Raw genomic sequence first — 126,347 nt, 5'->3', positions numbered from 1 at the left:
CACAGAACTCAGCATCTCTCAGGATCTCACCTCCATGAAACAAATCTGCCCCAACTCAGCAGGACTCTTGGATCCGTTTTCCACCAGGGAAACACTGAAGTGGTGCTTTCCAGAGCTGAGATTCTCTTCTAGGCTGTGTTGAAGCTGTGCTAGAGGTGGATTCCCCCACCTCCCCAACAGCCTCCAAGCAACCCAGCCTGGTGAGATCCAGCCTGGTCCTCGCCCCAACTCCATCCAGCTCTGGCCCAAGGGGTCAGTGTTTCCAAAGGCTTCTGCACTCCATAAATCACAACTTAGCCTGGACCACCATCAAGACAGGCAAAGTAACCTAATCTGCCCACACATTAAGGTGTTGGAAAACAATAATCCAAGAAGGAAACACATTATCCAGCCTTGTTACTTTACAAAGTAATTTAAATTAATTTTTCCCTAGAGTGGTTCAGGAGCACTGCAACTTGCCCTTGTCTATTCTCTCCGGCTAATGAAGCTTTACCAGAGACTGCTCGTGAATTCCTATTAAGACCTCATCTTAGAGGTTACAGGGCAAGGCAATTCCTGCTCCTGGGAAAAATGCCTATGAATTTGTAATCATAAGTCCATGTTTGATAGGGATTAGCATCTGAAAGGGGTAGAGTGGCGGGTAGCAGAGAAAACATTATTTCAATTAGCTGAAGAAAAGCAACTTAACATCTGATTATAGTTTACACTTTTAATTTTCTCCTGTTCTGGCATCCGAGATAATTATTTCCTGAAACTTTCCACCCTGACCAGGCCAGCCACCTTTCCCTTCTCCTCCCTATTTTGTCCATTGTGGTTGAGATTCACATGTAAATGGTTGGTGACTTGGGTTTTTCCCTTTCCCTTCTCTCCAGATTCACTGAATTTGGGGCTGGTGTAGAGGACGCTGTATCAAATCACACTGAAATGGGACATGATATTCTCTTCCCGCCAAGGAGGTGAAAGATGCGGAGGAGGAGGCTTTGCTCCACATCCAGGCTCATGGTCAGGCTTGTGCCCAGCAGCTTGACACAGTGCCAGTGCCTGACTCTCCCAGGCAGAGCCCCTATGCCTAAAGATTCTCTCTGTGCTTAGAAATTACTTCCAATTCTCTCTTTTCCTCCCACCCCTTGGCCTTAGCCTTGAGCTCAGCTGTGCTTCATTTATTTTTTCCCGGCTTCTTGGTCTCCTATTTCCTAATGACGATGCAATCAGTTTTCGGGTGGGAGATTCCTCGTGAGAAGGCTTGTTGTTATTTAAGGAAGATCATGAAATCCATCCTTAATGAAAGGGCAGGAGAAAACCCTTCCACCAAGTTACACTGAAGCCTGAGATTATCATTTTTATGGGCTTCCAATCTTTCCTGCCTCATGTCTTATCAGCAAATGCAGCTGGAGGCTTCAAAAACCCTCCCAGCTTGCTGCTGATTTTATGGGATGAAGATTAGAGATGATCGGATAGCAAATTATTCATTCCATTCGATATCCCTGGGCAGGAGGGAATATCCAGAGCAAAGTCAGCTCCTTTCTTCCTTTCTGAGCATCACACATTGGGATCCTTCCTATCTGCCACTCCAGCAATGCAGCAGTGCTTTCCCCCACACTCAGAGGTGATTAGGGGTGCAATATTCCCTCTGAACAGGTGGAAAGCCAGGGGGAATCCCAGATACAGGCTCATCCCCCAACAATAAGGCAGAGCAGAGGCACGTGGGGTTTCTTCTTGTTCCAGGGATTTTTAGTTTGATTCCTCCCAGCCCAGGGCAAGGCAGGGCAGAGCAGGTAGGTGTTTTCTCAGCCTTTATTTTCCAAGGCTGTGGGCCCTGAGGCTGATGTGAACGTGCTGGCAGCTCTTGATGTTAGGGACAGAGGAGCAGGGAGCTCAGAGGGGACAATGGATGGAGGAGAGAGCCCAGTGCTGCCCTGAGATGTAGGGAGCAGCAGCATCAGGCCCCAGCACAGACAGTGGAGGGCGTGAACGCTGCCCAGAGATCTGTCCCAAAATCAACTGGTGTAAAAAATATCATCCAGAACGTCCCATGAAACACTCATGGGCCACAGTGGTGCTGCTGAGCAGATCTTGAGGGCAAATGAAGGCCATACTAGGCTGAGGCCAGTCTGGGATGATGCCCTTTTGCCACACCATTGACACTGGGGTTTTCAATAGTACATAAATAAGAAAATACATTGCAGTTTAAAGGCATTTTTAAAGAGGAGAAGTGGGGCACAGCACTGTGATAGATGGAAACCCCGAGCAGGAGCTGCCTTTTTCTGCTGCCTTTTGCCCACACTGGCACGCTGAGCCAAGAAAATGCCCTTTTCACTGTGGTTGTAGCTCCTGGTTCTCTCCTGGCAGCATCCGTAGCAGGCAGGATTTGAAAGACAAGTGTCAATGGGAAATGAGAGAACTCATGCAGAAGCAAGAAATATTTGGTTTGGATGGTAAATGTCAAAAGAAACAAGAAATTATAAATTGCATTTGTGGGGGAGGGTTTTTTGGTGGTTTTTTTTGTTTGTTTGTTTGTTTGGGTTTTTTGTGGGTTTTTTATGTTTTTATGTTGCAGGCTAATGAAATGTACTAAGTTTATAATTACTTTTCTAGGAAAAATACAATCTCTTCTTTAGGAAATGTTCAGGTCTGCTCTCATAGAGTATTTATTTTTATGCCTCTCTCTGGGAGACAGGGAGGAAATGGAGAGGATGAAAGAGGGAAGGAAGGAGGGAGGAAGGAAGGAAGTGAAGGAGAAAGAAAGCAATTTCCATTAAAACACAGAGTCCCACAATGTTTTTCAAAGAGGAACTGGCATCTGTGCTTTGAGATGTATCATCCAGGAATGTTCCTTTGAGCAAAAATTAATTTTTCCTAAAAGTTATGTATTTTTTAGAGGAAATAATCACCACGAATTGGAAGATATCATTGTAAAGCCTGAAATTCCAATCCCTGCTTTGTGCAAGGTCTGTTGTACAGGCAACTGCTCACATGGGTCCTTGAAAGAGCATTGAGCTGGCTCTGGCTCCACTTGGCTTTGACTAAATGCTGCCAGGGTGATCTGTCCTGCTGTGCCTCAATTTCCCTCAGCTCTAAAATGGGCCTGTAGGGCTTTGACTCACTATGGCTGGGTGATGCTGAAGGCTTAAATCAGAGAAACAACAAGATTTCCAGCACACTGCAGCAGAAACACAGAGTTATTTGTCATTGCAGGTCCCAAGCGACGGCCAGGATGACCAAAGCAAAACCTTGCTGGCAAATAATTTGTTGAAATTTCACTTTTCCCCTGCAGTGAGGCCGCTACAGTGGCTTGCAGCTTCTCCTCCCCCCAGGCCAGACCCAGGGACGTGCAACCAGGGAGGTGCCACGGGAGCTTTGTCACAAAGGCACGTACCTTCCGAATAGCTGCAGGGGGCTAAACATGCTTTGGAGCACAGGGGAGCTTTGAGATAAGCACTGAGCGATTCCCTGGCCTCATCAGGGAGCCCAAAACGATTAAACCATTGAATTGTCTTAAATTTCATATAAATGTGAGAATACGCACTTGGTAAAGCGTTATTTGCTCCTCAGGATGGAGCTGACAGCAAGGCCACTGTCTGGAAGGCGCAGAGCCCTGCCCTCATCCCAGGGTCTGGTGTGTCATGTCCTATCACCCCCACACACCATGGCATGTGAGTGGATCCTTGAGACATCCCTGTCTTCGGAAAATCAGTCCAGAGTCCCTGGAGCTGTGCTGGGCAGAGCCCTGGGGTGATAACACAACCTAGAGTACAGTGGAGGACAAGGAACCTCAGAACCCAGCCCCAGGCATGACAGGGGAGTGGACAGCAGTAGCAGAATGTCTCAGACCTTGAATTTCCCAGGGGCAGCAGCAGGACCGGCTTCTCCAGGACTTCTGATCTGCTGATAAAGCCTTCTGCTCCAAACACCAGGCTGCTTTTTTGCCTGGCTTTTGCAAAGAGACAATGGCCAGCTCTGCACTCTTTCCCAGATAATGTGGAAGCAAGTCATGGTGAACCCAAAGTTCACTCTCACTTTTATTTATTAGCAAGTCATTGTGAACCCAAAGTTCACTCTCACTTTTATTTATTTACAAGCCATTTTTTTTCCTCTGTAATATGATTAGATTATTTTACAGGGCCTAATTACGGGCCAGCCCCTGTTGCGACACTTCCTTGCTGGGTGCAGCAGGAAAGTCCCTGTCCCACAGAGTTTGCAAGCAAAAATTAGTGGGGTTGGAAATGGAGTTATCCCACATTGCAGCTGGGGACCTGGCCATGGAAAGGAATTTGGGAAAGAGCTGGGAACTGGCCTTCAATCTTGCACAGCTCAAGTCAGATCTGGCTTGTCTTCAGGATAAATGATATTATTGTAAATGCAGGGTAAAGAGTTGAGATGAAGGAGGGCAGTCCTCCAGTGTGTGTGTATTCCTGAGGGTGCTGCACGTTCCTGAACATGGGTCCCATGTGGATAAAGTGTTATTTGTTCCTCAGGACAGAGAACCATGCAGGGTCCCTGGAGGGGGAATTACTAGACCCAAAGGCTGGGGGCTCAGATGCTGCTGAGGGCTTACAGAGATTCTGTGACCCACCACAAGAAGAGTGACAATGAAAACTGGGCCTCACAATTTTATAATTTCCTTCAGGAGCAGCTGAGGTTTCTCAGCTGTGAAGCCAAGTAACTTTTATTCTTCCTGTGGGGGGTGGTTTGCCAGTCATCCAAACCTGACATGGGCTGGAAAACGACTTAACTCGGGGCTTGCAACATTCTCTGTCCTGCAGCATCTGTGCAGCTTCTGTGAAGGGCAAGCCTTGCTGCCTGCTGCAGCTCTTTGGCTGTTTCTACGTCTTCTGGTATTGAAGAAATTTTGGAGAGAGTCCTGAAGACTCAGTAAAATGAGGGCTGGGTTTGCTCTGTTTAATAGTGTCACCATTAAACAAGGTGTGGGAGGTGAGAGGCAGCACCCAGCACCGAGTCTCGTTCATTAATTGGATGTTTTCAAGTCGCAGACGCGTTTTGCTGGGTTGTTAGTGGCACTTGCTGAAAAGAAAAGGGCAAGGAAGTGGGTGGGGGTCCCAGAGGGTGGGAAGGGATGTCAGAGCTGGGGCATTGCTGGACTCCCCCTGTGGGGAGGGGACTTGGGGGACACCACGCTCCCCAAGCACCACAGGTTCACTGGGGAAGAGTTTTACCCATCTGGGTGTCATTTTTTTCCTCCTGGGCCGATGCAAATATTTTGTGCCTGAGCTCCCTTCCGCGCCCTGCCTAAGGGGACTGTCAGGTTCAAGTCACCGTGCCCCAAATTCCCCGAAAGCTTCCACGGAAGAAGGCAGAGAGGCACCTCCCGCCCCTTCGCAGCAAGATTTGAATAACCAGGTGAGAGCCTCCCTCGTTAAGGTGTTTGATAATTGACCAGGCGCTCATTCCTGCAGGAGGGCGTCGTGCCCAAGTGCAGCGTGCGGCTCTTCCTCCGTGCCCCGGGAGTCCCAGCCCTGCTGCCACCATGCCTGCCCGCTGCCTGCTCCTCCTGGGACTGCTCCTCCAGCTGGAACCTGCCTTCTGCCAGGAAGGTAAGTGCTGGCAGCTGCCTGACATCCCAGGGAGATCGAGGCAGGAAGGTGCGCCGAGCCCCGGGCAGGTAGGAGCTGCTGGTGGGGGACAAGGGACAACTGTGGAAAAGCCTCTTGGGAAAGGAAAATACATCCCAGCTCCTGCCTAAGCTTTAGCTCTGGCTTCACATCAGGATGAGTGGGTGTCCTGTGGGTTGAGAGGTTTGGCCAGAGCCAGGACATAGAAACTTTCTACCTGTTTTGCTGAAGGCTGAAACTGCCACCTGAGGTTTATCTGAGCCGCTTGCACAGAGATAAACTGCTCTGATTTACCTCTGTGCACTCAGATGAGTAATCTGTTTTCTTAAGGCTTTTTTTTTCTTTCTTTTTTGTCATTCTTATCCTTGAGCAAGTGTTGTTCTGGGTTGCTCTCTGAGCTCTCGGATCCTCCTGTTAATCTATAATTTTGACCATTGCTGAGGAGAGGAAGCAAATATTTTCCTCAGCAAATTGCCCTCCTCTTCCCAAAGACTTAACAGAGAAACTTCCTATGGCTAGGGTATTATTTTTAGGAAATTCACTGAAGGGCTTCTCTAATGCTAGAAATAACGAGGAGTAATTAAAACTAATCTGGTGCTGCCAAAGTCCCGGAAAATTCCCTCCCCCTTTCTCCTCCTGATGCCCCAGCCCTGACCGTTCTTCCTGTGTTTGTTTACCAACTTGCTGAGGATTTAACAGTCTGGGGTGTCCATTGCCAGCAAGGTTAAAAGTTTTGCTGTTGCTTGGAAAGAGTAAAAAAAAAGAAATCCTTTAATGAGGATTCAAAGCCTGGCACAACTTCCTTAGAAGGTGGAAAAGACAGGCCAGCCAAAGCTGTCCAAACACTCAGGGAAGAGGTATTAAAAAGCAGGTCTGTGTCTTCAAATCAGCTGTTGAGTATGGAAATGGAATTGCAACAAGTGCACAGGCTTATTTTGGCACCGGCACTTCCCTTGGTCTGGTTGGTAGCTGCAGATGTGTGGAGACACATCTGCCAGGGCTGCAGATTCCACATGGCAAGGAGATCTTGTTTGTGAGGGAAAGCCCCATCATTACCGTGGGACGAAACAGAGAGGAGGTGGCAGAGCCTGAGGCACAGGCTGACCCAGGAGGGGCATCCCCAGTAAAGCATTTTTCCAGGAACACAGTCCTGTTTCCACAGGTGAGGCTCATCCTGTCAGCCATCCATCCTGGCAGAGCAGCAAGGTGGGCTTGGTGGGACTCCAGCCAGGCAGTGCCCCTGGGGGCTGGGACCCAAATATTTACTCCCTGGATAGATCCTATCAAGCTCTTGCTTCTGCCTGATCCCCACTCCTCCTTTCTTTGCCCATGCAAGTTTCCCAGTGGGTGTTTCAGCCCAATGCAGAGGCATTTGCCATTCCCTTAGCACTCTTATCTGCCCTTGCAGCCAGGCTCTACATGGTGTCTCAAAGCCAGAACCTCTTGATTTTGGTTTGGTGTTTTCCCTTTTGGCTTTGGATGCTCTGGAATCTGGTGGAAAAAAGCCACAAGAGTGAGAATTCACTTGCAAAAACATCCAGTGCCTCCTGAGCATGGTTGCTCCAAGGAGGTTTCCTACCACTTTTCTCCCCCCCCTCCCCGCCCCCCCCTCCTTTCCTGGAAGATCACGAGATGCGAATCTGGCAGTTTAAGTCATTGCTGACTTCATTCCCCCCTCGGCCTTGAACTCCCTTAACCCCAGCAGAAACCTCAAGAAGGTCTGGACTTGACCACCCCCCTCTAGGCTTAGGCTGGAAACCCTGGGTCTGGCAGGAAAAATAAACTACAACTAATAAATAAATAAATGTGGCCAGCAGCCAAGGGCAAAGCAAGGGAGGATGCAAAGCGAGCCAAAATTCAGCCAGGAGGCAATAGGTGTGTTTGGGGCTGCACTCACAGGGGTGGTGGGCAGCAGGGCACGAGCATCCTTGCCCACCAGTAGGGCAGGAGGGGACCAACACCTGCTCTTCCCCACTGTCACCACCCCGGGTCCATCACTGCCTGCTACCACGGCCAGCAGCCTGCTGATACGGTGGTATTTCAGTCGAAACAGGCTGATACAAGAGGGAATTTCCATCTGAATTCCTCCTACTTGAGTTTCTGCCCCGGGACCTTGCAGTAAACACGGCAAATGCCTCTGTGGGGGAGAGAGGGCTGAGAGATGCTACTCAGGGCCGTTCTCACAGCCCCTTGCCCGGGAGTACTACTGCTTTCTAGACTGGCACTGCTGGTGGGTCAGCTGGCCAAGCTGATTTCCCTTCCAAGAGGAAAAAAGAGCTCTGTTTTGGGGTTTGAGCTTTTGTTGTTGTTGTTTTATTATTTTTTAAATAAAAGTCTCTTATAGTAAAGACTCAAGGAACTGGGAGTGTTACCACAGGACAGTCCCCCTCCCCAAAATCAGAGGGAGGAGGGGAGAGCTGTCAGCAGCAGAGCCAGCGTGAAGCTGGCAGTGGGTTAGGAGTTTGCACGTGTGGAGCACGCAGCCTACTCTTACTACTGCTAGTAAAGATAATTTTCTGTTTACAGCAGAGGTTTGTCTCCTGTGAGACAGAGGAAGTGTTGAGTGTAAAGCTGCTGAGGGAGACTGAAGTAGCAACTGCTCGTCCTGGGGCAGCTCAGCCCTGCAGGTGTCCCTGGCTGGGTCTGGGTCACCTGAGGCTGATGCTGGGGCTGGCAGGAGTCACCCTCCACCTGCTCCACCTGCACATGCAGAGGGACCACCTTGTGGGCAAGGGTTGGTGTTTTCATCAGCAGATGAGGAAAAGCTGAGTCTGAGTAAACAGTAATTAAATCTCAAAGGGCTGTGGCTGTATGGACAAGGTGTCCTTTGGTGCTGATGTGGCAGCACGTAAGGATGCGTTTGACTATGTCTGAATGCTCCATCGTCCAAAATCCAGTGGGAGGCAAGGAGCAGCCATCCCAGCAAGGGCTGGGACAAGGTTTCCTCTTGTCACCGCCCTGCCCTTGCATTCTTTCCACATCCAGGAATGTGTCTCACAGCCTTCCCACCCATGGCCAGATTCCTGCTTAGGTCTGGATAGGGAAAGACGAACTTGTGAGTCCATTCCATCCCTGGGGGAAATGGGGATATCCCAGTCAGCTCCCAGTGCCCCATCACCATCCCAGTGCTGCTTGGGCACCCTGCCAGCCATGCCTGGCCTTTGTGCTGAGGTTATCCCTCTGAATGCACCAAGGTTATTGCTCTGAATGCATCAGCCTTCAGCTTCTCTCATAAATCATTAGCTGTCCTGGAAACTTGGTGAATGCTGCATTTTACCAAAACCCACAATGACAACTTTTTGCTGTGAGTGTGGCAACCAAATTTTACACTCTCCCTGTTATGGAGTCCTTATTTCACCAGTCAGTATTTGGAAAATATCCTGGGAATGCTGTCTGTGGCATCTGGGGATGGAGAATAAGCAGTTTGCTGAAACCCCTCTGCCTTCTTTCCTTTGGCAAACATCTCCTTCCCTCCCTACCTCCATGTCCCCCAGCCCTTTTTTTTTTTCCCCACAACAGAGTTACCAGCCCCTCAAGGTGCATGTAGATGTATTTGTATGTATATGTCAGGGTACATGGGGCCCCAAAGCTGAAAGGCACAGCATTCCACATGCAAACACCAGCAAAACCACTGTTATTTGCACTTGATTTCACTGCTATGAAAACCTGCCTGGACTGACAGCAACACATTCTGCTCAGCTCTGCAGGACCAAGCTCTCATCTGGAGCTTACTGGAGGTGGATGGGAGAAACTTGGCAGACAAAGCCTGAGGATGAATTTCTAATGTGTGTTCTTCTTTCCCTGCAGCCCGGGGCAGCCTCCAGCCGTGGTCACAGGGTGTCATCGCAGTGGTTGTATTTCTAGTCCTGGTGGCCATTGCTTTTGTGGTCAACAGGTTCTGGTGTAAGGATAAAGTGTAAGTGTGGGAGGTCGCTTTGGGTGGGGCTTAACTGCCTTGGCACATGTCACTTCCAGCAGCCTCTGTGCTCGTGCCAGGGCTGGGAACACTGTGCTTGCTGTGCCGGGTGGTGGGCGGGGAGAGCAAAGACTCCCTGTCCTCTTCTCCCTGTCCTCTTCTCCCTGTCCTCTTCTCCCTGTCCTGGTCTCTGATCCCTGTTACTGATTGCCAGGTGTGAGCTTGCACCATACAAATGCTGCCATGAGAAAGAGCTGTGCTAGGAATGGGAAAGCCACAGCATTGTGGCTGGATTACATGGGCACTTGTTCAGGGGGCTGGCCCAGCCTGGTTTTCTATGGCTTTGGGGGTGCAGTTCCCATGAGCCATATATCCATGGGATAATAAGCCCAAACCAGCTTTGCTTGCAAAGCAAATGGAGCCAAGTCATGAGAACACACTGAGAGGAGCTGGGAGAAGAGGGAGGTAGCCAAGCCGTGGCAGTGCTCTCCACCTGGAGCCCACGGCACAGGCAGATGTGGTGTCTTTATTCATCCAAAAAAGGCTCTGTGAGATGGGTCTCCTCTTGCCTGATGCCAGCCAAGCAGAGTCACAGGCTGCTGCTCCTGCTCAGCCAAGCAAGGCCAACTGGCTAAGTTGCAGTAACCTGATAATGAATCTGAGCCCAAAGGCAGCAGGGGACAAAGACCAAAAGCATCCCATACCTGTTTGCCAGTTCCTCTGCACTTGTGTGGTCACTTTGGGCTTTGCACCCTAAGGTGCTGGAGTCTTCTTGTATCTGTGCATTCCTGCAGCCTCTCCAGGCTGAGGAATTGGGGAGTTCAGGTGTACTCTGATGCTCAGCAGGTCGGCTTTAGCCCCAAATGTATTTAGAACAGGTCCCTTTGGGATGCATTCCAGGCCAGTGCATAATACAATGTGCATATATATATATATATTTATATGGTCTCATTTGCCACTGTAGTCTTTGTTTCCCAAAGAGGAACCTTTGTCTTCAAACTGAAGGAACCCCCAGCCCACAGAGTGGAAGGCAGGGATGGTGTTTCCCACTGCTGCCTGTGCCTGCTTGCCTTTTCCCAGCATGGAGGCAGAGGATGCTGAGGAGGGCTTGAGGAGGGATGGTGCCTTGTTTTAATTAATCTGGCCTTCCTTCAGAAGAGCGGGAGCGAGGCCCAGCAGCCTGGAGCCCTGCCAGCTCTGCACTGTCACTGTGACAGCAGCCATCAGCTTGAGCCTGTTTATGCCAGGCTGTTCCTTGCAGAAGCCTCTGAAATTGCCCTTGGGCAAGTGCTGGAGGAGGCAGGGACATGCATGCAGGGTGGACCTGCACCCACCCTCTGCAGCTCAATGGCCCTGGTGCTGCTCAGGCCACAGGCTTGCTCCAGAGCTGAGCTTTTGGAGCCTGGCTGAGGTTGAACACCCCATCCCTTCCCGGTGGTTCCTTCTGCAAGCAATCCAGACTCACTTTTGAGAGAGAGCAGCTCGGCTGTGCTCCCATGGACGTGCACAAGGACAGCCCTCCTGCGCCAGGGCTGCAGCACCAGCAGAGCCTTGACTGCTCTCTCTGTGTCCATCGGGATCCGCAGGGGACTATTTTGCAACAGATTACATAGAAATAGACTGGAAAAACCAGTTAGTGGGAGAAAACAATCCCATGTATTGACAATGAGTCCTGCTGACTGCCAGCACGGTGCTGGGAGTCACAGCTATGGAGACAGGGGCTGGCACTTGGCACAGCCTCTGCTAACCTGCAGTGAGGGTGTTTCTCCTTGTCCTGCCGGGAAGGGGGCTGGGCAGGGTGTCCGAGGACAGAATCACATTCAGGTCCCTTATTGTGTCTCTAGTGTCATCACCACTAAGAGGCCGCTCCCCTGCACGGCTCCTTTGTTGCTCTGTCTCAGCTCCTCTCTTCTCTCCCTCCAGGGAAAATGTCGAGAACGTGGTGAGTGTGGAGGACAAGCCAGATGCTGTCACATCCAATGGCTGTGAAGGGAGACATGTATCAGCTGCAGCTGACTTCAGGTGAAGGACCTGCTCAGACCTCTTCCCCATGGCTCCCAGGCTCTGTTCTGGCCCTCTTGGGGACAGCTCAGACATGCAGAGCTCTTGCCCACTCAGGGTCTTACACGTCCCATGCACCTGCTTTTGGGGCTTTTAACCTTTCCAGGAGCTAAGCAGAAGGCAGTGAGGGAGTATCCCCTTCTCCCTCATCTCTCCCCGTCCCTGCAGCTGAGCCCCACAATCCATCCACCACCTCACAACCTGCTATGCCACATTTTTCTTATGCTATATCACACCTTTCTCAACAGAGGAAATCACCAAAAGTGACCTTGGGTCACCACGTAGATGGTGACAGTCAAAACAGCCCTCAGTAAAAATTAGAGCAATTCCCACCCCACACTTGGCTTCCCTCCTGTCAGGGTGACCCCTGTGGTCCCCACCTCACCCCTCACTCAGTGCACAGCTGGCACCAGCAAGGTCAGGACCTCAGTGGTGGCTTTGGGCATGCTGGTCTTGCTGGGACTGAGCTCAGCACTGAGCTTGTCCCTCTTGATGCAGGTCCAAAGAGAACCAGCATGCCTACGAGAACACGGTGGAGCCCGAGGAGAAGGTGATCACCACGGCCATGTAGCAGCACCCACCAGCCGCCCTCCTCTTCCTCTCGATTCGCTCCCCACTATTGCAGTGGGCAGTTTCACAGAGACCCTCTGCACTGGCACCTCCCGTGAGTGATGGGGCCCTGACCTCTCCACAGCACCACCACTTCCTCATCTTTTCCTTTCCCACCCATGGGACATGCTCTTCTGCCCCGGGGCTGGTGTCCACATGGGCATCGACCCCCAGGAGAGGTCTGGAAGTGCCGCTGCTCCTGCCTGGTGGTCACCCCACCTGGTTGGTGAAGTTGATGTCCGAAGTCCCAGGAGGGTGTTGACCTGTTCAAGACACAGAGGGGATCCTGCTGGGTACCTGGGACCTCCCCACGCCCCCAGCTGCCCTCCAGGGAGCTGGTGATGGAAAACCTGCTCTTTTCTCCCCAGTTCACCCTCCTTTTTATGACCTACACCATGCATTTTAATGTCAGAACAAACCTCCCCCTCTGTACATATCTTCCCGGTGAGCAATAAAGAGAATTGTTGCCTATGACAGCAAAGAGGGTCATTCTGCTAATCAGCCAAAGGACTTTCTGGCATCTCACAGCTCTCCCAGCCTTCAGGCAGTTGGGAGAATGAAGGATATCAGGGAATGCTCAGCATTTGGACCGACCCAGAGCCTCAAAGGTATGTATAGGGAGGTGAGAGCATCATTCCCCTCCATGTGCCAGGTGGGGTTACTGAGCCACAGAAACAATCCAGCACTTCCCAGTGCTGCTTAATGGGTGAAAGGCAGCACTCCCTGAATCCCACTGACCACAACATGCAGCCCTACAGCCAACTGGGGGCCATTTCCAGGGCAGTCACTTATCAATGCTGCCCGGAAGGGGCCGGGGGCTGCTCCGGGCAGTGCTGGCTGTCCTGGGACAGCTGGCCATAGTGCAACCTGCTCCTGCCAGGCTGTTCATTAACCAAGGTCTATCTTTTGCTGTGGTGGGGACAGCGCCAGGGTCACCACGGGATCAATGAGCGTTCCTAAGCTGCGGCATCTGCAGATTGAAGTGAGAGACCTCCGATGCTTTGACCATTCCTGGAACATGAGTTACTTCTGTGGCACGCAGGGTCCTCTTCCTGACCAGTGAGGAAAGGATTAAGGGACTCTGCAGTCAAGGGCAGCCCACCTGGAGCAGTGCTGGGATGGGAGGTTTATAAGAGGGGCATTTTTGGCAGTCCCTGGTTTTAAGGGGAGCAGGGTGTTTTTAGGGTTCTGCTGTGCACTTCCCACGGGTGAAGCTGCTGCTGTCCCTAGCAGGTGGTGACCCAAAAAGTCAGGCAGGAGCCTTCCAGTAATAGACCCGCCTTGAATGGCATTTTCCCTAGAGCCTGAGGTCGGATAGTATTTCAAAAATGCCCTCAAAGCCTTGGCATTGAGAAATCACAGCTGCCGTTGAGAAATTGCATGGGAGTAGAAGAAAACAGGCAGAAGGGTTAGAGGGGTCAAGCCCTCTGCTGTGGAGGCAGGATGGCTGCATCCCCAGCATCACATCAGAGCTGTTTCCATCTACCACCCTCCCTTGGGCAGCTGGAGGCTGAGCCAGCCCCAGGCTGGGTCCCGGACCACGGCACCCATGCTCCTGATGGAGGCTGCTCCCCGACTTCCCTCTGGCAGGTGCCAAACGTCACATGGATTTGGAAAAACAAGCTCCCCTAGGTTCAGTGGTGCTGCTGCACTCAGCAAGGTTTAAGTGTTAGTCATTGCCTGTTCCTGCTGCATCAGCACCTGGGCTGGGGGTGTGGCAAGAAGAAGGGAACCCATTAATTTTTTACCTCTCAGTTGCAAAAGAAGTTAGCAAAGACACCCTTATAATGAATAACAACAGGAGTTTATTCCCTGCCCTGTGCGCAGGGTGAATGTGTGACAGATGTCCGAGCTGTTCACCCTGCAGTGCTTTCATGTGGGTTTGGAGTGGAGCAGTGCTGAGGGCTCAGTGGGTCTCAGTGTCCCTTTCCCCATGGAGCCCTGCCATGGCTGTGAGTCTGAGCAAGGACAAGGATGAGCCTTTACTGCTGGGCTTGCCCAGGAGCTTCCGTGCTTGGTCTTATCACCACCAGTGCCCCTTTGGAGTTCACTTCCCTGGGGAAAACACCTTATGGAGGAGCCAGTGCTATGTCCCAGCAGAATCTCACCTCTGCACTGTCCAAGGTGCTGTCCTGCCTCAGTTTCCCTTGCCTGTGAAGCACAAGCCGAGGCTGACTGATGCTGCCTTCCCGCGAGCTGCGCAGCTGCTCGCAGACTCTTCTCGGTGTGATCCTAAAAAGAACAAAAGGGAGCGAGTATAAATGAAATTTATTGTTGGAAAATCTTAATTAGATTTTAAGCCCCAAAGGGAGAAAAGTGAGGTATTATCTGACACAGCTAATGAGTGTTAAGGGTCCATTGTTATATTTCTTGTTTACCTTTCTGTACTGGCTGATACGGCCCAGATCCTCGCCTGTACTGCCATAATTAGGATATCTCATCTCTTGCTGATAGGGTCGGGATGCTCTTTAAAGCACAATGCTTTAATGTCTCATCCCTCCCTGGCAGGATGAGCGTGATTGGGAAGACAACTTCTGGCGTGCCAGTGCTCGTGCCTTCCACACCGCCCCTGCGAGCTGGGGAATGTCCTCCAGAGTCAGGGCTCTACCTGAGAGCCTCCAGGTGAGGGGCACCTCCCACAGCCTTGTTGACCTCTCTGAAGGGCCCTAAGCCACCTTGCCTGGGGGCCAAATCGTCCCCAACGCCTCTCTCCACACAGCACAGGGGGACGAAGCTGTCCTTCACAAGCCTCCCCATGCCCACCAGTGAAGGGGAAGGACACCATGGGGGCTCCATCCTACCTCCCCACTCCATAATGCCATTATCTCTGAGGCTTTGGGCTTCAGGAAGATGTCCAAGGTTGGGTTCTGCTGCGGAAAGGATAGTTTTCTTTTGAGCAGAAGATATTCAGGGTGGGGTTTTTTGCATTCCCACCTTGTTACAAGGTGTATCACAGCTTTTCTTTGTGACCTAGGAACCCCATATAATGGAGTATCTTGTTGAAAGTCACCTTTACTCTGATGTTCCCCCGATCTCTCCTGAGGCTCTTTAGCTCTGGGGGTTTGGGGTGTTTCTGTTCTAGCTGTAACTACAATCCTGGAGCAGTTTGGGCAGGTGGACACTTAGCATATAAATTATCCAAGGTAGTTTAATTAAAGACTTGCTGTATTCAGGTAAACTGCTGCTGGAAGCAGCACCAACTCTATTCCTGCACCTGAGCAGCATAGCCTGGGGTTTGTATCCTGGCATTGGGCACCTTGACACCCAAGAGGTGTGATTTGGACCTCCAGAGGAAAAAAGGGAGCCTGTCCCACCATTGTGGTCCTTTGGGTGGGGAAGAAGCCCAGCCACCCAGGTAGAAGCCAGGAGCACAGCTTGGAGGGGTGGCTGTGTGTGGGCAAGGGGGCTGCAAAGTTTTTGGTCTCAATTCAAGCCACTGAAAGCCAGGAGTAAAATACCATCCATTGTTGGTTTATACACCCGTAGTAGCCAAACAAACATCCCCGGAGCCTGTCCTTATCACTTTATTACACCTGCTAGAGTGAATAGATTAAAGAGGATGGGGGAGGAGGGAGAAAGCTGAAGAATCCAGCAGAAAAACTGGGTTTTGGGATTGTTAATTATTCTCTGGGGTCTCTAATCTTTAACTGGCAAACAGCATCACTAACTGTCTTAAAGCCCCTCCTGGAACATCCTGATAATAAGCCATCTGCATGAAGGCACCCCGTTATCTGCCCTCCTCCAGCCGCCTGTGACATGGCTGGAGTGGGAGATAATGAATGTGTGGTGTGTAATAACGACACGTCATTCATGATTATCGGCCTGATACCCAACCTTTTAGCTCCATTGTTTGTGCTTCAAAAAGGAAAAAAAAAAAAAAAAAAGGAAAAAAAGAGAAAATAAAAAGGAGTGGGGAAAGAAGAAAAAGGGGAATTTTTGGTGCTGTGGATTGTCCCGGGGTCCCCAAAGTGTCTCCCTGCCAAAGGGGCTGGCTCTCGTAGCATCTCCCAGAGGGTTTGTTGGTACTCGGGAAGGACTCGCCCGTGGATTGGCGGCTGCTGTAGCCATGGTGATGGAGGAGCGAGCTGAGACAGCACAGAAATGTCACTGCCTGGCAGGGAGACATTTGGGGCAAATGTGTGGGCGATTAGATCTGTGTCACTGGCTGCTGCCCGGCTCCTCGTGCAGCTCCTTTGCTGCTCTCCCAGCCGTTTGGTGGTGGCTTGGCAGAGGAGGTTATCTTGTACAGGCTGCTGTCCAGAAACTGCCACCGTTTGAAGGTGGGGGGATGTTTGTGCTGCTCAGTTTGACCTGGCTGAGCTGAAAACTGGAAGAATTTTCTCCTGGTTGCTGCTGCATTAGGGCTCCACAGTGCATCAGTGCCGTGAGATCTTTCCTCAAAAGCTTTGGCCCTTCAAACTGCAAACCTGGTTTAAGCGTGATTCTTAACAGGAAGAGATTTAAGTGTTTGGCTCAGGGTACCTCAATTACTGTCAGAGCTGCCTGGAATAACAACCCATTTTTTGCATCAGAAATGGCAGCAGCTTCTCCTCTCTTTCCCAAGCAGATTTCCAAGAGCAGTTTCCCTGGAGAAAGTCTCCACTGGAAGTGGTTGAGGTTTGGCCATTCATAACAATCTAGCAATCAGAAGGGCTCTTGGAAACCAAATGGGCAGCACTGGTCATGGCAGTGAATAGGGTGATGGCCCCAAAACACAGGGCACCATACAGGCCATGGGGTGGGCGGCAGCTGGGGGTCCTATCCCCCCCATTCCCAAACCAGAAGATGCTGTGGTCACACCTTTAAGTGGCACCTGGTTTCCTTCGCAGCCCACCACCAAGGAGATGGGGATGGGTCTTTGTGGCCAAGCGCACCTGAAGCTCATTTCTTGGACCACCTGCTGGAGAGTAGATGAGCAGAGCTTCAAGGTGGTTTGTCTGTTCCCACGAATGGCTGAAGTGTCTGACAAATAGGATTTTTCAGTAATGAAAAGGTGTTACCAAACTACTGCCCTCTGAAGGCCTCACTGTGCTGGAGCTGGGGAGGAGGACAGCAGGAGTCTGACCTTTCAGACCTGAGCCCAACAGCAGTGCCAGGGTGGTGGCACTGGCATCTACATGACCTGCATCCAGTCTCCTTCTGTGGGTGGGAAGGGGAGGGTTGGGAGAAGAGGAACTTGGTCTCCAGCTGCCTTGCAGAATAAACACAAGCTTCACCTTGCTGGTTAATCTCAGCTCAGTTAATCCCTGTCCCTTTTGGTACCCAGACAGCCAAAACAAAGGTCTGGATCCAGCCTGAGGAGAGTTTGGTTTCTCCAACTGAGGATACAGCAGGCAGCAGAGATGGGGAGCAGGAGGGCTGCAGGGGTTCAGTCAGATGGGGAGATGGTCAGATTGGCTGTCCTGATCTGGCCATCAGCAGAGAGCTGCCCAGAGAGACAGACAGACAGACAGACAGACATGGTTTGGATATGTTGGTGCCTGCAGTGATTCTGGTGATGCCATTGCTGTGGGTGAAAGCTGCACAGTCTGTCACCGTGGCATGGCACATATGCAGGCCTTCACGCCTTAGTTTCCCCTGATGCCCGCTGGGTGCCCAGGCCCTCGCGGTGGCAAACTTCCCCCGGGCTGTGGGTAATGCCATCGACACGCCAAGGACTGTGACAGAGCAGTGGCTGCTCTGCCGAGGGTGGGCACAGGGATGTCCCCAGGGATAGGGCACATCAGCTGCCTTGCTGGGCCGGGCCGTGCTGCCTGCCAAGCCCAGGGGCTTTTACCAGGGACCAGGAGGACTTTTTCTGGGTCTCCCACTGCCACCTAGTGATCCATTTCACACTCCGGACTTGCAGTTCATCCAGATGGTCCACCTTGACTGGTGCCAGGGAAGGGCTCCCTGTGCCCCCACAATAAGACCAATCCCAGGGCCAGTGCTCACCTGCACCCCTTGGGCAGGCCATTCATGAACTGAGCTGTCAGCTCTCAGCCTCTGCAGGACAGGGTTGGAGGCAGACTCAAGTTTCCTCTTGTTTTATTTTGCAAGCTGATGTTCTTACCACCAGCACTCTTGTGTGTGCAGTGTGTATTTCTGTTTTGCTTTGTTTGATCACACATCGTTTCAGTTGTTTCCTTACCATGGGAACTCCTGGAGTCAAAGGTGAGGTGATGGATGGTGTGGGATGTGTGGAAACAGGCTCCTCAGGCTCAACAGGGTGTGTGCAAACAGTGCTTGTGGCTTGACAAAACACTGACAGGGCTGCACCCTCGGGCACAGCCTTGCCTCTGGCCTGCTGTGCCCCCAAATGCAAATGAAGCCAAAGCCATGCTTGGAGATCATCCCCACAAGGCTTTATTCTCATTTCAGAGAGGAGAACAAGGCTGATCACATGCTGTTTCCAGTGTGCCAAGTGCTTCCTCCAGGTTAGCTGGTGACAGGTTTCTCTGCTGGCTCCTGACTACCCTCAGCCCAAGGAAGTTCAGAGCTGGGGCAGAAAACAACCACAGACATTCATCTCCATAATGGTGGGCACAGTGCCAGCCCCAGAGCAGGAATCTTTTGGAGGGTGGTGCGTGGGGATGCAGTGGGGCTGCCGGGAGGAGCCCTCCCGTCCTAGCACACCCAGGCTGGAGGCAGGGCAGGGACTCTGTGCTGGGACAGCGCACAGGCTTTAGGCATCCGTGCAAACTGTGCCGGGCGTTGTTCACTGCCAAGCCCAAGCGGGGAACTGACAATGGGACAAATCCACAGACGGGTGACAGAGGGTGACAGAAGTCCTGCCAGGGAACGTATGAGGGCAGGTTGGAGGTGAGGAGATGAGCAGGACATGGAGGATGCCCGTGGAGGTGAAGGATGAGCCACAGCCATGCTGTGGAACACCCTTAGCAGTGCTGCTCCCCCTGCAAGGAGGGGACCTGCACCTGCTGGGTTTGGTGTTTGCAAAGAGCCCCTCTGGACAGCAGCAGGACAAGGGTTAATATGGCAGAGGCCCAATGTGGCCACTGTGGGTCTGTTTGGTATTCCCCTCTTAAACCTCTGGGTGGAGGGTCTCCCCTGGGAGAGCTCTTGCCCCCCTGCCATGGTACTCCACGGGATCAGAAAATCTTCTTCAAATGCAGGTGTATCCCGTTGCTGGACCTGAGGACGATCTGTGGTACCATTATGGGAAGCTTGGATGGGTCTGGGCGGAGCTCGAAGTGGAGCAGGGTCAAGGCCAGTGCCACCTTCATCTCATTCATGGCAAACTGCTGCCCGATGCAGTTCCTGGGGAGGGGGTGACAAATGCCCTGATTGCTGCCTTCGTCCCTGACCACCCCCAAGCTGGGCTCACCCCATGTGTGAGCTGGGGGACTTCCAGCTGCTGCAAGGATGACACCACAGCTTATCTAGTAAGCCCCTGATGAACTCAGTTCTGTGGTGGGGTATTGCTATTTTTCTCATTAACAGGCATTGGAAAAAGATACGAGATTGAGAGAACAGGGGCTTACTTCAATAAGAAGTGCAGCCAGGATCCAGACACCTCTAAAAGGTTATTTCTGGCTCTTTGTGGTGATCCTCTTGCAAGTTACTGAGACCTCAGTATCCTGCATCTGTCTATCGATACAGCATTGGAACCACAGAGAGGTGGGCCCAGCTTGGCTTGGAGGTGCACTCGGATTCACCCCTAAACAAGGGAGCTGTGTTCCCACTGCAGGCAAGAGAAAATGTAAACATCTCCACAAAGCCACACGAAAAATGTGTGAAATCCTACTGTGACCACAGAGCTTGGGGTGTGGGAAGTGCTCTGGAGCTGACAGAGCATGGGAATCCCATTACAGGAGATGCTGTAATAGGAAATCCTGTTACAGAAAGCCTGCTTGAGTTGGCCAGGCCAACTTGGCTTGTGGAGACTGAGGGACGATTAGCTCCAGGGGCTTGACTCTGAGCTAGGTCTCACATGCAAGGCAGCCTGATGGGAAGGAGAGGGCTGAAGGATCTCCCACCTGGATCCAGCAGAGAAAGGCAGGAAAGCATGGGAGTGCCTCTGTGTTGAGTTCTCTGGAGAAAACCTCAGGGGGTCATAAACCTGTGGGGGAAACAAAGACCATTTGTTTGGTGTTTGGTCTGATCTGAGCAGCACCAAGGTCTTCCCTGGTCCCCAAGTTAGGGCTGGACATGGCCTCTGCTCTTCCTGGGAGAGCTGCAGATGACAGTCCTCTCTCTACAAAGCCACCGAGTGGATCTTCCCCTTGGAGATATCCAGGTCACCCACCACAATGCCCAAGATGCCTGCAGGTGTTTCCTCATCCATGGCACTAATGACCAAGTCAGGATCCCTCTGTTCCAGAGATGCCTGATCCTTGTTCTCCAGACAGCCACTGGAGAGAGACAGCTATGCACCCTGCCTCAAACTTTCCAGTTATTTCTTCAAGCCTCTAGAATACCATCTTCAAATCACACCCTGCCTGAAGGGCTTGGGGACTTCTCAAACTATTCTAAGCGGGCAGCTGAAAGCAGTCTGGATATCTCTGTGTCACCATGCACAAAGAGACTATTGAGCACCCTTTCCCAGCACTTTGTCATATTCAAAGCCTTTGGGGTGTTTGGTAACTCAATTGAACTTTGCATTTAGATGTGGACTGTTGGAATGACAAGGGGAAAAAAAACATAGCAGGGAGGCACAGGCTGCCTGGTCCAAGGGGAATGGATGTCTGGGCTCAGAGATCATCTTCCCTTTCCTGTTATAAAGGTGAAATACCTCGGGGTCCTCCCAGACATCCCGGTTCCTGTGAATAGCAAATATATTCAGTCCAATCTGGCAGCCTGTGAAAGAAAAGGGAGAAAAAGCTGATGACACCTCAGAGTGAAGATGCAGGAGAGGTGTTTTTGGGATTCTCTCCCTCCCTGAGCTCTGCAATGGCTGTTGCAGGAGATCTGGCAGGGATCTCCTGGAAACCTCACATAGAAAAAAGAATGGCCTTAGAGCTAGGCCCCTTTCTCTCATCAGTGTATCACTTTGACTCGGCCTGGAACAACACTCCACAAGTCCCCTCTGAGCTCTGTGAACACCCCACCACCCTGGAGCATGTCACTGGACTCTGTCTGGCCACCTTTTACGGGCTCGCTGTGGTGACAAAGCTGTGGTAGCTCCATACAGCCCTTGGGAGAAAGAAGGGAGTCTGGAAGACCCTTCAGCCTCTCCACACACAGCAAGGAGGCCCTGCTTGTCATGGACAGCCGCAAGAAGGATGAACAAACTCAACAGACCTGCTGGCAAGCTGCGTCCATCAGGAAATGTGATGGGTTTGGAGAGCTGTCGGGACACACCAGGAACTGGTGGGAACAGGCGCAAGCTCTCCTTGATGCACATCGTGGTGTAGGTCATCTTCCCAAGGTCCTCCCTGAAAGCAGACTTGCTGAGGGTGCACTCAATCCCTTTGTCTATGTCACTGATGAAGATAATAAACAGTACTGGCCCCAGTATGGACCCCTGAGGGATACCACTTGTCACTGATCTGGACATTGAGACATTGACCACCGCCTGCTGGATGCCACCTTCCAAACAATTCCTCAACCTCTGAACAGTCCACCCATATCTCTCCAATTTAGAGAGAAGGATGATGTAGGAGACCATGTCAAAAGCCTTAAAGGGTAAGAAAAAGAGTTCAAGATAAGGAATAAGCACTCCTAGCTCACCACTCAATGGTATCTCGATCTCCCAGGATTCCCTGGATCTCCTCCCTGCACCGCTGCTGGTGCTCAGGGTGTAATGACATGCAGTAGAAGAGCCAGGAGATCCCACTGGCTGTGGTATCATGACCCTCAAACATGAAGGTGTCCACCTCAGCACGCAGGTCCTCATCAGACAGTCCAACTCCATTTGCATCCTAATGAAGAGGAGAGCATATAATGCCTAAGCACACAGGTCTTTTATTTTTATACCCAAAGGGCTTGAAGGATTTGGTGTCTCTTGTGCTTCCTTTCTTGTGCTGATGCACCCTCGGTGCCGCACAGTTCTGTTCTTTGGCATTTGGCACAATAATTTAAAACATTCACCTTGCTACAAAGCAGAATGTCCAGAAAATCCAGGTGTCTCTTCTTCTGGATCTTTTCAAGTTCCTTCTCATTGGAGAGCAACATCTTTCTTTCTTGTATTACCTGATCTGCATAGAAGAGAGATCAGTTCAGTGCATCCTGTCCCTTCAGAGTACCCTCACGTACTTGACCGCTCGGTCGTCAGCTTGGGCTCTTGTTTAATGTGTAACCCTCTGGCCAACCCATGCTGCAACCCTGCTCTGAGCCACTCCAGAGACAAGTGGGGGAGAGGTTCAGCTGGGGGACAGGACTGGGGAGAAAGGGGCAGGAATACCTGTGTGGGTATGGGCCAGCTTGCAGGCATCCTGAAACTCACGGCCTTTGCGAGTCAGGTTGTAGAAGACATCCTTGAAAGAAAAAGTCTGGATTCTTTTGTTCAGGAGGCAGCTCAGGTCATAAACAGCTCTAATATAATAGTGGGAGTTGCTGTAAGGAGGCCGAGGTTAAAGCTGGTGTTAGCAAAATGAGTGGTGAAACAGGAGCACTTGCTTTGCCAGGGTTTGGAAATTCAGGCACTGACCTCTGAGTCTGACAGTTGGAATTAAAGCTGAAGGCACATTTCATGATGCTGTCTAGTGTCATCAAGCTGACATCTTGAAAGAGCTCCACTGACTTCCTCTCCTTGATACGCTTGTCCCATTTATCCTAGAGGGAGAGACAAGGGTAAGGAGAGACAGACTACCATCTGTGGTCAGGTCATGTTTTCCTGTCCCTCTTCCCAGATCCACAGTGCTAATTGCTTTCTTTTCTGGAAGCAGAGGCTGTAGTTCATGATATATTCCATTAATCTAATCTAACTCTTCTGTGCATTTCTTTTTCCAGGTGTATCACATCAAGGTATGAAAGGATATTCTTGCAGTGGTTGATTTTATTGGCAAAAAAAAGAAAGAGTAAGTGGAGAGTCCAAAGGGACACTGAAGGTGAAGGGAGAAATTTCAGAACTTCCAAACTACTCCAAAAGTTCCGTGAAACTCCAGAAATTATCTAAGTGCAGTCTCTTTCTCTCATTCACAGATCTGATTATTTTCACTGTTTCACAGCTGAAAGGTAAAAGTAGCAGGAGTGGGGATTCCTACCAGCATCACTTTGACCGAGTCTGACATCAGGGTCACATAAGATTTCAGAACATCATAATGAAAAGCTGGGGTGAGCATCTTCCTGTGCTGGAACCATTTGCTTCCTTCCAAGATCAGCAGCCCCTTCCCTGAAGGCACAAACAGCAAAGGCACAATCAGCTCCTGCAGGCTCTGATCATAGCTCTGACATCCTTACTCTTCTTCTGACTTACCGATCCAGGGAATTAGGAGTCTGTAGGGTACACTAGCCTTGGGATCTGTAAAACAGAGCAGGTATCAGAAATGTATGAATAATGAATTCAACACAACAAAAGAGGAAATTCAGGATAAACTTGCAACAGATTTCACCCCCTAAATCACAAGATGGAATTAATCTCATTTCAAGACATAAAATACTGTACCACCACAGGTAGAGTTTAAAAGTGGTCATCAACAATTATGATGGCAGTGGACTTGAAAAAACAGAGAAAGAACAAAACAATGTGTGTGAAAAAGAAACAGCCACGGCAAATTTTAAAACTGACAACAATGGATGGGAGTTACTGGGGATGGCCCCGTATTTAACACTCACATGCTCCACAGAAGGAAGCAGAGGAGAAGACTTAAGATGCTTTCTGAGAGCCATTGCCATGCCAGCTCACCCTTTTTACTGGGTTTACTGGGAAGCACAAATATTGCAGTGGTAGAATCCATAGAAGACAATAAGACAAATGACCCTCAAACTGGGAACTGACAGGAAACTGGAAGGAACAGTGCCCAGGAACCTGGTCACTGTTTTGCACAAGAATACAAACTGCTTCATAAAACCTGGGGCAGGCTGGGAGTTCATGAAGAGGAGCAAAAGAATTGCAATAGCTGTGAAGGAAGCTGGCAGAGGGGATGATTCCAGGTAAGTTTCGCAGTATTTTCTTGGTAGGAAAGCATCAAAGACTTCTCAAAACCAAATGTAGAGACTCACCTGTTCGGCCAAGTATGCTTTTGGCATATTCAGGATGGTGGACCACTAGAGAAGGCAAGACTGGTCCAAACCATCTGGGAAAGGCATAGGGATATTCTTCTCCCCATGACACTATCTGATGTAAAAATTTTTCAGAATATACCTGCAATGAGAATTAATCAGGGATTAATAAAGGCAAAAAAAGAGGGACATGGAAGGGAGAGCAGAGGTTAAACTTGCACTCTCATGGAAAGCACGTGCAAGACATTCTCTCTTGGGAAATGAAGGAAGAGTGGGCGGACTCGCCACACAGGGGCTTTTGTGCTGCAGGTGGAGGGCAGGATGAGCATTGCAAGGGGACTGTGCACAAGAGGAAAAGCTGCCTGAGCCACCAAATCCCTGCAGCACAAAACAGCTCCACGGAGCGTCCCTTGCTGGGCTGGCTGCAGCTGAGCCACCTTAGGATGGCCCAGGCTCGGAGCAGCTCCGTGTTGCACTTGGGAGTCTACAGCTGGCATGGGCAATGCCAGGATGCCTGGTGGACAGGCCAGGCAGACCAAGGCTGCCACACCCCTGTTCCTAATTTCAGCAGTGCAAGGTGGGCATGCAGGGTGAAAGCAAAACATCTTCACCATAGAATGATGGAAACGGCTGCATTAAAATGCCCTGCTTTTGTGGCCGTGTCTTCTTCAGTGGCTATAGGGCAAGACACTCCTACTGGTAGAAGGTTTCATGTAACAAAGAGATGTTTTATGGTTGTTCATACTCAAAGAACTTCACAGAAGTCCCATAACTCTATGTTTGAGGACATGATTGAAAAGAGCATGACTCTTTTTTGCCAAATGATGTACACCTCATATCCAGCACCCTTTCCTCCTGCCCTGCAGAAGTCTTGGCACTCCCTCTGCAGAGGTCCTCTCCTGAAGGAAGATACAGGAGCAGGGGACACACACACCCCATGCAGTCCTTCTCATCCTGACTGATATCTTGCACAGTTGGGACAAACCCACCCTGGCTGAGCCCGCTCACTCCTTACCAGGTGATTGTGGCCATAGAGCCAGTGTTTTGGGGGGCCAGGGAATGCCTCCAGAGCTTTGGTGAGTTTCTTCCTCTCCCGGTAGAACTGGAGCACCTTCAGCAGCACAAAGATTACACCAAGCAGCACAGACAGCTGCAGGACGACAGCAGAAGGTCTGGCTATGTTGTCCAGCAGAGATGCCATGCTAGTCCAGGACGCTGCCTTCTCCTGCCTGTTTCTCACCTGCTCCTCTCACACCTGAGCCAGGTGGGGAGCTCAGTGCAGGTAAAAATCCTCTCCCTCCTCCTCTGCAGGAGCGGAGTCTGGCGAAATGGAGCTGACAGCAATTTATAGCTGCTGGAACATCATGGCAAACACTGCGTCAGCTCAGCCAGCAGCCTGTGCTCCCACTCACCCTTTGACCTGCTTTCTGCAACCTGCCCCTGCAACCTGGATAACAGACAGCCTCTGAATATTTCCTGCTTTCTCTGAAGTCCCAGCAGCGCTGTCACACACACTCACAGTCCTCCATGCCCAGGTGGACAAAGACAGAGGAGGAAGGAAGTGAGATGTAGGCAGGCTGGGGCTCTAGTTGAGCTCTGTGCTGTCCTCAGACAGTTCAGGTATAGAAGCCATCCATCTGCCCACATGAGGTGAGGAACGCAAAGGCCACCTCTTCCCAATGAGTGAGCTGCATGGATTCAGCCACCTTCATCTGTAAAAGCAGCGCTCTGGGTGACTGCAGCATCACCCAGCGCTGCTGGGCTGTAATCGAGGGAATGGACATAACTCCAGCAGCACACAAGGGATGTGGCCCTGCTCCCCAAGGGCTCCTACCACAGCCAAGGCAGGAGACAAAACTGCAGTCCAGAGGAATTACCATGGCCAGTAGATGAGACAAGGAGAGGAAATGCTGCAGAGCAGTGAAGTGAGCGGCATCAAGGTGGAGAGCACATGATGGGGAGGTGTGATGGAAGGTCATGCTCCCTCTACAGTGCTGGTGAGCCCTCCTTCCTCTGTCCACATGGCATCTCTGTAGCACTGCAGTTACCTCTCTATTGCAGTGATTGGTTAGGGCCCAGGTAGGACCCTCCTAGGAATCCCTGTGCAGATCCTGCTGGTTACCTGGACTCACATCCCATAAGCCCAGAAACCTGGAATGGCAATGTGGAGCTGGTGGAGAACTGGGACTGGAAGCATATGTGTGTGGGTGACTTCCAGGCATACTGTAAAAAGGAGGATCCCCAGATGGGCTGAAGTAATGTCCCATTTGTGTCTTGGGATATTATGAGGATAAATGGGTTATCATTTGTGGAGGCTGATAGTCTGATAGGATACAACATAGGAGCTGCTGAACTTCGTGAGTGCTTCTCTTCAATGTAACACATCTCTGAGACACAGGACTTCTGATGTTTGGGCACTTTCCTTTAGTTTTTAGTCTAAAATATGCCATGTCCCACTTTTTCTGCCTGTAGAGTCATTTTGTTGATAAAATGTAATGTTTATCTGATGTTCAATGTCACTGCCTTGGAGAACATCCCTGGTAGGCACTACACTGAGCAGCATTACCTTTTCACACACTTGGCCATCTTCATGAAATTTAGTGTTTCTTGTTATACTGAGCCAGCTGGATCTGCGTGAAAGTTCAGGGGAGAGTTAAAGGTTGATCTTTAAGAGGCAGAAAGCTGCAATCTGTTGGGTTAGGCATTTCTTAGGGAGGGCTTTGGTGGTAGCCAGAGCATGCAGGACCCAGTTTGCCATGACAAACTCTCACGTGAAGACCTGCAGCAAATTCTTAAATCTAGTGATGATGTGTAGTTGGGTCTCTCGCAAGGTCTGCACAAGGAAAACAGGGAGGTCTGATGTTTGAGCCTTTGTTCATTGCCAATGGAGTTGTCTGGAATTTCCTGTGGCACCTATCCCATTGCCAGACTGACCAACCTGGATTTGGCTGCCACCTTTCAGTAATGATGTAAAATATAAGTCATAAATACCCCCAAACCCACAAGTGGAGGGGACAGGCCAGTGGATGGAGTTTCTGGTGCAGCCACAGATGAAACTTTTATAACAACCCAGAAATTCTCAGTGGTGACAAAGTCCCTGGACAGTTGGTTTGACCATGAACAAGGTCAATTTTTACCAAACTGGCTCCCTTCTAGTTATAAAATAACCAATAACAACTGTTGAGCACGAAGCCAAAGCATATGGGTTGTCGTGAAGGTCAAGTGAGATGCCAAGTGCTGAGCTGATATGGAGGGAACATAAGGGACAGAGTGGCTAAACCCACATTTATGGGGATTTGGAGCAAGAATCTGAGCTTGGGTGATAGCAAAACTGGGTGCTTAACCCAGCCTCCAGCCTCTGCATTCTATATTTCATTGGTGGAGGGGAGAGGAAAGCCTTTCTCCTGTATTTCAGAGGTTTCACAGCAAGAGGGGCCATGAACACTCACAGCCTGGGGAAGATAACTCAGGGGGTTTTGCAGGGACAGAAATCATGAAAGTTCCAAAGGAAAAGTGAAGTTGCTGCAGAGCTGCAAGCGGAGAAAAGTGAAAAGGGACAGTACTGATTTGATCACTGTAAGGGCCTGGGACAAGGCCAGAACAATCTGTTAGCAACAGAAGAATCTACAGCTCTGGAGGAATCCAGAAGAAGATCTCAGCATGAAAAAGCAGGTACAAGGGTCTTCTGATAGCCACAGCAGTCTGGGGGGGCTGGGCAGGGGGAGCAGAAGCTTGGCTTGACCTTCTGGACATTTGAGACTGGTGAAACTGCAGTTGGGTGTTAAAGGACACTTGGAAGGTTGTCAAACGTTTGCAGAGAGCCTCTGGAGGCTTGGCTCGATGCTGCAGATGTTCACGTGATGGCAGTGGGGCCACGACAGGTCAGGCCACCAACATAAAACAACCCACCTACGCTGAAAAAATTCCATCCCATACCCCAACCATGGACACAGCAGGCTGTGAAATTTGGGAATTTTTTTTCTTTCTGGGTCTTGTGAATTTCTCCACTTACTTTAGACACCTAAGCAGAAGAAGGAGAGGCTCTTCCTCACTGATTTAACTCACACTGTTGGAATTCATTGCAGAGGAACTGGTTTACTGAGCAGGTGAAATTTAGGTGGCAATTGGGTACTTTGCCCCAGAGCGTGATCTTGCAGCAGCTGCTTTCCCTGGTTGTGCCTGTGTTTATTCAGATAGGAGGAAGAGTCCAGGCCCATCTGTCCCTGTGTGTTCCTGCAGCACTCAGTGATGACAGATGAAATGTAACAGTAATGCCAAAAAAAATAATAACATTTCAAGCCTCCAAACACATGATAGATGAGAAAATCATGGCAAGAGCCCAGCAAGTGCTGCAGAGTAATGCAAGCTGCCTGGATCCCATCTGACCACACATGTCTCGAGGATGAATGTATATCTGGAAGCATTTAATACAGCTGTCTTACAAATATGTTGCAATACTTACTTAATTTACAGGCTGCTTCCAGTGTAAAATCCCAGCAGAGTTTAGATGGAAATTGCTGGTTCCATCTGACAGTGAATTTTCCTGGAGAACGGCGTGGGTCCTGTGCAGGGACAGCATTCCCGGTGCTGCGAGCCAGCTGCTCTCCCTGCTGGTCCTGCTGCTTCCAACATGCCTGGAAGCATCTGAAAAAGTGCCACCACCGAACTGGGATGGACAGACACCCTTCACGTGACAGGGATGTGTATGCACAGTGCTGGTGACAGTCTGTGGGGAAAGCAATAACTGTGCTGGAGTAGGTGGCATCTTTGCCTTGCTGCTGTTGAAAAACCAAGCTGCAATGAGAGGAATCCAGTCTGGTTTTAACTGAAACAATGACTTAACCCTTGCTGCACCTCACACAGCTCCTCCTGTGAGTTCTTGTTAAAATAGTTATCTGAAGGTCTGAATCCTTCAGACAGTCCAAGGTCAGCCCATCATCTTTGCAATTACTCTTTCTGCAGAAAGTAGGGAAGGATTAAAAAATGAGGTAAGCTCTCTGCAGCTGGTCCTTGACTGTCCTTAATGCTGTGAGCAGTACATCCCACGTGACCAGGTCTTTTTATTATTACCTTGTCTCTAATACCCAGGAGGGGAAAGGCAACTGGGGGGAATTGCTCCCAGGAATCACATTCTGGAAAGACCTGGCTCACTCTGGCCCTGGGGCACAGTAGCTCCTGTTGCAGCCTCAGGCCCACTCTCCAGTTCAGAAGCAGAGCAGACATGGAAGATCTGTGATGTGAGATGATGCAGGATGTGGGATGATGCAGGATGCAGGATATCGGATGTGGGATGCGAGATGCAAGATGTGGGATGATGCAGGATGCAGGATATGGGATGTGGGATGCAGGATGTGGGATGCAGGCTGGCTGGCCTGGCATGGAGAGCTGGCCTGAGGTGCTGGCCCATGTATCTCAGGGAAGTTGGGAGCTGGGCTGCCATGTGTGGGGTTATTTGGAAGAGTGTCTCCGGTTCCTGGTCTCGGGGGGTGACAGCACCAAGGAGAGATTTGTGAACTGGTCTTGTGCTGGGTTTGGGTGTCTACAAGGGGAACCAGGCTCTGCTTCCTTCTCATGCAAAGAAGCCACAAGCACAACCCAGAGAGGATGGTGAGAATGCTGCAGAGCATCTTCCCTTTTCCTCTTCACATTTGAAGAGGCAGATTTTTAGTGAATCCTAAAAGTCACAAGGGGGACAATGGCTGAACAGGATGAAGACAGGAGCAGTCAGGCTTTTCCATCCCAGGGCCCAGAACATTTATGTGTTTCCAGTTGGGAAAGCAGCAGTGCAGCTTTTCCTGTACCCCCAATTCAGTCCACTCACAAAAACCAAACCAGAGGTAACCTGCCCCAGCCTTACACCACATCCATTACCTCCTTTGGGCTTCTGGAGTACTCAGTAAAACCAGTCACCAACTTTTAAAACCTCGGCAGATTCCCCAAATAACTTATGTCAGGGCTTTAGAAATCTTAGGGAGTGCTTGATGTTATGTAATCTGTATCTACCCAAATGCAATTTAGCAGCTGCCATTTATTTAGATGAGGACTGTTATGTCAAGCTCCCCTAGTTTTATCCCCTTTAACCTACTCTCTTTCAGTGGGTACATCATGATTTCAGCCTTTGCTCTTTCTCATTAGGTGCTCGTGCTTTAATCTTTCACACTGGAATGCCAAGGTCCATCCACTCCTCTTTTGATGGCATTTTTTTCAAATCTTGTCTTTAAAAGAAAATTGCATCCAATACAGAGATGTATGTAATTTATTCTGGTAACTTCAGTTATTTTGATTAAAAAATTTCTCATTTTGCACTTTAGAGTATGTAAGCTTGGAGTAGATGCTGTTGCTTTTATACTTAAATCTCCAAACAGGGTTGAAGGACACTGCCTCATTTCATTTGCTGAAAGAGAAGCAAGTGAAAAATTTTTGAGAAATATTTGTGTTTATGCATCCAAGTATGATGTTTGCTGTGATTGCAACAGCAGGATATTATTATTATTATTACCTTTTCTGTCTCTCTGTGTACAGAATACCCACTGGAGATTGCTGCCTGTCAGTCATTTCCTCTCTTGTCTTTGTGCAATGTCTGTGCCTGCTCTTGCATTTCAGACTTGCATCCCATTCACTGCCACAGTTTTTCAATTTATCAAGATAATTTTGCATCCTGATATGGCCCTCCAAAGAGCTTGTGGTGTCTCATAGCTTTGTAACTTTTTACATTTTGTTAAGCATACTCTGTCTCTCTCCATTGCATAGTTGTGATTCCAGCTCGAGAGCTGCACCTTGTGTCTCAAGAGGGGACAGGAGCTGTGGAAAGTGGATTTTCTCCTGGGCTGCCCCAGCATATCCTTGCAAACCAGCCTCTGCAGGGGGGAGCTGTATGAAGTCAGCTGCTGTCTTACTGCACAGCAGCCTTCTCACAATCCTGGAACCACAGCTGACATCACTGTGATGATAATTGCAACAGCAGCCTTTGGGATTCCATGTTTGATGTGTGATATTCTATCCCAATAATGATCCCTGCAGTGGCAGAGGACAGCTCACTAGTGTCCTCCAGTGTACCAACTCTCATAACTTTATCAGCTTAAGAAAATAAAATAATACTAAAAAAAACAGGGAAATGCCCCCCCCCCCCCCCCCCACCTTCTAACTATCAGAACTTTGACTGAAGATTGCTTATTGGACCCCTGTTAAAGAGTTGCCCATGGAAGGAGGTGCTGTGTTGGCTGTGCCTGGAGACCCACAGGCAGTTTCCTGGCCTGTCCAAGGTCATCTCTTGCTGCTCATGGGCTTCCTCTCCATCTTCCATTTCTAAATGGCTTTTACACTGCATTTGTGATGAAGCAGACAAGCACCAGCAATATAAACAACACAGTTGCTGTTGCAGGAAAAATTATTGGTTTATTAAGACAAAAATTACAGAATATTTTGCAGTTTGGGCACAATTTCAGAGCCCAAACTGGAATCAGTGCTTTCAACAAAACAGAGACCCACTGAGTGTGAGAAGTGAGATAGAGGCCTGCCACAGGCTGTCCCCACTGCAGGAGAGGAGGGCTGACCTCTAGGCACTGAGGAAGGTGCTGACGACAGAGCAGGGCTGGAAATGGTCACAGATTTGGCCAGGACATGAGCATGAAGGCAGGATTTGGTAAGAAGGAAGCTGGTGGGACCTGCAGATGTTCCCAGGCTAGACCAGCCCTTATGGCAGTGCAAGGGGACAGACAGCATGGCCATGCCTGGCTGCTCTGAGATCAGTGCCCTGGAGCAGACGGCAGTGGTCTGTGCAATGTCATCCCAGCTACCTGGGCCTAGCCTGAAAAGGGCTTTCAGCTAGTAGACAAAGCACAGAAATCAGGAATCCTCATCCCCAAATCCTGCCCCGCACTTCTGCCCCAGAGAAAGAAAGATTGTCCGTCATCTGCTTGGTCCCTTCCTCTGGTAAAGGCAGGAAGGTTTCCAGCATCAGCGGATTTTCTTTAAGTACAGGTGAATCCCATTCTTGGAGCGAAGGATGAGCCGAGTTATTTTGCGGGGAGGCTTGGCAGGGTCAGGCAAGAGCTCGAAGCGCAGCAGGGTCAGAGCCAGTGCCACCTTCATCTCATTCATGGCAAATTGCTGCCCGATGCAGTTCCTGTGGAGAAACAGAGCAGCTCAGCCAACTCCACCGCAGTGCTGGGCACAGCAAACACCCACAGCCTGTCCCAGCCCTCCCACAGCAGCACACATCCTCTCCTCTGCAGCTCAGGGGCTCCAGGCAGTGCTTTGGGCAGCGAAACCAGAGGCATGGGCTGAGCAGGAGGAATTTAGAGGAATACTGGGAGCTCATAAATGTGTGTTCAATGAGCACGGAGAAGGAGGGAGATGGGGAAGCCAAAGGAGAGGCCAGCAGGGATGAGGTGGTGGGTCTCCAAGCAGGGAAGGTCTGCAAGGTGTTTGCCTTGGAGGAGTGAGCACAGGGCAAAGGGAAGGATTGAGGGGAGGGGAGAAGGGGGAATCAAAGAGCAGGAGGGTGGGATGGGATCTTTGCATCAAGGAGAGGATAGCAGGTGAGCTTAGAATGCTGCAGGCTCCCTGCAGGATGCCAACACAATGTTCCACAGCTTTGGGACCCAGTTCCCTGTCCCCAGAAGGGGCTTGGCAATGCTGCCTTCCCATTTTGCCTGCTGGTATCAGAACCCCTCTGTTACACAAACACTTATATCCTCATTTAACTATTCAGTGCTGCAGGGCCAGGACTGCAGGTGGTTGTTTCTGCCCACTACACTTTCAGTGTTCAATTCCCCTTACCTCATTCCAGCAGAAAAAGGCAGAAAGGCATGAGAGTGCCTGCCAGAGAGATTCTCTGGGGAAAAACGCAAAGGGTCAAACACCTGGAAATGAAGAATATGCAGCAAGGAGAAGTGATTATTTAAAGAACACAGTACTGACTGGTATCTTGAGAAATGTGACACCCCTTAATTTATGAAGAACCCCACAGGAGAGAGAGAATTTTTCTCTCCTGCTAACGGGTGAAGGGCACATGGGAAGAAGCACATCATAAAGGGAAAAAATTATTAGGAGATCAAAAGAAAACTCACCAAAGGATCTTTCCATACTTTACGGTTTCTGTGAATGAGGTAAATGCTTATTGCAGTGATGCTGCCTGGAAAACAATTGAGGAGGAGAAGAGGGCTCACTGACAAAGAAACAAGCGAACATCTGCACAGCCCAGCCTGAACATCTGTGCCAGCGAGGATGCAGCTGGTGCCTGAGAGCAGAGTTTTGTGCAGCAGGAATGGGATTTACAGACCTTCTGGCAAAGTGCGTCCGTCAGGGAAGGTGATGGGCTTGCTGAGCTGCCGGGACACTCCAGGCACTGGGGGGTACAGACGGAGGCTCTCCTTGATGCACATGGTGCTGTAAGTCATCTTGCCCAGGTCCTCCCTGTAGGGACAGGCAGGCTGAGCCCCACACACCCCCACTGCCTGTGCTGGGAGGTCCCTTCACCCACAGACATCCACCCCCTGAGCAGATCCCCCTGCAACAGAACAGAGGGACCCACAATGTCCAGTCACAGGCTGGGGATGCCAGGACACCTCTGAACAACCTGGACAACCACTGAACAATCTCAAGTGCAGAGTGACAGCGAAAGGTGAAAAGCACATCTATGATGTCCTGTGGTGAGAAAACAGGAGAGAGCAAAGAGCAATGCTGGTGGCCCAGGACTTGTATGGCATGCAGAATGTCCCTTCCAGGGTGGCAGACTTAGCTGAAGGATCTGCTCCATCCTGTGAAGTCCCTGGGCATGCAGCAACCTTTAGCACCCCAGCTTTTGAGCCTTGAAGACATTGCTCACTTAGAAACGGCAGTGATAGGAAAAGAGTTACCAGCAGGGGAAATGGTGCAGCCTTACCACTGGATTGTGTCCCGGTTCCCCAGGATGCTCTGGATCTCCTCCCTGCACCGTTGCTGGTGCTCAGGGTGTATTGCCAGGCAGTACAAGAGCCAGGAGATGCCGCTGGCTGTCGTGTCGTGGCCCTCAAACATGAATGTGTCCACCTCGGCACGCAGGTCCTCATCAGACAGTGCAGCTCCATTCTCATCCTAAAAGTCCAGAGACACTCTCAGTGGCCCATATATGTCAAATTTATATACATATATTACAGTAACACACACATATATAAATATATAAATATCCCAGTAGGGGCCATTATATTCTTTCAGCTATTGCAAAAGGGGCATGATGCTGCCTGTGGGATACATATAAACAAAATCAATGTCTGTTTACACTGAATTCAGGGCCCCTTTCCCTTCACTTTTAAATCTCTTTATCCCCCCATATTAAACCACCAGGACTATGAAATCCCTCTGCAGGTTGTACACCCAAAAAGACACTGCCAACATTTCAACAATGGAAAATTGGATCACCTTGGCCTCTCTTCAACTGGGTGGGACTGGGCTAAGTTTTTTTTTCTTTATGGATTGAATTTTTTTTAATGGACCCTGAGGGTCTCTGGGGGTTTGTGGCACCCCTGCAAAAACTGACTGGCATGTGCCCTGCCACACACACACTCCTCACCACTCACTTTGGCACATAGCAGAATGTCCAAGAAGTCCAAATGTCTCTTCTTCTGGATCTTTTCAAATTCCTGTTCATTTTTAAGGGATTCCTTTCGCTCATGGATCACTTTGTCTGGGGGAGAAAGGGTTAAAGGTTCAGCAGGACCAGGAGATGCCAAGCTACAAAACTGTCCTGCCTTTGAATGCAAAGCTCACCCAAGGGGGTGAGCACTGCTCAGTCCATGATGCATTTGATCTGTGCTTCTGCACCCCAGGCACTTCAGCTCTTCAGCAGCATGGCAACAAATGCCATGGATATTGCCATCCTTTTCTGCAAACTTCTTAGTCCACCACAGACTTTTCAGCCTGTTTTACACACTCCTCATGCATTAAAATCACACCTGGCTTGGAAAATAAAAGCATTCCTTGCATTGGTGTTGCCTGCTGTGCCCATCCCCTGTCTCACCAGTCTCTGGCCATTTTACAGGAGCATTTCCAGAGGGCAATTCCTCCATTAGTCCAGTTTAATAACCAGGTAGCTGCGGGACCCCTTTGCTTCATGCCTAGATCAGACCACTACTGCAAGCTGATGCTCTGCTTGGATCTCAGCTCTGAGCCTCTGGGCAGGATCACTGCACAGGCAAGGAGGGACCGACTGCCTCCTTCCAATGTTTTGGGAGAGGATGACAGCAGGGAATACCTGTGTGGTCATGAGCAATCCTGCAGGCCTTCCTGAACTGAAATCCATGGGGGCTGAGCCAGTAAATGATGTCATTGTGGTAGGGGAAGATGCGGAGGCGCTGGTGCACCATGTGGCAGAGGTCGTAGACAGCCTGGATGTAGGTGTTTTTCCTGGAGAGTGGGAAATAGGAAGCTTGTAAATTTGGGAGCACGGTGACAAGCAATTTGCCCATTTCCCTTCTGAGCTGCAAACTTCCTGCCGGGGTTTGGGGCAGCCAGTACTGACCTGTTGGTCTGGCAGTTGCTGTGACAACTGAAGGCACATTTCATGATGCTATCGAGAGTCATCAAGCTGACGTGCTCAAAGAGCTCCACTGGCTTCCCGTCTGCTGTCAGCTTTTCCCACTTATCCTAGGGCACAAAGGAGACAGAAATGAGAAGGCAAAGGTCAGTTCTGCATGGATTTGCAGTCATACCCTAGTTAAATGAGTGCTCAGATAGGGATACATCCCTGAGAAGTGGAAAAAAAAAAGGGGATCTCTTAGACACCATCAAAATCCCAGAGAAGAGAAGCCAAGAATGGGATGGTTAATACAAGATTTGCCTCAGGCAGCTGCTACTCTTGGATCCTGGTGGTGGCGAGCCCTGCTACACCTTATCCTGAGGCAAGAGCACCCTGGAGAAGCCCAGGATAGGTGCATTTCTGGGTGATGGGGAGTTATCTAAGTCTTCCTTAGGATTCAGTGTGTTCTCTGTATAGGAGCAGCATATGCTAGCATTGGGCTTCACTGGGTCTGTTGGTGAGCACATATGAACTTGGTGCTCAGGATGCAAACTTCAGAGTAAGGTTTTTTCCTCTGTCACACGATCTCTGTGCCAGTGCATTTTCCCAGCATGTAATACAGGAGCTCTTGCTCCACTCTGGTCCCTAGAGAAACTAGAAATCCTGTCTCTCTTCCCCAGCAGACATGAAGTGATGATGAATCCTCTGTCCCCTCACAGTGGTAAGGAATGAGTTGACTTAAAAGCTGGGAAAGGGAGGAGAGGGAGGAGCACGGCCACATCTGAGCTCCCACAGCACCAAACCAGGCTTGAAGGGACAGATGCACGTCCGTAGCACATACAACGATTGCCACCTGGTGGCACGGGCTCACACAATTGGCGCTGGCGCTGTGCACACGGAATTCCAAACTCCCAAGGCACTTGTGAGCCTTACAAAAGTCTTCCTGGCTCTCCAGCCCTCGGCTCCTGGCTGCTCCCTGGGCCTGCAGGAGGAATCCAGCCAGGATCCATTTGAAGCTGCTGGGGAGGTTGGAGTGAGGGTGGTGAAGGAGAAGGAATAGATCCAGCACCCAGACTCCTCCAGTTCATATGCACAAAGCCTGGTGCCCTTTGCCTGTAATTCCTACTGGTTTCCATCTTGCCCAGCACCAGTGGATTGAAGAACAATGCATTTTCACTGTTTATGAGGCATGGCAGGGATTGCAGTCCAGTCACGGGTGTGCCAACAGCAAATGATACCCTTTAGGTTACAGTGTAGCTCTGCTACAGCCTTTATTTTTGGGGGATTTATTATGAACCTTTATTTACTTCAATTCTTAATTTAGACAAACACCTTGCAAGAAGTTGCTGTTGGAACTGAGATCATGCAGGGATTGGGGATGGCAGTAACATTCATCCTGAAATCTCAGCCACAGATCCCAAGGCAGTACCAGAGATATCATCACTGCAGACAGGCTCAACCTGCTCATCCTTTCCAGCTCAAGGGCAGGGATTTGGGGTGACTCAGAAAGACTGACCACCAGGACACAGTGTGTCCTTACAATTACCAGGTAAAGAAAACCCTGCTCCAGCATTTACCTCCGACCCAGACAGGATGGGGAAAAGAAAACAGGGCAGAGAGAGGAGCATTGTGAGTCCTACCAGCATCACATTCGTAGACTCTGCCATCAGGCCCACGTACGGTTTCAAGACATCGTAATGAAACCCTGGAGTCAGGAGTTTTCGGTGTTGGTGCCACTTGGGCCCATGTAAGATCAGCAACCCATTCCCTGGGGAAACACAGGCAAGGCACGTTTTGCTGGGAACAAGCAGCAAGCTGCTCTCACCTGCCTGCAGACACAGTGTCAGCAAGGAGCATGATTAAATCTCCTGTCTGAACTGCTGTGAGAGAGTCTTTCCAAATGTTGCCATCAGCCACAGGGCTCCCAGAGCTGAGGAAAGACTTGCCCATCAAAATGGCACAACAGTGTCTCTGAAAAGAAACACCAACACTGCTGGAATAGAGAAGTTCAGAAAGTTCAGAACAGCAGATATATTTTTCACCAGTCCTCCACTGAATCTAAGCTTCTCCCACCACCAGCCTTTGCTATCTGTGGACATGTAAGAATTTGTACATATGTTATGTCTGAACTTTCCTTCCTTGAAAATAAATAGAACTACTTAGCACCTTTATCAATAAATGTAATAATTGCAGGAAGCTTTTAGCTATAACTCCACCAAGGAACAAGTACAATGCTGTTTATTTATAACATGCTTTTGTCTAACTTCAGAATCATTGCTGGCAGGCAAAGCCTTGGGAATACATACCAATCCATGGGACAAGGTGTTTATAGCTGATATTATCCTTGGGATCTGTGGAAAAAAAAAAAAAGAAACAACATAAAAAACAGAAAATAAAATGGTATTTTCAATATTTTCAATAGCATGAACCCACTGGTTTGCAGCTGAAAGCTCCCTCTGGGCTCTCACTTTTGGTTGGGTATGAAGCAAAATCAGTAGCATCCCCGCAGAACTCCCAGTATTTCACAATAAAACAACTTTGGCAATAAGCACATATAAAAACAGATGCCCACACTGGAAAAAACAAGAATATTGGTAGTCCAAAGTCTGTGCAGTGTGATAAATGGTTAACCCTCTCAGACATCACTGTTCAGCACCTTTTCTTCTCGATGCACTAAAGATTTTCCTCTGCAGTAGGAGCCAGATCTCTGAGCCTAGAAAAAAGCGCCCAGGTGTCTTCTCCTTGCTGGGATCAGGCACTGAGTAGTTAATTTTCAAGGAGCATTTGAGGAAATCTGATTTTCCAGCAATGCACTTGGAGTCAGGTCAGCCCTGCAGCCCTGTGCCTGAAGCACCCAGGGCACAGCATGAAGGAGGGGTATCTCTCCACGCCTTGAGATGATTTCTGCAAGAACACCTCTCTGTGAAACCCTGCCCTGCTGTAAATTTTGAGGCTGGCATGGGAAATCTGCAGGCTGGGGTTGCTGCTCCACCGCTGAAGCCATAATCTCTCACCTCCTCTGGCCAACAGAACCTTGGCATAGTCGGGATCAGCAACAACCAGGAATGCTGAGAAACTCCCAAACCAGATAGGGTGAACATATGAGTACTTCTGTGCCCAGATCTCTGACTTGTCCAGCATATCTTCCTCCTTGAGAAACTAGTTGTGGAAAAGAAAAAAGAGAAAGAACACATAGATTCGGAGAAAAAAAAATTAAATAATCTCTCAATACTCTGTCTTAAAAGTTCAAGGTCTTTCTGATCACAAAACCAGATAAGAGCAAACAAGGTGTTGTTCCTCTGTGTTTGCAGAGCATGGGTAGTAGAGATGTTTGCTACTTTTAAAGCTCATATTAAATAATTCTTCCTTATCACTTGACCTTGAGATAGAGAACATCCTTAGGCACCGAGGTGGTGCCTATCAGCTCATATGTTACCTGCTCTTTTTCCATGGCCACTCCATAGAAGACTCAGATTTGTCCCAGACAGCATCTGCACTTTGTGGCAAGCAAATACATTCTCACTTGCACATGGCTGAGCAATTAGCACCCTGCAGCTGGGAAAAAATACAGCAGCACTTTTACAGCAGTCAACAGCATCACTGCTGGGTCTGCCCCAGTGTAGCAATGCCTCCTGACTGGAAAATCGCAGCTTCCTCCAGACATTTAGGTGGAGAAGGCCAGTGTCCAGGCAAAATTCAACAGAATGAGTCCAAAGTCACCAATGGAGTGAAGAGAACACTGGTTAATATCATTACAATAAGAATTCATTTATTTCTGTGAATTGAATTTCATAGGCAATGAAGAGCTGGCGCTCCTAGAAAGATTTACCTCCTGTCCTTGGAGGCTGCAATCTGAGGAGCAGCATGAGCACCAGCGTTCGTATCAGCAGCAGTGGCAGGTTCACTCCAAAGTGATCACTGTTTTATTGCTTTTATAGCCTGTGTTGTTATGTACAGGCAATAGACAAAGAACAAGTGGAAAGACACGTGGAAAGCTCCACAGTCACAGGCAAAGGAAAAAAATCACAGTGACAAAACCTTGTATGATTCTTTTTTCTTTGAACAGAAACTACTCTGGGCCAATATGCAAAGGGAAGGATTTTGGTAAGCTAGGTCTGACAGAGCTGCTGCTGCTGCTGCTTTGACTTGAAGTTTGAAGATTAATTAAATCAGCGTACTGGTGCAGAAATCAGCCACAAAGTCACCCTATTGACTGTATCAAGTGAATATTTGCTTAGGTGCTTTCTTGCTGAGTTAGCTCAGCTCAGTCTAGTCTGGCTGGTGTTTCTCAACCCAGGGCATGGCTCGTACTCAAATAATCACGCACATCAAATTATCAGCCACGTGCGGCTTATCTCGGACAGGATACCCAGGAGTCAAAGGGCATCTGCCAGGGGCTGCACAGGCTGTGGGGGGGCATGTCCAGGTTCAGCTCCAAGGCTGAGCACCCGCTCCCTCACGAGCTGGGGGAGTCCCTGCAGCACATCCCGTGTGTCTCCCACACACAGCAGAATTGTGAACTACATCCCTTCATTACTTATTACAGAAAGCTCAGCTTCAACTGCACTTACTCAGGTTCAAGATTGTGAACTTAATAAACAGAACCATCAATTTCTCTGATTTCAGGGATCAAGTTTTGGGGCAAAAGGAGGAAGCCCTCCTCAGTGCCCACCTGTTCAGCAATGCCAGCAGAAGCAGGGCTTGGCACAGTGCCTTTAGCTAAGTGACACTTGAACATGTCATACAGCTGCTTGTGCTTCTCCTGTCATGAATCACAGAAAGCATAATGGAAGTAACTGGGAGATGCTGAGCAAGTCTCACTGGCAGAAGTGCTAATCCTAGAAACTTTTGCATCCAGCCTGGTTTTGGAGCACCAGCCTTGGTTTGTGCTGTCAAGAACCATTCCTGTGCTGGCCAGAGGGTTGAATGGGTTTATTTGAGAGGAGAGGTTACCCTCAATGTGAGTAACCTGCTGCACCGAGCACTCCTGGAGCAGAGAGTGTAAAGTTCTGTGAGCTGCAGAGGAATAGAAAGCTCCCACTCCTTAATCAGGGCTCCAGCTACCCAGCTCTGCATGAAAGACCATTACTTCTACTTCTTTCTCCCTTGGGGCCTTGAAAAGAAAAGCATAAACCCCACTTGAGTCTAAGAAAGAAAGGTAATTGCCTGATCTCATGCTGAAATGCAAGTTTTGAAATGGATCCAACACTAAAAGCATCTAAGGAAGAGGCTTGAGGGCACTTTTAATGACTACACACTGATAGCAAATGAAAGACAAAACACAGGAGCTGAAATCTGAGCATGAGGCTGTCCTTCGTGCAGCCAGAGCCGGGCTGGCTCCTCCCCACACCGGGCAGAAGTGGGCAAAGGGCTGCTGAGGAACTGACACCTTGTGCCAGTGGGGCAGTGACCCTGCTGTCCTTTGCTTCCCACCAACCCCGGCCATGGGGAGCCACTTTGGTCAGCTCAGGGCTGGCACTCTGGGTTTTAACTAAGTTGTGCTGCTGCAGTGAGACTGAACAGCTCCACACAACCTCTTCCCGGTATTTTAACGCCATTTCTACTGAGAGATTTGGATAAGGAGGGGCTAATACCCAGAGAATGCCTTAAAACAAAGTGATGTATTCCCAGGAGATCCACACAGAGCATGACAAATACACTTGAGATTCTAAACTGGCCTGGATCCAAACTGGCAAATAATCAGTTAAACCAACAGAACAGGAAATGTCAGTGCTCTCCCTGAATACAGCTCCAAGGTCCTCCTCGAGGTGTGTGCAAACTTTGTATTCAGCATGTGCCCAGAGCATTGCCGGTTTCTTTGCTGGCTCGACAAACTGTTAGGCTTTGGGAATTCAGCAGCATTAATCAGCAAATTATTAAATCTTCAAAAAGGAATTCTCAAACAAACATTGTCTGAGGTAAAAGTTGAGCCACGAACAACCTAGCCATGATGAGAGCAAGTGATTGGCACAAATTCCCGTCCAGGACAAATAGTCACAACTAACAAACAGGAGAACATACTTTATTTAATTGCAGTTTTAAAGTCTAACTGGCAGTGTAACAAAGCCCTGAACTGGCCCATCTTCATGCTTACATTGCCAAAAGACTGCTTGTCCCATCCAGCACAGCAAAACTGGTGCTGCCACAGCACAGAGACAAGCTCTGGAAGGTCTCCTGATTTCCCAGACACTTTTCAGGGTGCCAGTTATTTAATGTGCCACAGATTTGGCCACGACAAGACAAGAGCAGAGCCCAGCAGAGGGCAAGGTGATTTTAAGCAGCCTTTAGTACGTACAGAAAAGCCTTTTGCATCAAGCAAGCTCAGTTATGCCTAGTGAGGCTGCTGATGAGTTGTGAAAATCTGCTTGCCAAGGCAGCCGCGGTGATCAGTGTGGACAAGTGCATACCTCGGGGAAGAGTCATCCCTGCCACCAGTGATCAGAACAAGGCTCACCTATGTACGTGGGTTTAGTTGCTCACGGCTTTAATGCAACTGTAAGAAGATCCACAGTCCCTGTGCTAGATGGAATGCCCGTGATGTGTTTTGTGGCTTAAACGTGGCTCAGAATGATCAATTGTCTGGTTCACCTAGCCGTGAGGCCAATGCAAGCTGGCAGGGGAGAGAATGTGCTCCTGGAGGCAGGAGCAGCGAGCATCTGGTCAGCATCTCATCAGCTCAGCGCCGCAGGAGCTTCTGCGGCCCTGCCCTGGCTGTCAGAGGAGCAGAGAGGTGACAGTGGAGCCTGCCCCGGACAGAGCAGCGCGGCTCTGCTGCCTCCAGCACCGATGCCGGCTCACGTCCCGAGATGACCTTGCCTATGCCACACTGTATTACCGCTCCCTTTACGTGCGAGAGAGCCACCACCCTTTTCCACCGTGCAGTCTGCAGCAGCCTGCGGGAGCTCTGCGTGAGCCATGCTCCCTCTAAGCCTCACGGGCAGCGAAAGCACACTGCTCTGGCTGAGGAAAGGGATGCCCACCTCTCACCTACCCCGCGGACTGGGAGCGGCAGTTCTCCCGGACCACGGGAACAAGTCTCACTAGCATAATTCCCACCCGCCTCTCGGGAAAGCTGCTCCCCGCACTCCCCCTCGCTCCCGGTAGCGCAGACCCGGCTCTCCCTCACCTCGTGGACGTGGCCAAAGAGCCAGTGGGTCGGGTGCCCGGGGAATTCGGCCAGCGCCCGGAGCAGCTCACGCCGCCGGTGGAACAGCTGGATGGCTTTCAGCAGCACGCAGGTCAGGCAGAACACGGCGGCCAGGTGCAGCACCCTGGAGACATCCACGCCCAGCCACAGGAGCTTCATCGTCCCGCTGAGAGCCGCCGGCAGCTGCCCCGGTGTCCCCCAGTGCCCCGGCGGCACCGGCCGAGGCAGCCAATGCGGGGCGGAGAGGCAGGTCCAGAGTCCGAGCGGCTGCCAAATCACGGCAGCGCTTGTTGGGAGGGGCGGGAAAGGAAAGGAAGGGAAGGGGAGCATCCCGCGGGAACGCTCCGCTCGCTGCCGCACCGGCTGGGAGCTACTGCCGGCCCCGAGTCCCCCGCCGCCGGCACCGGCTGGCTCCGCACCGGGACCGCAGGCCAAAGAGAGAGGGAAGGACCGTACCCTGGGATTCCTCCTCCCGAGGTCTTCACCACATGTTCCTGCCTCACGACGTTTCACCCTCATTTCCACCCCTCCCCATCCCGCATCCCGGCTGACGGCTCCCGCCCTCCTTCCCTGTCTCCCTCCCTGCTGCCGGCACTGTGAGCCGCATCCCGCATCCCAGCGCCGACCGGGACAGCATCCTCCCAGCAGGAGCGCGGGGAATCCCGCACCGCGCCGGGCTGGCGATGCCGGGTGTCAGCCGAGGGCCGGGTACCGGGGCAGCTTTAGCACGGCTTTGGCACGGCTTGGTGGCAGGTAGAGGGCAGGCAGCTGCCGGGCCACACCGCTTCCTTGTCACCGCTATGTCTGCCAGCAGCAGCCCCCTCCGAGGTGGGCGAGCGGACAGAGCGGACCCGCGGCGGGCGGCACCAGCCGGGCCCTGCCCCGCCGCGCCTCGCCGCCCCTTTCCCCGCCCGTCCCACCCGCCGGGGGCGGGACTCGAACCCGCGGCCCTGCCCGCTCTCGGCGGCCCGCGCGGGGCGGTCCCGCGGCGGCCAGTGGGAGCGCGGTTTGCTGGCAGGCGGGCGCGGCGCGGCCGGAGCGGCCATGGCGCGGGCGGGGCGGGCGGCGGCCGTGGGGCCGGGGGAGCCGCCGCGGGGCCGGCGGGGGAGCAGCAGCCGCGGCCCCGCGGAGCGCCTGTAGCCGCCGCCGGGCCGCAGGCTGGCGAGCCGGGGCGCGCTGGCGGCGGCGGCGGCCGAGGAGAAGGAGGAGGAGGCAGGCGGGAGCCAGCCGCCGGCCGCGCCGCCGCCCCACAAGAGGATGAAGAAGCGGAAGGAGCTGAACGCCCTCATCGGCCTGGCCGCCGACGGCCGCAGGAAGAAGCCCGCCAAGAAGGGCTCGGGCCACCGGCTGCTGCGCACCGAGCCGCCCGCCTCCGACTCCGAGTCCAGCTCTGACGAGGACGAGTTCGCAGGGGCGCGGGGCCGCTGCGGAAAGTGAGTCCCAGGCACTGCGCGGGGCCCCTGCTCGGACAGGTCCTGCCCCGGCCCCACGGCGGGGCTGCGCTGCCTTCAGCGGGTCGGGTTCGCGGCTGGGGGGTTAAAGGGGGTGTGTGAGGCTGGGGACTGCCAGGGGACACTCGGAGCTGCACTGAGCGTGTCCGACCCCGTAGGTTGCCTGTCTGGGGATAGAAGTATCATCGAGTCACAGAATAGCTTGGGTTGGAAGGGACCGTAAAGATCATTAGTTCCAACCCCCAGCCATGGCCAGGGACGGCTCCTACTGGACCATCCCCTGGCTTTTGTCTTCTTTTTCTCTTGTTTTGTGTTCAGCGCAAGTCCTTGTGGACTAAACTCGGGGGCAAGCTCCTGGGGATGCTGAGCGCAGTTACCAGTGTGCGTGCTCAGCGTGGCACACTCCTGCGAGCTGGCGCAGTGCTGGCTTTCTCGGGGACGTGGTGTGCTTTTGCCAGTAAATAAGCTTTTCAGTTAAGTAACAGCATTAATAATGGGCCTCTGTGCATACCTGAAAGGAGGCATGTCTCAGGGAAACTTGGGCTTTCACAATTTAGAACGCTCTGGAAGTACTTGTTGTAACATTATGGTAATACCTTGTCTTGAAGTGTGTTTTGCAAGCTATCAAGCAGATATGCCTGACATAAGTTTATGTCAGCAGAGCAGGATATTTTAGTAACAGAAACCTGACAGCTGCTTTTAAATATGCTAGCTGTGCCTCCTGAGGATAAACCGAATAGAGAGTAACATCCCTGACCTGACTTCATAGCCTTATTTATTCCTGAAAACACTCTTTGTTAGTCCTGTCAGCCAAAATGTGTGCTGTTACAACGCTGTCCCATACTTTGCTAGAACAGCATTTAAAATAAAACTTTTCTAGGCACTGCTGTCTATTCACAAGCTGTTACTTTGTTTTCTGCAGGGGAGACTACCTGCGATGCTGCAGGTTCTGTTACCCTTTATGTGCGTTTGTCATTCTTGCTGCTTGCGTGGTCGCGTGTGTTGGCTTAGTCTGGATGCAGGTGGCTCTCAAGGAGGATTTGGATGCAATAAAGGAGAAGTTTCGAACTAGTAAGTATGAATGTAGCTACTATTTCATATTTTCTTTGGGCAGTATGAGGAGCTTTAGTTGCTTGCCTGCTCAGTCAAAGTCTGAAAGTACTGAGTAGACATATCACTTCTGAATTGAGGAGTGCTCTGAGCCAAGAACACTGAGAGTTGGTGAATCTAAGGTGAATGTTATATATTCTTGCTGCTCTCTATCTTCTGAGGAGCAGGCACACTGGACTGGGTGGGCCTGTAGTTGCTTACATATACATTTCTAAAATTCCTGACTTTGGTCTTTAAAGTGCTCTCTTCCAAAGAAAAACCCTATTAAAAAGTTTCTGATCAGCCCTGTCAAAGCAGTCTAGGGAATTCTGAAAAAAAAAGAAAAATTATGTTCTTGTCTTGAACTCTTTTAAAAACCTCTGTAACTTGCTATGGAATTACTGCAATTGGAATGTTGCTTCAGTACTATATTTTCTCTCTGTATCCTCTGAATGTTCATTTTGCTTGCATTGACCTGTTCTTGTTCAACTTTTACGTCAAGTTACGAGTAGTGTAGAGTTAATATGTTTAATACTTCGAGGTGTGGAGTTAAGTTGAAGTGTTTTGCTTGTAGGGCTCAGGTTTTGCTCTCCATGTCAAGACTGCCATGCCAAGATTTCAATATAATAACTTCTGTAGAGCTGGGAATGCTGATATGTGCATGTATGGTATGCTCTTGGTTCTCTGTACCTCACCTCTGGGCACAAGATATGTTTTGGGGCTTTATGTTAGTAGTGTTTAAAATCCTTTGTATATTGAAAAAGGTCAGCAAAGGTGTTGCTTTGCTTGTGGTAAAAGAGGCATTGAGGAAGTGCGTGTAGAAATTCGTTGCTGTTGGTGTTCAGGTGTTCCTGTTCAGGCGTGGGAGGTGGGGAGTTGTCTGCCAAGGTGGAACAGGCTGGCTGAGTGTGAGAGAATTGCTGACAGATGTGCTTTTTTATTAACTAATACTGGACTCTAAAAGTTGGCTGTAGTTGCTGTCCACCAGTTCTGGAGGATACCTTCAGTTCCAGGTGCTGCTTTGTGGCTGTGAGTGTTCCCAGCAGCTCTGCAGTGGCTGTTTCTGTGTTCTGGGTCAGCAACTGCTGCTCTTCGTGGACTGCTGCCCTTTAAGGGTGTGCTGGTGGTAAAAGTTTTGCACGAGGACAACATTTGTTGGCTTTGGTGTAGTTAAGTTTCACCATTCCTGTTGAACACAGACCTCTTTGTTAAAGCAGCTGTTCTCCCTGAGCGCGTTCTCCCTGTCTGGCAATTACAGATGGGCTTGTTTTCTTCTTAATAGCTCTGACAGAAAAGCTGTGCATTTAATGCTTTGTCTGGTAATAAACGTGTCAGATTTCCTTGCCAACATAATAGCATGCCTAGGAGTTGGATGGCAGCCTCATAATGAGGCACAGCATTTAAATACTACAAGAAAAAAAGCTGGCAGCAAGAACAACCTGGTTCCAAAAGGTAACATTTTGCCTTGGTGAAATGTGTGGGTGAACAGAGAAACAAAGGCAGGTGACCCATCTGTCATACAACAAGTTTGGAAAAGGAACCTTTCTCTGAATCTTCATCCAGACTTTTTTCCTCCCATAAGAACAGATGTTTGTGGCAGTATTTGTTATGTTCTGCCATCCTTTGCACGAAGTGAGTATGGTATGAGTGCTTTTTATAAACAAGACATCTTTGCATCAAGTGTGTTTGGAATAGGAGGAAGTCATGTAGTGTTTTCCCTTCAGCTGTCAGTAATGATGCTAAGAACACGTGTGGCATTTAACCTTCCTAGTGCTGCAAAAACCTCTTCAAGCAGAGTCTCACTGTACACAGTGAGAGTGGCAAAACAGAAAATAATTTGTCTGTGAGAGCCTATGAAAATATGAGATTTAGTGTGAACTGCTTGTGTGAAATGCACTATTAGCTCTCAGTCTGTTTTGGCTAAAACACACCTTTCAAGGTCTTGCCCCAAAGTGTTGTTTGTACCTTGAGTGAAGCAGTGCAGATTACTTTGCACCTAAAAAGTAATTTTAGCACTTGCTTCAAGAGAAGTGAGGTGGGTTTTTGAAAATGCACAGCTTTCCAGATTTGTGTGCTTAGGCATCCACTCCACAGGCTTCTCCTTTTGACTGGAAGGGTCACACGTGGAAATTTGTTCTGCTAGCTACAATACACAGAGGTCCCACTGCTCTTGGCAGTCTTGTCTGAACGATGGCTGTTTGCTGTGGAGCTTTCCAGTGATGCCTTACAGGTTGGAGGTGCAGATTTTGGAGAACTCTGTCATCTCCATCTCAAAATCTTTGCTTATTTGTTTCTCAGACCTAGGGATTTAGGATTGCCTCACAGCACAGCTAAACAGCTTAGTCACTGTGGATCTGGAAGAGCTGCATTTCTGAGGCTCACTGGAATTGCTTTGAGCTGCACGTTTCCCCCTTCTTCTAGTATTAATGGTAGTAATAACTGACTTTATTTCCAAGGACCTTGTTTACTGATTTGTTTACCAACAGGCATTAATGTATAAGCTTATACATTATTTTTTCAGTTGTCTTTCTGTCACGCAGAGCAACTAATTACATTAATCTCCTTGGAAGTCTCTTCATTGTCAGCAGCCCTTCTGCAGGCTTGAAAAGGGCACTGAGGTTCATTTCACCTGCCTCCTTTGCCCTGGGACTGTTGGCAATTCTTATTCACAGACCCATTACTATTTCATGTTCCCCTGTGGAGGTAATGCAAAATAACTGCACTAAATAAAGACCTACTGAGGGTGCCAGAATGACAGGACTATGCAAAGTGTTAAATTTAGTACAGTCTCTCTGGGTTCTCTCTGCAGATATTGGTACTCTTAAAACAAAAAAGAGCTGTCATTCTGAGCAAACAGTGAATCCAGAATTGGCAATAAACCTGTATGAAGAAACTGTTATTGCCTTCTTTCACTGCTGTAGATGTTGCTGTTTGCAGTTTGTTTTCTGCCTTTCACTGTTGTTTACCTGAATTTTTGTTTTGGTTTGGCTTTTAAACATATTTAATTATTTTTTCATTCTTTTAGTGGAATCTAATCAAAAAACATCATTCCAAGAAATTCCTAAGCTGAATGAAGATTTGGTGCAGAACCAAAAGCAGCTAGAACAAATTGAGACTGGAGAACTGGGGCTGAGTAAAATTTGGATAAATATCACAGAGATCAATAAACAGGTGAGAGGGGATCAATCCTTGGTTTTGAAAAGTAATGAAATAGTCCATTCAATTTTTTTTAATGGAAATTAATTTTATCAAAAGACTTCTGTGACCATATATGTAGCTTTTATTTTTTAAGTTAGAATAGAATATAAACCTCACTTGAAACAAGCAAAAACCAGCTTGAGCATCCAGCTGGGCTGGAGATTGATCACAAGAGGAGAAATTGCATAACTGGTGGAAAGAGTTCAGGCAGAATTTAAAAGAACCCGAGGACTGTGCAGTTCTTAATTTTCCCGCCAAATAGTTGTGCTGTTTATGATGAGAGATTTGACATTTCAGATTTCTGAGAGTGTTTTGTAAGTGTGGAAAAGAATTACCTGACTCAGAGCAAGCTCCTGTTGCTGCAAACAAAGGCCGGATGTCCTGTGAATATAAAACCTGCTAACACACCCTCGGCCTCTGAGCTGGTGTGAATTTTGGCACTGCTGATGGGGCCAGAACTAAACCACTTACCAGAGAGCTCTTTGCTCAGCTGCTCTATTAAAACACACTTCAAGTGAAGCATCCAGCAAGGTTTTTACTGAAATTTCTGCCTGGAGGGTAAAAGTTCAGAGCTGCTCACAGTGAATGGTATTGAGAGGTGTGTGGGGGGAACTCTGCTTGACACAGGTGCTCTGGTTTAATTTGTTAGAGTACTGAGGTGCCTGCTCAGATTGATTTTTCTTCAGTCCCATGTGGTGGTTAAGTGCTTACTGGGGCACATCTGAGAGTTTGATTTGCTTTCTTTAGCATCTCACTGTTTTAGCCACAGTTATTTAGGCTCTTCATGAGACTTTTTAAATGCTCTTATCTGCACCTGGGTGTTAAAGATACTTGCACATGGTTCTTGCAGGCCCTCAAGTTACCTCAGGATCTGGTTACAGTCTGAGCCAGATCTTCTGGGGATCAAAATTTTCTGGTTTTTTATCCATGAATTGTTGGGATGTGCTGCTGGGAATAATCCCAGCCAGTGTTCACAGCTGTGGAGCTAGGGAGTCTGCATGCCAGCTGGTCAGCATTGACCTAATGTAAAATGAGGATCTTTTCCTCAACTTGCGAAACAACTTTGTTTTTTAACCAGAAGAAAGTGAATTTTAGTCTCTGTTCCAGTTGTGTAGTAGAGGGTTTGGGTGGTAGGTGCAACTTCTTTCCCCATCACTCAGCTGGAGAGGTTGCATGGCTTTGCTGGGTTTTGCCAGGTGGGTTTCATTGCTAAATACAAAAGTGGGTGATGGTCTCCTCCATGTGAGGATTTCTTGCACAATTTTTTAAGTCTTTCTTGGGCAACAGCCTCTCTCTGAGGATGAATGTGAAACTGGCAGAGGGTACCTTATTGAAAAGAAGGGTCTTCTATGGCTTTCATTTAAAAAGAATAAATAAAAACCTGCTCTTTTGCAAGAGGCAGAATATTTTTAATGCAGCCTACGCAGGACTTCTTACCTAGTGACAGGGGTGTTCTCTGTGTGTACATGTATAATTTTGTATTGCCTTATGTTTTAATATTACACATCAGTATTGGGGAAGGTCACAATCAGGATTATGTCACCTAATTCTAAGTGTTCTTTTTTGGTTTTAGATATCACTATTGACCTCAACAGTAAATCATCTCAAAAACAATATAAAATCTGCTGCTGACCTGATTTCTCTTCCCCTCACAGTAGAGAAACTTCAGAAGGTGAGTACTGTAAATGTGGCTATCACTAAATGTGTTCTGTTTGTTAAGCTGCAGCTGGGCTCTTGCAGACAGCAGTGACAATGGGAGCTGCCTGAGTTGCAAGGAATTTTTGCTTCTCTTGTCTTTAAAATTTGACTTTATTTATTGTATGGTCCTGTGATAATGTGTGGCAGGTAAAAAGTTTAAAGGCCTTTGTTTATCCCTTTTGGAGATGTATTTGTTTGTATTATACTGTCCCATGTATACCTTGGAGCTGATCTTTCTGGTTACTTCCTTCAAATTGCTAATCTTAATATCATGTAAGACACTTGGAAAAAGTCTGTCTGCAGTTTTATAACTGCATGCAAATAGGTGGTTTGTTTAGCTTTTTTAATTGGAAAAGGAGATGCATTGCTTTCTGTGAATACAATATCTTACTGTGTGCCTTAGCTGACCATCCTTTACCAAAGAACTGTCCCATTTATTTTGGTAAAAAGAATGGCTTGTTGAGACTTGCAGAGCTCTTCCACGGCAGTTCTGTTTATTTAGCAATAAACATTTATATTGGGCTAACACCTAATGTTAGTCCAGTCTTTGTGGCATTATGGGTTTCCACATCTCATTTCCTATCCCTACAAAATTAATGTGTAATCAACAAGCTAGTGATATGCAAAGCAATGAGTGGTTTGGCTGGTGGGGCTGCCAGGATTTGTTTTTCTGGGAGGAGTACAAAGCTGTTTCCTAAGCTCCTTATTTGCTGCTGCAAGCAGGCTGGATTTTCACAGTGTCCTGTCAGAGGCAGTCTTAAGGCATGTTGTTATCAGGAGTAGTGTGGCAGCAGGACCAGGGCAGTGACTGTCCCCCTGTACTGGGCACTGGTGAGGCCACACCTCAAATCCTGTGTCTGGTTCTGGGCCCCTCAATTCAGGAAGGACACTGAGGTGCTGGAGCATGTCCAGAGATGGGCAGTGGAGCTGGGGAAGGGTCTGGAGCACAAGTCTGATGAGGAGCAGCTGGGAGTGTTTAGATTGGAGAAAAGGAGGTTCAGGGGGGACCTGATCACTCTCTACAACTCCCTGAAAGGAGGTTGGATCCAGGTGGGGGGTCAGGCTGTTCTCTCAAGTGGCAAGTGATAGGACAACAGGAAATGACCTAAAGCTGTGCCAGTGGAGGTTTAGATGGGGTAATAGGAAAAATTTCTTCACTGAAGGGGTTGTCAGTGGAGCAAGCTGTACAGGGAGGTGCTGGAGCTGCTGTCACTGGAGGTATTTAAAGGACGTGGATAGGAGCTTGGGGACATGGATTAAGGGTAGACTTGGCAGTGCTGAGTTAACAGCTGGACTCAGTCTTAGAGGTCCTTGCCAACCTAAGTGATCCTATGACAAGGCTGCATTTCTTATGTGGGATTTGGTTTTCTTGAGCCTTTTTCCTTGTAGGTACCATTCCTGAAAATACATATGCCTGCTGGTGTTAAGAGTCCTGAAGGATTACTGAGGGAGTTCCTCTCAGACTGGTTCATACTGGTGAAGGGTGCTGAAGGTGTCCTGAGGTCCTCCAGGGCAGAGGTTGCTTTGGGTATAATTTGCAGTTTTGAGTGCAAAGAAAGTTCCAAATTGTTCAAACTCCTGTGCATATTTTTGTGGCAGCCTGCCTGCAGTTTCACTAACAAAGCATTGTGTTCAGCTGATTGGTACTTTGGGATAGTGCAGTTGGAGGAAGGCTGAGATTTCTGTCATCTTTTTTATTGCAGACTGTAGCCAACATAGGTAGCACCCTTACCAGTGTGGCTCATGATGTTGAAAATATACAGACAGCTATTGAGGAATACAAGAAATCCATAGAAATACTCCAGAATGATGTGGTAAGAAAAATGCTTTAACACTGCCTAATATAAAGCAAGTTAAAGAAATGCTTGGAGTTCTGCCTTTTGCCTTTGAAATACTTTTGAGGTTTCTGTAGGTTGATACATTAATTAGTTAATCTTCTAATCCCTGTGTGACATCTCCTATATGATACCAAGTTTGTATTTCTCCGGAGCCAGAATTGTTCCTTTCTACTTTTCTTATCCTGCATATTTTTGCTTCCTGCTCCACAGATACGGGTGCTTGAGAAATGCTTCTGTGTGATGCAGGGTACTGCTTATGGTAGCTGTTTGAACTGTTTTAGGTTTGGGGATGTGAGAAAATTGAGATAGTTTGTTGGTTGAAGTAAGAATCCATATCAGGATGAAATTACTGACTGTCTTTACCAGACACTACTCACTGTATTTATCCTGACTTCTCACTTGGGGCTGACAAACTGAGCTGGTAATTACAGTTTTTCAGATAAACTGCAATTCAAGAATTCTTGCAGATAAAATCTAAATTAGACACATAATAAGGCTTGATTCAGTCAGTGGGTGCTCTGAAAACATTGCAGATATGGCAGTGTGTGTGGTAGCAGTGAAATGTGTATCATAACACTTCATTAAATGGAGAATAGTTAATTAGGAGGGTTTAATGAAAGTAAATTTGGACCTTACGTGTTTGAAAGAGAAAACTATTAGCCTAGTTAAAATACTGCAATGCACAGCAGCCCTGAGTGACTGTAGCAAAACATCCTTAGCTCCAGTCTGCCACTTATTAAGCACTTATTCACAGGGATTTTGTAACACAATTTTCTACTTCTTTCCTTAGAAGGAATTAAAACAGCTGCCTTCACTTCCCTCCACTGTTGTGCCAAGGACTGAGGGAAATCAGACAGAATACTGCAAAAAGGTATTTTTCTTCCTTGCATAAGGGATTTTGGTACAAGTGTTGTGGATATGTAGCTTACCCATGTGTTTTGCAGTACTGCAGTGTGCAAAAAGTATGATTTTTATCAATGCAATGCAGATAGCACGCTTTAAGGCAAATCATAAGGGTATTCTGCTGTAGTTTGTTCCTGTGTATGTGCAAACAGGAAAATGCCCTGTTCTGAGAGTGGATTTTTTTTGTGTTCTGACTGGGTGAGGAGTAAAAAGAGTGAAACCAATATCTGACAAATTATAGGTGTGCTTTGCTAAAGTAAATGAAAATAAATTAAAAGGTTTTAATGGAGTGGATTTTATAGCAGGTACGTGCTAATCTGAGCACACTTGGGAGTGGCCTGTACTGAGTCACCCTCAATGTAATGAGGTGTGGAAAGCAGTAATTCAGCAACAACAAAAAAAAGGTTAATGTGTAGGTGTTTAGCTGAATGGGTTGGAACAGAACGACTGCACTTAACTTGCATCTAATACAGTCAATATCTTCCTCAAAAATGAATCCTGTATATAAATATGCCCAGTACATGCTTTATTGGGGAAAATCATTGTTGTGCTTACAAAGCTTGACCTGAAAATGAGATGAATAGGCTTTCTGTGTTCACTGGCACAGCTGAAGTGATTACATTAGCAACAAAGAGGTTAGCCCTGGGGAAGAATCTCAGTTTCAAACTTTTAGAAACTTGGAATAACTTTCTGGAACCTTCCAGTTGGATGTTTTCAGTGGTGTCAGTGGAGAGCCAGTCTGAAGTCTGCCCAGTTAAACTGGGTCAGTTATGTTGTTAATAGCAGGAGTTGCTGCACAGGTTGGGTAAACTGACACCTGCTGTGTCCATATTTCAGGAAAGCCAGGCACTGCATGCAGCTTTGGAGCAGCTAAATAATACTGTAGTGGTGTACCAAAAGTTGAATGACATCAAACTTCTAAATGTGGATTCAGCTCTTGGCAACCTCAGCCGGAAAGTGACGCTGTTGGAAAACTCTCCCCTTGTTGTGAAAAATCTGGACAAAAGAGAGAACTCGTCTACCATCGTGGTAAGGGGTGGCTCAGGGTGTCTACTCAGCCTGCTACTTCCCTTGCACTACAGATACAGCTTTTCAGACCTAACTAAAGAAAATATCAGAGTGAAACTTGAGATACTTAGGAGTTCATTATAAAAGGCTGGAATTTGTTTCTGAACAGATAACCAGCATTAAGAGTGTCTCAGAAGCAGAATTTTATTTATTTTCTGCAGTATCTACAGGAAAATGTCCAAAACACTGTGACATTGAAGAGTTGGGTGGTTGCTTTATGAGGCAGGATCACAAACTGAGTTATGTTTTAGGAATCACTCTGGCATAGATCTGTTATGCCACCCTGAGGAGCTAAGTGGGGCTCTGCATTTGTTCAACAGTGCTTAAATTCTAAAAGAAAAACAATAATAAAAAAAACTCCTAAATAAGTTCATAAGTTCTTCCAGTGTTTTCTGTTTGCCACACTGGGGCCAGTCTGTGAGAACGTGTTCTGTATGTTTAGCAATAAAGGAATATGATGGCCTTGCTGTGGTAAATTATATAACCCATTTTTATGACTTCATGTTTATTCAGTGTATCTGCCCTGGTCTGTCTCTGCTTCATGTCTGCCAAATTTGAAGGAAAGAAACTCTGTTGTAGAAAATAAAAAGCACGTGAATAAACTCTACTCTGTTTTTTCTGAAGGGGAATGATGCAACTACCTCTCTAAAAGTGGAAAATGAAGATCAACTAGATGGTGAAACTGAGTCAAATAAAGAACTGAAGGTAAAGTAAAGAAATACAAATAACACTGGATTAGTAGAGCATGTAACTGTCTTTATAAAGATGTTTTAAATGGACCTTAATTGAGCAAAGTTCTGCAAAGAGCCACTAGTGGAGTCAAGGATGTGCTGGAAGCCACTCTCAGTGATGGTCTATCACTGGCTGGGAGTGAGTTTAACTGAATGGCCAAATTGTGGGCTGGGGATAGGAGGGGATGCTGCTGAGTTTAGTTTCCATCTGCTGGAAAGAAGGTGGGTGAGTGAGCAGGCTGCACTGTCAGTTCTGGGCTTGCATTGATGTGAACTCAACCTGTCATCTGAAATGTACCAATGAAAAGAGTAAGGGAGCTGCAGATTAAAAATGTGGGCGTTTTACTTGAACAGAGGTACAGTGGCTCCTACATGAAAGTTGCCACTACTTGCAGACAAACCTTTGAAACAGCTAAGCAGTTTAATTAATGTATAAGTGCTCACTCCAAGTGGGGTTGACTGTTTATATTACAGTTTTTCAGTGTCTTGCTCTTTCTGTAGGAAATACAGAAAGTAAAAATCAGATTATTTTGAAATGGGTGTATGCAAAATAATTGCCTGGTTTTCAGGTTGAGGTACTGATTCTGTTGTTTTCCTACAGACCGTGTGAATTTATTCATTACATCATCCCACAGATTCTTGTATTTGTTGTTTTTCAATCTTGTTTATAATTTTAAACTTGATCAGCCTGGATACCTCTAAGTCAGTCAAAACTGCTTACACATTTTAAATTACTACTTTTGCTGATCTTCTACATTTACTGAAGGGGTGCATTTTAAGATATTTTTTTCTGTACACATGCAGGAAACAGAAACTAGAGATTCTCAGGTATCAAAACTAAAAGAGACTCTTCAACGGATCAGTGCTCTCACAGGCAAGCCAGAAAATGACAGACCCATTGAGGCATCAAAGAATGGTAAGAATGTCCTTTAACAGTAACCTGTAAACCTGGATGTTCCCTGTGTAATTCAAAGAATAACTAATTAAAGTGGATAATTCAGACTCTTCCTTAAGATTTTGATGAAGGCTTTTTAGTTAAAGCAGTAAGAAACAGGTGTTTCTAAAACAGAAAGCTGTATATGACTCCAAAAGTTGGAAGGTGACTTAAAATGTGTATGGCAGGATTCCTGTGGATCAGTAGCTGGTGTTTGGCATGCAGTGATTAACTGTAGAACTTTATACCCAGGAACATCTGGCTTTGCTTTTTCAAAATGTAAATGTATCATAGAGGAAAGGTCTCTGCCTCTGCTGACTTCAATTCTGCACTTCTGCTGAGCATCAGATTTTTAAATACTTCATTACAATAGAACTGTGCTGCTTGTTCATTCCAAGCAGGAGTTTGGAAGTTTAGACCTTGCTGTTAGGGAATGTTGATATTGATGAGGTGGAAGCAACCCAGGTGGGCAGATGTAATTTGCTCAATGAAGCTTCTTCAGCACCCTCAGAAGGGGGAGCAGAGGACACTGCCAAGTCATTCTTTGTATGGGAGTTTACAAATACACACCTCCTAGTCCAGAATGGAAGATGAAAGCTGTGTGACTGTCCTTTCAATTATTGGTAAAAGGGGACAACTCCCTTCTGAAATACTGCAGCACTCTTATCTCATACAGCTATTGTGATAAAAAAAATTAAAAATTAATCAGTTTTATTGGATTTTTGTTTGGTTTTGCTAGCTGTAATTCTGTGGAATTAGTCAGACTAATTAGAATTTGTTTTGTAACAGTTGAAAGTAGTCAGAGCACTACAGCAAAGCCCACAGAGCTATCAAGGGTGGCTTCAAGGTCACCTGGTGACAACACAGAGAGGAACGGGCAGCTGAGCCATCTGTCCTTACCAGGAATTTCCAGCATTGAAGGTATGTCCTTTTCAGGCTGACCTTTTCTTCTGAGTATTTCATGTAAATGTTTAGGAGAGGATAAGTATAAACATTCTGGGAGATACGAGGTCAATTTTAACAGCTTGAGGACTATGGGCTTTAAAAAAAAACCCCAGCAATTAAGAAAAAAACTGAAAAGAAAGAAGAGCATGTAAAAGAAAAGAAACTGAGATTTATGCAGGAGTGTGCATTGTTAGTGAATTATAATTGTTTTGAGTACCCAAAGTATTACATCGAGTGCCCCAGAGAGTGGGAGAGAAGTCAAGGGCAGAATTAACATGCTGAATGAAAAAGAAGTAGCTATGAATGTGTATGTTCTGGGGCTTTTTTCTTTCCTGTATTTTTTTTTTTTTTTTGCAAGAGAACACTGCCTGGTCAGATGAATGGTTTCTGGATCTTGCTGTTCAGTCTCTTCAGTTCCTGAAAGGGCAACTCTTTGCATCAGGAAGTGAATAGACACTTTTCCCTTTATATCATCTGTCCTGTTGGTATAGCAACTGTCATTCAGAGCTTGCTTTTGTGGGGGACAACTGCATCTGCATGCAGTTAGTGGCTGTAAAATGGGCTGTTAGCTGTGGCCAGAAATAGGGATTACTTTCTTCAGATTTAGTGTAATTTAATCCAGAAATGTTCATGCTTTTTTCTCCTAAACTGTTATCAGCAGCTTGTGACAACACAGGAGGCAAACTCCTCACTCAGGAATGCCATATGTAATTACTGGGTAGTAAGAGACAGGGCTGTAAAACTGGGAAAGCAGCTTATAGAACATTCCTGTGTACTTAAAGGAGCTGTTTCTCAATCCTTGTTCTCTTTGCAGATCTTCAGAAACTGTTTAAAAAAGCACCTGCCGACGCTGATGGAAAACTCTCATACCAAGATCTTCAAAAGCTGCTTGGCTCCACAGCCCAAGAATCCCAGAGCTTTAAGGAGTTTGACACAGATGGAGATGAGAAATACACTCTAACAGAACTGAGATTAGCACTAGGTGTATAGGGTATATGTTTAGAAATGTGATATTGGTGGATGTTACTGTAGCTAAAGGAAGCTACAGGACATGAAAAGCTATGGCTGCACTTTCCCAGTGTTTTACTGATCTTTGGAGCTAAATTACTGTACACATAGTCACCTCTTTTTTTCAGTTGCATTTATTGAAAAGAAATTTACAAACTTATATGTCCATAGGACATAATATTGGGACTTTGTTAAAATCCAGGAAATTCCCAAACTTGGAAACATTTTCCTCTCATTATTTCCTTTTCAGGGGAGTTATTGGTTATAACTTAAAATGTGTACATACTAAAATAAAACTATGGTTTTATATTTCACTGAAATTTGCCTTAAATTAGAGAGCTGCACTTTATGTAGAGCAGAAGGAAAATCTGTCTTGTGAAGATGGGCTGCTTCTGCTTGTAAATATTTGAGATAGAGTAAATTATGCATATTTAAGGAGAAGTTGTGTCAGGGGCTGTGTTGGTAGTAAGCTGTTTATAATGAGAGACTGAACCTGGAATGCAGGGTTAAGAGCTTCAGCTAAATTTCTGATTTTGACTAAGTATATCCATGAATAAATTTGGCCTCAGTCAGAGGAAAGCTGGAGGGGTAAGTCATGCCCATCTACAGCAGGATGTATTTTTAAAGGGAAAAGTTGAAAATGTTTTTATATCATGAGCCTACAGGAGCAATTAACTTGCCAAGTGCTTGGGTTTTCACTTCAGCGTTCTTTAGGCTTCGCTGTGTTGCATTCAGATTATATTTTGTGAGATGAGCCTGTCTATTTATTTTTTTTAAATGAACATATTGAATAGCTTTAATAGATGCTTAAGAGGTAAAAGGCTACAGTTCAGCCTGCTGAGCAGCACCTGAGTGGTTCGTGCCTCAGCAGTGCTCTGATACACTCCGGGAGTGTGAGTGGGTGGGAAGGCCCAGAGGAGACTTGTGAGCTCTTTCCTGACTATTGTGACCGTGATCCCTTCTTGGTACCTTTATTTTTTGTCTTCTTTCCAACAGAAGGATGTGAAAAGCTGTGTAGGCATGTGCAACAGCATCATCATTCTGTACTGCCACATGGTTTGTAAGTGAGGTTTCCTTACTACAGAGGAACTTAAAGATCTGTTTATAGTAGTGGATCTAAACACAGTGTATTTATTATGTTCTGGAACATAGAAAAATGACTTTTGCAGAGGGGATTCTCTCTTGCAGGCTAGATCAGGGCCAAGTTGGGTGATTTTGCTCACAAATATCACTGATCTTGTTAAGAGTTTTTTGCATGATTAGTGAGTTGAAGTTGCCCAGCTCGCTGAAACATCAGTTTATGAGGAAGTCAGTTCATAATTGTTGACTGGATGTTTTATCAGTAATTGTATTTTGGAAGTATGAATCAGCAAAGGAATGTACAAAATTGAGCCCTGTTACCCATTTCCTAGGCTTCTTCCACTGTTGCTCTTCTATCCTGTTTGGGTAATGCAGATGCCACCCAGTACCAAAATGCTTTTAATGTGACGTTTGAAAACGCCGTATTTAAAAACAAAACAAAACCAACCAACCTTGGCTTTAGAGAGGACAAGAAGCCAACACTTGCTTCTTGCCATTTCCCATACCCTTTTATACACTACTGTATGATTCCTTAACCAAATAAAGAAAAAAAGCAATAAAATGTATCCATTCTGATATTTTATTTGTACATACTGTATCATAGCCATATGCCAGAGTTTGCAAAATATTTTTGGAAGTTTATTTGTATGAAATTTAACTTTACCTTAAAATTTAAAAGATTATGGTACTGCCTTGTGAATCTTTTAGTGTTTTGTTTTGTTGCAGTCTGCTTTACTTTTAGAAGGCTCTTCAGCAGCAGTAGTGAAAATGCCAGCTAGACCTGATGTGTGCTGTTCCACTGCCCGTGTCCTCTGCCTGTGCCCAGGGAGCTCAGCTGGTCAGTGCTGGGACACGGTTGCCCAGGGCTGCTTCTTGCATGTCGAGGGCACAGTCGATGGCTAATTGCTGTGGTCACTTGTAGGATGGGCTTGTGCTGTCAATTAGACAAAAATCCAAGTGGTACAGTGGTCTCTTCTGTGCTGCAGGCTGGGAGCACCGGTCCCATCCCTGCGAGGTTTCTGCTGCGCCAGTGCTCTCTATCCCGCATGCTTCTCGAAGCCCTGACGCCAGGTGTGGGCAGGGTTACTCTCCCGTGTTTGATGAAAAGCCGTGAGTGTAATAAATCGACTCATCCAAATCAGTTCCCTCCCCTAACTCGTGCAGCTGCTGGTGGGGTACCAGAGGGGCGGCTGGATGCTCTGGCTAGCGAGTCCTTCAGAAAAAAGCTGTTTATGTGAAATCAAAAGCAATGAAGTGCTGAGAGCGAGCTGTAGCAGGAGCAGAGCTATGCCCCGCCGAGCCTTGCTGTTGTGCCGTGATTCCTGGTACAGCTTTCGGGCTGTACCTGGGGCTTTGGGTGACCCCTGTGTACCTCCCCCTGCGGCTGCCGACCTGCGCGGGGAGCGGGGCCGTGCCCACCGCGCCTGTTCGCTCCGCGGCGCTCCATCCTGTAGTGCGACTTTTACGTGTCTCAATAAAAGCTCCTTTCCAGCGTGCGGCTCCGGCTGGTTCCTGGCAGGGGAGGTGGAACGGGGCGGGCTGAGCGCGGGGCCGGCTGAGGGCAGCGGGCTGAGCGCGGGGCGGGCTGAGGGGAGCGGGCGGAGCGCGGGGCGGGCGGAGGGCAGCGGGCGGAGCGCGGGGCGGGCTGAGGGGAGCGGGCCGAGGGCAGCGGGCGGAGCGCGGGGCGGGCCGAGGGCAGCGGGCGCCATGGCGGGGCCGCTGTGCCAGGGCTGGGGCCTGGGGGCGGCCCTGCGGAGCCGCGCCGCGCTCCGGCCGCTCGGGCTGCTGGCACCGCCAGCACGGGGGGTGCTGGGGCCGGCAGCGGGAACGGGAGCGGGATCGGGAGAGGCGGCGCTGGAGGAGAACCCCTTCTACGGGAAGTACCGGCACAAGATCCAGGAGCTGCGGAGGTGGGCCCTGAGGGAGGCGGCGCAGGAAGGGGGTGGGCGGGCTGTGTTTTGGGAAAAGGGAGTGCTGGGGAAGCTCTTCGAGGAGAGGTGTCGTTGTATTTTAGCTTTCGCCCTCATGAGAAACTCGATTAGTTTAGGCCAGTTGCCCTGAAATTCACATGTGGTCGGCACCAGCTCAGTGAGGGTCGTCCCCCAACGTGGTGAGCTTGATAAGAAATAGTTTTGCGAAGATGAAATTAAAATTTTAAGTTAAGAGCATGAATCAGTATCATAGTAAACATTTTAAAAGGCCAAATGATGTTAATCACCCAGCACTGCTCTCCACCTTTGGAAACCACTGGAGCAGGCAAAGAGTATTCCAACTTCTAGTCTTTTGTTGTATTATAAAGGAGGATTTGAATAGAAAAGGAGTAGGCAGAAGTTGGTCTTATTTTAGGTGTGAGTCCATCTGCTGGCAAGGCCACAATCGGAACAGCCCAGAGAGGAATCATGGGTTTGAATTATCCTGAAAAAGGTGGGTCACCTTACTTAGCAATAGAAATAAATGAAGCAAAAGACTTTATAGGCACTCACAGAGCCATGGAATGCCTTGGGTTGGAAAACACCTTAGAGATCAACTGGTTCCAACCCTCCTGCTATAGGCAGGGACGGACAATTTCCATTGTGACAGGTTACTCAGAGCCCCATCCAATCTGGTCTTGTTGGAACCCAGTGCCAAAAACAAATCCAAAGCCTTGGGTCGTAGGAGATATTGTGAAACAGCTTTCACAGTTTCTTAACTCTGCATTGATTTTTCCTGTTTATTGTCATAATTAAAAAACTTAAGATTATTTAAAAGCAAACTGGAATGTTTTAGTTATATGAATTTTTGTCCAGCTGGACAAGGAGCAGGGAGTTGGACTTGGATGATCCTTATGGGTCCTTCCAACTCGAGCTGTTCTATTGTTCTGTTGTACTGTTAATAGTCCCTTTTCCAATTCAGGTCCAATCCAGATGTGTTTGAATCCCGTATGGAAAAAAGAAGTGAAGTGAAGAAGCAGCCTGTGGGACATTCCAAACAAGGAGAGTTTATCAGATGCATGGAGGAAAAGGCAAGGCCAGTTTTCTTTGTAAATCACATACATTAAAGCTATAATGTTATTTATATGGGATCAGCATAATGTTACAAACTTGAGCATCCGTATCAGTAGGAGTCCTGGAATTTCACTGTCTGATGGCTAAAAGCATTGTTCTGTATTCCTCTGTATTATTTTTTAGACTGTAAATTCCCTGCTTGAAACGTTGTTCAAGTTTAATTAGTTCCAGATTAGTTTGGCCAGAGGAGTGACACAATCCTGCATTCATCATTTTTTAGTGAACGCAAGAAAATTGTTCAATTATATTGTATCCAAAATGCATAATAGTTTCCTTTTGACTAATCCTTTCTGGCCTTGAAATTCATAATTCACACTAATCTTATTTACTTCACCTAATCAATCACTTATTTTATTAAAAATACACTGCAGTGATCTTCAAGTATGTTGAGCTCTCACTCAGGAGTTTTTGGCAGCAGGCAGGTTAGATGTGGCAGGGAAGGCAAATAAATGGTATTAAAGCATTAGCTGTAAAACTGAAGAAGGATGTTTTCTTGCAGGCAGAAGGCTTGGGCAGCAAGACATCAAAGGGAGGATTCACAAGGGATAAGGTAAGGGAAATGAACCTAAGTGTTAGGAGGGGGCATTGTGGCAAGGCAAGGGTGTGGATTGACTGTATTGCCACAGTCAGTGCTTCAGTCAAGAACACTTTGATATAATCCTGGTGTTCCTTATGCTGCATCTCAGTGTAAGATTTTAGTTTACTGTTGGGATCATGTTCAACCCCAAAACTCCTGGCATTCTGGGTTTTTATTATCCTGTCCTTTCTCTGTGACACCCTGGAAGTTCCTTCCAGTTGGGGGATCTGTTCTGAACAATAAATGGAAAGGGTTAAGCTGCTTTTACAGCATGGAAATACATTTGCAGTGATCAGCCAGCCCAGGGACAGGGGAATTCTCTTTCACATTCTTTTATTTTGGTAAATTCTCAATGTAAATCTGCCAAAGAGCATGTGTTTGAGGTGGCTGAAGGCAAAAGGCTGCAGCTCCTCTTGCAGCTTCAGAAGGGATCTGCACAACTGGAGCAAAGCATGTGCTGTGTCCTGAAAGAATCTACTCTGCCTCTGTGTGAATTCACATCTCAGTGTGTTGCTGCTGTATTTTACTTGGCAATTAAAGGGACTAAGTAACACTATAAATTGAATTAAGTTCCTTTAGGTTGATTTTGTTCTCTGTAATTGCATCCATTCATTCTGGATTCCTACATGACCACAGAACTGCCGTCATGCCAGATTCTTTATGCTTTCTCTTGCAGACACTTGATTCAATTCTTAATGTTGAGATGGTGAAAGAAAAATCAGCAGGGGAGATAACACAGGTGATGGATTTAAATTGAATAAACTTTGCTTCACATCTGTGCTTAACAGTAATCTATGTGTAAGGATGGAAATTTTACTTAGACTGAAAAATAAAACGCAACTGTGGATGTATATTTATAAAAAGCACGTTCACATGGATACCCATTGGAGAAGATAAAGTTTTCTCCATCTAGGTGAGTCCTTCTAGCACGTACAGGTACACTAGGGTATTGCCATCCTGCTGTGGTGAAGAAAAAGACTGTCAACACAGAGGAGCATTATGCAAAGACTTGTCTTCTGTTGAAAATGTTTTGTATGTTCTTTATTAAAAAAACCATCACCACCACCACCACAAAAACCCAACCAAAAGCCATTAGTGTGATGTAAGAAGCACTTCTGATGGTTAATAAATACTGAGCCACCTCTGAGCCCACTGCAGATTTCTGTTACCTGGTTGGAATCTGTCATTTGGCACAAGTACTCTGGAACCTTAGGAGAAGTGTGTTGCAGTAGCAGGAAAGTCAGGCTTGATTGAAAAATGACTTCTCAAAGTGCTTACAAAGGTTAGTTGACATTTCAAAGCATTTAACACTACTGCTAAATACTGAACTTTAACTGTATCTCATCTTTGTTTTCTACAGATTTGGAATCAGTATTTTTCTGCAAAAGACACGGTTTATGCTGTTATTCCTGTAAGTAGTCCCCCTGTAGTTCTGCACTTGAAAAGCCAGCATGCAAAGCTTTTCAATGGTGATTCTGCTGCTTTTAAAATCAGTCATTAAAGGAAAATGAGGTTTCAAGAAAAAAATTATTTTCTGGGTTGAGTGACTTTACTGCCCCAAACAAAGGCTGTTGTTTCCAGAAATGCATATCCCTTTTTTTCTCACTCAGAGGAGTTTCAATAAATCAAGGGCCTTTTTCTGCACACCTGGCTGGAATTGCCAGGTTTATTTTAATACAAGCATCCAATACTCTTTGCATGGCCCTAGTGTTTATAAGCAGCATTTGTATTTTTATTTACTTTTTCTCAGAGTTGCTTGTTTCTTTGCCCTCTTCCCTGCAGCACAGGCAGCTGCCTCAAGGTTAATGTGGCAGTCCTAGAGCACTTGGCTGGTAACTTGCATGTGGCTAATCACTTATGACTTACTTTCATGTATTTACAATTATTGGCAGCACTGTCTTTTGTTGAGATTGCAGGGTGTTTCCTGAGATAAGATCATATTTCTTACTCCTGATAACTTTTCCAGATGTTAATGGTTTTTAGTTTGCATTAGGCTGAAGGAGGCTTTTTTCACTTTGTGGATTTCTCTTTATTCTTTTCTTCAGGGTCATTCTGTGATTGCAATCTCTTAAATCTGTCTTTTCACAACTGTGTGTTTCTTGAGTTCTTGAAACCTCATTTAGATCTGGGGTCTGATTTGTAATTGTATTTGGCCCTTTGAGCTGCAACTGAATTCAGTGGGAGGCAGTATTCTAAATGTGTGATGTGCTGTATGCTCTGAAAGTGGAAGTGTGGGATTTGAAGTCAAGCAGCTTCTTGTTTCAGTTTTCCCAACATGTGGATGTTGTGAAAATAGTTTGACTTGCACATTTACTGTAGCAGAGGGCCAGAGCCAGGGACTCCAGTTAAAAAGATGTAGGTCTTTCATTAATGGGGCTGGCACTGTGCTTTGGTGCACTGTTTTAGGAGGAGTGTTGGAAGCTTTTTAAGACTTCAATGCAAACCAGATCCCAGGCACATTGGGAAGCAGTTCATGGTGTCATCGAGGGGAAAAAAATGCTTTGTCTTTTGCCAGAAGCTTTCTGTTGGCTGGAAGAAAGGCCTTGCATAATTCTCCAGTGCTCAAAAGTACACACAAAGGAATTTCTTGTTGATGAATGGCATATGTTTTCTTTCCTGAACACCTGAGAATAGATATTAATATAGTGCTGGGAAGCAAAAAAAATTAGGCAAAAGATTTGGGGAAACATGGAGAACATATGAACGAGATTTCCAGGTTTCATCAGGGCTGACCAAATAGGGTTGTGGTTTTAATTTAAACATAAGCAGTAAGTGTGTTACTGTGTGTATATATGGGCTGCACTTTTATACTGAAGAACAGATGACAATGATGTAAATCCACAATTTGGAGCCAGGGTTGTGTTGTCTCGCTCAGCTGTTGACACTACATGATGCAGTGGAGCAATTACTGAAAGAGGATGTAATGTAAGCCTCAGGCTTGGGGCCCCCACATCCAAGGAATAAACCTCTGGATCCAGGGAGTTTGCTGTTGCATCTTAGGGACAGCCTTGTTAAATTGGGATACTGATGATTTTCAGGTAAATAAGAACAAAATTCGGCTTTCCACGCACTCATTGCCATCTGTCCCCCAGCGGAACCTTCTCCAGATGGAAGTTGTACCCTCTAAAGGTTAATGAGGTGATTGTGAACAACTCTGCATCCACGTTTGTGTTATGAAAATTGAACTTCTCTTTCTCCTTCCCCAAAGGCAGACAAGTTTGATTTGATCTGGAAGAGAGCCCAGAAATGTCCATCGGTATGTACGGCAGCGCGTGGTTGTAGAGCTGTAATGCCTCTCCTCTTCAAACCTAACCCATAAACTTTTGATCCTCCTGTGTTCATACCCATTGTATCAGCCTGATTAGTAAAATCCAGGTGTTCAAACACTTGTCCTAGTGCTCAGATGAAGCAATGGCTATTCATATGTGTTGAACAGTTTGATCTAGATAGAAGAGATGGAGGGTTGAGAGAACAGCAGCACAGAATCTCCCAGGGAATGGAGACTTCACTGGGTTGATGGATTAGTCCTACCTACTTCACTTGCCAAGAGCAAGATCAAATGTATCTGGCTTCCTGAGCTACTTGGAGATGGGGAAGTTATTTATAGCCTGAAGTGCATTTCTGCACAGTGCACTGGCATTCAGTCAGGTATCCTGCACGATTTTCTGCTCCCATGTTGTCCTTCCCTTGGTGTGGGAGAACAAGCAAGTCTGTAGCCTGTGGAGCTGGATAGGCTGTAAATCTCTAGAGAGAAGATGCTTGCTGCCTGTTCTGGAGCAGCTGATAAAATGACAGGATTAAATGCTCCTGAATGCTCCTTACCTTATATTTGACCATTTCTGCTGTTAGTTTTCAGGGTGAGAATAAAAAAGTCAGGGTCTGAATGTTCTCCACTTTCCTTTTTATGTCTCAAAATACTGATAAAAGTATTTGCCAACATATTTGGTAATGAAATAATAGTGATAGGCTAATTCTGCTTTATTGTGTGCTTTGAAGTCTGGTTCTTGCTATTCTCTCACTCCTGGTGGGGCGAAGAAACCCTTTTTTCTGTTGTAGTTCTGTTACTAAAGCAGTAATGCTGGAGGCCAGTGTGACACAGGCCTCATTTTGTTCTATGGAAGGGAAAATTGGTTTGGTTTTTTTATCATGTCTCTGCAGTTTCTGTATGCTTTGCCAAGGAAAGAAGGCTATGAGTTCTTCGTGGGGCAGTGGTCTGGAACAGAATTACACTTCACTTCCCTGATAAACGTTCAGGTGAGTGTTTGAGATAAAAAGTTCAAAATTGGCTTAGGATCCAGAAATAGATAATATCAGCATATTGCAATATGTGGTATTTGCTAAATAGTTTAACCAACACGTTGTCTAGCTTAACTTGAAAAGAGTTATCATTACAAAAGCTATAATTAATTATGGTGTAATTGTACATTAGTTACAGGTAAAATAGTAAAATTATGGGTGTTAAGTGTCTCTCTAGTGTAGAAGAGAATGAGGTAGAAATTCAGTAGTCACAAAACAGGAGCAAGAGCCAAGCTTTTTAGAATGGTTTGTGCAATCTACTTAAAATAGCAGTAGATGTTGTGAGATGAAATGTCTTTCTAAAAATTGTGGGTTCTTTTAAATGCAAAATGGTCTTTAGTCAAGGAAAAAAACCAACCTAACTCTACAAATCCCTTGTTTTCTATAAATACCAAGAATAATGAATTTCTAATTCGAACTGACCCTTAAGCCCTGGGAAGTAACTGCCTCTGTGGTAGTTAATGTTCAAATTTTGTAATCAAGCACCCAAATCAGCAGTGGAGGGAAGTTTTTTATGGGATGCTGACAGGTTTCTTTCTCTCTTTCAGACCCAAGGTGAAACTGCCCCAAGCCAGTTGGTCTTGTACCATTATCCTGATCTGCAGAAGGAGAAAGGAATAGTACTAATGACAGCAGAAATGGACTCCAAGTTCTTGGTAAGAGAAGTCTGCTCATTGGCTTCCTTCATTTTATGCTGCAACTCCTCATACAGTTTTGCACTAAAACCAAATTACAGTGAAGCCTTTCAAAGACCCTTTGCCAAAGGATGGTCTTACTGTCTTTCTTTAACCTAATGTACTTAAGGCTAGGGAAAGCTAGAAAGGAATCATCAGTCTTTGGTGATTTCAGTTCATGCATTCTTTTTTTTTAATTTGGGTATAATAGTTGATTGTTGTAAAAGAACAAAGCTTCTGGTTTTCTTACTAACAGAAGTAAATTCAAATGAAAGCTGTTGGTACCTGCAAACAAGTTAAAATAGTGTTTTGAAGCTTAACCCTATTTGCCAAAGCAGGAGGCTCCAGAGTTGTGTGTTCAGTTTGTGCACACCTGTGCTCTTTCCCTCTGTGTGGGCACAGCATTATTGGCACATCTGTACCAGTGCCTGGACTGGTAGCACTGGGCACTGTAGTGGTGGAACAAAATGATTAAGATATCCCTCCTCTAACTGACCTCCTGACACCCCTTCTGAAACAATAACTGGAGTAATTGGTAATGCTTTTCTTTTGCCCTGTTGGATCTCAGAGCAAACAATCAAACTTTGCAAGTAGGTCAGCTGTAAGAAGGGAAAAACGAGGACTTGGTGTATCTTAGAGTGGGCAGTGATCACAAAAGACACACTTGACCTCTGAGGCAGATGCACAGCAGGAGAGTTGCTAAAACACGTGGTGCTGAAGTGTTTAAGTAGGTCAGGAACAAGAGAGAGGTGGTTTGTGAAGAGATTTGCTAAACTAACGTGGCTTGGAGTTGAGCCATGTGGTGAGCAGGCCCGTGGCCTTTCTTTTGCAGGGGGACACTGGCACAGTCCCACCCTGATGGTAACAGCTCTGTTCTCACTCCCAGGTGGTCCATGATGCCCAGTGCTTGGCCAACCAGGTGCAGCTGTTCTATGCCACGGATCGCTCTGAGACCTACGGATTAGTGGAGACCTTCAACCACAGATCCAGTGAATTTAAATACATGTCAGTTATAGCAGAGCTGGAGCAAAGTGGGCTTGGAAGAGAACTGAGACCTGGGCAGGTTTCTGACAAGTCATAGAGCCTGGCCTGTGGTGAAAGGAGCCAGCAGCAGGCAGGGGGTCCTAGGAGGGGTGGTCCTGTGTCTTCTGTTTTACAGCTTGGATTTGGCCACAGAAAGTCTGCAGACATCCTGGGAGTGACAGTCAAGCCTGTCTGGCACTGATGCAAGATGAGGATGTGGGCCATTTGAACAACAGTAACTAATTGCCAAGAAATGGAGCCCAGTACTTCAGTGTAACTTCATCAGAAAGAGCCATTTTCCCTGTCCTGTGACTTCCTGCTGCCTGCTGGATTGTGGAAATCGGAAATAAAGTGACAGAAGGGGAACTATGTAACAGGCTGTACTGACATCAGGACAGAGATGACAACCAGTGTTTCTTCTCAGTAAATGCATTTTTAATGCCCTCCACCATTATAATTGCATGGTTCAGTGCTTTTTAATCTGTGTGGAATTCATACAGGCTTGTCCGTCAAGAGGAAAGAATAGGAGCAATGCTCTAAGACAGACACTTCTTTGTTCCTTTGTGAGGTGTCTTACACAGATATGTATTGTGGTCTGAGTTTTTCTCAGGATTAAAAATACAGAGTCACTAGATTTGTTCTGGGAATTTTCTGCTTCTTAATTGATATATTAATTGTATCCTGTTGCTGTGCTTCTATCTTTGAGATGTTATTTTTGAGCAGTATGAACATGATTTTTTTAGTATATTTTTAATACTGTAGAGGAATCATTGCCTGTTTTACAGGATTATTTTTTCTCAGACTGGCATCTAGTCAGCCAGCTCACAAATGGTATTTGAAGGGACAAAAAATAACTCTTGTTCCCACTTCAGGAAAGGCACTATCCATAATAAAGGAAAGATGGACTGGCTCAGTGACAGAGAGAGTCACCAGCTAGCTTCTTGTTTGTCAAGTGACAGCTCATGAAAAAAAAAGTGTTGCTATGAACATGCAGAGCTGCTTTAATACAGCAGTGTTGGTAAGAGCCTGGCATTACTGACTGCAGCAGGTTGGGGGTTTTAAACCTGCCCCCAGCTAAAGAATCCCAAAAGATTCACACTTTGAGCTTCTCTTGTGTTCATTCCCAGCAGAGGCAGGCAGCACGTCCACGGACAAGGACACACTGCAGCAGTGATGTGCAGCCTGTGGGGGTTACCAGCACTGCCACCACTGCACAGGGGGACAAGTAAACACAGGACAGCCAGGAGCTTCCAGGAGCAACACTGAAATACTTCCCATGTCTGCATCAAACCCCCAGCACTAAGTAGCTCTGGGCCACATTGCACCCTGACAGCCTGCTGGAGCTGGCAAGCATTCCCTCCTTTGCCAAAAAATGGGGGCAAGAAGTTTGTCTCTGTTGGAGGGCATGGCTGATACCAATTCTCTTCATTAACCACAAGCTGATATGGAGCTGTGATGAGTTGTGAAGGTTTCTTGCACCATCTGTTTGCTGTGTAGAGGCAGGACCCCGTTGCTGTAATGCCCACTGTCACTGTACTTTCTCAGCCCATTCTTTGCACTACGTGGCCTTGGAAAGGTCCCTTCCAACCCAGCCCATTCTCTGATTTTATGAACACTTCAGCTGAGCACTACGGCTACACAGTGCAGTTTTATGTAAGGGTCTATTTTATCATCAGCTCCTAGATGTTGGGTGTGAACTCCTGTCCCTCCAGGAAATTGCAGGATGTTTCTAGGCACATCTTTTGGGGCTTTGCTGAAAGATGGTCTGGCTCTCTGGTAATGCCTTTTGGTTTCTGTTCATTAAGTGTGTTCAGAGCAGTCTGCATAGCAGGGGAATAATCAATCAGAGCAGGTGTGGATAGGGCTGTGATATTCTGAACAGCAAATCATCTTTATTAAAAAGCATTTCTACTTCTGGTTTAGTGTTCATGCTCCATTTATCATTTTTCCTTAGCTGATAGAAGAGCTGTTTTGATTAATTATTCACTCTCTGCTTTGAAGAAGTCGAAGTTGCTGCATTCATTTTTAATGTAGCTATAATGTAACATCCCTGGGAGTGAAATCCAGGGCTTCCAAATCTACACCTCAGCCTCTTTCTGAGCTTAAAATACCAAATTCTCATGTATAAGGCTCTAGTGATCACTAGCTGCCATTTTGAGTGGTGTTTTTTTCAACTCATCATGTGATTTTTCCTAAAATAAGAACTTCTCCGGGGCTTTTAAAAAGACAGAAATGGCCAATGGTGAGCCTGAAACTGGGATGAAGACCCATAATAAAAAGGTCCAACAGAATCTCTAGGTCTGATCCTCTGCCCCAGTGAATGACTGCTGCAAGGGGGAGAAACCCAGCTGAAGAACTGGCCCTACAAACCCCCCATGCTGCAGAAACCAGCGGCGATCGTGGCTGTGTGGCTTCTCCAGTGCCTGGAATGCACTTGTGCGTGAACTGTGCTGCCTGGCACAGCCTCAGCATGGGCTGACCACGGGCAGGGATGGGCATTACAAGCTGCAGAGTGGACACAGACCCCCGGGACTGTCTGGCTTTGTGCAAATCAGAGCTGCGCCAGTTTTAAGCCGCTAAAAATTCACATAGAATTTGTAAGATTTGATGCCCTTAGGATCTGCCCTGAGCCTAAGGGCTGGTGAAAAAGAGCGCTGTTAGGCTTGGCATGGGGAGAGATGTAACAGAGAGAAAAGGTGGCTGTGGGACTCATGTGCCATCCAGCCACTAGAGGGAAGGTTTGTCTCCTGATTCTGAGCTCTGGGCACACGCAGCTTGCCTGAGCCTGTCTGCTCAGCTCTGTGAACTTCGTGAGTTGCGTGCTGAGAACCCTTTAAATGCCCAGGCTGCTCCTGTATGGTCCATAAAGAGCTGGGCTGCGCTGAGTTCAGCCCACAGTTCTGCCAGCCCCCTGTCCTAGACCCCACCTGAGCTGCTTCGGGGAGGGCAAACATCCTGCAGTAGTTTCCCAGCATGTTTTGCTGATTGCCAGTCATTTTTGGGCCAGGATATTCCCAAGATGGACGTGTCTGGTTTTAGCCCTCAAATGGGAACGTTCAGAGAGAAGAAGCCCAAGACTCCCAGTGGCCCCATGTAACCTTCAGCCCCTGCAGCATCCTGCAGCAAGGACTTGCTGGCAGAAGCACGTACTGTAGGAGCCCCCTCAGTGCTGGCTGTGCTCTGCCTCCAGCTGGAGGAGAGCTCAGGGCCGGGATGTGGCAGGAATTCCCGCTAGGAGTGCTGGAGCAAGCTTTGCAGGCAGAGGCCCATTGTTACCAGCATCTCAAACCTCTGGCTTGCCCACCCGCCCCTGACACCCTGGGGAGATAAACCCAGAGCCCGTCCTGCTCCCCAGGGAGGAAGGTGGCAATCAAGGAAGCGCAGATTGACAGGCGACGTTCTTACCCTCACTTAAAATGATGACTCCAGTGCTTTTTCATCGGCACCTGGCTTTTTTCCCCCTGTGCCGTAGAAAATGGCAAGAATCCAGTGCCCTCTGATCCACGGCTGAAGAAATTCTCCCTCCCTGACTCGTGAGTTTGTGCGGGACATGGTGGAGCAGAGCAGGGGAACTGACTGTTCCTGACGCTGCATTAGCTGAGGCCAACTTTTCTGGGCACGTCCTTGTTCCCTCTGGGAACAACCAGAGCAAACCCACTGCTCCCTTTGCAGCGTCTTCTGGTGTGCACAGGCATTCAGAGCCTTCACGCCCTGCCTGGGAACAAGCATCTCCCCGGCTGCTGCAGGGGCTGTGCCGGTGCCGTGCCGTGCAGGGCATTGTGTGAGAGCCCAGCGTAGTGCTGGGGGCTGGCAGGGGGTTCCCCCACGCTCCCCCAGTGCAGCCGTGTCCTGACAAGCCTTGCGAAGCCGCTTCGCTGCCCTGGGCCTCTTCCCGTGACTGCCCGTGAGTTCCGATGGAGCCGCCCAGTGCTCCGGGCTGGCTTCCGTCCCTGCTTCCTTCCCCTCGATAAATTCAGCCATGCACCTGCCTTCGGGAGCGAGGCCAGCATTCCCCTCTTCCTTCCTCCAGGGCAGACAAATGCCCTCTTCACAATAACACATCCCTCCTTCCCCAAACCTGTCCTTTTCCTTCGGACCTTTTCCTCTCTCCCAATAGATTCCTGCTTCCCTCCCCACAGCTGGGGCACCGGGTAGCTCCGGGACCGTGGGCTCTTTGCTCTGTGACGTTTCCAAAACATCATGCAAGGGGGTAACTCCTGAGCAGGAGGTGCTGCTCACCCCTGTGGACTTGTGGGGCTGCAGCTGATGTAACCCCAGCCCTTATGCTGTTCTCCTGGCCCCTCTCCCTTGGCTCCAGACTGCTGAGGGTGGGAGGACCCCATCTCTCCTCCAAGTATTTTGGCTCCATCTCGCCTGGATGTAAATCCTGGCTATGAGTTGCCTTTGGGATCTTTGCTATTTGGCCAAGCCTCTTCACTTTTGGATTTCTGCCCATTTTTTGCTGAGATTTCAGTTGAAAGTTTCCTCCTAGCTTGGCATTTGCTGTTGGGAGTTACATCTGCTCCACAGGGCTCCACCTCCAGCTCACAAGATCTGAGGACATTCTGTTGTTTGTTGCATCCCTTGGAGAGGAGCATGGGCACGGGTCCCCAGGATGGAGGACAGCAGAGTTGCTCAGCCCTTGCTGGGACTTGGGGTGGCTGTAATGTGCAAGCAGGGAGCATCCAGCCTTTGGGATGAAGAAAGGCTTCGCCTGAACCTGCTGGAGCTAGGAATGGGGCTGATTTGACAATGACCAGGAAGAGTCTGCTGGATTACTTGAGCTTGATCCTGAGTTTAGGGTTGTTACTTTGGCCTGAGAATACCTGCAATGACTGTGAGAGATTCACTCATGAGCAGGGCAAGGCTGACGTGGAAAAGGCTCAGCCTTTTCAGCAGGTCCTGGGGAGGATGCACACATAGAGTCGAGCTCTGAGGTTATGGCTGTGGTACTGGGTTAGCTGCTGATGGTGGTGGTGGGAAGCAGCTGGGCAGATGAATTAAACAGCTTGTGCTTCCCTCCTGCCTCAGGAGCTGTGCAGGGCGCTTCACCTCAAGGTTTTACCTTTTCTGAAGGTGTGAGACACCTCAGCCATCTCATGCTGTAGTGGATGCAGAGCACAGGTGAATCCTGCATGTCCTTGGTGTGTCCTTCTCCCATCACCTGCTTCAGGACCTGCCCTTCAGCCATGTCCCAGATGGGGATAGGCAGAAAAGCAAGGGGCGTGTGGGGTGTGCAAGCTCTGATTCCCTTCAGCTCCAGTCAAAAGTGATCCACCAGTGGCTGCTGCCCAATGAAATGGACCCTAATTTTCTTCTTCACTTCTAATAAGATGCTGCTGCAGGTGCCAAAGAGTTTCTATTGCACCTGCACCAAACAAACTTCAAAGAGAGAGGGAGGAAAGGAGAGCAAATGCCTTGCAGGGCTGGGCTGAGCTCCCTCGTGGCTGTTTGGTCTGGGATGCTGCTGGATGAACTTATTTTTAAAGACTGCCTCTGAACATTGTGCTTCGAGATCAAACCCTGGCATCACCTGCAGCTGGGAAGCCGTGTTATGGGGGAAGGAATCTGGATCCTGCAGAGACACATTCTGCTGGATGCACAGGCTGCATGGGGTCACGAGATAAATCCCCAGCTGCAGCAGTAGGGGATGCCAGGCAGGGTTCAGAGAACCAAACCCTCATGCTAAACCCTCCAGCTTTATGCAAACGTGCCCAGCACCCACATCTTTCTGCCATCTCAGGCTGCTGGGCTTGTGGTTTCCTTTCTCACACTGCTGCTGCTCCTTACCCCACCTTGCCCTGTGCCCCACTTCCCAGCTCACCCCATCACCTGCAAACGCTTGGCTTGACCTGAGTTTAACACACATGTAAGAAAGCCCAGAAACATTTCCCTCACTAGAACTGTCCCGGTGCCAAACAATTTGCAGACGTTTCAGTAAGGCCAGAGCATCACATCTCATCCCCTGGGAGCGACACGTCACCGTGCCAGGAAGGGAACGGTGAGTGCCAGGGCCATGCTCTGCCTCCCCCTGCTGCGACACCCACCAGCATCACCCGCGGGGTGCACACCGGTGTTACACCCCCACCCAGGAGGCTGACCCCAAAGCAGAGCCCGGCTCCTGCCAAGCCATCCCACGCTGGCTGGCCGCTCCTGCCGGCGCCGAGCGTGCTGGCTCAGGCTTGCCTTTGCTGAGCAGGATTTAAATACCGCAACGCGCTTCAGAACTCACCCCACCTCCGACAGAGACGGAAAGTAAGTGCTCTGTGCAGAGAAAGTTTTCTCTTTCTTTCTCTTCCCCTCTCTCCGGCTTTTCTGTTTTGGATGGCATCCAGCTTGGCCTGGCATGGAAACCCCCGGCTGTTTTTTGTGTGCGTGCAGAGCGGGGAAGGATGAAGGGAGAGGGACTGTGAAAAGATGGGGGGAGGAGGGGAAAACACTCCGGGATTTCATCTCCTTTCCCCAGCTCCCTGCTGTCCTGTGAAAGCCGGAGCCAGCCAGCGGCACGGGACTGCACGCCAAGAAGGATCTCAGCATCCAGGAATGGTGCGGGGGTGTGGGTGTGTGTGAGTGCCCACCCATGAGCCTGCGAGCCCACGGCGGCGGGTGGTGGGGGCTGGCGGGCCCGCTTCCAAGCGGGTTTTCCAGGGACAGCTGGAGCTGCCGGCAGGGTCAGGATGTGACATCACTGACCGGAGAAAAACCCTCGGCCCCCGGTTTCTCTAACGAAACCCCCGTGAGCGCTGGAGCGAGGCAGTTCTCCCTGCTGCTGCTGCTGCTGCGATCCCCGAACTGCCAGCAGTCCCGAAAGAGAGCCTGGCTTGGACTTTCATCTTTTTAATTTTTTTTTTTCCTTTTTCCCGAATAAGAGCAGAAAGTGCAGCGGAGGGATTTGAGACTGGAATCCGCCGTGCCGGGGGATGAGGTGAGTCCTGGGGATGTAAAAAACCAGCGCCGCACCCCTGAGGATGCTCCTGGGGTGCTTTTAAGCACGAGATGGGCAAGACCTGGGTTGGCATTAGCCGGGGAAAGAGCAATTTTTCACCCAGGCGGGCCATGGACGCCTGCAGAAGGCTCTTCCCCTTCCTCTGGGGTGTCGCAGCTCAGCTGCCAGTGTGTAAATACCAGGGAGCCTGTTTGGGGATGCTGGGCAGGGATCCATGCAAATGGCCGGCAGAGAAAGGGGGACAGGCAGGGGAAGGGGGACAGGCAGGGGAAGGCAGCACACGCGCTTCCCGAACGGGACAGCACCGGCAGCAGCTTTGCCGGTGTCGGGGGGAGGGTGGAAAGTTGTGGGTGGAGAAACTGGGTGAGAGCAAGCGGTGGAGATGGGTTTTCAGCAGCTGGCTTATCTCCTCTCTTCTTCCCTGAGCTTGCAGGCCTGGAGCTCCCGGTGTTTGGGATTACGGCTCTGACAGCAGAGTAATCACCCTTGGGACTGAATCGGAGCTGTTGGACACCACTGAGGCCATTGGACACTTCCTTGCAGGGCTTGCAGCAAGTTACTGGTAGTGGCAGCGAGATCTCAGCCCCCAGGAATGAGGTACCCCAAAAAGCCCCCAGCCCCAGTGGGTATCACGCCTAAAATGAGCGGGACATGCTGCCTCTAACCTGGAGAGATGGTGCTTTGCTTTTCTGCTTGGAGGTGTCTTGTGTGACTCGGGAAGGACTTTTTTGGTGCCTTTGGGCCAGAGAGCTGCTGTTCTGCCGGTGCTGTGGCAGGGAGGCAGGGCAAGGAGCAGAACAGAGCAGAGGGACAGTGGGGACAGCTGTGGGGTGGGTGTCAGCAGTCCCGTTCCTGGAAGCCATTCAGGTCCGCTTTTCACGAGCTGGGGATTTCCAAGCACCATGTGAGTTAGGGGAAGCACCAGCACAGCTTCCCGCTGGCAGCTGTCCCCAGCTGGAGTGTGGGGGTCTGAGTCTGCTCTGCTCCAGGGATTTGTGCTCATGGATGCTCTCATGGGTCTCTGCGGCACCAGGGGAGTTTGCACAAGGAGGGTTTGGCAGCAGGGAGATGCTGCTGAGAGCCCAGGGCTTCTCTGAAGCTCCCCCAGCCCGTGTGCTGGGCCTTGATCCCCCTCCTTGCATCTTGTCTTGGCTCATTTCCTGGAATTTTCTATCGTTTGGGTTATATTTGGGATCAGTAGCCAATAACCCCGTTTCTCACGGACAGCCCAGCTGGGCCTTGGCTCCAGCGGGAAGCACAGAGAGAGTGGAGCCAATGCCCCAGCACTCTGCTCCCCAGCACCCTCCTTCTGCAGCCCTCTCTTCCTTAGACGATTACAAGGCTGGAAAGGCTGGAAGAGAGGGAATGAGCTCCCTTCCCTGGAAGCACCATTTGCCCACAGTCCCTCCCTAGGTCAGGGCTGCAGTGGCTGCAGTTCAAGGGTTGCTTGGGAGAAGCAGCCTCGGTCTTTGGGGCATGAGTCCCAAGAAGTAGCTCTGGTTGCAGAGATGCTCTAGGACAAGCTGAAGACCAAACTGCATCTGGACTTCTTTGGGGCTTGAAGGGAAGCTCAGAGGGCTGCTGGCTGCTGACTCCTCAGCCAGTCAGTGGGGCTTCCTAGAGCAGTGAAAAGCCAGCTGGGGCCAGCAGGTTTCTGGGCAGACTGTCCATCTGGAGGCTGTCTGTCTGTCTGTCTGTCTGTCTGTCTCAGGGCTCTGGCACATGGTGGCTGAGCTGACGCTGTCCTGCTCCTCCATCTGCGATGGGGCTGGGAAGGGAATCCCGTAAAGCAGAGAAGCAGTAGATATGTGGATGCCCCAAAGGCAAGGTCCCCCAGGGAAGCCCGAGGGGATGTGCAGAGCCACTGGTAATTAACTTACACTTTGCTCTAAGGCACCTGGAGCTGGACAGGGCTGTGCTCTGCCTCCTTGGCCTCTTCCCAAGGCGTGGGAGCTGGAGTCTCCCTGCAGGCTGCCCACAGTGCTGGACCCCTCGTTGTGCTCCCCAGTGGTCGCACTGCCCACAAGGGTTGGAGTGTGCTGCTAATGCTGCAGCTTCCAGGCAGATGCTCCTGCAAGTATGTCACTGTCTCAGGATGGGTCCAGGGAGGATGCACTTGGCACTGGAGCCATGGGAGTTACTGGTGTTGGAGCTTTCCTCTCTCCTTACCCTTCACGGTCATTAGTGCTTCCCAGGGACACTTGCAAAGCACTTTTCCCCCTGAAGCCTTTGCTTTTGCAGCCCTGAATACAAAGGGAGCCTGGGGAGGGAGAGAAGTTTTTAAACTGGGGACACCGAGGCAGGGAGCCAGGGATCATCACTGTGACCATCACCCAGCAGTCTGGCAGTGCATCTGTCTGATTCTTCCTGCTGGGTTTCTGACCAAAGCTTATTTGGGGTCAAAACCAGAGGTTTTCTTCGGTGACCTTGCCCCCACGCCTGCAGCACTGGGGGGAGGAACCCCTCTCCCATGGCTCTGCCTGCTCTCCCCTTTTGTTTTGTCGTTTCTAAAGAGACCTTTCAGAGTTGTTTTTAATTTGCAACAAAGCCATCGCCTTGATGTGTTCCTCTGTGGTTTTCAAATGATAAGAAAGAAAGAAAGAAAGCTAGTTTAGATAAAAAACAAAACCAACCCTCAAATCTGAAATTAGCAGCTAAGTCTGACCCTGAACTTGCATCCCGCTCATCCAGTTAATTTCCTTTCGTCTCTGGACTTGCCAGCAATCTAGGACATCAGTTTTTCACATGTCTGTGCCTGCTACCTCCCCAGCAGTGGCTCTGCCTTGTCCTTGCACAGCTTAACCCTGTGCTCGTTTGGTTCTTGCTAAACCCCACTGAGTTTTGATTCTGCTGCTGCTTTTAAAACCAGCAGGACTGCAGCCAGCAGCAAAAACTGGGGCAGGACTGAAGCCCAGCAGCCTTCATGGGCAGGGATGGGATTTTGTGGCCACTCAACTGGGTTTGTAGCCACGCTCCTCAAAGCCAAGGCTATTTTGGGAGTGTGGATGGGGGTAAGCACTAAGGATGTCATGGTGTGGATGTCCCATGGGAAATGGCAGTCTCTTTCCTTCCAGAAGCTTCGTTCATCCTCTTCCAGCCTTCCTCTGTGGGGACACAGGGTGACAGCAGGGAAAGTCTCCAGCTCCACCTACTTCACCCCTTGTCCACTCCCAAGCACAGGATGAGGTTTGATTTGGGGGTTTGCAGATACTTCAGAAAGGGATTTGTGGACCCCTGGAGTGCCAGCACCACCCTGTGATGGGAACTGTGGCGTGGGGAAGGGGATTTGCAACCATTGCCAAGGTTCCTCTTGGAAAAGCTTTGATTTTGGATGTGGGAACTGAAGGCAGAGACCTGCAGGCTGCTGCTGTGGCACTGGCCCAGGCCCTGCCCACGCTGGCTGGGGCGGGATCTGTACAGTCATGTTGTAGGAAGCTGCTGTCTAAGCTTGTTGGATGGCAGCTCACCCTTAGGATTTCCCAAAACAGGCAGTGTGAGTAGCAATTAGGACTTGGATGGGTCTCCTGCCCCACCCCAAGCCCCAGTGGACCACAGCATGATTTCCAGGAACACAACAGCTCTGAACATCAGACTCAGGTGATGTTGGAAGATCTCCCATTTTCCGTCTCTTTACATGGATCTGCCCCAAATACTTGGTCTGTGATGGAAGAGCACCGGTCGGGTCGGATGCATAAAGGTGGAAACTGGAAAAATCTGATTTTGCATGGGCTGAGGCCCTTTTCCACCAGTTAGACTCAGGATGTGTCCAGGTCCATTCACAGAGGATTTTGCTTTTCTTCCCAGAAAACAGGTGGGTGCTGAGTCTCTGCCTGAGGGGAATTTGAGGCATTGGTGACTTTGCAAAGCCTGTTTGCTCCGAGCTGGTGCATCCCATCTCAGTGCCCCAGCTCCAAGGGCCAGAGCTGGGATTTCATGTCCTGGTCCTGGCCACCACTGCTCCCATCCTTCCCTCTACATCAATCTCTCTGGGCACTGAAAGCTCTGGAGCAAGGCAGAATACAAATCTGTTCTTTGGCTCAGTGCCTCTCTCTGCTTCTTCAGGTCATAAATCCCAGGATGTATTTTTGGCTTTGTATTAAATGTAATTTCTGGAGAACATTTTTCTCCAGTAAAGATTAACAAGGTCTTTTAATGACTTGGTGATTTGGTAGTGGTGATGACGAGGATCCTGAAAGGAAAACCGCTGCCTGGGGAGCAGAGAGGCTGTTGTGCCATGCTGGCATCCTGCAGGCTCAGGGACAGGTCAGCTCCCAGCACTTGGGCAGCAATGGGTTTTAGTCCCCATTCCCACTCTATGCATGGTAGGAAAACATCTGGCAGGCGTATAGCAGGTTTGTTGCTCTTTTTTTTTATTCTGATGGTGCTGAACCACGAAGCACATTCCCACCTGCCTGATGAGTGAGAGCAGCTTGCAGGGTAACACCGAGATCCAGCTGTGGATAATGCAGAGATGCAGTTGTAGATGAGTTACAGGTCTGGCTTCAGCAGATGAGGTGTTTATTTCCCAGTCGATGTCTCAATATTTGCAGAGGACTTGCAGTGTGAGGCATTAAAAGAGAACTGATTTCACTGCTGTCAGCCCCTGCAAGTGACATGTTTGATGGGGTATCATCTGCCAGGGTGGCTGCTCATCACCATGGAACAGCCCACTCTCTGCATGGAAGAGTCTGCAAACAGCAACAGCTCCTGAAGCAGAGCAGATGGAGCCGAGGCCAGCAGGAATGGTGACACAGAGAAATGTCTGTTGGCATGACTTCCCTTGTTGAAATTCCAGGGAAACCTGGCTCCAGGGCCAGGCACTGCTCAGCCCCATCACTTCTACTTTGCACTACAGGCAAAGCCTGCTGAGTGCCTCATCCCGAGGGTATCCCAGCACTTCCTACATTACTAGATTAGGATCCCTGTTGCAGTAGTTATATATCAATATATATGTATGCATACATATTTTTGAAAGTGTTATGTGTTAGCAAACTCCCCAGAAGGCTTTTTTTAGAGGTGTTATCAACAGGATGTGCTTAAATATGTGGAATCCAGGAAGTCCTGGATAAGGGCTTTTCTTTACAGCCTCACTGTGCCCAGAGACCCCTGGCCTCCCGTGGGATCCATAAGGACTGCTGTAGCACAGGCCATTCCCTAGGGACAGATAGGAGTCATGACATCATGCTGGCTTCATTGGCTGGCATTTTGGAGAGATTGTGCTCTTTTTTTGAAGCTCTTTGCCATGGGTGGAGCGAGTTGCTTGGAGCAGGGCAAGAGAAAAGCATCCAAGAAAAATCCCCCTGAGGCAATACGTGAGGGTGACAGGGATGTGGCCATTAAAATCGAACCCAGCCACATGAGATGGGGAAGGTCTGCCAATACCCTGGTTTTGAAGCCATACTGCATAACACTGTGTGATGGCTGTGACCCTCTCCGTGGGGCAGAAAGCACCTAAAAACACACATTTTCGGGACTGAGTTTAGAAAACAGAGTTTAAATAAAAGATTTTGGCTAAAGTTGTCTTTTAATGATGAATGTTCATCCAAGGTTTGCAATATTCCCTCCTGCTGTGACTTTGGGTCATCACTTCCCTTTTCCATAAGTATTTTCCTTCCTTTTTCTTAACTGCTTCTCCATCTCCTCCCATCAGGGGGAGGCTGTTGGAGGACTTTCTCTTCCCTAAGCCTCAGCAAAGCGTTTAGCACAAGGAGGCCTTGGTCTCACATTAACATCACTGGCAATTAGTGCAGGTAACGAAATGCGCAATTCCAGCCTGTCCAGGACAGCCTGGGGCGGATGGGATTTCCACTGGATTTGAGAGAGGAAAAGGAAAATACTTCAGCCCTCATCTGTGCTGCTAATCTTGGGCAGGAAGGGGTGAGCTCAGCACTTTGCTGAGCCCTGGAGTCACCCAGAGCATCAGCTCCACCACCCCAAGGGCTGCCGTGTGCATTGTGTGCATGCCTGGAGAGCTGGCGGCATCCTGGCAATGTTGTTCTGCTGTGCTGGGCTGTGTTTCCCTTCTTCGGATGTGGGTTTTGTTCTTTTGGACAAACACACCGGGCAGAACAACAAAAATAATCCCCCCCTTTCCCACTGATCCTGGCTCTGGGGCTGTGTGAACCAGCAGCCAGCTGCAGTCGCAGCGTGGTCCCCAGGGCGTCGCCTGCCAGCCACTGCTGCAGGGTCAGGGGTTATTTGTACTGAGAAGTCCCTGGGAAAAAGATGCTTCCCCTTTGCCAGGAGAGGAGAAGGCCACCAGGGTGGGACTGCCTGGGCTGGTGAACTCTGCTGATATCACAGCTCTCACTTTATTGCAGTAGCTTTTACCTCCAGGTAAAAGCCTGGAGGGAAGAGGATGGCTGGAGCCTGGTGAGATCCTGAGGTGCTCAGGAGGGAGCAAGGGCTCTGTCTGCCATCAAGCCTTGTGTGGGGCACATGTGGCAGGGCTCACCCTCTCCAGTGCCAGGAGCTGCTCTGTGAGGTGGCAGCAGCTGCTCCAGCTCACCTTGGTGGGTGTGGAGGGGCCAGAAGCTCACTCCAAATCTCTGTCCCCATGTCCTGTCAGAGCAATGGGATCAGTCAGCATTCTGGTGTGAAACCCTGCACATGCAGCTGTCTTCATGTGTGACTGAAATGTGTCTCTTTCTCCTCCCAGAAGCCTCCACCCCTGAAGACCCCAGCCTTGGGTTTCATGTCGCTCTGAGCCTCTGCCCTCACCCTGTCTGGCCCTGCCCGCAATGGCCCTGTGTCTCAAGCAAGTCTTCAACAAAGACAAAACGTTCCGTCCCCGAAAGAAGTTTGAGCCGGGCACGCAGCGCTTTGAGCTGTACAAGAAAGCCCAGGCCTCGCTCAAGTCCGGGCTGGACCTGAAGGCAGTGGTGCAGCTCCCTCCTGGCGAGAGCATCAACGACTGGATCGCCGTGCACGTGGTGGACTTCTTCAACCGCATCAACCTCATCTACGGCACCATGTCGGAATACTGCACGGAGAGGAGCTGCCCCATCATGTCCGGGGGGCTCAAGTACGAGTACAGGTGGCAGGACGACAGCAAGTACAAGAAGCCGACCAAGCTGTCGGCTCCCCAGTACATGTGCATGCTGATGGACTGGATCGAGATGCTCATTAACAACGAGGACATCTTCCCCACCAGGATAGGTGAGTGTGCTCTGGCTCCCTGCAGGAAGGCTGGGTTGTAACTGGTGCAGGTTCCCAAACTGCTGGTGCACCTCAGTGCTGGTATTTGATGAACTTTGCAATTCCAAGTATTGTGGCCTTTCCTGTTCCAGGTGTTCCTCGGTGTCTGTCCCACACCCTTTTGCTGCAAACTGAATTTGGGATTTCTCATCCTGCTACTAGGGGATGTGGAACACAATGTTCTCCTTTTCTGTGCTTGAACTTATTCTGTGTTTGTGAGAAATGAAGGCTGGTAGGTCATTAGCTTCCTTGCCTTTCCTCAAGAAGTTGAACTGCAGAGCTGGTTAGAGGTGGTCATCACATGCCTGCTCTTCTCTCAGCTAATCAACTCAATTTCTTTCTGGTTTTCCATGTAGGTTCATGGTCCCAAGGTCCAACCCTTGTCCAGTCTTGCTGCTTCACTCCTCAGACGCTTTCCATCTCACCCCTGATAATACATCACATCTTGCTATGTAGCTGAGGCACCACTTGAGCAGAGATGTCCATCCCCAGGATGTGGCCTTTCCACTGCCAAGGCCCAGGGTGTGTAATACACCTCTTCAAAAAGTTTGGCCTTAGTAGCTTGCAGCTACTGCCAAAGGCAACAGAGCTTGCAAACTAACCCCTCTGCTGCTGACCTGCAATGCTCAGCAGCTGCCAAGGCTGATATTAGCTGCTACTTGGCTGCTTCCTTGTAATTTGGGGAGATGAGTTCAAGGGTTGGAGCTGATGTGGCTTCCAGAATCTCAGGTCGTGCCTCGGAGTGGTTGTTTTTCAGATGGAACATGAAGCTACTTGAAAGTGAAAAAAGATTTAAGGGGTTTGGGGGGAAAAAGGCATAGCTTTGCAAGTCTGCTTGACCTTTTTTGTTTGCCAGGGAGACAGAGCTGTATGAAATCAGTGCAGCTTATGATCAAGATTTTCATTAATATGCTGGGAAACACTGAAGGAAATGTTCTGTGTGGGATTGCTGGCATTACTCACTGTTGTAGCCGTGTGTCTTTTAAAGGAAAGTCTCTGGCCCTTGGAGTCTGAGAGGGGTCGTGGGTCTCTGGAAGCAAGAGAGGAGGCAGTGCCTGCAGCCTGGTTGTGCCAAACTATTTTGGCTTTGGGATGGAGTGACCCCCCCAGACCACTGATCTCATCTGGCTGCTCTGGCTTTGCCTGGAGTTAGGGTGGGACAGCTCCCTGAAACCAAGACCTGCAGGCACTCCATGCCTTCTTCCCCTCACTGGTAGTCTGGGGCAGGCAGGGAGGGTAGCACAGTGCCTGATCCTCATGCTGGAGGACAGGCAGGATGCCTTTGGGGAGTGTGTGATGTGGCTTGTCCCCAAGGAGAAGATCTGCATGCCATTAAAAGCAGAGGCACAGCTGTGGATTTACTGTTTTCCCTCCAGACAGAAAGGAGAGTGTCCTGATCCAATTCCATGCTTTCAGGTGGGATTTAGCATGTGATGCTGCTTGACACTGCTCTGGGGAGTGAAGGTGTACAGGGAGTCTTAACACTGCAGAAAGCAGGCAGCCATGGGAGGGACACTGCAGCACCCTCTGCTCTCCCACATCTCTCTCTGAGGTACAAAAGCCTAATACAGTCATGGCCCTGGTGGTTTTCAACTCATTTCTGGCACTTCCCCCTCTGAATTGGAGCACATCCTGATGTGGGTAGGGATGGCTCTGGTTTCCACTTCTCCTTTCATTTCAGTGTGGGGGCAGTTCTGGGTGAGATCCAGGCTGACTGTAGGTGAACATGGGTCAAATCCATTTTTTTTCTCTTCCAAGGCTGTTCCTGGGGTTCCTTTTCCAAGCCCCTTTGTTGTGGGGACCCTTGAATGACTTCAGTCCCCATGTCAGCATGTCTTGGTGGTTTTGGCCTCACACATGTGAAAGGGAGCTCAGGCTGAGGTTGCACTCTAAAACACATGAAAGGCTGCTGGGGGAGCCAGGGGGAGGAGGGAGCTGGTGGCACTTTGTCATCAGTGTGTCCCCAATTATCTGCCTTTCACTGGCCTGTCTTGTTCCGTGGGTAATTGCTTGGCAGCTCTGGCATTTCAGAAGATGGAGTGTTTGGCTGAAGGGAAATGCACTGGATGACAGAGGAGGCTGGGCAGGATGTGGGGCTCAGGGACAGTGGCCAGGGTGACCAAATGGAGGTGCTTAGCCACTCTCCTAAAGGGCAAGCCCTTGGGAAAAGACCCAGGGCAAATGGAATAAGGCACTGAGAGGACACAGAGGAGATGTGAGCTGTTTTAAGGAAGAGAAAGGAGCTTGATGAGGTGATGAGGGGAAATTACAAATGTCATGCTTTGGAGTTGTGGTGAGACTCTTGGATGTTAGCAGCAGAGATGGGATTTAGCATGAAGGTTTGTTTCACTCCTGCTTGTGCTGGAGAGGTCCTTAGGCACAGCTGCCCACCACCTCAGCGGGTGTTTCGTGAGCTTTGTGCATCTCAGCTTTCCCTCCTGGCCCCTTTTTGCCATGTGCAGTAAAGCTGCCCCAGCACAAAGGTTTCCCTGGCTAAGGCCACCTGACCGCAGACAAAACAGACTTTTCTCTTTTCTAAATTTGTTTTTCTTAGACACAGAAAGTGTTCCCCAAACTCACAAACGTTGCCTGAGGCTAACCTCAGCATCCTCCTCCATCCAAGAGCTACACAGCCTGAAGCAGCACATGATTCAGCAGGGCTTGCTCGTAGGCTCCTGACAGTTGAGAGGCATCTCATGGGTCAGAGGGGGGAAATGGTTCACCCCAGGGTGAGAGGCTCAGCTGGAAATGAGCAGAGATGGTGCACTGGCTTGTGGGCTCACAGGGTCCTTAGGCATCACAGGGGAGGCCTTGGCTGGGGTAAATGGTCACAGCTCCAGTGCCCAGAGCAGAGCTGGGCTGATTTGTACATTAAAGCATCTGCTCCTTCAGTACATGTCAGAGGTGGGAGGGGAACAGACTGACAAACACCTTCGGTTTAGCCAATCTTTGTGATGCAGAGCTCTTGCCAGCTCTGCAGTGAGGCCAGAGGGACAGCTGGCATCTGACACGGCAGGAAGGGAGCCCGACACCAGCAGACAGTTTGTGACCTGGCAGAGTTAACCAGCAGGACCACAGCCCTTGGATGGCACCAGTGGAAAATCCCGATGGTGATTATTAACAGGTCTGGGGGGGCTGCCAAGCCCCTGCATATCACAGCAAGGGTTGGGGGAGATACTGTGTCTTCCCCATGCCCAGGGAAATCCACCTCCAGGGCTCCATCCCACTGTCTAATCCTTTCTCTGGAGTGGGGACCTGTTTGTCAGCCAGTTAAGATGACACAAATCCCTCCATGGGGTGAGCTATGCCAACCTGATGGCTATAAATCTACAGAAGCAGCAGCTTTCCCAGACAACCCATATCATTTTGTGTGTGCTAGTGCTTTGTTTCCACTCTTCCAACCAATGTAGCTGTCCTGAAAAATACATTTAAATGGAGAGTAAGCATTTTTCCCATGCAGGGAGACCAATAAATGATTCTACAGGTGTACTTTCACCAGCTGGTAAAACTATATCAGTAGATTTATTCAGTGAGTGGCCACATGAACAAATTATCACCTGGAAAATATCATCTCCTCCCAGTAATCGTTCTACCCTGTGGTGCCTGGTCTTAGAGAGATGCTGCTGGGCAGTGCTGTGCTGAGGAGAAGGTTGGCTGGGTGGGGTTTCCAGGGCCCATAGCTGTGTCTGCACTGGTCAGCCCAGCATCAGGCTGCTGGTTGCACAGGGCCAGGTGTCCTCTCTCAGCACCATCGTGGCTGGTGAAACCTCCCCGTTGTTAAACGAGTGCAGACACAGGGTTTGGAGCAGCCCCAGCGCTGGAAGCACCCCGCACTCTCTGCCAGATTTGCCTGTGGCTCGACAGAGAGCACCGGCCACAGGAGGTTTTGTAACAGTTCTTGGAAAGCTTTTCAAAACTCAAGCCTGTCATTCAAGCACAGTCCCAAAACAATTATAAAAACCAGAGAAAACCTGGTGCAAAATTATCCGATACTTTCTCGCCATAACAATAGGAGAAGAATGTTCAGAATTCAGCTAATTATTGGTGTTCTCTCAGCTGGCTCTTTTTTACATAATTCGGGGGTTTTTTTTCTTCCAAAATTAATACCACACCAGCTTGCAGCTGCCATCATGCCATTAGTTTTAAACAGGGCTTTAAAGACTTATTTTTAGGAAAAATGAATCACCGAACACCACGGTGGCCAAAATGAAATTGAGAAATAACAACAACAATTCATCACGAAGTTCACTGAATTACTGCATTTGAAGAGGAAAAAAATTACAATTGCCAAGAAGCAAAATAGCTTCCCAGCACTGATTCACCATGAAAAATTTAAATTGGCTGGTGCATGAGTGTTAGGCAGAGGAGATGGCAGGAAGGATCCAGGACCCATTGGCAGTCCCTTACTGTAACTTTGTTACTTCTTATTTTCATTTCCTTTCTACACATGGTTTCCTTATGTTTTGAAGCAATCAGCACAGAGTGGGGAAAACAGATTCCTTGGAGCTTTAAATCATATCTTGGGATTTTCAAGCAAAACGTCCAAGACAAACTAAAGGTGCCAATTCATTTCAGGGCTGTGAGTCACTCTGCTTGGAGTGAAATTGTACCTGCTGTACTTACAGCTTTTGTCTTGGCTTGGAGCAGGGGTAAAGTTCTCCCTTTTCCTCTGCTGTGGATGGTTGCTCTGCTCCCACTCCTGCTGGGACTGGCTGTCTCTGCTCTGGGACAGGTGATGCTCCCCGATGCAGGCTGGTCTGTGTGCAGCCTGTGATCACAGATGGAAGAGAAGAGCTGACCTTGTGTATAAATCTTTTTCCAGGCATTTGAGCAAGCTCACATTGCATCCTGTGGTCCCCTGCTCATCACTCACAGAACCACAGAATCATTAAGTTTGGAAAAGACCTCTAAGATCATTGAGTCCAGCACTAAAACATATCCACAAGTCCCATATCCACATGACTTTGGAACACTCCCAGGGATGGTGATTCTGCCACTTCCCTGGGCAGTCTCTTCCAATGCCTGACCACCCTTTCAGTGAAGAGATTTTTCCTAATGTCTAAACTAAACTTCATGCAAGAAGGGTCAGAGGGTGGCTACTGCCTGCCAGACTGTGGGGTTGCTGTTGCTTTCTCCAAGGTTGCTGGATGGTGAGCAACAGGGAATTAAATGTAGAGGTAATTTCAATGCTTTTAAATCAGCCCAGGTGGGTTTGGTGGTGTTCTGCTGTCCCCATGGGGCAGTTAGAATGGGATGAACTAGGATGGTGTTTATTGGTCCCTGCAGGTGTGTAGGACCAAGCAAACCCAAGCAGCATCACCCTGTTGAGGTGGTTTGTCAAAGCTTGGGGCTCCATCCTGGCTTTCCCCTGGCCTGTTGTATTTCTGCTAAGAGGACATCTCAGCCGTGCAGGGTCTGTCCACCAGCCTCATCCCTCCGTCTCATCCATCTGCTACTGTCCCTGGTTTGTGCCATGATGTGCCACCTTTGAGATGGAGCAAGTCCCCTAAGCAAGGGCCACCACTGCCTCACTCTCAAATGCCATTTATTGGTGCATTGGCCACTGAAGGGGTCTCTCTGTGCTGGCCGTAAGGCTGATCTGCCTGGCCCAGCCCAGCAGGGAGGTGGGAGCCCTGAGGGGAGCAGCTGCCTCCCTCCATGCGTGGGGAATGCTCCCCATCGCTCCACACTCGCTGTGGCAGTGACCCCTCCCAGCAGCCAGAACAGCTCTGGTGGGAATGGCAGCGAGCTGGGCTGGCTCGGCGTAGAGCTGAACACCTGCAAGGGCAGGACAGGCCAGAGATCCCTGTCCCACGGCCTTCCCCTGGCTGGGACGTGCTGGCTGCAGTGTGTGCCTGGCTGCAGGGAGGAGGCACAGCCTGCCCCGGCTGGGTCCCCTCACGTGCTGGAGAGGATGTCACATGTGTTGTCTGCTGGACATCCGCTGCACCAGCAGCACTGACCCAGGGCAAGCCGGATTTATGCCGGATCCTTCTGCTGCTCTCAGATGCAGCCTTTACTGCAGAGCCCTTTTCTTTCAGCTCTGGGCAAGGAGATGGGGAATGCTCCCCACCAGCGTGGCCAGTGCCTGCTGGGGCTGCTGTGGGTTGCTTTCCAAGTCACTGGAGATCAGCAGCGAGGCACCACTGCTGGCAGAGGCAATCTGCATATCAGATATCCGCCCTGCTTCCTTCCCGAGGGGAAGTGCTTTGATCAGCTGGCACAGAGCCCTGTGCCAGATGCAGGGTCCGGTCAAGCATCTCTAGCCTGCATCGAGGGTGCTGGCACAGAAGACAGGCACGGCTGCAGCACAGGGGGAGGAAGCAGGACCCTGCTGTGCCTCCCTGGGCAGGTGTGCAAGTGAGAGTGTTGCAGGGAGAAAGAGTCAGAGCCGGATCCGAGTGATCCCTGGTCCCCAAGGACCGTAGTGAGGGGTGTATCCTGACATGGGACCTGTAGAAATCCATTAGTGACAGGCAGCCACCACTATAGCCTGGCCATGTCTGGAGGGGACGGCCACACACTGACACCTGGTGATGGACACAAAGACGGGCAGCTCAGCTTCAGCTCCCCGCGGCTTCCGATGTTCCCGGTTCACGTTAAACACAGAGGTCGAGTAGTCCAGAATTGTGCTTGGAGGTTCTGGCAGCCTGATGGTATCTTTCCACACGTCATTAAGCATAGGAGTCCAGGAGTCCCGTGGTTGCTGATGACCATGAGATTTTAATTAGATAACCTTTCAAGATTCTTTGTAACTCAAACTATTCTTTGATTCTGTGGTTTATGCTAAACCTCTCTTCCCTGATGCCAAAGCTACTTTTGGGAACTCAGACTGTAGCTGGAGGTGTGTCCCCTCTAAGTCTCTCAGCTGCCAGCATGTCCATGAGGACTTGCTGGTGACAGATGTATAAGAAAAGAGAATTCCTGGCTAACCTCAGGACAAAAGCCGTGGAAAGCCACTTGTCACCATCTGCCATGACTGGAGGTGGCTCATCTGACAGCAGGATCTGCACCATAGATGCTGTCAGCCCTGGGAGACTGAATCTGTTTGATCTGCTGTTCACTCTCTGATCTTATTTCCTTCTCAGCTCAGGACTGGGTTGAGGATTGCTGCTTTCCTTCACTATCACTCTTTGCAGTTTTGCAATAAATTCCTGGTGATTATCAGGTCTGATTTCTCCCTCACTGCCTGCTTTGACCAGGAAGACAGTTGGTGACTGGGACGTGTGACAAACTGGAGGCAGCAAATACATTTGTGCCTGCTCCTGGGCACTTGCTCAGATCCCAGCTGCTCTCCTCTGGTCCCAGGGAGATGTCAGGCTGTCCAGAACAGTAGATATTCCCCAGCCACAGCCCAGAAATATGCATTCAGCAGAAGTTATTTGCTGTGATGAGCTTCATTAAAAAAATTGTTTCTTGACCAGTTCTTCAAAGCTGGTCTGCAGGGGCCACCCTAATGGCATGTCTGAGTCCCCGGCTGGGTGATTCCAGCTTTGATTTGCTCAGCGAATCCTCAATCAGCACAGAAGGCTCAAATGAAGCCATTGTAAAGCACCTGACTGCAGGGGAACCCGGAGATCTCTCTGATCCCTGTCAGACTAGGAGGCAAGGAGAGCTCTGTAGCCAAGGGTGCTGGGCAGAAGCAGATTTCCAGTCACATCTCTAAGGTGTTGGCATAGGGACGGCCTGGTTGTACTTTGCCAGGTGTGAACACCTTTTCTGGAAAGTTCTAATGGGATCTGTCAGAGCTGGCAGTGAAACAGGTCATGCTGAGGTCCCTGCTGCAGAACAGCCCTGGGGCTGCGGTGTGCTCGTGGTTATGCAGAGCAGTAGCCACGAATCAGTCTCAAAACCACCTCTCTGTGTGACGCTGAGCCAAGATTTCTGTCTTTCTCTAAGTGGTGGCTGGGACATCCAGATGTGGCATGAGCACAGATGCTTCAGCCCTGCCCACTGCTCCAACACTGTGCATGCAGGAAAGGGAGACTGGGCTGTGCTCAGGGTGACTCTGCTTTACACCAAAATAATTTTCTTTTATGAGTTCCAAACCCAAAACCTGCCCAGCCCTGGCGGTTGAAAACAGACTCCACACGTGATGTCGGAAGGATGGAACATTTGCGTTTGCCACCCACAGAGGAGAGGGGCTCGGCACTGCTGCTGTGAAACAAAACTGCCAAGAGCCTTTGGGAAAAAACAGTTTTAATTGCCTAGCAAGGCTGATGAGAAAGATTAAAAGATAGAATTACCATTTAAAATTTTTTAGCTGAGAGATTTGCTGATGCTTTCCCGGGTGCAAAATGTGTGAGCTGGCCATGGTTGAGCAGAGTTTGTTTGGAAGGATTTTCAGGAGGTTATGTGCTGCATTAATAAGAAGCTCAGGGAGGAGGCTGGTACAACCGTGGGAAGGGAGGTTTTTATTTTCTTCTTTGTGTATTTGCATTGAATTGCTCTGGGGAGAGGAAGAAGCTTCAGGAAAACAAGTATCAGTTGTTTCATTCTCCTCCTCACTAAAAAGAAGCAACAACCAAAAAGTTTAGTGTTTCAAAGCCATGTTTCCTTTAGAGATTTACCCCAAGGTTGCTGGCACTGATGGTATCACGCCCTGAGATTTTCACTGTGATAGCGGCATATTTTAACAAGGATGGAAATATCCCACTCTGTGTCCTTGTGTGGAACAAAGCTGGAAGTATAGAGCCAGGTGTGGTGGGTCCCATCCTGTGAGGACATCTCAGGCTCATACAGGCACAATGAAATTACAACCCAAAGATCATTAAGATGGGAGGCTTTCTTCCTGATTTAATGAGACATTGTATTGAAATAAGGATCAGGAAAAAGGGAGAAACCCCATCCATTTCTGTTGATGCATCAGGAGTGATGTTTGAGGGTGTGATGAGAAAGGAAAACAGTACGAGCTGTGCTTTTGGGTTCAGAGGAAGGTATCTTTTCTGCTGGGAGATGGTTTGGCTTTGTTCATGGACCTGGGTAAATACAATTCAACTTCTGCTGTGCCTGCACAGGCTTGTAGGGGAAAGGCAGGCAGAGAGAGCAGAAGGATCTTCTGCCAGATTGCTCTGGATTGAGCTAGATGTGGAGAGTTGTGGCCTCCTCAAATGGCTGAGAAATTTTGTCTTCTAGGGCAACGCTCCAAATCCTAAGCCCATGCCTGTGTGTCATGGTTTAGCATAGCTCCAGAAGTGATTCTCTTGCAAAGAGGTGCTTACAGCTTCCTCTATGACCTGACAGAACCGATCAACTGGCTAGTTTGAATATTGACAACTTTTTAAGCCACTTAAAGAGCTTGACACGCCTCTGTGGTCCACATGTAAGAATGAACAAACTCTGGGAAAGCTCTCTCTTGCTTCTGGCCTTGGGACAGGTAACTGGGGGTGGGGCCATGCAGCCCAGAGGGGCCGGGCTGGGACACAGCCATCCTGGAGCCGTGCAGCCCTGTTCCACCCGCGGCCCCTGCCAGCCCTGCTCTGTGCAGGTGGCCCCCACAGCCCTGCTCCGTCTGAGACCGCTGCCCCAATGTCCAGCAAAGATCATGCGACCAACAGCGATAAGCAAACTCCAGCTGCAAGGCCTGGGTGAGACTAACCCTTTTTTAGTGCTGTAAGTTTCCTCCAGAAGAGATGAAGCCTGCAGACATTAATCCTCTTCCGAGTCTGAGGAAGAGGGAAGGTGAAGAAAACAGCTTAGAGACACCAAAGTCAGTAAAGAAGGAAGAGCTGAAACCCTGAGGGAGGAGAAAGAGGAGATGCTTAGAAGCTGAAATTCTGTTGTAAAGCTATGGTGGTGATAGACTATGATACATCAGAGTACCTGTTGTAATTTCATGAAAGCATGGGGGGGTGGAGCATTCAAATTGCAATTGTGAGCAAAAGTATCTGTGCTGAAACAAGCAAATGACTGTAATTGTGAGCAAAAGTACCTGTGCTGAAATAAGCAAAGGCTGAAGCAGCTGTAATTTGATGAGAAGTTTGAACAGGGAGAGATGGAAGTGATGAGGACTCTTGCTCCAAATCGGAAGGAGAAGACCTCTGTTCCTAGAGATGAAGATGCTCCCAGAGATGGGTGAAGAGAACCTTTGTTTCTGAACAGCTCATCCTTAAAATGGCACCCCAGTAGCTCAAGATTGGACCCTCGAAAGCAGTTGTGAGGAAAGCTGTAAGTCGGGGCAAGGGACTCTCAGGTGCGAGCAGAGAACCAACCCGGGCAGCTGGCTTGCTGTGATATTGAAGCCATGAGAGAACTTCTTGTGGAGATGTCTCCATAGCATGAGCAAGAGAGACTCCTCTCCCTAAGTGAACTGAACAAGGTTATTATAGAAGTGGTAAACTGACTGAACGTCTCAAGGGTTGTTTTTTTACATTGTCAGTGGGAGAAGGGAGAAAGGTAAGGGGAGGAGAAGTGTTCTGAAGGTGTGGTCTGATTTTTTTTTCCTTCCTTTTAGGTCTGTTAATAAACTTCTTTATATTCTTTTAAGTTTTGTGACTGCTTTGCTTTCTCCTAATTCTTATCTCACAGAAGGTAAATAAGTAAGTGATGAGTATTTTGGACCAAACCACTACACTGTGTGAAATTGCTAGTTGGGCAATGAGGGAATATGTGGGAAGAGCTCGATGACACACTGCTCCAGTGTCACTCTTGGCTAGCCAAGGGTGTCCTTCCATGTCATCTGTGACTGCCTGTCAAGAATAACAGAGGCATTTAAATGCTAACTGGGTTTTTTTTGGAAACATTCAAATGGCTTCCAATTTGCTTCTGCTTTGCAGGTGTTCCCTTCCCCAAGCAGTTCCAGCAAGTTTGCACCAAGATCCTCACCCGCCTCTTCCGTGTCTTTGTCCATGTCTACATCCACCACTTTGACAGCATCATCAACATGGGTGCTGAGGCTCATGTCAACACCTGCTACAAGCACTTTTACTACTTCATCAGGGAGTTCAGCCTCATTGACCACCGGGAGCTGGAGCCTTTGGTAAGGATGGCCACGGGTTTGGAGGTGGAGGGTGAGAGTGGCATGGTCCAGCACTCAGGTTGGGGCTGGACTCTAAGCAGTGCTGACCCTCTCTGGACTCTTTTGGCCACCCTACCTCAGACACACAGTCATGTCTTCTGTCCTGGGACTGTCAGCCTTTGTGGTCTAAGAAAGAAATCCCCAGCAGCACCAAGGAAACCATTGACCCTTTCTTAACCTCTGCCTCTGCTGTCATGTCTGTGAATCCCTCTTCAGTACCCTCGAGGCCTCCACAGGGTGGTGTCCCCTTACTGACTTGGTAGCTCTAATGCAATTTGCACATCAAAGTGTTTCCAGCCAGTTCTGCCCACATGGCTTTCAGGAGTCAGATTTGAGCCAAAGTCTCTTCTCCACAGTTTTTCTTTTAGCATTCTCTGCTTGAGATCCTAGTGTGAATTACACTGAGGCTGCAGGAAAAGCAAGCCCTGATAGGACACACAGCTTCAGACAACAGCTGTCAAGGCCACGCTGGAGAGGTCTCACTGGAGCTCCCAGTTTCCCTACAGCCTTCCTTAGGAAGCAATTAGCCAGGCAGAAGGTGACAGTCCTTGAGAACAGCAGGATTGGTGGGAAGCAGAGGCCAGACAGCCCAGGACACATAAACTAGAAAATACACAGTAAGTTTTGTAAGAGAAGCAGGTTTGTCACAGACAAGGTTGAGTGTCGTCTGACCTACGGAGGACATGTTGCAGTGGGAAGAAGAATTAATAGGAAACCCAGTAGTCTGCATGCTGTGTTAAGGGCTGGGTTGAAGAAAAGGCCATATCCAGCAGCAGAGAGTCAGAGAAGACCAAGAGGATATCCAAGAAAGAGCTGAGAAGAGTCCCAGCTGCTTGCTTAGGATCTGGAGGTGGAGGAGATGCCCTTGCGCTTAAGTGCTAAGCACTTTACTCCTCTGCTTTCATTTGTCTTAGTTTGCTGCCTGTCTGCCCTAATCATGATTTTGGGGGATGGAGAGATGATGATCTAATCAGGGGAGACTTGAATGACAGCAGTATCGACTTTAATTATTTTGTAGAATTCAATTGTGACATATATTACCACAATGGCCCTCAGCTCCTGAAAATGGCAGCTCAGCATCAGTGTGTCCTCCATCAGTGTTCCTCATGACAAACTTCTTCAGCATGGCTATACAGTCCATGAAAGTGTCATCCCCTTGGACTGCTGCTTGCTAATGTCAATAATTAAACCTGGTAGCCAAAGCAGAGACTGACATTGCTAAATGGGCTTTCAGTGCCAGTGACTCACATGCGGCATGAGATGATTGATGGGTCTGCATAAATCTAAGGTGAACAGATTCTTTCCATGTGATGCAACCACTGTTAAACTACAAGGAAATGAGACACATTTGCCCTTGGTCTATCTGTGTCTCATTGCCTGCCCTCCAAGCCTCAAGCAGACCCAACTACAGGGTTGAGAGGAAGGACCAGGGAGGAGGAAGGGTCTCCTTCCCTCAGGCAGTGACTTGCTTTAGGTGTATATGAGAGTGTCCTGCAACCAGGCTGCCTCATGAGCCCAGACCACTGTCCTACCTTTGCATTTAGTTAGTCCCCATGAATCCCACGACAGACTTCTAAGCTTTCCTCTGGCTGAAGCTCCCTTTGCTGCTTCAATTTCCCTTTTGTCAAGCTTCTGTGGGATGTGATTTCTTAGCAGCAGATCTTGGGAGCTGAGAATGAGATCCTTTGTGCGGCAGAACTAGCAAAAGGCAGTGATTCACTCTCTCAGTAAATCAAGGAACATGGGGGCAGAGAGAAGCCATGCACTTGCTTCCTTGATGAGGGCAGCTCGTGGTGCTGGGCTGCAGCACTGGCAGGGGTCCAGCTGCTTATGCACTAAGGCAGAGCTGTGGGGATTTCCTGAATGTGAGGAATGCCTTGGACATTTGGGGCCGGTCTGAGGAGCTCACTGGTGACTTACCAGCCCACTAGTCACTGCAATCCCTCCTGTTCATGGCTGCTTTTGTGCCTGGTGTTGTGCTAGTGAGGTGGGCTCAATGCTGTTGCAAGAGGATGTTCACAGTCCTCTCACCGTTTTCCTTCCAAGATGTTGCAAACATTTCCTGTTTGCAATGTGATTTTGTGGCAAAGCACCAACTTGTCATTTGATGGCCAGGTTCTGCACTTGAGTGATTTTGCATGTTACTCCTACAGGAAAACCTTCTCTTTGCCACTGTCCCTGATGGATTTAAAAACAAAGTTCTCAGCACTGAAGATCAGAGATTGCTGCTTCTGTCTCCCTTGCTTTTATAACTAGAGGGACTTTTATAGGGTTATTAAAGGGTCATCCTCTTTTCTAGTTCTTTTTTTCAGAGTAGCATTTTTCCTTCTCCATGGACCAGTTCTACTTCCAGTCTATTTTAGGAGTAGATTTTAATGTGCAAACCTTCCTCTGGGGCGCATAAGGGGAGCTGTGGGCACACACAGATTCACAAGCCACAAACCTTATGAGCCAGAATCACACTTTCCTCACTGCAGGATTTACAAGATATTAGTTGAGCTTTCTAAGACAAGGACAAATCCTATCTTCCACCAGCTGAAAGCTGGACACCTTCCTAATGTAGCTGGCATGAGGCCATTCTGGCTGAAGAAAAGTCTGTTATCCCAAACAGAGCTTGGTCTCACTGGAGGTTTCCTGCAGCCTCTGTTATTAGCACTCATTTGCATTGCAGTGTGACTGTGGGATCCCTTGCTGAAACCACAGGTCCTCTGTGTGAGCTGTGGTCAGCTCCTGAAGCGAGAACTGGGAGCAGCTCCATGTCCCATCTCCCAAGGCAGCTGCAAAGAGAGGCTCTGAGAGTGGCATCACCTTGTCTGGCTGCTCTGCAGCTGAGCCAGGAGCGGGACCTTCATCTTTCAACACCTCAGCCAAAGCTCTTTCCTTGGACTGCTCTCAAGGCTAGGGCACAGCCAGAATAACCTTGTGCCACAGAGACTGGGGAGAGTGCCAGCATGGAGCTGCTGAGGCAGCTGAGTTCCCAGGAGGGCTGCCATGGGAAATAGAAAAAGGCTTCCTGAGACTCCCACAATTGCTTCCCTGGGTTGGTTTTGGACACCTCCCAAACTGCCTGACACGCCATGCTACTCAAACCTGTCTTTTGCACTTACTGTTCCTTTCTTTTCTCTCCCCCTTCAATGCAGAAAGAAATGACAGAACGAATTTGCCACTGAAGTCTTCTGGCTGGCGAACTCAGCTGGCTCACTCAGAGTCTGGTGGGACAAGACACCCTGTGGTGGAAGACCTCTTCCCAAGGACTTGCTCTGGGCATTCCAACTCACTGATCTATGAACACTGCAGAAGAGCCTCTTCAGGCCAGGGCTGAATCCTAAGTTTTCCAAGAACCTCTGGACAGATTTTTCTTCCTTTAATCGTTCCCAATCTCTGTTGTATGGTTCCTGTTTTAGAAAGCCACTGACTTACTGGAGAATGAGGCAAGGCTGGTTTACTATTGCACGTTCTGATTTCTAAGACTCGATCCCGTGTTTGACATCAAATTTTCAGAGACCTTCCCTCTTGTTTTGTCCTCAGCTGTAGTGTTCTCCAAATATTTTATTAGCAATTCCTGCCCTTGAGCAGGTCTGACCTTGGCTACCAAGTAGTGCCTGTTACCTTTCCCACCCATGCAGTGGGTTTGTGATAACACCTGAGATCAACTCTGCAAAGCTGGTGGCATTTCATCCCACTGCCTTCACGTGCCTAGTTGTTGATGTGCTGTTTTTAACCATGAGCTATGAATGTCTCCTTCTGCCCTAATTCATGCTTTACCAAAGGGACCGTTTTTCCCTTCAAGGGATTTTTCACATTTGGAAGAGGGGACTTGATGATGTTTTAAGATGCATCCAACACTGCTTGGACTAATGGCAAGGTGGCCCCATGACCGAGGAGGTGAACGAGGTCACTATTCAGTGTGATCAGCACAGTCTACCTGAGAAAGTCTCAGAAGATAGTGAAAAGAAATGGTTGCCAGAAAACAACATTTTCAACATGTCAGCATTTCCTGATGTGTTGTCTTGGCTCAAGATGGGCAGATGCTGGCTGTAGAAATCGTTGGTTTTCCATCACCCAACCTTACAGCAGGTGAAGAAGGACTCATAAGAGACATTTCCTCTACTCTGTTCTTGAGCTCCACTTCCAACCCGGTATTATTCTGTGATTCTTAAACCTTTTTGACCATCTGCAAGCATACTCTTGCTACCTGGTCTGTGCCATTACTCTCCTGAAAGGTATAATGTCTCAAAATTTCCTCCCCTTCTGCTTGCAGTGCCTGATAAGTAGTGTTGTGTTCCCTGTGCCATTTTAATTTGGACAAAAATATTTTTATTTTTCCTTTTTTACTCTTTTGAGGGAGTGAAAATCAATTTGTCTGAGCCACAGAATTGTTATGTTTGTGTTTCCTGCTCTTTTTCTAGGAAAGTTTTCTGTATCTGACACAGATACTATTTATAGTCTGGGGTTTGCCCACTTTTGGGGTAGGGAGGGGATGTGGCTAGAAAATGTAAATGTTTAGGCCAACATTAAAGTGCACAAGTGAATTTTTAGTGCTCAAAGCACTTGTTTTGTTGTGAAAATCTATTTTTTTTTTAAATCTTGTATACCAGATGTATATTTTTACATGGAAATAAAACAGAGCAAAATGGACATAAAACCACCTGATACATCATTCCAATATTCTCTGTGTAAAATAATCAAAGTCCAGACATATTTGCTCTGTTACTAATTAAAGAAACATTAATAAGCTTGGTGTACTTCATTCTTCCCTGATTCATCTGTATTAAGACAGGCCCAATGAACAAGGATGGGAGAGTGGTTTTCCCCTGCGAGCTGCAGAACTGATGGATCCCAATGCCATGCTGAGACCTCAGCTTGCATCTCAGAGAGCGGCTTACAGAGGCCAGCGTTGCTGGTCCGCATCCTCCCCCTGCAGGCTTCCCACCGGAATTCCCCCTGAAGGCATTTTCCCAGCAATTGATGGTGGTGAGCTTTACTCAACTATTTTTTGCAAAGGCGTGTAGGTCCTGGGATCTGTGTTCCTGCCTCTTCTCATAAATCAGAACCACAGGCACAAATTGTTTGTGGAGCAGAGGAAGGAGTTGACAACAGCTCTGTCAAGAAACTTCTTTCCAGCTACTTTTGAGGAGTGAAGCCTGGCTGAACCCAGTGCACAGCACCCTCTGGGAGCTGGGAAGATTGGGAATTATGGGGAAGCTGCCCCAACAGGGGGGTCTAAGGATTTCAACCCTGCTGCTTTGGGAGTGCTTCCTGTTTATCTCCTCCACACCATGGAGCTCCTATAGATTCCTGTGGAACAGAAAACACAATTTTTTAAAGATCAACTCACAGGCTTACCTCAAGCACCAATTTACAAAGAATTTCAAACGTCTTGGGGTTTGGTTTTTTTTCATTTCTCTCCCTTTTTAATCTAGTTTACCCAAGGAAATAAAGCTCATGACTGTGCTGTGGCAACTCTCTTTATTAATTCTTGAAGCAGTTTAGAAAGGAGACAGGGAGATCAGTCACTGGCAGAAAGGTCTTTCTGTTTCTCTCCAAGACACTGAGCTATTCCCCAGGTCCTCATCCGAGTGCCTCCCAGCCTGAAGACTTTCATGCCTGAGATACTTATGAAGCAGAAAGTGCTGAAATAAGTTTCTGAGTCAGACTTCTCCTTTTAGGAGGCTCAAGTGTGTCTGTGAGGCTCCAACGTCCCCAGAGCTTCAACAAACATCCCCGAGCAATTTGAACGCAGACAGGAATCCTGGGATACATTAAATATGCGCATATCAATTGGTAGCCCGAGCTCCTCCAGTGACTCATCTGCTCAGCTGCCTGCCAGGTGCTTGGGACTCATTTGTCCCTATGCAGAATTCCTTGGTTCTTCTGATAAAGGGCAGATGTGCTACTGCCAGGATTTTGTTTTTCGTCTCTACAGCCAGCATTTCCTTTGGGACTGAACAAAAGGCTGTGGCGCTGGTCACCAGGTCAGATAGAGGCTGGCATGGGACTGACTGTGCTAGGCAATATCTGCAGACACTGAGGAATTTACGAATACATTTGGATGGGAGAAAAAGGGCTTTGTGGAATGGCTGCTGTCCCAGTGCCACAGGGATGTGACATGGAGAGGGCTCAGTGAAGTGCTTGGGCTCAGTGAAGCAAAGTGCCTTTGGCCAGGCATAGGCAGGGATCAAGGCTGACCTACCCTGGCAGAAGCCCCGCTGGCAGCCCAGTGGGGTTAGGACATGGAGGTGGGTGGGTTTGCTGTTCTGAGTGGCAGCTCCTGGGTTTAAACCTGCCCAAGCTAAGGCTGGACAGCTGTGGATAAATGCTCACAAAAACCATGACACAATCTGGGCTGAGATATTCTTCCTCTCCTGGTAAAAGTTTGTAAAATGTAAGAGAAGGCTTGGGAAGAGCAAAAAAGGAGACAATTAGAATATGTTGTTTCCAAGGGTTCAAAATCTCTCCATGCTGGAAGATGACCATGAATCCACTCAGGATCAGAAAGGGATGAGATGGGTTAGTAACACTAGGTAAGGTTAATACCACTTATAACACTGACAATTCTTTGTTCACTCTTTTGGAACTGAGCTAACATGACTCAAAAGACTTTCACAACTAGCAACAAGAGTGTTTCTCTTGAACGTGTGCAACTTTTACTTTCTGAGGAATGATGGCTTTGTTAACACAGCCTGGTCAGCCAGGTTCCCTCATGCAGGTCAGAGAAGGACAAATGACTCACAAATGTCAAGAAAACCCCAAAGCAAGAGTGGAGCATTCAGGTCCCTGTTGTAAAGAGACCCTGAAATGCCATGTCTGCATGGAGAACAGAGCACCATGAGGTCTTTCACACAACAGAATTTCTTGCCGTAGAGGTGGCTTCGAGGGAAACAAAAGCATGGTCTGCCTGCAAATTTCTTGAAGATTTCAGTGGAACACAATCCATTCATCTCCAATGAGGCACCTTACATTTATGCACTGGGGATTCCAGGTGATGCCATCTGCTGCTGACGCCCACAGGGCAGGACTCACTGCCTGTGTAGTCACTCAGTGCTGGCCACACTTTGACTGCCCCATCGTGTCTGGTCTCTCCCAATGCCTGAGCTCACCCAACCTTTCACCCATCCAGGCTGGCTCACCAATGGGGCCAGCCATGGGTTCCTCAGCAGCAACAAGGGTAACAAGGATAGCACTGTTCAGGCAATACCCATTGGACACTAAGTGAGTACAGCAGCTCCACAACTGCTGCTTTTAAATGTATTTGGAACTTGTTGTCCCAAATCATGTATTTTGTGGAAAACTTGAAGGAATTCTGGGACTTTGTAGGAATCCCGGATTGTAGGGCTTTTCTAACAGAGCAGCTGAGTCTAGGTACTGTCTGTTGGACACAGGTTACTCCATATTTAGCAAGTGGTGGAATGCATTTAACAATCTGCTGCCAGGAACAATAATCATGAGGAAAGAGGATGCAAATTTTCAGGATTCTTCAACGTTTACAACTCTTCAGCCTGTGTTAGAAGGTGAAGCTTCACTGCCATTTGGGTAATCCTGCAGCAGCAATCTGCTGGGTATTACTGCTTTCTGATGCAAAAACAAATACCTAAATAGATCAGGAATATGAGATGAAACTGGGATTTTGCATTTGAAAATGTCACCACTCAGAGAGAAAATCATCTTCCCACTTCTGTTTCCAGCAGTGACAACAATCTTCTCCCCAAGACACCCTTTTTGTGCTATGACTTACAAATTCATTAAAGCTCACAGACACTTTTATATTACACTGTCTTGTAACAAGCCCATAGCAATAGGAGGATTAAAGAAGCTCCTTCTCCTGCAAAACCTCGAAAAAGAAGACTCTGAGAGCCTCCCTCTTTGGTGCCAATCACTTGTACAGCAGCAGGGCTCATGTCTGAGGAACCCCTTGGCTAGGATGAAGTTATCAACCCTCACTTATCAAATGGACTTTCTGGACTGTTGGTCATCCCTGGCCCCAAGACTTTTATCTATGTACAAATACTGCCTAAACCTCTGGGCATCTCAGAGAGATGTGGCATGTACAGTGTCATGGGATAAAACTGCAGCCTCCAAAAAATTGGCCAAAGAGGTTTTTACTCATCTGGGTAATATCCCAGGGAACCCAAGGGAATGAGACAGCTTAGCCCTGTTCGTTCTAATAGGAACATACCATCAAAACACCATGTGTAACATCACCAGATCTCAGCCCTTTTGTCCAGTGAGGAACTGTTGAGGATGAAATCCAGTCTGGACTAGCAGAAGTCACTGCTGCAGCTGAGAAGCTGCTGGGGGTAGATGGGGCAGTTCACAGCTGCACAGTAACAGCCTCCAATGACCAGCTTGAACAGCAGACACAAGCATTTTGCTGCTTGTTTCCAGAAGGTTTGGTCTGAAGGCCACATTTTCCAGGTCCCACATTACTCTCCGTTAAACAGAGTCAGTTCAGGATCTCTGTCCCAGAGGGGTGGCACTGTGTGAAGCTGTGGGTACTCCTCATCCATTTGGCTCCTTGGAAAAGCAAGTTTCAGCCTGGCATTCACATCCACACAGATATTTTAATGCCCATTTTGAGAATTTTTCCCAGTCCCCTGATGGGAACAGCTTTGCCAGATGGAACACTGAAACATGGTCTCTAGGGGTAGAGCTATCCCATGCTACTGATAACACTACATGGGAATTGTAAGGTTTCCTGCAAGAAACAGTGCTTTCTCTCTTTTTTCTGGTGTGTTTTAGGGGGCAGGGTGGGGGTGGAGAAGGGACATTCACAACAAAGGAATGACACAGAAGCTTGATCCTGGCAAATGTGATTGCATAAGCCCCTCTCTGGGTTTAACTGCCTAAATTTTCAGAGAAGCTGAGCCTGTAGAGATTCCTTGAACAGCAGAGGGAACAGTACATGCTGTGTGTCCTGAAAATCAGAATAGATTGCAGGTGCTTAAATATAGATTCAGGTGCTTGGCTGTGGGCAGATAAGAGCAGAGTAATTCTAGTCAAGGCTTGAAATAATTTCAGCAGTAAAACATAGGCCAAAGTACTGTGATCCATTTGCAACACTGCTAAATCAAAACTAGCTTTGGTAATTACTTCTTATTTTGCCTAACAGCCAACACAGATGGCTCCTTCTCTTCTCTGCTGCATGCTGCATGGGTAAAAAGCATCAATGCACTTGAAAAGCTATTAAAAATAAAAGGAGAAGTAATGTGGAAGAACAATTTATTGTAGCTAAAAAGCTAATTATACTGTTTGAGGAGGTGCTTTCTTCTTCACTTTACATGGGACTTACCCCTGAAATATTAGCATAAACATTTCCCAGAAATACCATGCCTATTCTATTAAAAACAACAAAATGAAAATCAAAATACAGGTTTTTAAAATTAGTTTTATTTTCCCCTCCTGCTTCATAACAGACTAGATTGAAACAAGATTTGCCCTCTGGTTAAGTGTGTTGTGCAGCTGGGTTATCTTGCATGGAACAAAAGGGGCAGAAGAACAACAACTCAAGTATATACACCTTGCTTTGAGACCAGACATCTGCTCCCACAGTAAGAAGATGCTGTTTTGAGTAAGAGCCCTTTAACCCAGCAGAAAAAGGTGGAAGAAAAAGCAATGGATGGGAATTAAAAGCCACAATGAATTCAATTTGAAAACACTCTACCGAAGTTTGACATGACCTCCCCTGAATCTATACTGTTCAAGAATGCTGAGAGTCTGAATGTGGTTGTGTGGATTTGAGCTACTCACAGTCTACCCTTTACTTCTGTTCAAGTGGAGATTTACATGGGAAGTTGTACAGACTTGAGTCCCAAACCGTTCAAGGATAAAAGGTTTTGATGTGTTGTGGAAATAGGTGGGCAGCTAGTGGAGAGCAAAGACTACTAATACCTCCCCTGAGGGGAGAGAGGGAAACAGGAGCATCCTCAGCCTGGATGGGCTACCAGAGATTCCTGTGGGGAACGGCTGCTGGGACAGGCTTTGCTGTGGAGAAATATTCCTGGGCTTGCACCTTGTTAGAGATCAGATGCTGCACCAACTTGCACGAGTGTATCCCTCAGAAAACAGGCTTCAATGCTTCTGCTGTTTATACTGCCAGCTTGGGGGCAAGAACAAAGCATGCTTTAATCCTGGGAGAGGATACCACAGAGAAACCACTGATGTTCAGTCACCCCATCCCATCCCAGGACCTGGGGGCTTTGGCTGTCTCGGGCATTGCTCTGCTTCTGAGCTGTGTCCTTTGAACCCAGGTGAGGAAGTGGCAGCTCTCTCTAACTGTGGTGCATCTTCCTGGCCCCTGGGCAGAGAAGGCACCAAGAGTAGGTAAAATACATCTTGACTTGCCTTGGATTTGCTGAGCTTGTGGCATTGAGAGTTGTGGATATCATGCTGCGTGTCCAAACCAAAACTGTACAGTGCTGGGATGCTCATGGGTTAAAGCTGTAATTCCTTAACTAAGCTGAATTTTGTGTTTCAACCTGAGCCATTTCAACAACAGCAAACACTGCTGGAATTGAACGGCTTTGGGTGAAAAATACTGTTACCAACAAGTTACTGACCCTATATGTGGCAGCAGAGTTGAAAGGTTTGGGCCAGTATAGCTAAAAGAGGTTGTTCTCACCTCATGGCAGCTTGAAGATGGTTTCTGGTGCTCTGTAGGTGGAAAGGGCTTTTGCCATGCATTGTCCTAAAGGCTTTTTGCCATTTGGCAGTTTCCATCTCCCAGGTGAAATGGGGTAACACTGTTTGAAAATTCCCAGATCTTCACAAATGCAAACTAAAATGAACTAGAACATTTCTACGTGATTTCTGAAGTCCTGATAGCTTGCTAACTGGCAATTGACTTCGATTTTTTCCCAGGCGTGATCAGGTTCTGCTTCAAAGTCTCCCATTATTGTTCGGATACCTGCAGCCACACAGTGCAATGCTTGCAGTCTCTAGGCATCAACATCTCTCACTTCCCAGCAAAGCCAGCATCTCCATGGATGTTTGAAATCCTTACAGAAAAGATACTATATCACAAATGAGGCAGGGAGTAGTATCTCACAGGAGTTCATCCATTCTTTTTGTCTTAATACAAACTCTTAATTTACCAAGTTGATATATTTTCATTTATTCTACTAAAATGAGAGAGCTGAAATGTCACCCAAACTGAGAATAACCCCATAAAATGCCAATCTGACTTAATATGGGAAAGAGCTCTTTCTTGCCACCCTCTCCACAAATGAATCCACCTTCTTGCTCAGCCTTACAGTGGGAAATAGCACTGGCAGCTGTCTCTTCCTGAGCCTTTTTAACACCTGTGAAGTAGATCAGAACTTTTCTTTGTAAAACTGAAAGAAGGGACTCATCTGCAAACTCCAAAGCAAGATTTCTGCTATTATTTTATCTCTTGGAGATCTTGTACAAAGCAGGTGCCTTGGGTCTCTGCTGAGAAGAAAAACTGATTGTTTTTCCAATCAAATATATTTTCAGGCAATATAACCAACCTGAAAAGGGATAAAACTGACAAAAGCCTAATTCAATCATAATTGTTAAAAAAAAGTTTTAATAGTACTTGAGTGGCATGTTTGTCTTTTCCCCACTTCTCTAACAGTGCTGCCTCTCTTCTGTAGCTGTATTGGCCACAAAGGGGACATAAGTTTTCCTGCTAATATAAAAAGAGAGGTCGGTTCCAGGGAGGTAAGGAATTAGCTGGAGGAAAATAGGCCGCATCTAAATTATTCAAGGAAGAGTAGAAAAAATACAGAAGGCCTGTGATTATCCCAAAGGGGCTACGAGCACGTGAGGCTGGGATACGGAGTTGCTGCTGAGGAGGTTTTCAGCACCACCCTCCAGAGTCCTGTGCACACTTTGTCCAACAGCAGGCTTTCCATGCTCTGCCTCCCGACGTTTATCCAAGCTCTTGCTTGTTGTTATTTTTCCTTTCCGTTCTTAGTCTGTCCTGCCTGAACGCACACCTGGCTTACTGAATGTGAGGTGCTTAAGGAAAGACTGGACGTGGCACTCCGTTGACACAGCGGTGTTTGGTCATAGACCGGACTCGATCTTCGATTCTCCAACCGAAGTGATTCTGTGATATCGCTCACGGGGGAAGGACAAGGTTGCAAGCAGCCAGCCCAGCCCGGGGAGCAGGGCCCGCTCCCCGCTGTCCCCCACCGATGCTCCCCGTCCCGTCCCGTCCCGTCCCGTCCCGTCCCCTCACAGGAGCCGCGGCCCCGCCTCGCGCGCACGCGCCCAGCGGGCCGCGCGGGCGGCCGGGCGCGCTCCCGGCAGGGGGGTGCGGAGGGGGCGGTGCCGCGCGCACGCGCGCTCCCGCCGCTCCTCAGGCGCACACAGGGTGGGTGGGGGCGGGCGGTGCCGCCCCGCCGAGGAGGGACCCGCGGCCGCCATGGAGGTGAGGGCGGGGGGGCTGTGGTCACGGCGCTCCCCGGCTCGGTCAGCTGAGGGGAGGCGAGGGAGGGGAGCCCTCAGGGGCGCGATCCGTGCCCGCAGGAAACGCCAGGCTCCCGCGGCTCGTCCGGGAGTGTGGCGGGCAGAGCGCTCGGACGCCGGGAGCGGCGGCAGCCCCGGCTGCTGGGGGACGGCTGGAAGGTGCCTCAGCCCTCCGGCCGGCAGCTTTGGGTGTGGGGGCCCTCCAAAAGGAGTGCGGGAGATTCCTCGTGTCTGGAGCTGGAAATTTTATTCGCCGAAGCTTTAAAGTGCTGTGTTTCGTACATAGTGGGTTTTTCAGTAAAGGGTGGTAAGTGTCTACACTCCTACGGCAGCTGCTTTCTATTGAGGACATTGCTGGAGTGGGAGAAGAGCGGGCAAAGGCGAATGAACCGGTTCCTAGGAGTGATCACGAGAAGTCTTTTAGTTCTTGTGTTTTTCAGCTGGCATCAGTCGGGGAGAGTTGTGAACCCCGAGGAACACTGAAAAACTGCCTAATGTGTGCTCTGTGGCATTAGTTTAAGCAGGATGACCTTCTGAGGCAGGAGAAGCAGCGGGACAGCCCTGGGTGACAGCTCGGCTGCTGGCATCAGCAGGACTTGTGATAGCCAAAAATCAGCCCATTCCCTGACACCACTGGCACTTGTCTGTGAAGTGTCAGGTTTGTTTAGAAATAAGCCACTGGTTTTTTTTGTTGTTTTTTTTTTTTTTTTAAATCATTTACAGGCTGGTGGCTTCTAAAAGCCTCTTTATCATACAATGTTATGCCTCACAATTGGTTTGGGAAGATTGGTGTATATTCTGATAACTTCAAAGAACTGTAGTTTGCCTTTTTTTTTAAACTAAACAGAGTTCCTCTTCGTGCCTCCCAGGTGCTGGATGGAAGCAAGGCAAAACACTCCCGCAGAGCTGAACCTCTTTCACTGCAGTTCTAAAGGTGTTTGGGTTTGGCAGCCTTCCAGGTAAAGTGGGGTGCCTTGTACATTTGAACCTTCCTTGGTTCTTTAAAGGTGTTTTTCAGCCAAAATGCTTATATGACATTATTTCATGGTATGATTGCTATACCAGTACTCTGTACTTCAAAAAAAGTATTTATTGCTATGAGGAATTTCCTCTCTCCTTCTAGTACCTTCCTGGTAACAAATGTTAAAACACTGGTACAAATCTTAGGTGACATCAAATGTGACAATGCAGTGGAGGTTAATGACTTAATTTTACAGTTGGAAGCACAGAGGAGGGGAAAATAAAGAAAAATCAGTCTTCCTTCAAAGTTTAAAAAACCATTAAGTTAGATTAGCTTCTCCTAACAAGGCTGCTTTCTGCTAACGGTGTGTGTTCTGTAGCTATTTTTTTTTTCCAGTGACAGATGTCATTGATCAGATCTCATTGACCGTTGGTGGGGTGTGGAGCAAGAAAAGGAAACGTTTATCTTTTATCTGTAGGAAATGAAAAGTTGTCTTCTGAGAAGTTTTTCTCTTTGTTTTACACTAGCAAGGGAGCTGAGGGGAATTACAGGAGCTAATTGGTGATGCAGACACAGTCTTCTGAGAGTTGTTGATGCCATCAGATGTAGAAGAGAGTAAACAGCTTGCTGTTTAGTAATTGGCCCTCAGAACCTACTTACATTGTACATCTCCTTAATTTAAAAGTGCTCTAGGGGTTGGAGAAGTTGAAGTAGTTGAGCCAATGTGCTATTGCTAGGAGTTTTCTCATTTAGAATATGTGTGATGGAGTTTAAAATAACTTTGTTGCTAAGTTCTCACTGCCCTGTGATGGTAAGTCTTAAATATGAACTGTCTGCCAGTGGTCAGTAGCACTAAAATCCTGTTTGACTGTTCTGCGGGGTGTGGAAGGAGAGAAGATGTTCTTTAGTGCAATAACCAGTGTGTGTGCCATGGTGTTCCCGACAGGGCTCACTGTTCACAACTATTTGTTAGCCCTGTGAAGTACATACACCCTGTTACATCCTCCCATCCATGTGGCTGCCTTGGAGACACATTGTCCTTGAATAAGAAATAAAAAAGATTACAGTGTGTTCTTAAGCCACCTTCAGGCTAATTTGTAGTACTTACTTGTTAACTCCTGGCTGGGCCAGGATACTTCTGTTGTTTGCCTTTGGCTTTGCAGTGGGGATGATAATAGTTCTTTTGCTGTCATTCTGAATGATAACTAGTGCTTTTAAAGAAATGCATGTGTGCCTGATTTCGGGAGATCTCATGTCTGCAGCATGTGTGTCAAAATGTGCTGTTTTCTCCAACACGAGAGGGAAGGGAATGCTGTGTGCTCTCCTCTCCATTAAGGTTCTCCCTGCTTCCCCAGCAGTAACCCTGGTGAAGTAAGAAACTGGGGTGGGAGGAATCTATTTGGAATAACTTGATGTGCTATCCTGAAAAGTGAGATCCAATTACTGCTGGAGGGTTTCACTTGGAACTTCAGAAAACCCCCTCTTAGTTTGCGAGGGAAGTGTTAGCTGGGAGTACCGAAAAGTTACTCTGCAAATTGCACAAGCCGGGGATGATGCGACACTGATCTCCTGAAAGTGTGGCAGAGGGAATGGCAGAGGGAAGTATGGAGCTAAAGAGAAAGGTTGCTGTAACCTTTTCCCCAGCACGAAGGGTTTCAGACGGGTGGTGGCAGCTGTGACACTGTGAGTTGTCACAGTAATGCTGTGATAAGGCTGGATCAATAATTTTGTCAGATTTGCTCTTTCCTGAAATTGGATTGCTTGGGCTTCCTCTGAACTTTCAGGTGTTCGTTTGAAAATGTTAATGCTCCTGTATATTGAGAAGATGTTGGAATGTTTTTAAGTTCCTCTTCCTTCATGGATAACTCAAATTAAATGAAACTAAAGGTTTTATTGTAAGTGGAATGAGAAGGTAACTTTTGACAGCTAAGAACGAATTGTGGCAAACCACTGCAAAAATCAAGTATGAGTATTCACTTCTTAGAATTTGAAATTAGTATACTTAATACAGAATGAGCATAAAATAATGTCTCTGATTTGACACAGGACTGTCATACAACACTGCACATTCATCCTCTTCAAATTGTATCTCCCTTGATGTGTAACATTGCAAACACAATCACTATGTAGTTGCTTTATAAGGGTAGCTTGGGTTGTTCTGAGCTTCCTGCAACCACATGGTTTTTGTAGAATCAGCACCTGCTGAGTGCATCCAGTTTCATTATGAGCCACATCTACAGGAATCAGAGTTGATGGAGAAGGGAGGGTCCAGGAACAATGTGAGACACTGAGCTGGGAGGAAAACTGGACTGAAGGCTGTTTTCATTTTGTTCCATTGAAATTGTAGGGGTGTGCTTTTGCTGTGTGTTCATGTGAAGCCCACCACTACAGGTCCTTGCAATGCCTTTAGGCTCTGGGCATGCTGAATATGTGTAGCAGTGTTTTCATGATTTCTGACTGGTAATGTGGTGGTGTTTCTTTTCAGCTCCAGAACAACTTGACTCAAGCAAGAGTCAGTTTTGAAGCAGTGGTAGTACCTGGACTCAGCTTTCTTCCACTGAGTTCAAACACACAAACAAGGTATTTTCTTCTTGATAGAAAAAGACATCTCTACTGTGTTCTCCAAGTGCTTCCTGTTACACACATGTGCTTGTTTTCCAAATATACCCTTCCTTCCTTTGGGAAGCAGATTAGAATGAGAGGGGAGTTAGGTCTGGGTAGTGGATTTTGCTATGTTCATATATGGAATGTTAGGAAGTGAGACAAAAGACAACTTAAGGTCTGAATGAAGTGAAACTTGTGGTAACTGTTCCCTTTCTTCTTCTCTTGGCTTTGTTCACAAGTTTTCTTTACAGCAAAAGGGAAAGGCTGTAACTACTGTCCCACACAGGCTCTGAATAATGTGTGTGTTAAATATTGCCTCAATGCAGAGTTATGATGATGATGATAATAAAATTCAGGGGCTTCAACAAAACCACAGCTAAGACAGAAACTTGCTCTCATTTTACTTACCATGTGGATTCTACTGGTTCCATTACCCTGTGAGTAATAATCCTAACCTGACTGGAGAAGGACAGATCAGAATTTGAAGACATTAATCTTGGCCCTGATGTGTCCATGGGCCATTTCCCTCCAGAGCAGTCTGTCCTGTCCCTGAGCTCTGTGTCTGGCAGGGTGAGCTGCCTCAGAGCCCACAGTGTCCATGTCACCAGAAGCACTTCTGCAGTATGCAGAACACCTCAGCAGTGCTTGAATGGTTGAGGCACACTGTCCTTCAGTGTCACCAGAAACTCTTTGGTTACACAGTTGCAGAAAAAAAAGCATTTCTTTGAAAGCTTGAAAAGTCTCTTTGGCTGGACTAAAGGTATTTGCTTGTAGTACCAGCTGTTACTTAAGTGTTGTTCATTATAACAAAGTGAGTAATGAGAGTGAAGCTGGGATACCTTTAAAGGATAAGCTGTGTTGACAGAAACGAGCTACACAATGATGTGAAATAGCAGACCAGAGCAGTAATAAGAATCTTAATACAGCAAACGTTTCATGCTTTAGTCTGATGGCAAATTTAGTCAAGGTTACAGGTTAAAAATACCAACTTTTCAGCCATTTGGTTTCTGTATACATGACTAGTGAACTTCCTGTTTTCAGGGAAACAATTCTTTGTAATTTAGGAATTGAGTCAGACTAAAGGGAATTTAAATAATGTAGTGAGTTATTAAACAGCCGACTGTAAATATCAGAGTCAGCTGGTAGAGTGTGGGAGCTGGTTGTGAAGAAATACATCAGCTGTGCTAAGATAGGGGGTTCACATCCTGGGGTTTTTGCTGATTTTTAGTCTGTTACAAGCTCTGAAACTGTGATATTTGAAATGGAATAGAACCTGTCTAACTGTGACTTGTAGGAGGTCAGGGCATTAAAGTTACTCGTTCAACACCTTGTGGAAATCAAGGACCTCTTTCAAGCAGAGCAGCCCTCTCTCTGAGCAGTTTCATGTGTGTCATTTCAGTCCCAGTTCTGAATAATTGCTGATGCAGGTGGAATTGGAAAAGAGGAGAGCTGGAATTAGCTATCAAAGGCTCACCTTCTCTTTATGTTAAAATTTGAAGCTGTATGTCTGTCAGTTTGAGTTCAAAAGAAGCTGTTTCTTCAGAAGTTGGTAAAATGTGCTTTATATTACTGTATTTAAGAAGGCACATATGTCATCCATCATGATGATTTCTGAACACATTCTGCCTAAGACTTGAAAATGAGGATTTACTCTTGTCTTGAAGCTTTCGGTGATACATTTTTAAGTGTTTTACTAAGTTGTTAAGGAGAAAGGACTTTCAAAATAGCACGTGTCCTAAATTTTCAGACATGTGGGTTCTAAGTGACACTTACAGTAGCTATAACTGACAGATAGGAACAAGAAAAATGTCATGGAGCAAAGAAAAAGTATTTCATGTATTGGTGGATTGTTGTGGAATGTTTTCTGCCTTGGAGCTTCTCCCATGTTTTGAGTACTTTAGAAACAGTGAAAGGCAGAAAAACTGCTGTTCACAATCTCTGTTAAAAGAGAATTGATGGAATTTTTGGGACTTGCTCTTTCATTATCAGTGTTGTCATAATTACACTTTTTCTGTGGATTTAGCTATTTCTCTAGTACAAGATCTTTAAAAGTGAATTTTATCAGAATTCCTCCTGGCTGTAAAATGTCTTAGCTGTACTTTGCTGCTGCCCTGAAGACTTTGAGCTGAGATTTAAACTGTTAAGGCAAACTTGACTGGATGTGACTTGGTGTGAAGTGCTCCCTCCTAAAACCTTAGTGTGGAATCATTTTACCTTTTTGGAGATAGGTTAGCTGTACAAATATGGCAGTCTTTTTATTTAGGCCTTCAGTAACAATATGCAGGTGTTTTTTTCTGCCATATTATTATCTGGCATCAGTGAATTGTTATCTCTGACTCAGCTCTTGTAGTATCTACAGCTAGTAGTGTAGGAAAAAATCTAAATGCCATAAATACTTCTTGCTTTGGAGCATAAATTACCCACTGATCTGTGGTTTAGAAAGGTACATTATGGTTCTGTGAGAAATGGTTTTCTTTCTGGCCTTATGGCAGAATAAACTGACCTAGATTGCTCCTCTGCTCTCTTAACTCCTGTGGTTGCTTTGTTTCACTGAGTGGTTTGAAACTTCCCCACACCTTCCTGCTGTTTTGGAGGCTCATTTTCTTGAGCTGATTTGAAAAAAATCTATTTGCAAGACAGTAGAACAGCTCAGAGAAGGGTGCCCTTGTGAGGGCTGTAAGTGCTGTCTGGTATCAGGGCAGGTGTTCTGTTGTGGGTTATTTCTGTGCTTTGGCTGTGAGGTAAGGATTCAGTATGGATGCATTATTGTTTCCTCCTGTTTTTACGTTTGTTTATCAAGTCTCCCCATAACTATTAATTGGCACCCAAGAATTGCCTTTTTGGGTTTCCTCTGATATTTGGAAAAGAGGTGGCAGCCTGTGATGAAGAAAAGCAGAGAAACTTTTGGCTGGATGAGAAACTAAACACACAAGAGCATGTGCATTTCCTCCTAAAGTAATTGATTGTTAAAGTCACCTCTATGTTCTGCCACACAGAGATGGTCAGCAGTCAGCCTGTCCCCATAGCAGACAGGGGGAAAAGGAAAAAGAAAAAAAGAACCAGAGCCACAGATCAGGTCCCTGGGAAGTTTGAAGGTTGGTGACAATTTAAAAGCTTTTAATTGTTACAGTCTGCTTTGCTTCTGCTGTTTTTCTCAGTTTTCTTAGCTAAACATTGCTTTTTTTTGGTAGGAACAGTGCTGATGTCAAAATGTTTTGACTGAACAGATATGAGCATAAACACTGTGAAGCTTTGTAAGTGAAATATAGTTCAGTGAGAAAACTGAGCAGTACAAAACTTCTTAGTGGGCAAGTGCAAATAAAGGTGGTAGTAGCCTTGTAGGTTTAAATGCTCAAGTTTGTTACGCTTAAAACACTATCTCTGCAAGTAGATTATGTGTGGTCGGCATTTTCTGAGCAAGGAGTGAATTGTTTTCCACCTGAAAAAATTGTTCCTGAGTTTTACACGAAGACAGGGAAGGTGGCTGAAGGTCCTAGATATTGCTGAGATACAAAACATTTCTAGTGTGAACAAATGTGTCATTTTGATGCTGTAATGAAGTTTAATTTTTCTGGTACTTGAAAGAGGGAGGTGAAAAATGAAGCATAGTTAAGACTGGCATGTCTGCTTTAATACTGCATAAATCTGAGGGATGCTTATCAGATGAAGAGCTTGTCTTGATGTTATTCACTAAAATAACTTTCAGAATTCACTTTGATGGATGTGTCCTTTCTTCTGGATTTCTTTGGCAGACTTGTACAAGCTGACTGCTGAGCTGCTTGGTGAGGGAGCATATGCTAAAGTTCAGGGTGCTGTCAGTCTCCAAACTGGGAAAGAATATGCAGTGAAAGTAAGTATAGAGTAAAAGCATCACTTCTGTCTGTGATGTGTCTTCTCCCTCTGAGTATCTCAGTGAAAACCTGCAATAGAGTGGGTAATAGCAAAACCTTCTAGGAGATTTTTGGTGCTTGAAATTAGCCTGTTTTATAACTGTTGAGAAAACCTGTCACCTGAAGTGTCATGTCTCCAGAGTGAACTGGTGTATCAGCTGCAGGTAAAGTCACAGACTAACTCACTGGGATGGTTGGATCTCAGGGCAAGCTTTCCTCTCATGCCCTGGTTTGGTTGTAGTCCTACCTTTGTCTCTTCTTATGAAAGAAGAGGCTGAGTCATTGTACAGCATGGCCTACCAAACAGTGCAAACTTTTGGGTGCTGATCCGAGTTCAGAGAGCATCAGGTACTGCCAGTGGTTCATGGAAAGCTGTCTCTTTATTTTTAGATAGAGGCCAATCTTCTGTAATATCATTGTAAAGTGTTAGGGCTCATTTACAGATTTGTTGGTATCCTAAGTCCCCTTTTAATTACAAACACAAATAATAGCAATAGGGAAGCTTTATGAATGGTTCTAGTCAAAAATAGGCACAAAATTTTAAGCCCCTTGAAAAATGCACCTCCATAGATGCTAGAATTTTGTCTGTACTTCGTAAAATTGTTGAAGTTGAAAGGTTGAAATAAACAAAGCTCTGCATTAGGAATTCAATGTGATCAGATGCTGAGTGCTGTAGTACTGGTGAATGGTTGCCTGTTCTGCACCAGAGAACTCAGGCTGCAGAAATAAGAAAGCTGTCTACATCTGTCCTGGATACAGATGGTGGTGATATTTGTGGTAATTTCAGTTTATGTAGCAGTCATTCAGGCTCAGCCTCTGTGGAAAGCTCTTGTTCTTGTCCTTTTTCAGCCAGAGGACTGTGTGAAGGAAGGTGACTTCTGATGGCCCTGAGATTGAATGTATGTTTTCTTTAGGTTCTATTATTGGGTCTCCATGAAGTTTACACGATGAACTAAACTCTCATTTTGTGGTGAATTTGGTATTTTTTGCTTAAATGCCTATAATGACAAATCTCTTCTTTTTGGCTGTTCAGTGTCTGATGTGACTCAAATCTATTTGTAGTAGAACTCAAGAGGATATCCTGTTCTGCACATTGCAAAGTTAAAATGATGCAAGAAAGAGCTTGTGGTAACTGGTCACTGGCTGTGTAAGGTGTGGATTTAGTTCCTTTCTTCTCTTCCTGCCCTAATTTCTCTTGTCCTGTGAATGCCTTCCAGAGTTCTGCTGACACTGCTCTGCTCTGTAAACAAATGCCAGAAGAGAAATTAAACAAACAAACCAAGGTGTTCTTCTCTAGTGGGCATTCCCTAGATTCAAACCTTGGAACAGCTACCTAATTCCAGAGCTACATGCATAGTTCTCACAGTAATTTTTCAAAACTCTTTTTCACAGATCATTGAAAAAAATGCTGGGCATAGTCGGAGTCGGGTTTTTCGTGAAATAGAAACTCTGTACCAGTGTCAGGGTAACAAGTAAGTATAATCTTGTCTTTGTTTATTTAAAGTGTTTTGATTATTTATTCTCAAATTTTTATGTGTGACAAGGTTAGAAGCTTTGCAGTAGTCTCCTTAAAACCAGTTGAAATTCAGACTTGACCTATTCAGAATAAGAATTTCCCCGCCTCTTACCTGTGAAATTTAGGGGAACTATTTACAGATTGAAAGTTACATCACTCAATTAGCAGCCAGGTCAGTGTAGCTTGATTGTGCTTCAGTGCCTCAAGATGCAAAATTAACATTTTGACACTCTCCCCTGTGATTTCACCATCAGCAAAAGCTGACCTGATACCAGCTGCTCTGTGGAAAGGAAGTCTTACCATTCCTTTCCCTGACATGTGGTTTGTCCTCCTCCTTGTGTCAGCCTTTCTGCTTTTGCACTGGAGCTCTTAGATCAGCAAAAAGCTAATTTAGTTCTCATTTGGATGTGTGCTGACTTCATGTAGCCACAGGATGAAGCAATTGTAAAGCTGCTGCTGATGCCTGAAGAGGAAGAAAAGCTGTGCAGACACTGGCAGCATGCTCTGGGAGCTCTGTGATGGGTTTGAGCCCATTCTGAAGTTACTTCTAGATGTCTGTGTTAATCTAGACTGTATGTACAACAGCTGTTCTTTATATTGACCCTTTTCAAACAAATACCTAATAAAAGATACAGAAATAATTTTAAAACCAACTTGTTTACCAAACCCATGGGCTTATGTTGTGCTGTAGAGGAGCAGACCATGTCTTTCTTTTGTGAGATTAAGAGCATATGGTCATCCAGTACACAACTGATGAAAAACTCAAGCTCACACGTCCACATTCAGAATTTGGGGGTTTGAATGTACTGTTAAATGTAAAAAGTTCTGACTTACACATTTGACATTCTCAAAGCAACCTGGGGCATTTGTGCTGCAAAGAATTTACATGAGCTAAACAGGAGTTAGTCTAAAAATGGCAACTAAGGAGCTGGATGTAATATCCTGCTGACAAGTGCCTGTCTTCTTTGAGCGAGCCCTGTGTGTTTTGCTTTGTTTCCAGAGAGAATTTGATTTCCAGAGAGAAAGAATGCCAATTTAATGATTTTTTTCTTTATTTCTGCCTTCAGCACAAATGCAGTGTTTTCAATTATTAAATATAACCCACTATCAGTTATCTTCCTGTCAGCTGAGCAGTAGCAGAGTTCTCACAGTCCTGTCTGAATTTGGTGTTTGGTCTATTTTGCGTGCTTAAATTTCAGTGTGAGTTGGAAATATGGTTTTAATGCCACAGACAACCAAAGCAACTTGTTTAACTAGAACTTGTATTTTTGGTTGCTTCTGGCACTTCCTAGTTATCCATGCTGAAACTCTTCATGGCTGTGTGTACACTCCATGCTTGTTCCTTTTATTTCCCTTCTTTTTTGTGTCTTTTTTTAAAGGAACATTTTGGAGCTAATAGAATTTTTTGAAGATGACACAAGATACTACCTGGTCTTTGAAAAACTGCGAGGAGGTACTGTGCAGAAACTGTGCCTTTGCTCATTCAATCATTTTGGTTCCTGTTTGTGTCAGTGTTTTAAAGTAGTAATTGAAGAACTTACTTTAAATGCTTGAGAATTTCAAGACAAGAAGTAGAGGAAGTATTATACACAGCTTGAAATATGGTTATTCTTGAGTATTGGTGGGTTTGGTCATGCATTTGCAGTCCCTTTCTGAAGCTGAGTGATGGAAATATCAGCTCTCTTAAAGTGGAAGGTTTGAAATACAGTCAGTAGGTCACAGTACCTTCAGGCAGGGGGAGACACACAGGATGTCAGGTGTTATGCATGATCCTAGTGCAGCATCTGTATACTCTGGCAGAGCTTTCCCTTGGTGTAGGATTGACTTCATTTCCTGAAACTCATGGAATTCTTTTAGGGAAATCATCTTCCCTGTGCCTGGGGTTGCTGTAATTGAGAACCAGTTGTGCTTGTGGGTGTTTGAGAGCCCATCAAGTGAGCTTGAGTGGTCATTGGGCTCCAGCACTTCCCACTCACCTGGGGAATGAGAAAGCTGCAGCAAGCAAGCACTTTGTACATTTTCTCATTTCTTATACTGAGTATAATTACAGTACCCACTAATTGCATGGCTGTGCAAAACCATGAGTTAATATGGCCAACCCTTCAAAGGAAAACTGAGCTTCTGGAGTATCCTGCTGCCTAGAGAACATCATCTATTTTCTCTGGTCAGGAAGGTTTCCAGGAGCAAACTGTACAAATCCTTTCTGCATAGATGCAGAACTATTTTTAAAAGAGATGGATTTATATTTGTCTTGAGTAAAAGCTTTTGTTTAGCTTTGCTCAAAATTGCTGCATCTTTTCACTGTGTTTTCCCATAACACTTTGTCCTGATGCTCAGACTTTTCTGACAAATTAGCTGTAATAGGACTTGATTGAGAAGAATCTGCATTTGTCTTTTTTCTAATTTCCCATTCTTCCATTAGTTAACCCTCTTCTTTGTGAGTCTGTGGTTGTCAGTGGACCTGCATGGCTGCTGAGAGGATGATAATGCTACTCCTTCCCTTTTAGCTACTGTTTCTACAGCGTCAGCTAGGGCTGAGGCTGGTTTTCTCTTAAAAAAAAATCAGTATTTGAAGTGTTAGGTGTGTGGGGTTCAAGAAGGAATTAATGGGAGTTAGGGGTCAGATCTGATGCACTGCAGATTCTGATGTGAGTGGCATGGCTGACAAGAATGAGAGCATTAATCTTCAATGCAAGCCTTACTTCAGTAACTCCAGTCTCCGAGGCTGCTGGTACTTACAGTGTTGGAGTATAATTTGGGCTTTCTATTTTCAACTTTGCCTTCCAATAGCTGTGGTAACTGAAGGAGCTCTGCTCCTGTTTTATCTGTGTTCAGTTTGCTGTGATGTGCAGAATCCCTTTAACAACCTCGTCTGACAGCATTTTATAATTGAAAGATTTAAGATCCAGCTGATTATATTGAATTTGCATGACTTAAGAATCTTTTCCTCTTTTTTTTTCCCATCTGAAATGTATTTTGAGAGGTGCCATATGATGCTTTCTCTCTGATGAGTACTGGAGAGGTAGGAACAACTGGCAGGAGTGTCCTGCTATTCTTTCTTTACGAGAGTTCTCTTTGTGGGCTGAATATAAAGTCAGTAGAGTATGTTTTAATTGATATCAATACAATTCTTATCTGAGAGAGTTTGAACATCGGCTCTATTGAGAAACATAATTTCAAATAAACCTGCTGAGTGAAATGAGCACTTCAGGTGGTTCAGTATTGTTTCCTGCAAAGTGTGGGGTCTTTTCCACAGGGATGGAAACATTGAAGAGCTGTTACTACTTTCTAAAGGTGCAAAGAAAACTATACCAGGAAACCCCTTTGAACTTTGTGCACTCAGGAAATCTGTAGCAAACTAGAAGGTGTTTGTTTTGGCAAGGGAAAATGTCTGTCTTTGATACCTGATAACCTGGTCCAAAGTGGCCTTCCTCTACTCACCTGACACAGCATGGCTATGCATATCTGAGCAGTCTTTTGTCCATCTCTTCTTTTTGGATGTTCTTCCTCATCCCTGAATGCCCACTGGGGAGGAGTGGCAATAGCATTGATGGTGTAAGAATAGGAATTACCCAGTAGGAGATTTCCTTCCACATCTAGAACTGAAAAGAAGTGAAATCACCTGAGATAGAAAGTGTTGAGTGTACTGGGGCTAATAACAAATGGCAGTTACTTCTTGAATTTCTTTGCCTGGTTGCTTTTACAAGTACACCTCTCTGAATAAGAAAATAAAAGGCAATAGTAAGGCTACTTAGGGGGCTTGGATCTCTGTGGACTACATGGAATTGGTTTTTTGAAGACATTTTTAATCTTTTGAGAGGTTTGATTGAATTCACTCTAAGAAGATGAGGAATCAAACCTCCCTTTATTCTTTGTTAAAGGGATACCAGTGACGCTCTGCCTGCAAGCTACCAGCCCTTCAGTATGTTTTAATGTAGAGGTCTTTTGTCAGATTTTATATCCCTGGGCAAATTTTGCATTGAGTCAGTGTAGGAGCCTTGCCCTGATGCCTGTGGGAAATCTGATGTGTATTTAAAGGTCAGATCTCTTCTTACTTTGATGGTGTTGAGGCACAAAACGTGTATTCTTGACTTTCAGTGCAGGGTTTCAGTGGTGACATTATGGAAAATGAGGAGAGTTTGAGCATGACCACCCATGACCTGGGGTAGGTTGGGTTTTGCTGAAGTGTTTATGTATCTCCTTAGCTATGTTTGAGTTTTACTGGTACTATTGGCAAATCTTTACTGTCACAGTGTGTGGAAAACTGACCAGTCATGTCCTGGGGCAGTAAAAAGTGATTGCCTCTCATGCTGTGCTTAAACTAGAGAGCTGCACTGTTTGAAAATTATGTTCTAGCACACTTAAGTGTTGAAGCTGCTCAGTTGTGCCTTTTTCTTCTTAGTCATTCCCCTTTGCTCCACAGAAGTTGCCTGCTGCGACAGGCTGTTACAGAATGTGAAAATAAGGTTATGGATTCATGATACTTGGAACTAGTTCAGCATTCATACTGAGGTTTTCCTCTTTCCCCTGTTACCCTGACAGGTTCAATCCTGGCCCATATACAAAAGAGGAAGCACTTCAATGAACGAGAAGCAAGCAAGGTGGTGAGAGATATTGCCTCTGCTCTGGATTTTCTTCACACAAAAGGTGAGGGAAGGCTGCCTCCATCTTTACTAGTTGACACACTCAGGTTATGAAGCACATTTATCTTTAAGTAGCTAGCTTTTGCTAGTGTTTCTATTTACAGCAATGCCAGATGACTTGAGCTGCTTTCCTCTATGATATTATTTTCATGTTGTCGTATTTTAAGTAATTGGGTGTGTTAAGATGGTACAGGCTTTTCAAGAAGAAAACTTAAATCAGCATCCAGGGAGAGTTAACATTAGGGTTGAGTCTGTTTGTTCCTGTTACAGAAGCCACCATATAAAGTTTACTCAAAAGGGATCTAATATAATATTAATTTCCTCTTCTTTCAGGTCAACAGAGTTACTTTTTTGTAATTCCTCAGATTTTCTCCTGGTTACAAGACCTGATAGTTTTTAGTAGCTTTTGGCCCCCACATTTTGACTCTCACTGTTAAATTGAGTGAGCCATAGCATTTATTTGAAAGTGTTCTCAATTCTTTTGGAATTTGCTTAGATTTAAAAGCAGTTATGTTTGTAGAGACTTTTTTTTTTTTTTAATCTTAAAGTGTTTTTCTCCTCCTTTTTTGACTTGGGAATACTTTGGTTTAAATTCCAAAAGTGATGTGCAATGTGGTCATCCCAGAGTATATTTTTGGGCTGAATGTGATGGAGACTTTTGAAGTCTTTCCTATGTCGTGATTATCTGGCCTTGCAGCTTCAGTTGCTGTTACAGTGACTACCTCTGAGTAGAATGGCATGTAATTGGAGACTGTTTATTGGTCATGTATTTTGATACATTTTTTCTCTTCCTTTTTGCCATTGTGATTAGCCTGGTAGATCTCAGCAGAGTTGCATTTGCTGCCGAAGTTGCTTAGTACTGGCCCTGGTTCAATAAATGTTCAGTTGTAATCTGTGCTTTTAAGTCACAGGACTGTGTTTATGCTGAGTTGGAATCACAGCACTGGTACCTCAACAGGTTGAACCCATTAAAAAGAAAATTGTAGCAATGGATAGGGATGAAAGTGGTAAACCTGAGGAATATGGATCTTGTCCCATATTGTGACTGTTACAAGAAATGAATTTGAATGTGAAACCAAACTGAGTTTGGATTAAGGGCTTTTGTAATCTTCACAGCCTGCCTATGTGGTAACTCAGCTTTAAATCTTCAGAGAAGGTACTTCTTGAATACCTGTGTTTAGAAGATTTTAACTCTGAGATACGGAATATATAAGAAACAGGAAACTTCGGCTGCATATGTAGAAAAATTATTTTTTGATGTGCAGGGCTGTGGTGGGTTTCTTAACAGCTGAAAGTCCAGGTACCCCATTCAAGAGGTTTAACATCAACTCAGCTAATACCTTCCTGTAGTTCTTTCTCAGCTTTTAGTTTTAATTTCCCTTTCCCCAAACGAGAGGAGGGTGATTGATTAAAATGGCTGTAGAGCAACAATCTGCTTTCTTGTTGTTTGCTGTGAACTGGGACAGTGGGGACATGGTTTGCAGAATCAGCTACAGCAACATCCATCCCCTCTTCATTTTATTGTTCTCTTTATGGTTCTTCCGTGTGACATTAAAATAATTAGTGAGTAGGATACAGAACACTCAAGTAAACAGGAAATTAAAGCAGTTTTATTGCACAGCTTAATGGTGAAGTGCTGTAGCTAAATGGTTTTAAAAAAATTTGAATGAGGACAACTAATTCTTTTGCCGGGAGTAGTTTAAAACTCAGCTGGATGATAATCCTGCCTTACACCCACTTGGGATGTGTGTGCTTTATTGCTAATAACCTACTGGAGGGGTGTATAAAGGCAGTTGTTTTCTCAGTGCTCTGTGCAACTGCAAAATCAAATGTTACATAATCAGACATTTGAATTCAAACAATAATACAAAAAAGACACTGCTGGCTTTCCCATTGCAAGCCAAGCCAGCTGGTGGGAGTTTGGGCAGCCTTGTTGTAAAGGTCAGCACAGGCCGCCTCCATGGGTTCATCGTGCCATCCTTTGTGCCAAAGCCGTGTGCACGGTGTCAGTGTGAGCACTCTGATTCCTTTCCATTGGGGCTCTGCTGTTATGTTCTATTTTAAGCCACGTCTTTGGAGTGTGCTGAAGAAAAGATATTAAAACTCCCTTGCTTAGAGTTTGGTGGGATTTTCCTTTCTGTATTCTGAAGTAGTATCAGGTGTCCTTGGAGTGTAAGTTTCTAAATCAAGGCTAGCTTCCAGTTAAATTACAGCTAAGTTGCTCATTTGATTTGATTTTTTTTTGCCTCTCATTTTCTACCTTCCAATTGAGCTTGATCATATTAAATGCAGGACTTCCAGAAGTTGTGTACTTAGGCTTTTGAAGAACTTCTTTGACAACCAGAACCACCTTGCATGTGGATTGCACAGATAACTTTGTGCTTCCCTGTTAGGTTTGCCTATTCTGATAGGAGTCGAAGGAAGAAGCCCTTTGGTTGTTTTCCTTTAGCTTTTCTTCTGTATCTCTAACTGAACCTCTAATTCTTCATTTGCTTCAGCAATGAGTACATACCCCAAAGGGATATTTTCATCTGGAAACTCGGGGGATTTTTGGCAGGGGAGAGTGCCTCAAGTACTGTCTGTGCTGGTAGGAGTTCAGCAAGCCAGTTGATCCATCTGGAAAGAAGAACTTTACTGTAAAAGGCACAAAAATCATTTCATTGAACTGTGTAAAGAATTAAACTTTCCTGAAGGTCAGTCATCTCAGTAAGCTGTTTTTAAGGAACATAATTAATTTGGGCTAACAAAAAGGTCTGGTGTTAGAAGGTTCTTATTTGCTTGACAGACTCTCCTGTACAGTTAAGGAGGATAAAGGTATAGCAGGATACAACAGTGACTTTTAACAGTTACACTTTACAATTAAATTATTATATTTAAGAGAGGCAGGTGTGTGTAACATGCTCAAACCTAGAATATCTCCCAGGCAACCTTCTAATAAAGAGAGGTTATGAGAAATTAAACAGAGGAGTATCCTTTCTAATGAACATTTGTACTTTCTGTTCAGGTATTGCTCACAGGGACCTGAAGCCTGAAAACATCCTGTGTGAATCTCCAGAAAAGGTGCTCCTCTGAACTGTATTATTTTAATTTGGTTCCCAAAAAAATGTCCTTGTGTTTTTTTCTCTCTTTGAAAATTTTTGAACCCATTAGTGAACTTCAACTAAATTTAACAGAACTGAAGCTTAAAAGAGACTAAATTCTTCTTTGAGCTGTGAAAATGTGAACATCTGGCTAAGAGATAAAAAGCCAACTGGCCTTAGAGAGGGCACAGCAATGACACCCTAGTGCCTCATCTGTTCTGAGCCAGCACCCAGATGGACAAGCAGCATTTAGAAGCCAGCTGGTCACATTATATGACTTGTTTCCAAAGTGCTCTGATGTGTACTGGCACTTGCCTAACCAAAGAAAAAAACAATGTTGCAGGATCAGATGCTGGTGGTGTGGGTGCAGCTGAGTGCAAGGAGTGGAATGTGGCTGTAAGAGACTGGGTCTCACTAGGGACTCTTCTGTCCTGGGGTTTTCTACTTCACATATGTACATATTCATAGATTTTGCATTAATCCCAGTCTTCCTGACCTCTTTTTTCTTTTTTTTTTTTTTTAAGATATCACCAGTAAAAATATGTGACTTTGATCTTGGCAGTGGGGTGAAGCTGAACAGTGCATGTACTCCCATAACAACTCCTGAATTAACAACACCGGTGAGAGAACCTATTGTGACTTTGTGCTTTTTTTTTTTGTTCTACTACAGACCAACTTTTCTTATCACCAGAGGAGACTTTCCAAAGAGCTTACTGCCACTACACTCAGTGCCGGATAGTTCATTTCAAGCAAGTGTGTATTTGTGATAACTACTGTCTTGCTTTCCCAGTCACAGGACAAATACACTAAAAGCACAGAAGCTCACAGTGTTAATTCTCACTCACAGCAAGTGACACATAGGTCCTGCTTATCTCTTACACAATCAAATGGGGAAACTTTTTTGTGCATATTTTTTGTGTGCTTATGGGCAGACTTTGAACCTTAGTTTTGTGTTCTTTTCCCCATTTTTTGGTTCTGTAGCTAAGCCAATGAGCTAAGGAGAATGCAAGCTCTCTAATCAGTGTGTGGCTTTATAATACACATTAGTTTGAAAAACTACAGTCCTATGCTTTTGCCATTTACTGTGAAAGAAAAATCTTGACAGTGTTGCAGAAGTCTTACAGAAATATATTCCCCTGATACACTTGTCTGATAACTATTGCATTAGATTTAAAAACCTGAAAGATGTAAATTAATATTTTGACCTTGGATCAAAGGTTCACAGTCACGTGGAACAGCTTATGGTGCTGCTAAAGAACTACAGGAACTTCAGTAGTCACTGATGCCTGATTTCTGCTTTTGCACCAAGCTGCCTGGTATAAAGAGTGGAAAATGATAAACCTGAGACTTGTTTTGATGTGACCCTCCCTTTGAAAACTTGCTTGAATTTGCTTTCATAGTGTGGCTCTGCAGAATACATGGCACCCGAAGTGGTGGAAGTCTTCATGGAGGAGGCCACGTTCTATGACAAGAGGTGTGATCTGTGGAGCCTGGGAGTGATTCTTTACATCATGCTCAGTGGGTACCCCCCTTTTGTGGGCAACTGTGGCACGGACTGTGGCTGGGACAGAGGAGAAGTCTGCAGAGTTTGTCAGGCGAGTGTGCATGTCCTGGGCATGGGGGGAGTGCAGAGCTCTCCCGTGAGCTTTGGGTGTAGGACTTGCTGTCATGTCAGCAGTGGAGAGCTGTGCCTGACCCTGGCAGGTAGATGGGAGGATGATCTGTCACTGAGAAGTGAGGGTGGCAGTATAGAAGTTGAGTGATGTCAGGTTCTAAAGTAAGGTTGGGCAACTGCCTCTCCTTCCTCCTGATGTGAGATCTCAGAGCTTCTCCTCATCCTCTTCCCCACCCTGCCGTTCTGCCTTGTTCTGTAATCCTTGATCTGGTTTATGGTAGTCACTGCAATTCCTCAGATAAAATTTGAGCCCTGGGAGGACTGCCATGGGAGGGCCTGAATTTATTCTTTCTAAAAACTGAGTGTTTTAGCTGCCCTCTTAGGGGTGGGGGGAAGTGTTCTCAGCAGACTGTGTATTGTGTCCATCTTAGCATGCACTGAACCACTCTGTGGAGCTGCCTGTCACTCTCCATTGACTCCATAAGGAGACTGGATGGTTTCAGTTGTTGCCCTCCACATTAGGTGGATGAAAGAGAGTGTCACCTGAGAAACCTTCTGGTTGCAGTGTATTTAAATTGAGTAATTTTTCCCTTTACTAGAACAAGCTTTTTGAGAGCATTCAGGAAGGCAAATATGAATTTCCAGACAAGGACTGGTCACATATTTCCTCTGAGGCCAAAGATCTCATCTCAAAGCTGCTGGTTTGTGATGCCAAAGAACGACTCAGTGCTGCTCAAGTTTTGCAACATTCATGGGTTCAAGGAGTATGTATCCCCCTTAGTATAATTTTAAGGGTTATTCTTCTTCCAAAGGGTCAAACAAGCTGTTCCCTGTCACTGAACTTCTTATTAGAGTCCTTGCATGTCTTGGTGCTTATATCTTGATTAATTAAATGATACACAGTGGCTTTATTTATTTTGCATGGCAAATATTTGGATGAATATGTCATCCTTTAAGTGTTTGTTTTGTTTAATTATTGCTTTGTGCATTTTAAATGGCTTTCTTGTGAATAGCAAGCACGGCAGTACACAAATTATTGTGTTAATACAGTAATGCAGAATACTGGTAAATACGGTTATGAAAGAACAGCAGTGTCCTTTTTTGCTTCAGTTCCCAGTTCAGGAAAGAAGGAATAGACCCTCTGGAGAGCTTCCAAAGCTGTAGTCTTATACCTGCAAGCTGTGAAATCTTCTTGTGAGGGGAGACAGATTATGAAATATGCTTTGCAAACAGTGATTTGTAAGCTCACAGTGAATGAATTTATATGCAATATCTGTTAGTTGTAAAGATTTGGGGGAGCTACTTGGTTTTTGTCACTCTTGGGAAACCTTGGTTGCCAGCTGCTAATATGTAACTAACTTCTCTTCACTGCTTCTTCTAGCAGGCTCCTGAAAGGGGATTGCCCACCCCTCAAGTTCTTCAAAGGTAGGGTTTGTTTTCTAAACATCTGTAAACTTGGCCAAGAATAATTACTGAAAGAATGTGTGAGAGAGAGGAGTTGACAAATTAGGAGGTGACATCCCTAGCTGAGAATGGAACTTCGTAAATGTACAGCACTAATTTTGTTAAGAACATCAGAAATATTAAAGCTCTGAATTTTCTTTATGATCTCATCTTGCTTGTTTGTTGGAAAAGCATTAGAGGGAATTCCTGCAGTGCAGTGTTAATCTTAGACAGAAAATAATGATGGTTTTGTCAGCTTGCTGCCCAGGAGGGGGAGAAAAAGGCATAAAGGCATGTATTACCCAGAGAGCCTGCTTTCTGATGGGTGAATAATGACCATAAACACAGACTTGGATCTGACTTTCGTTGCAGTTGGTGGTACTCACAGTATCCATTTACTGTGAGCAGGGCAAGCCTCATTGGAGGTGATTTGATGGGAGATTCTGTATGCCAGAGAGCCTGAGTCACACATCTGTTTCTATCTACATGTTTGCTGCTGGCAGTTGCAGGTGGTTCTTCCCATCAGAAAGGTATTTCCTTAAAG

At 47.3% G+C, this 126,347-nt stretch overlaps 7 protein-coding genes across 12 annotated transcripts in view; 5 read left to right on the top strand and 2 right to left on the bottom strand.

Annotated features, from left to right (window-relative positions):
* Positions 1–5,392: 5,392 nt before the first annotated feature.
* PDZK1IP1 (PDZK1 interacting protein 1) lies at positions 5,393–12,627 on the top strand. The gene is made up of 4 exons (XM_069023449.1): positions 5,393–5,552; positions 9,378–9,486; positions 11,410–11,508; positions 12,046–12,627. Exons 1-4 carry the CDS (start codon positions 5,486–5,488, stop codon positions 12,116–12,118), a joined length of 348 nt encoding a protein of 115 aa, XP_068879550.1. The 5' UTR covers positions 5,393–5,485; the 3' UTR covers positions 12,119–12,627.
* Positions 12,628–18,478: 5,851 nt separating this feature from the next.
* LOC138114179 (cytochrome P450 4B1-like) lies at positions 18,479–25,591 on the bottom strand. Its single transcript, XM_069023344.1, has 12 exons — positions 25,274–25,591; positions 24,259–24,400; positions 23,513–23,557; positions 23,301–23,428; positions 22,745–22,869; positions 22,499–22,650; positions 22,186–22,292; positions 21,826–22,016; positions 21,397–21,530; positions 20,888–20,952; positions 20,133–20,215; positions 18,479–19,413 (listed from the first exon to the last, which is right to left on the bottom strand). The coding sequence occupies exons 1-12, from the start codon at positions 25,457–25,459 to the stop codon at positions 19,245–19,247; spliced, it is 1,527 nt and encodes a 508-aa protein (XP_068879445.1). The 5' UTR covers positions 25,460–25,591; the 3' UTR covers positions 18,479–19,244.
* A 6,042-nt stretch (positions 25,592–31,633) lies between these two features.
* Positions 31,634–43,157, bottom strand: LOC138114178 (cytochrome P450 4B1-like). The gene is made up of 12 exons (XM_069023343.1): positions 42,882–43,157; positions 38,770–38,914; positions 38,062–38,106; positions 37,396–37,523; positions 35,759–35,883; positions 35,492–35,643; positions 34,818–34,924; positions 34,145–34,335; positions 33,542–33,675; positions 33,330–33,394; positions 33,040–33,122; positions 31,634–32,383 (listed from the first exon to the last, which is right to left on the bottom strand). The coding sequence occupies exons 1-12, from the start codon at positions 43,059–43,061 to the stop codon at positions 32,215–32,217; spliced, it is 1,524 nt and encodes a 507-aa protein (XP_068879444.1). The 5' UTR covers positions 43,062–43,157; the 3' UTR covers positions 31,634–32,214.
* Positions 43,158–43,986: 829 nt separating this feature from the next.
* Positions 43,987–60,341, top strand: EFCAB14 (EF-hand calcium binding domain 14). Its single transcript, XM_069023342.1, has 11 exons — positions 43,987–44,335; positions 45,276–45,424; positions 48,468–48,613; positions 50,214–50,312; positions 52,042–52,152; positions 52,967–53,047; positions 53,917–54,108; positions 54,772–54,852; positions 55,683–55,794; positions 56,602–56,733; positions 57,572–60,341. The coding sequence occupies exons 1-11, from the start codon at positions 44,160–44,162 to the stop codon at positions 57,745–57,747; spliced, it is 1,455 nt and encodes a 484-aa protein (XP_068879443.1). The 5' UTR covers positions 43,987–44,159; the 3' UTR covers positions 57,748–60,341.
* Positions 60,342–60,509: 168 nt separating this feature from the next.
* On the top strand, positions 60,510–69,093 carry ATPAF1 (ATP synthase mitochondrial F1 complex assembly factor 1). The gene is made up of 9 exons (XM_069023340.1): positions 60,510–60,755; positions 61,738–61,846; positions 62,389–62,439; positions 63,143–63,205; positions 63,827–63,877; positions 65,675–65,722; positions 66,625–66,720; positions 67,311–67,418; positions 68,323–69,093. Exons 1-9 carry the CDS (start codon positions 60,553–60,555, stop codon positions 68,515–68,517), a joined length of 924 nt encoding a protein of 307 aa, XP_068879441.1. The 5' UTR covers positions 60,510–60,552; the 3' UTR covers positions 68,518–69,093.
* A 5,609-nt stretch (positions 69,094–74,702) lies between these two features.
* MOB3C (MOB kinase activator 3C) lies at positions 74,703–98,335 on the top strand. 3 transcript variants are annotated; one of them, XM_069022624.1, is made up of 6 exons: positions 74,703–74,714; positions 75,329–75,384; positions 75,832–76,002; positions 82,064–82,563; positions 93,378–93,580; positions 96,760–98,335. In XM_069022624.1, exons 4-6 carry the CDS (start codon positions 82,146–82,148, stop codon positions 96,787–96,789), a joined length of 651 nt encoding a protein of 216 aa, XP_068878725.1. In that variant the 5' UTR covers positions 74,703–74,714; positions 75,329–75,384; positions 75,832–76,002; positions 82,064–82,145; the 3' UTR covers positions 96,790–98,335. The 3 variants fall into 3 exon arrangements, with proteins under 3 accessions (XP_068878725.1, XP_068878724.1, XP_068878726.1); XM_069022623.1 differs by lacking the exon at positions 74,703–74,714 and having other exon boundaries at positions 75,210–75,384; positions 75,839–76,002; XM_069022625.1 differs by lacking the exons at positions 74,703–74,714; positions 75,329–75,384 and adding an exon at positions 75,540–75,572 and having other exon boundaries at positions 75,839–76,002.
* Positions 98,336–105,930: 7,595 nt separating this feature from the next.
* The window catches only part of MKNK1 (MAPK interacting serine/threonine kinase 1), a 22,613-nt gene continuing 2,196 nt past the window's right edge, over positions 105,931–126,347 (top strand). Inside the window, exons 1-13 of one of the 4 annotated variants that reach the window (XM_069023337.1) lie at positions 105,931–106,013; positions 106,921–107,010; positions 109,498–109,592; positions 112,613–112,711; positions 113,369–113,466; positions 114,899–114,978; positions 116,402–116,475; positions 119,565–119,669; positions 122,670–122,725; positions 123,270–123,365; positions 124,146–124,340; positions 124,960–125,124; positions 125,745–125,785. In XM_069023337.1, coding sequence (XP_068879438.1) covers positions 112,615–112,711; positions 113,369–113,466; positions 114,899–114,978; positions 116,402–116,475; positions 119,565–119,669; positions 122,670–122,725; positions 123,270–123,365; positions 124,146–124,340; positions 124,960–125,124; positions 125,745–125,785 — 1,007 coding nt within the window. In that variant the 5' untranslated portion in view covers positions 105,931–106,013; positions 106,921–107,010; positions 109,498–109,592; positions 112,613–112,614. Of the gene's footprint in view, positions 106,014–106,920; positions 107,011–109,497; positions 109,593–112,593; positions 112,712–113,368; positions 113,467–114,898; positions 114,979–116,401; positions 116,476–119,564; positions 119,670–122,669; positions 122,726–123,269; positions 123,366–124,145; positions 124,341–124,959; positions 125,125–125,741; positions 125,786–126,347 lie in introns of those variants that run through there. The other 3 variants (XM_069023335.1, XM_069023336.1, XM_069023334.1) reach the window with 3 other exon arrangements.

The sequence above is a fragment of the Aphelocoma coerulescens genome, chromosome 8 (genome assembly GCF_041296385.1).
Source record: "Aphelocoma coerulescens isolate FSJ_1873_10779 chromosome 8, UR_Acoe_1.0, whole genome shotgun sequence".
In the NCBI taxonomy this organism is placed as follows: domain Eukaryota; kingdom Metazoa; phylum Chordata; class Aves; order Passeriformes; family Corvidae; genus Aphelocoma; species Aphelocoma coerulescens.
The sequence above is the reverse complement of the archived record's forward strand: the minus strand, read 5'-3'. Positions and strand labels throughout refer to the sequence as shown.

What these genes read in the sequence shown, in the direction of transcription:
- PDZK1IP1 (XM_069023449.1), top strand. Translation starts at nt 5,486, where the DNA reads ATGCCTGCCCGCTGCCTGCTCCTCCTGGGACTGCTCCTCCAGCTGGAA. An exon ending in ACCTGCCTTCTGCCAGGAAG is followed by an intron (nt 5,553 to 9,377) that starts GTAAGTGCTGGC and finishes CTTTCCCTGCAG; the next exon opens with CCCGGGGCAGCCTCCAGCCG. An exon ending in TCAGCTGCAGCTGACTTCAG is followed by an intron (nt 11,509 to 12,045) that starts GTGAAGGACCTG and finishes CTCTTGATGCAG; the next exon opens with GTCCAAAGAGAACCAGCATG.
- LOC138114178 (XM_069023343.1), bottom strand. Translation starts at nt 43,061, where the DNA reads ATGAAGCTCCTGTGGCTGGGCGTGGATGTCTCCAGGGTGCTGCACCTG. An exon ending in AGCAACTGCCAGACCAACAG is followed by an intron (nt 35,644 to 35,758) that starts GTCAGTACTGGC and finishes CCCACTCTCCAG; the next exon opens with GAAAAACACCTACATCCAGG. An exon ending in CCTTTTTCTGCTGGAATGAG is followed by an intron (nt 32,384 to 33,039) that starts GTAAGGGGAATT and finishes GTTTCTCCACAG; the next exon opens with GAACTGCATCGGGCAGCAAT.
- MOB3C (XM_069022624.1), top strand. Translation starts at nt 82,146, where the DNA reads ATGGCCCTGTGTCTCAAGCAAGTCTTCAACAAAGACAAAACGTTCCGT. An exon ending in CATCTTCCCCACCAGGATAG is followed by an intron (nt 82,564 to 93,377) that starts GTGAGTGTGCTC and finishes TCTGCTTTGCAG; the next exon opens with GTGTTCCCTTCCCCAAGCAG. An exon ending in ACCGGGAGCTGGAGCCTTTG is followed by an intron (nt 93,581 to 96,759) that starts GTAAGGATGGCC and finishes CCTTCAATGCAG; the next exon opens with AAAGAAATGACAGAACGAAT.
- LOC138114179 (XM_069023344.1), bottom strand. Translation starts at nt 25,459, where the DNA reads ATGGCATCTCTGCTGGACAACATAGCCAGACCTTCTGCTGTCGTCCTG. An exon ending in GATCGAGATACCATTGAGTG is followed by an intron (nt 21,531 to 21,825) that starts GTGAGCTAGGAG and finishes GTCTGCTTTCAG; the next exon opens with GGAGGACCTTGGGAAGATGA. An exon ending in CCTTTCTCTGCTGGATCCAG is followed by an intron (nt 19,414 to 20,132) that starts GTGGGAGATCCT and finishes CCCCCTCCCCAG; the next exon opens with GAACTGCATCGGGCAGCAGT.
- ATPAF1 (XM_069023340.1), top strand. Translation starts at nt 60,553, where the DNA reads ATGGCGGGGCCGCTGTGCCAGGGCTGGGGCCTGGGGGCGGCCCTGCGG. An exon ending in AAGATCCAGGAGCTGCGGAG is followed by an intron (nt 60,756 to 61,737) that starts GTGGGCCCTGAG and finishes TTTCCAATTCAG; the next exon opens with GTCCAATCCAGATGTGTTTG. An exon ending in CAGCAGGGGAGATAACACAG is followed by an intron (nt 63,206 to 63,826) that starts GTGATGGATTTA and finishes TGTTTTCTACAG; the next exon opens with ATTTGGAATCAGTATTTTTC.
- EFCAB14 (XM_069023342.1), top strand. Translation starts at nt 44,160, where the DNA reads ATGAAGAAGCGGAAGGAGCTGAACGCCCTCATCGGCCTGGCCGCCGAC. An exon ending in AAATACTCCAGAATGATGTG is followed by an intron (nt 52,153 to 52,966) that starts GTAAGAAAAATG and finishes TTCTTTCCTTAG; the next exon opens with AAGGAATTAAAACAGCTGCC. An exon ending in AGTCAAATAAAGAACTGAAG is followed by an intron (nt 54,853 to 55,682) that starts GTAAAGTAAAGA and finishes GTACACATGCAG; the next exon opens with GAAACAGAAACTAGAGATTC.